The sequence below is a fragment of the Cryptomeria japonica genome, chromosome 2 (genome assembly GCF_030272615.1).
Source record: "Cryptomeria japonica chromosome 2, Sugi_1.0, whole genome shotgun sequence".
In the NCBI taxonomy this organism is placed as follows: domain Eukaryota; kingdom Viridiplantae; phylum Streptophyta; class Pinopsida; order Cupressales; family Cupressaceae; genus Cryptomeria; species Cryptomeria japonica.
In genome coordinates, this window is record NC_081406.1 from 575,943,953 (window position 1) to 576,088,131 (window position 144,179).

The following is a 144,179-nucleotide window of genomic DNA, read 5'->3' on the forward strand; positions in this document are numbered from 1 at the left end:
TGCGTGCAAGAGGAACACGACTTAGAGTCCTATTCTTATACTAAAGAATACTTTCTTGATCAAGACATTTCAATACTTATCATCTTATAGATGTTTTTTCTCTCATTTATTATAGAGAATTTAACATGTTGTGTTCAAATCCTTCATTCAATCTATCATATATTTAAATAACATTAGTGGCTATTATGTTGCTCTTAACCATGTGAAATTAGTAGCTTACTTATTGGGGGCTCATTTTCATTCATGATAGTACAATTTCACATGCAATCATACTTTAGAAGCAACATAATAGCCTATTTGTGTCCCATCTCTTGTCTCTATGTATGGGTGCAAGAATGATTTCAAATATTCTTAATATTAAACTTCCACTTTTCAGAAGTAATGTCTTCTTCAAGGGTCTCTTATTGATTGTAGAGGTGTATATTCCTATTGGGAATCTCCTCTCTCATATTGGAAATAACATCCCTAATGAGGATCTTAAGTACATATCCTTAATTGGGACCTCTTCCTTGTTGTTGGAAGTCTATAATCATTAATCACATCCTTTTTCTTCATTGAGTGGTATCTTTTATAATAGACCCATCTATATTGTGGATGTGCTTATCCCCGTTGAGGATATCTTTGTTATACTTGTGTGAATATTGTTGATATTGGTGTCATTGATGTCAAACCAGCTATCTGGTTTAGACTGGACAGTATATGTAGCCTAGATTGGTTTCGATATCGGTCTTGATGTTGTATGCAATTAGTATGTGCAATTCTTTTGTTATGGATAGATATTGTTGTTATGGACAGACGTTATGATATAGTATGATGGAGGTAATATAATATGGTAATCTCTAGAAGATCCTTGTTCTAGAATTTTTTGTTCTCATTGATCCCGATATTAGTTATGTGATGCAGGAGCATCCTCGGTTCACATCAATCTTGCATCAACCAAAAACATTTTCCTTTTTGTTTTGTTTTCTGTTTGCAGTTTCAGTTTTCCTTTCTGTGTGTCCTAGTTTTGGCTCACTAGATCCTGTGGAGTTGGATTCTACTTGAAGACTTGATCATCTTTCTTGCTTTCAGACCACATCTCATTTGGATCTCTTACCGACAAGATATCGCTATCGGTTTCCATGACAATTTCTTGTTACCGGTTGTTCCTTTGTTACTAGTTGCCTGAGACATATACTGGTGATCTACCAGAACCCATTCTAAAACTTGCGGAGCCTTGAGCATTGATTTTGATGTTCATTGGCGTGTGGCCAAACTTTTCCCGTGATCTACATTTCATTATTTGGATTCTCTAGAGGAATCACTTGGTGGAGGCTGTATGACCTATTCTACCAGGCCTGTGTGCCGGTATGTTGTAACCCAGTTGTTACCGGTTGGATGTAATCAAATTTCATGCAATAAAACTATCTGTTCTGCATTGCCTCCATCATATCTATGTGTTTCCATTGTGTTTACTCTTGCTGAATGGTCTAGATTGATTTCTTTTAGGTCCCTCCTCACCAGTGATGGCTTCATTATGTGTCTCGATATTAGTTGATTTGCAATATCTCATTAAGTTTTGTGTTGTGGTATCCTTGGTACATGTGGATTGTATAGTTTGGAGATATTATGCTTAATTTTGTTATAATGGGTCATTATTCTTGGGTCTGGATGACCCTACCCCATTCCAGTAATCTTTGTATATATATTGGCAACTGAAGTATGTAAAAGGAAGAGTGTAGAGATCTTGTAGAGGCTGACATGAGTGTCTTGATAATGTGTTGGGCTTGGATAACACAATATTTGGTATTTGTGCCCTCCGATATATATATACATATGTAGTAGTATGATATTATATAGCATGATATGAAAGTGAATGTGAGAAGGAGATTAAGGAATTTCATGTGATATGTGAAAAAGAGTTAGCAGTGAAGGTAGAAGTGTGTAAAGTGTGAGTTGCAGACAACAAAGGCAGACAGTGGTGTAGTAGTCCTTCACCAGACCTGCTGCAACACAGTTATACAAAGATCTCTAACCGAATCTGTTGTAGATTTTGTAATTTATAATCTGAGCTTAATCTTTGAACTGATCTTATGCATTTGGAGATGCAATCCTTTTCAGTTCAACCCTTTATATTGTTGTGAAAATTTTGGCAGTGAGTCATTCATTTGTATCTTTGCAATGAGCAGTTTGATGGTGAGACGCTTTTGTAATTTGGAAATGAGCCACCGACAGTGAGCCAGCCTATTGTAAACACCATATAACTAGTTATATTCTCCTGAGAGATAACACTCTTTGTGGTTTTTCCTATTTGGGTTTTCCACATATAATATGTTGCAGCAGAATCAGAATATGTTGCAACAACAACTAATTGTACTCAGATATTATGGATTAAGCAAATGTTGAAGGACATAAAGGTAAAATGCAAAGAACCTATAATCATTTATTGTGATAATTCAACAACAATTGATATATCTAAGAATATAGTATTTCACTCTAAAACTAAACATGTTTCTATCAAATATAATTTTCTGGAAGAGAATGTTGAAGCAAAAGAAGTGAGATTGGTTTATGTGAATACTAAAGAGCAGATTGCAGATATCTTTACTAAGCCTTTGCCTAAGGAAACTTTTGAATATCTCAGAGAGCAGCTTGGGGTTATACCCTCACCAGTAGAGACTTAGACAGATGATGATTGACATCAAACCGTCATAATTAACAAAGAAACTTTTTTCCGGCTTTGATGGAGGAGAGCTACTTCTCTGGGGGAGAAGTTGGATATAATAATTGGTTATTGTAATTGGTTGTATGAATTGGTTGTATCTGGTATTTGTATTGCTTTGACATTTGATGTCAAAGTGGGAGAGATATCTATGGAAAAACATACATTATCCTTTGGGGAGAGATTACTTATTGGGGGAGTGATATATACTCTCTGCATTTGTATTTTGATTTCTGGTATTTATCTATTCCGGAGATTGTTGATTTTTGGTTTTTGGCATTCTATTTTGGTACTTAGATGTTTTTTCATCTTGTGTTGCCATCAATTCCAAAGGGGAATATTGTTGGTATTATGGATGTGTTGCATTGGTTTTGTCATTGATGTCAACACTTATCCTTATGGATATCTTTGGTTATGTTGAAATAGCACATTATGTTCACCAACAAGTTCAGTGACTTATGTACAGTCACCGGTATATTGTTCACCGACACTGAGGATGACTTGTTATCATCTAGAGATCACTTGGTTATGTCGTAGACATGGTTTGGACACTTGGTTTTGGTAGTTTGATTATTGGTCTAATCGGGTTGACATGTTTGCTGTTACTGACAAATTGGTCTAGGTTATGGACCGACATGCATTATCTATTCCAGATCAGCACGACACATTATGGAGATGATTTAATCAATTGGATATTGTTGTAATTGTATCAAGCCAACATGATGCATCACATCTTGACTTATCTGTAATTGATTTAATTATTAGTCGACCTACACATTTGGTCTTAGGTTCTAGTATATATGTAAGATCTCATTTGTGAGATGATGTATTTAAGTAATAGAATAGAGAGATGGTATATGGTTATGGTATTGTAACATGGTATGTGTGAATATTGAAGATCATATGAGAAGATCATAGAGAAGGTTCAAGGAAGGTGATTATCAAAGCTTAACTGGTACTGAATCCAACATTGGAGATGCTACTTTGAGCAGTACATTATCATTGGATTTAATCATCCAATTGTAGTAAGTGTGACTCCTATTTTGTGATTGAGTAGTGAGCTCTAGGCGGTTGGCCTTTCTGCATGTGCAGACCCCATTTGTATACACATACTATCTGTAGTAGTATCATTTGATTGTGGGTAAGGTTTCCTACCATGGTTTTTCCCCTTACAGGGTTTCCACCTACAAATCTCTCTGTTATGTGTTGTGGATGTTGTTTCTCTTTCTGTTCCATGCATTAAGTTTCACCGGTATTGATATTAATTGTTAATCTATTAACCGACATTAAGTTTGGTTTACCGGTATTATATGTCAAGTTTGATTAAGTTATATTTGGGTTGAAATTAATAGACAACTGATTCACCCCCCCCTCCCCACCCCCCTCTCAGTTGCCTCCGGGTCCTAATAGATTTGTAGTTGCATTCTTCATGTTTATTCTATATTTATTGTTTCATATATGTTAAGTTTATTGGATGAAGTTTGATATCTTTGTGGATGATTAAAGTTAGAAGAATTTTTTTAAAAATATGTGGGAATATTAATTCACCCCCCCTCTCAGTATTTCGGTGCTTTCAACCTAGTCAACGATTGGTATCAGATTTTTGGTCCCTTGCTTGGAAGCTTAACCGCTTGAGGGAGATTCGTGTTGGTTGATTAATGGCACCTATATGTATGACTGAAGATTTTCAGATGGACGAATATTATAACTCTTGATGTTTTGGAAAGTGTTGAATCAGAGAATGAAGAATCGAAAGAGAATGTGAAGATAGAAATGAGTGTGTTTATAAGTTGAGAGAGAAATTCTAGAAGTTCAAACTGAGGCACAAGGAGGTTAACAATCAGTTGAAGCAAGCGAATGAGACTATTAAAGATCTCATGCAAAAGATTGAAGAAAAAGACAAGACAGAGTAATCCATGAAAGAAACATTAAAGAAGAAGCCTAAGGAATGTAAAAAGATTGAGAAAGAGGTGAAGAATCTAAAGCCAACAAATAAGATCCTTGACACTAGTAGGCTCCTAGAAGATTTGATCAACATGCAGCAAGTTAATTCGAACAAAACTGGACATGGTTTCCAGCTCGGTATATGTTCAAATCATAATGATAAAGAGGAAAATAATGAAGTCAAAGCTGTGCTGAACACAATGTACCACTGAGAGGGGGGTGAATCAGTGGTTCACAATATTCTAAACCTTCTAAACCAAACTCATGGTACTGGTTAGAAAATTAGATACAAGGAAGATATACCGGTGAGATAAGGAAAGTGATCAAATACAAACACACAAAGATACACAACACATAACACCAGCTATACGAGGGAAACCTAATGTGGGAACAACCTCGGTGAGAAATGTTGTTGGAGTCTACTACTCCAATCCAACCTCAAAATAAACATGGTTACAATGTTTAGGGTACCAATCCTTGATTTAGGGCACCAACCCAAGGAGCACCAACCCCTGATTTTAGGGCACCAACCCAATGAGCACCAACCCTTGCACCGAGCTCCAACTCAGTGATCACAATGATTATAAGAAATACAATAGTTATAGCCTTGTTACAAATGAGTTTTGTAACACTTGCAATCTAAACACTTCACCGGTTTAACTCTTCTCTATCGGTTCTCCTCTGCTCAGTTCTCTATCGGTTCACTGTTATTTGTTCATATCCTTTCTGCCCTGATTTTGTCTTGCATAACCTCCACCGATACACTCTCTTTTCTCCTTCACCTTCTACAACTTTCTTCCTAAATCTCCCTTGTTGGTTCACACAATTATTATCATTTTTGGTAGCTTGTTGGTTGCTCTAACCTTACCAGTAAAACCTCTAATAAACCCTCTTACTGGTTCTACTTTTTTGTCAGTCAGCTCCAACACTTAGATGCTTTTGATCTTCTCTCTGATCACTCTCTGCTCTCTCAGTTACTCTGTCTTTTCCGATATCTAGCATCATTTTCTTTTATTTTTGGTATGCATTTTTATACTTGGCTTTCCCACCAAGACTAGTGTTCAAACGATGGTGCGCTAGGGCTTTTCTCCACCAACTCAATCTATAAATCTGATTGGATCTCATCTCCTCGATTGATGATTTACAATAGATCAAACATCACCACTTTTTCTTATGACATCTATACACGCTTTCTATATTTAGCAACCTGCAACTTGTTTTTCGGCCTTGCTCTGTCATTAACCATTAATGCCTTTGTTATTTCCTTTGACCAACGTGCACGAAGCTCAGATTGTCCTTCTTGGTTTACATCACCAAACAACTTCTCCATCTTGATCCGCCTCAAGCCGCACATCTTATGTCATTGACCCATGATTCACGGGTTCCTCATTTAAAGTTGACCTACTCATCACCTACCATGTCGATGGACACTTCACCAACCTCTGTATGCTTGACACCTGGTATCCACTTGTCATCCTTGTCGACATCCACCTCTGTCTAGTCCACTGAGTTAGTTTAGATTCATTCACCGACCAAGACATACTATTGGTACTTTCTCATCTGTTTACTAACCCTACCTGTACATGTCACCTGACCAGTTATCCTTCATGCCTTCTTGCCCCTGTTCTGTCAATGGTTCAACCCGACTTGTCATCAAACACATTGATTCATCCACTGAGTCTATTTACGGTGATATTATACCTACCTTCATACCGATATTATCCTTGAGTAAAACATGTCATTAATGCACATCTTGATAATCATGCCTACCAGTGGATTCCACTCTTCTCTGTTGTCTTTTGCTTTCTTACCGGTGGTCATGTTTACTTATCTGTGAACATCCATGCCGATAGCATCTCCTTCTTGCATTCTGCATTCACCTTGCATACCGGTGACATGCTATACATACCGGTTGACATCAATGATAATACAATGCCAATAATCTCCCCCTTTGGTATTGATCTCAATATACTCTGCATTTCTTCAACCGGTTCATATACCATTCTTCCCCTTTGACAACAATGACAAAGGGCACAAACTCTACATGTACTTATCTCCCCTTTGTCCAATCTCCCCCTTTGTCCATCAACTAGTTCAAGAGTCCAAAGGTATGGTAGTGAACTCCCCCTGAACCATAGATCTCCATACACATTTAAGTGCATGAAGCAAGTGACACAACTCTCACCTTGTGTCTCCGATACTCAAATGTGCTTACCGGTAAAGGCTTGGTGAAGATATCAGCCACTTGTTCCCCTGTAGGGACATAATCTACCATAACATCTTGGTCTACCACCTTCTCCCTGAGAAAATGATATTTGATGGCAATATGCTTTGTCCTTGAGTGCATAACTAGATTCTTTGATATGTTAATTGCACTTGAATTGTCACACTCGATGGAAATGGGGTCAGACATATCTACCTGAATATCCTTGAGGGTCTACTTCATCCATAGCACCTGAGAATAGAATGTGGCAACAACAATATATTCTACCTCAGCAGTAGATAGAGAAACCGAATCCTGATTCTTGTTGTGCCAAGAGACCAACCGATTACCTAGGAAGAATGCACCACCACTTGTTCTCTTCTGGTCATCAATGCAGCCTTCCCAATCAGCATCAGTGTAAGCATTTAAGGTAAAATCCCCTTGCTTGGGATACCATAGTACATAATCAAGTGTCCCTTGTAGATACCAGGATAACCTCCTAACTGCATTCACATGTGACTATTTGGGTGCAGCTTGAAATATAGACACCATGCATACTACCTGCACTATATCAGGTCTAGAAGCAGTAAGATATAACAAACTGTTAATCATGGATCTGTACAATGTCTGATCCACTACTAGTGATTCATCATCCTTGCTTGTTAGATACTTGATCAGTCCCAAAGACACTGAGAGGGGGGGGGTGAATCAATGTCTAACTGGTATATGAAATATTTAAACTTGTTTGCAACTTTACAACCCAAATCAATGTACCGGTAAACAATTAATAAAGAAATAAAGAGAAATAAGAGAGACAACATCAATGCACACCATAACACAAGATATTTTAGTGAGGAAACCCGGTAGGGGAAAAACCTCGGTGGGATTGTGACCCACAATATTTACTCACTGGTCAATATGAATAAATATTACTAATACAATAGGGGCCTGCACATGCAGGAACGCCAACAACCTAGAGCTCACTGCTCAATCACAAAAAGGAGTCACACTGACTACAAAATTGGATGATTAAATCTAATGACAATGTACTACTCAAAATAGCATCTACAATGCTTGATTCAGTACCGTTTAAGCTCTGCCATAAACCTTTCTTCGCTCTGCTCTACTTTTATTCGCTCATCAAAATTATTACATCAAAATGCATATACAAATATTCGCTCTCATAATCTACTTGCATTAATCACCTATACATATTTCACATACCTTTCACATACCTATGTCACCTTCTAAATGACCTATATGATCTCATACATATATGAGTCCTTACAATACATCATGTCGGCTATACAATATAATTACAATACAAAATAATATAATTTCCATGTCGGTTGGGGTGCCAGTAAGATCTTCTGTCGGTGTAGACTGGGTGCCGGTGTGAATAATCTTGTTGTGTCTGTCGGTTTCGGTAGATGATGTTTGTTGCCGGTGTATGATGTGAACCATATTACTAGTTTGTTGCCATCAATGACAACATCAACTATTCTCATTTGAGTGTAGAATGCCAACAATCTCCCCCTTTGGCATTGATGGCAACACTCTTGAGAAAAATCCAAAAACTCATATCCAAAAATGAAGTCTAAAACTTGATAAAAAAAGTGCTCCCCCTGAGCAAATGATCTCATCTGTACATTTTTCTCCATACTACTACTCCCCCTTTGACATCAATGACAAATAATGTAAAAAAGAATCAAAGAGATGCTCTACAAAATGGACAATGGTTAGACTAAAACCTATGGTCGTATAAAACACAAAAACACAACAAACTATTAGTGTTAATCAACCAAAAACTAATCTAAGCAGGCATATCAAAAGAGACACTAAAAAAATGCTAGAATATTTAACCATAGAAACAAATATCACAAGGCATCTCCAAATGCCTTCTAACATGTTCTTAACTCTTTCTCCTTTGTTCCTCTCCTCTCCAAGTTCCAAACTAGTGTAGCTCTCAGCAGCTTTTTGCACTATGGATGCTTATGGAGGTTCAAGATTGTAGATGATTACTCCAAATGCTATGTAAATGTGAATAAAAGCTAATATTAGATGCTATGATGCTAAAATGATTTATTTTAGACCAAAAATAACAAGATATTAATGATTTATGCTAAATTCTCTCTAAAATTCTCTATAACTTAGATGCATACAAGTTTTCAGGATTATGGCTATGAATGCTAAATGCCTGAGGATTTGAAAATGAGGAATGTGAGCTCTATTTATAGGAAAAATGAAGCAATGGATGGTTGAGATTGAGTAATCTCAACAAGGGTCAGGATTGAATGATATTCAATCCATGTCAGGACTTTGAACCTAATCCCAGGATGACAAGTGTCCATAAGAGATAGGTTGAGAGGAGAGGGAATAAGCATTAAATGCTTGACATGACCTGAGAGTTAACTTGGGAGTTAAGGTCAAGGTTAAGTTGAATGAATAAATTCTTTATTCAAAGAATAAAACTTTTATCCAATTGATAAACTCTTGTGCAAAGGCAAAAGGGATAACCATGGTCAAAGCAATAAATGCTTGAGGAGACACATGAGTGCAAGTTGAATTAACCATAAATGGTTATGTAAAAGCCATTAATGGTCATGTAAGAGACATTAGTGGTTTTGGAAGACTTTAGAGGTTAGATTGTTGAACACACAAAACATTAAATGCTTTTCAAAGACTTTGAAGTCTTTGAGAAGTGACTCCAAGTTGCTTAGGAATGTGACAATAATTAGGGGATGGATTAGGTTAATTAGGAAGGGTTTAGAAAAATCTAGAAGGGGGTTTAGGAGTGTTAGGTCCCAGGGACAACTGAGAGGGGGGGGGTGAATCAGTTGTCTAATAAATTCAAACAAAAAACTAATTAACCAACTTAATGCTTAATATCGGTAAACCAGTTAAGTGTGCTGGTACATAGTGTCAACAGTAAATTGCTATACCGGTAAAGATTAATGCATGAAATACAAACATAAAGTCATCCACAACACATAACACCAATATTTGTATGTGGAAACCCTATAAGGGGAAAAACCATAGTGGGAAACCTTACCCACAATCAGATGATACTACTGCAGATAGTAAGTGTACATAAATGGGGTCTGCACATGCAAAAAGGCCAACAACCTAGAGCTCACTGCTCAATCACAAAATGGGAGTCACACTGACTATAGTTGGATGGTTAAATCCAATAAGAATGTACTGCTCAAAATAGCATCTTCATATGCTGGATTCAGTATCGGTGTAATGCTGATATGCTTATACAAAAACCTAGCTTCACCTTTAAATGATGTCTTCATGTATACCTTTGCTTGATCTCACATATACCTTCACTCAATTCTTTTTCGCATTCCACTCTTGATCTTATAAATAAGATCTTACATTTATACCATACCCTAAGACCAATTTTAGTAGGTCAGCTCTACAAGATATTACAATAAAATCATTTTACAAACAATATAATATCCGATGCAATAACCGATTAAACAAGTTGGCTTAATGCATTTACATCAATAATAAATCATCTCCATAGCATGCCATGCTAATCTGGAAAAGATAAAACTGCCGGTGTAACCCTAGATAACCTGGACCTATTTGCTGATAAAAGCAAATATGCAAATATGAATATACCAATGATTAATTCTTCAAAACAAAGTGTCCACATGATGTTTTCGACATTACCAAGTGTCTTCCATATCATTTCAAATACCGGTGAACATTATATCCTGTCGGTGAACCATATACCAGTAACTGTGCAATAGTTACTTGCTTGCCGGTGAATGTTGCTGGATCTTCAAAGTGCTTGTTTTCAGTAGGTGTTGACATCAATGACAAAACCATACCAAAATACCAAAAATCTCTCCCTTTGGCATTGATGGCAACACAAGATGGAAAAACTATCAAAGTGCCAAAACAGAAATGCCAAATACCAAAAACCAACAATCTCCATTTCTCCCCTTGGGAGCAACATGTGTTTATCCAAAGATTTATTTTCAATACCAATCTCTCCTCAAAAGATAATGTGTTTTTTCATAGATATCTCTCCCCCTTTGACATCAAATGCCAAAGTTACAAAATTCAAGTCCATACAAAATACCAACTACTCCCCCTGAGAAGTAGATTCCTCATTAAATACCAGAATAAAGATTTGTCTTTTTAATTCTACCGGTTGATGACAATTATCAACTGTCTAAGTCTCTACCGGTGGTGGTATGACTCCAAGCTGATTTCTGAGATATTCAAAAGTCTCCTTAGGCAAAGGTTTTGTGAAAATATCTGCAAGCCGTTCTTTAGTATTCACATAAACTAGTTTTATCTCCTTTTCTTCAACTTTTTCCCTTAGAAAATTCAGTTTGATAGAAACATGTTTAGTTTTAGAATGTAATACTAGATTCTTAGATATATCAATTACTGCAGTGTTATCACAATATATAGTAATGGGTTCCTTGCATTTTACCTTTATGTCTTTCAACATTTGCTTAAGCCACAATACCTGTGTATAGTTAGTTGCTGCTGCAACATATTCTGATTCTGCTGTTGATAAAGATGTACAACTCTGTTTCTTACTCAACCAAGAAACTAGTCTCTTTCCAAGAAAGAATGCTCCTCCAGTGGTGCTCTTTCTATCATCCACATCTCCTGCCCAATTTGCATCTGTGTATGCACATAGGTCAAAATTTTCATCTTTAGTATACCATAATCCAAGATTTGTTGTGCCTTGTAAGTATCGGAAAATCCTTTTTACTATTGATTCATGATTTTCCCTAGGATTACTCTGAAATCTAGAAACAATACATATTGCATTCATAATATCAGGCCTGGTTTGTGTCAAATACAGTAAACCTCCTATCATAGATTTGTATCTAGTTGGATTAACAAGTGTAGATTCATCCCTTTGAGATAATTTGTCATTTGTAGTCATAGGTGTGCTTACCGGTTTAGAGTTCTCCATCCCAAATTTCTTTAGCAATTCTCTCAAGTACTTGGATTGACTCAAAAATATACCTTTATCAGTCTATGAAATCTGCAATCTTAAAAAGAATTTTATTTCTCCAATCATAGACATTTCAAATTCTTGCCGCATTTTAATAGAAAATTCCTTACATAATCCATCTTCTCCTCCAAAGATTATATCATCAACAAATACTTCAATAATCAAGATGTCATCATTAGTTATTTTGTAATATAAATTGCTATCTGCATTTCCTTTAGTAAAACCAATCTTTAAAAGATACTTATCCAACCTTGCATACCAAGCTCTAGGGGCTTGTTTCAATCCATACAGAGATTTTCTTAACCTGCAAACCATATCATTGTCATCTGTCAAAGAAAATCCATCAGATTGTTCAATATATACTTCTTCTTCAAGATCTCCATTCAAAAATGCACATTTAATATCCATTTGATAAACTTTGTAGTCCTTGTCAGCTGCAAAAGCCAAGAATAATCTAACTGCCTCAATTCTGGCTACCGGTGCAAATGTTTCATTGTAATCAACTCCTTCTTTCTGAGAATATCCCTTACACACTAGTCTTGCTTTATTTTTGACAACTTTACCATCTTCATTAAGTTTGTTTCTAAATACCCATTTGGTTCCAATTACATTTTTATCTTTAGGCCGAGGAACTAATGTCCAAGTATTATTTTTCTCAATTTGTCCTAATTCTTCTTCCATGGCTTTAATCCAAAATTTATCTTCACATGCCTCATTGATAGATGATGGTTCAATTTGAGAAATAAGACATACCTCTTCATTTGCCAATCTTCCTCTTGTCATAACTCCTTTAAATTTGTTTCCAATTATCTAATCTTCAGAATGATTCAATCTTACATACCGGGGTGTCTTAGTTTGCTGTTGTTCTTCAATTACTGTGGAATCCTCTGATGATACCGGAGTAACTGGATCTTCATTCTATATCGGTGGATTTAGTATAGGTTGATTTGTCACAATTTCTGTTGCCGGTTCAAAGTCTATATACCTTGAAGTTCCTCTGAATTGTTCATCAATCTTTACATTTCTACTCTCAACAATTTTTTGCAATCTCTTATTAAAACATCTATATGCCTTGCTCTTAGATGAATAACTAAGAAATATTCCTTCATCACTTCTAGGATCAAATTTGCCAACATACTCATCTCTTCTAATATAACATTTACTTCCAAAAATTCTGAAATACTTAAGAGTAGGAGTATTACCAAACCATAGTTCATGAGGGGTCTTACTGGTTTCACCTTTGATGTGAACTTTGTTGAATGTATAGACAACAGTGCTAACTGCCTCTCTCCAATACACATGTGGTAGATTTGCTTCTGATAACATACTTCTTGCTGCATCCAAGATAGTTCTGTTTTTCCTTTCAACAACTCCATTTTGCTGTGGTGTCCGAGGTGCTGATAACTATCTTCTGATTCCATTCACTTCACAGAACGTATTAAAGTCCTTAGATGTGAATTCTCCTCCTTGATCTGAACTTTCCAAGTGCTTTTGATTTCTCTCCGAGAAAAGTAACCCAACACATTCTAGAATAATCATCAATAATTAGCATGAAATTTCTTTCACCTTGTAAGCTTCTAGTTCTAGCTGGACCACATAAATCAGTGTGAATTAAATCAAGAGTATATTGGATTTTTCTGGAATACTTTTGAAACTAGCTCTAACTTGTTTTCCAAATTGACATTCCTTACAAATTGTATTATGAGGTTTCACAATTTTAGGTAGATCTCTAACTGCCTTAGAAGTACTGATTTTTACCATGCAATCAAAGTTTACATGACATAGTCTCTTATGCCATAACCAACTTTCATCTATATGTGCAATTAAGCACGCCTTTTCACTGTTATTCAAATGAAAGATATTGCCTCTAGTCTGATTACCGGTTGCAATTTCCAAACCAGTTCTATTCATGATTTTGCATTTTCCATTTTTAAATTGTAACTGAAATCCCTTCTAAACTAATTGACCAACACTTAAAAGATTATGCTTTAATCCTTCAACATAGTAGACATTGTCAGCGTTATGCTTACCATCAAGAGATATTGAACCCTTACCTTTGATTGAACAGACTTTGTCATCTCCAAATCTTACTAAACCTCCATTGTATTCTTGAAAGTTTAAGAATTTACCTTTGTCTCCAGTCATATGATGTGAGCATCCTGAATCAATGATCCATTCATCCTTTGCTTCAACTTTATCTGCTAGGGCTTGTTCTACCGGTTAAGTAGTAGGTGTCGGTTGAACTTCTGTTATAGCAACAAAAAACCATCCATTGTCTGCTGGATCCTCATCAGAATCATCAGTCACACCTTCATCAGCAATGTAACAAGATTTGTCTTTATTCTTCTTAAATCTGTATCTCTGATATTCAAGATTAGGCATTGTATGTTCTTCTAGCTTCTTCTCTTAGTCTAGCATGTCTATCAGGGCATCTTGAAGCCATATGACCAATCTTATTGCAGGTAAAATATTTAAAGGGTGTTTTACCTTCATACTTACTTCCAATTGGACCTTTTGACATTTTCCTTGCAAATAGTGCTTCAAGTTCTTCAAGCTCTTCATTCTCCTTTCTAGATTCTTCAAGTTCTCTTACATAAAAGGCTCTCCAGTCTGATTTGTCAAATGATGGAGCAGATGATGTTGATGCTTTAAAGGCCAAATCAGTTTTTATAGTAGCAACGGGACCAAATTCCTCAATTTCAAAGGTTGAAAATTTTCCAATCAATGTATCCCTAGTTACTGATGTATTAGGCATTGTTCTCAACTCATTTATAGCATTAACCTTCATTTTATATGCCGGTGGCAAACCTCTTAATATTTTTGAAACAATTTCATCCTCACTCAAAGTTCCTCCACAACATTTAATACCCAAAACAATTTCATCTACTCTTTCCATAAAAGCAGAAATCCTTTCATCTTCTTCCATTTTCAGATGTTCATACCTGACTCAGAAGCTTTCAAGTTTTGCAATCTTGACTATGGAATCTCCTTCATTCAGTGTTTCCAAATGATCCCAAATAGCTTTAGCAGTAGACCTATCTAATAATCCCATGATTTGTTGATCTGATAATGCGCTCAAAAGTGCTTCTCTTGCTTTGCAATCATTTTCTTCATCTTTGGCTAAGGTAGTTGGAGCAGTCTGACCAGCTATAGCAGCAGTATAACCATTCTTTGTAACTTCCCAGATATCTTTACCAATGCAATTCAGATGTGTTTTCATTCTGATCTTCCATATACCATAGTTGGTTCCATCAAGTTTAGGACTGTCCTTCCTGAAATAATTAGTAGACATTAGATCTCCTCAAGTTGTTAAACTTTTGCAAAAGAGGACTAGGCTCTGATACCAATTGTTAGGTCCCAGAGACAACTGAGAGGGGGGGGGGGTGGTGAATCAGTTGTCTAATAAATTCAAACAAAAAACTAATTAACCAATTTAATGCTTAATATCAGTAAACTAGTTAAGTGTGCCAGTACATAGTGTCAACAGTAAATTGCTATACCAGTAAAGATTAATTCATGAAATACAAACATAAAGTCATCCACAACACATAACACCAATATTTGTACGTGGAAACCCTGTAAGGAGAAAAACCACGGTGGGAAACCTTACCCACAATCAGATGATACTACTGTAGATAGTAAGTGTACATAAATGGGGTCTACACATGCAGAAAGGCCAACAGGCTCACTGCTCAATCACAAAATGGGAGTCACACTGACTACAGTTGGATGGTTAAATCCAATAAGAATGTACTACTCAAAATAGCATCTTCATATGCTGGATTCAGTACCGATGTAATGCTGATATGCTTATACAAAAACCTAGCTTCACCTTCAAATGATGTCTTCGTGTATACCTTTGCTTGATCTCGCATATACCTTCACTCAATTCTTTTTCGCATTCCACTCTTGATCTTATAAATAAGATCTTACATTTATACCATACCCTAAGACCAATTTTAGTAGGTCAGCTCTACAAGATATTACAATAAAATCATTTTACAAACAATATAATATCCGATGCAATAACCGATTAAACATGTCGACTTAATGCATTTAAATCAATAATAAATCATCTCCATAGCGTGCCATGCTGATCTGGAAAAGATAAACCTGTCGGTGTAACCCTAGATAACCTAGACCTATTTGCTGGTAAAAACAAATATGCAAATATGAATATACCAATGATTAATTCTTCAAAACAAAGTGTCCACACGATGTTTTCGACATTACCAAGTGTCTTCCATATCATTTCAAATACCGACGAACATTGTATCCTGCCGGTGAACCATTTACTAGTAACTATGCAATAGTTACTTGCTTGCCGGTGAATGTTGCTGGATCTTCAAAGTGCTTGTTTTCAGTAGGTGTTGACATCAATGACAAAACCATACCAAAATACCAATAAGGAGTGCAAGTGGATTTGGTGGGTGAGGGAAATAGGATTTTTAATTAAAATAAAATTAATTTATTTCAATAAATGTGTGCAAGTTGCATTTGTAGGAAAATGCAAGTGGGGGGATTGAATGATTTAAATAAATGTTTTATTTAATTTATTTTAAAAGAAGAAAGGGGATTAAATGAAATAAATAAGATTTATTCATTTAATTGATTGTGAATTTGGTTTAATGAATTAATTAAAATAAATTAAATAATTTATTTAATTAATAAGAGAATATTTTGAAGATGAATTAATTAAATATTAATTTAATTAACTGATGGCTGGTGGGTTTTTAATCAAATAAATATAAAATATTCATTTAATTAAAATGGACAGATTTATATGACTACACAAAGAATTCAAAATTATATCTCATAGATTGTATCCGGTTATGTACAATTTGAAAGATATCTACCAAAATCAGATTAAGACTCTGCATGAATTTGGTGTTGTCAGAGATAATGGTTTTAGTCTGCTGGATCATATCGGTCAGATAATGCATCTGTTGCTCCAGTGATCTTTCTCCTTGAATTGTTGCTTTGGACAGCTCAACCCATTGAGTTATAAGGTTGTCCAATCTAGGACCAAGTTTTTTTTCCAGCTCACGTGCCTTCATTCCTTGCTTTTTCTTTTTCCAGTTTTTCAATCTTTTCTTCAAAAATTGCTATTTCTTGATAAAAAACTGATGTAAGTTTCGAAGAACCTATCATATTATCTTCTATATCATCAATCTCTTTTTGTGTCTTCTTTATCTCTTCCTCAATGTCTTCTGTCAAGTTGTGAGGCTTGCATGCTTCCTTATACAATTCTTTATATTCCAGAATGGTGGAATTAAGTGTCGGTAATAAGGAATCAATGTGCTCAGTACAATCCTTGATAGTTTTATTAAAGAATTAATTTTTCTCCTTATTCACCCTTTCCTTAATAGTCTCCTCATTAATCTTATCTACAGTTAACATATTTGAAGCAATAAATTTGGACAATGTGTCCAATTTACCTAAAGATCCATCAATGTGATCTATCTTACAAGCTGGAGCAATCATCTTCAATATAGGTAATCTGTCATCAATGGCCTTGAATGCTAAGGCGTTGCAATCTATGATCCTCTTAATTGAATCCAAAAGTACATCAGTCACATTTGTAGGCCTGAAATACATGGTGGAAGTGCTAGGCTCGGCTATAACATTCTTTTCTTCAGACACTTGTCCAATTGCCTTAACCACTTCTTCCTTATTTCCATCATTGACCTCTTCTTTATTCACTGTTTCTGCTTTTTGCTCATTCTGTGCTTCAATTTTGCTTTCAATCTTACTGTCTTCCTTATTCTCTGACTTGCTAATTGTTGGTTCAGCTATGCTCTGTTCAGGTTCTTTCTCTGCTAGTTTCTCTACCTTCTGTTGATTGTCGACATTTGTAGGTTCAATTTGTGTTTTTACCTCTGCTTCTGCTTGTGCTTCTACCAGTTTCTCAATGTTAGGCTAAGTAGCATTTGGGATGGTATCAGGTTTCTCAACTTGTGCTGGTATCTCAATGTTTTGAGAGTCAACAATGTTGACCGGTGACTCAGAGATTTCAATATTTGCAGCATCAGTTTGTTTTACCTCTGTAGTCTCTTTGTCCATGACAATGTTGAAGTCTTGTGTGTCCACATTTATGGTAAAAATAACTTCAGATTTCGGATTGATGTCATCTCTTGTTATTTCTTCTGCCTTCTCTTCCGGTTGACTGTCAGTTTGTACCAATGCCTCTGCAGTTATTGGTGGGGTGTCCTGTGCCGGTGGAGGAAGGTTATCCTTGACCATTATATTAGGTACACTACCAATTTTACCTTTACCTTTATCCTTTTGATATACCTTTGTAAAAGACTTCCATTTTCTGTCTATCGTTTTCTTCTTTCTTTTCTCTTTCCACAAAGAATATGTCCCACTTGTCTGTTGTTTCATCTGCAATTTCCTTAACAAAAACTGACCGGTTGGCTTCTGCAATCAATTCATCAATCTCCTGTTTGGAGTTAACAGGGTGAACCACCAACAATGCTTCAACTTTTAATTTCTTATCTAATTCCATAACTGACATCCTTTTAGCTTCTAACCTCAAATACAAATCATTAGGCAAATCATCTACAACTTCAATGAGAACTTTCTTGTAGATATCTAGATGTACATAATTCTTTCCTCTATAGTGTTTTTATCTGCATCCTTTAAAGAATGATAGAGTGTATTTACATTGCTAAGGTTACCTTCTTCTATGATTTCATTTATCAGTTCCTCCGGTGTAAGAGTGTCGGGTGCCTTAGGTTCTGATTTCTTCTTAGGAGTTACCTTCTTCTTGGGAGCATTGGGCTCTCTTACAGCCTGTTGCTTCTTTCTTTGTGTCCTTGACTTCTTTGGATATGGGGCAGGTGTCGGTGAAGGTTTTCTTTTCTTCCTTTGAACTCTTTTAAATTCAGCTACTTTATCGCTTTCTGTCTCAAAAGAAGTAACAATCGGGGAAACATGAGCTACCAGTGTCTGCTCTGACTAACTTTTTACTTCAGCAGCAATACCGCCAAGACTCATCAACCCTTCTGTAACTTATTTTACCATTTTATATACCAAATATTTTCTCTGATGGTTCCAGTGGAGAATCTAGGAGTATTTTTGCATATGATTCCAAGATGTGAGAGTCCACCTCATATCCCATTTGAGTAATCCATACCGTTCTCGGTCTGACTGCTTCCATCTAGATTTCATCTCTCTTTACTACAAAGCATATTTGTTTATCATGTTTGTCTACGATGCTTTGGGAAATCCTTTCTCTCTGTTTTATTCTAGTTTGAAAATTCTTGAAGTAATCTTTGATCAATTCATCACTGCTAGCTCCCATGCTAGTGATTTCCTCCTTTATTTGTTTTCCAACAGAAATATCGTAGGAAAAATCCTTATGACCTATGCCGGGGATCTCCTTAGAAAAGTAAAGCATTAAACATACCAACAGATTTCCAAATTTGAATGTTGCTTTCTTGTCACCTTTTATCTTATCCAAATTTTCTAGCAATTCATCCTTCAACCATTCACAAATATCAATCTTTGCATTGTTTACAATCATCTCATATGCACTGTGAATGCATGAACTTGACACAAAATTCAATCTATTTGTGTGACCAACTTTATATCCAATTATCATACTAGCAAATTTAACATTTTTATCCTTTATGTCATTAACCCTAAGTGACTGGTTGCCATATGTAGCTCCGGTTAAGCTCATAACTTCCTTGTTAGGGATTTTCTTCTTCTTGTTAGGTCTAGAACCAGTGGAGGGTAAACCAGTAACAACTTTGATAGCTTCCTTGGTAATCTTGAATACCGAGTCCAACCACATAAATTCTCCGTGAACTCTCCTAAGGACATAGCAGATGGCTTCATCTAAGAATTCTGGCATATGGAGGATGTCTAAGAAACCTAAATCATCAACTACCTTATGTTCTGGTTTCACTATCCCATCCTTGTCAGTAATTTAATTCATGTACATGTTCATCAATTCTTCAGATCCTAAACTTTCTATGTTGCAATGTATGTATGCACTAGGGTCTTCAGTGAACGCGACTCCCTTCGGGATTTTGGAAAATGCACCAATGGAATCATCCTATTTTTCTATCTTGGGAATGATCTTGAAAACTGGTCTAGGTTGCTTAATGTTTTCGACAATGGTAGGGTTTGCTATGAATTCAAGAACAAAAGACGAAGATGCCATTGCAAAAGATAAATACCTCTTAACTGTGAAATCCTTGGATGCCCTGAAAAAGATCTTTGTTGCTTCACCTTTAGAATGCCTTTTCTCAATTTCTCTCTCTTTGAATACTTGGATGCTTGGTGAGTTGAAATTAAAGGTTACAATGCCTTTAAAACCAAAATTTTGACTTACAACCATAATAAATGCTCGCCGGTGAAGTGAAAAACTCCACATATCTGTCGATAAAGAAGAAATATAACTTCTTACCATCAACCGAGGGTAAATGCATGGTTTTCAATTTGTTGCCTTACCCCTAAGGATTATTCCTTAGTTGGATGAAGAATCTCCTGTCGGTGTAGGATTACCTCGTTTTGCCGGTGTAGTGACAGATTCATCACCTTTCTGATCTCTCTTCCTAATCCATTGCTTTGAAAATTCATGCTTGACTTCAGTCACCTTCTCTTTGCCTTTGTTATTAGATCCTTTATTGTTCGTCGATGAATTATTGCTTCTACAAAATTTTGCAATATTCCCAATTTTGCTACATGTATAACAAGTTACATTGTTTCTCTAAATAGCCTTTCCATAACCTTGACCAGTTTGAGTTCTACATTGATTAGATAAATGTCCAAATCTAGCCCAAACATAGCATTTCACATTCATTCTGCAATTGTCTGAGTTATGACCATTTTTATTGCATTTGGAACATTGACCGGTGGGTAAGTTTGTATTCTGATTATTCCTAAATCTGCATTGATTTTCTCTATGACCAAATTTGTTGCAATTAAAACATTTCCCATTAAATTTATAAGCATTAGGTTGCCTTACTGGTTTGTTGTGATAATGATTGTTTGCAGTCCCTAAGCTTTCTCTATGTTCAAATTCAAGTCCAATGTTTCTCCATCAGGTTTCTGACTTTTCAGCATATCATCAAGATTATCTAAACTTTTCTTGAATTTGTCTTTGTATTCATTTGCAGTGACCAACTCACTTTCCAAACTGCTAACCTGTCTCAAAATTTCATCTTTGTCATGTTGCATGTGGATCAAACCAGTTTTAAGTATATCATTTTCATAACTAAGCCTTTGAGATTCATTTGATCTTTCATTTAGTCTTCTGGCCAAATCTTCCTCATTCCTCTTTCTATGTTCAATATCTTTGCATAGCCTCATGGTTAAATCTTGCGTCTCATTCTTCATGTTACTGTTCTCTTGTCTCAATTTGTCTGCAATATCTCTAAGAGTTTGTTTTTCTTTATCATCTTGATTTTACAATTGCACATGTAATTCTTTTCTCGTGTTCTTTGCTATAACCAGGTTATCTTGAAATGCTTTGATAAATTTCTGAGCAGTTCTGAGTTCATCTTCCAGTTTGATATTCTTCAATTTTTTTGCATCAAAGTCTTCAAGAACTCCTTCCAATTGTTGTCTCAAGCTTTCCATTGATACCAGTTTCAGAATCTTCCTCAAGCTATTAGGCTTTTTCAAATAGAGGACTAGGCTCTAATACCAATTGTTAGATACTTGATCAGTCCCAAAGACACTGAGAGGGGGGGGGGGGGGTGAATCAATGTCTAACCGGTATATGAAATATTTAAACTTGTTTGCAACTTTACAACCCAAATTAATGTATCGGTAAACAAGCAATAAAGCAATAAAGAGAAATAAGAGAGACAACATCAATGCACACCATAAAACAAGATATTTTGGCGAGGAAATATGGTAGGGGAACAACCTCAGTGGGATTTGTGACCCACAATATTTACTCACTGGCCAATATGAATAAATATTACTGATACAATAGGGGCCTGCACATGCAGGAAGGTCAACAACCTAGAGCTCATTTCTCAATCACAAAAAGGAGTCACACTGACTACAAAATTGGATGGTTAAATCCAATGACAACGTACTACTCAAAATAGCATCTACAATGCTTGATTCAGTACCGGTTTAAGCTCTGTCAAATACCTCTGCCATAAACCTTTCTTCGCTTTGCTATGCTTTTATTCGCTCATCAAAATTATTACATCAAAATGCATATACAAATATTCGCTCTCATAATCCACTTGCATTAATCACCTATACATATTTTGCATACCTTTCACATACCTTTCATATACCTATGTCACCTTCTAAATGACCTATAAGATCTCATACATATATGAGTCTTTACAATACATCATGTCAGCTATACAATATAATTTCCATGTCAGCTGGGGTGCCGGTAAGATCTTCTATTGATGTAGATTGGGTGCCGATGTGAATAATCTTGTTGTCCTTGTCGGTGCTGGTAGATGATGTTTGTTGTCGGTGTATGATGTGAACCATATTACTAGTTGGTTGCCATCTATGACAACATCAACTATTCTCATCTGAGTGTAGAATGTCAACATTGCTTAGCTTGCATCTGGTCACCATGGGAGTACTACCAGTATGTTGTCTTCCATTTGGAACTTCTTCAACATATCTTTGGCATACTTGGTTTGAGAGATAAATATCCCTTTACCTTGCTGTGAAATCTGCAAACCAAGAAAGTAGGACAACTCTCCAAGCATTGATATCTCAAACTTCGACTGAATCTGATCAACAAACTCTTTACACAAGGTATCCTTGTTGCCTCCAAAATTGATGTCATCCACTTATACGACCACAATAATCATGTGGCTTCCATCTACTTTAATGTACAGATTACTATTTGCACTCCCTTTTTTGAACCCTTGCTCCTTTAGGTACTTATCCAACCTTGAGTACCATGCTCTTAGAGCCTTCTTCAAACCATACAGTGCTTTCCTCAACCGGTACACAAAGGTTTTATCATCATGTAGCAGAAAACCTTCCGGTTTTTCCATGTATACTTCCTCTTCTAACTTTCCATTTAGGAAAGCAGATTTGACATCCATTCGATAAACTTTATAACCCTTGTAGACAAAGAAAGCAAGAAACATCCTAATAGCTTCTAGCATAGCCACTAGTGCAAAAGTTTCTTCAAAATCAATACTTTCTACTTGAGAATATCCTTTGCACACTAACCTTTCTTTGTGCCTCACAATCTTCCCTTCATTCATCTTGTTCTGGTATACCCACTTTGTGCCAATGACATTTTTATCAATCAGTTTAGGAACTAATTCCCATGTCTTATTCTTCTCAATCTGTTGCAGTTCCTCTTCCATTGCATCCATCCATTTCTAAATTTTGTTGGCCTCATCAAATGTCTTAGGTTCTATTTCAATCATGAGGAAGAATTTGACTTATTCATCATTTCGGGCAAGTTTTCTTCTATTCCGGGTGATTTTTTTGCACATATCGGTTAGGGATCTTATTGGATGCTTCTTTTGGTTTATTTTCTGAGTGAGCTTCTTCACCTTCATCACCGGAATCATCATACCGGTTGACTTGAGTATTTCTTCCTTTAAGCATATCTTCATCTACTCTCACAGTCACACTCTCAATGACTCTTCTTAGTCTTTTGTTGTAGAATTTGTAGGCCTTACTGTGAGTTGAGTAACCAAGGAGAATACCTTCATCACTCCTGGAATCAAAGTTGTCCAAGCCATCATAATCTCTTTTAATGAAGCATTTACTCCCAAACACCTTGAAGTACTTGACTGATGGTTTCCAGTCATACCACAACTCATAGGTTGTCATCCTGCTGTTTGTTCTCAGTTGAACCTGGTTCAAAGTATATGCTGCATTATGAACTTCTTCCTTCCAATACATATCTGTTATGTTTGCCTAATTCAACATAGTTCTATCCATCCCCTTGACTTTCATGTTCTTCCTTTCTACCACACCATTTTGTTGTGGTGTCCCGGTGGCTGAGTATTGTCTTTTGATTCCATGTCTTTCACAGTAGTCCTCAAACTCATTTGATGTGAACTCTCCACCCCGGTCGGATCTTAGGCATTTTATCTTGCATCATTTTCCTTCTCTACCATCTTCTAGAAGATCTTGAATTTATCAAATTCTTGTGATTTATCATGAAGGAAAGTGACCCATGTCATTCTTGAGTAGTCATGAATGAAGAGCATAAATTATCTCTCACTGGCAAGAGCTCTTGTCCTAGTTGGACCACACAAATTAGTATGCACCAATTCTAGTGGTCTTGAAGTATTATTTCCTTAGTCTTGAAGCTCACCTCTTGAAGTATTATTTCCTTAGTCTTGAAGCTCACCTTAGTCTGCTTTCCTCTTACACATTCATCATAGAATGTGCTTATCGGTTTGATGATTGGTGGTATATTTCTCACAGAGCCCTTTTTGCTTACCATAACCAAATTATCAAAATTTATGTAGCCTAATCTCTTGTGCCACAACCAGCTCTCATCCACCTATCCCATCATGCATTGGGACTCATAGCATTCCTTTAGATTGTACACATTTTCGTCTATTCTTTTACCTTCTTCTACAATCTGACCGGTACTCTCTTTTCTTATCTGGCAACCGGTAGAGTCAAAAGTGAATTTGTATCCTTTTATCACACATGTGACTCACACTTAACAAATTGTGTTTTAGACCTTCTACATAATATACATCACGTGCCTTCAATTTTCCATCAATATTCAGAGTACCTTTGCCTTTTATCTTGATGGAGGAGTTATCTCCAAATCTCACTGAGCCTCCATTCCAATCTTCAAGCTTGATAAATTTCTTTTTATCACTAGTCATGTGGTTGGAGCAACCACTTATACAACCCACAAGTTTCTTCTTTCTGCATGTAGGGCAGTCTGCACAATCAGACTTGATTATGCTTTGTTCTTGTCTTTCTCAACCCAAACCGACTTGTCTTCCTTCTTCTTGTCTGATGCAATTTCATGTTCTGGTTTAACTATCAGTTTCTGATCAGGAGTTGTCTTGTTCCACTTAACTTTCCTATACTTGCAATTCTTCGCAATATGTCCAAACTCTTGACAGTTATAGCATTTCACATTGATATTAAAAGATGAACCTTTAAAACTATAGTAGGACACCGGTTGATTTCTCCTACATTCAAAACTCCTATGACCAAATCCATTACATTGATAACAAACAACATCCATACCCCAGAGTGCAGAAAAATAAATTCTAATTTCAAAACTAATAGGGGGCTTATTCATTAGTCTATAATCGGCAACTCTATGTCCAAACTTATTACACCGATATCAATAACCATGGAAATTGGATACATACCACTCTTGTTGTTATGAACCGAAAAACCTTTGTCTCATCAGATGTCTCCCTCTCATGTTGTTGACTTTAGTGAACCCTTCATCATCAATTTTGAACCTACCTTTATAACTTGCATTCTTGTACATTGGGTATGGCTTCCGGTTTTGAGCATACCAGTTCACAGGCTTGCTTCTTGTAGCCTTAGCATAGGTCTTCTTACTGATATCTTTGTTGACAAAAAATGTTTGCTTCTCTTTACATTCACTTGAGGAAGTGAATTGTATCTCTTTATCGGATGTGTCTTTGCTGTTTGAACTTTGTCCTTCTTCAAATCCTAAACCACCGATGTGTTTTTAATGCTTCAGCTTCAGTCCTGCCTTCATACTTTCTCCTCATTTTCAGTTCATCCTTACTCTTTTCAAGCTCCTTTCTCAGCTTTACAATTTCTTCTTCTAGATTTTGATGCACCTTCTCCTTCTTCATCAGATTAGAGGATGCAACTTCACATATCCTCCATCAAGATAAAGAATAGAAGATTGATGGAAAATTGAAGGCAAAGGTACTCTCAATATTCATCCTTGTCAACATCCACCTCTGTCCAGTCCACTAAGTCGGTTTAGATTCATTCACTAACCAAGACAAACTACCGATGCTTGCTCACCGGTTTACTAACCCTGTTTGTACATGTCACCTTACCGGTTATCCTTCATGTTTTCTTTCCTCTGTTCTGTCGATGGGTCAACCTGACTTGTCATCAAACACACCAATTCATCCACAGTCTATTTACCAGTGGATTACACTCTTCTTTGTTGTCTTTTGCTTGCTTACCGGTGGTCATGTTTACTTACCGGTGAACATCCATACTGGTAACATCTCCTTCTTGCATTCTGCATTCTACATTCACCTTGCATACCGGTAACCATCCATACCGATGACATGTTATACATACCGGTTGACATAAATGACAATACAATGCCAACAAGATGAAGTGGAGAAAAGGATAGAAGATGAAAGAAAATCCCAAAATTAGAATTCTAATGCAAGAAGACCACCTGTTCGATAGCCTACTACACAAAGGTACCCATCTTTTAATGGCTATTGTTTTAAATGCAATATATTTGGACATAAGATAGTAAACTATAGAAGCATTTAGTGCTATACTTGTAAAAGGTTTGCACATAAAGCAAGTCTTTGTAGAAATCAGGTTGTGAATCAGAATTATAATCCAGATGATGCAAACAAAAAGAGTTGCATTTTTTATCGATGCTATTACATTTGCAATAACTATGGACATAAGGCTAATCAATGCCAACAAAGATTACATCTGATAAGAGCTGAAAGGAAAGTTATCAATTGTTTCAAATGCAAGCAATCCAAACATTATGCTAATCAATGCAGAAGTGAAAATGAGGAGAATCTTCTAAGAAGAATGTGATGAAGTATGATATATCAAAGAACAAGAAAAAATTTGGTTTGGAGAAAGAAGAGTGAGAACAAAGGAAGCGAGTCTAATGTACCAGAATCTGGTGCAACCACCTCTTCCTCTGGTAACTAAGTATAGAACTTTGGGTCAAGGGGAGTTTATTTTGAAAGAAAATTCTTCTATACTACCCATCTGAGTGGATGATGTCATTGATCCGGCATGACAGTGTTTTAAGTGTTATCCGGTAATCAGAGGAATTTTCGCTAACATCAACAACAAGACAGTTCTTGGTGGCAAAACTCTAGAAAGTGTTTTTTTGGCAAGATAAGTACCGGATTTTTGAATTTATTCTTTCATACTAGTTATTTGTGTTTGATATTATTGCGAGCAGTAGAGGAGTAACAAAGTGAGAAAAGCAAGGAATCATGGAAGGAAAATTGATCATCGGAGAATCTAGTAGTGAGGAATTTCAAATTTTGGACAGGGTGCTCCTAGATGAATTTAAGTCAGAGAAAATCAGAGATGTTGAAGTTTGTCTGAGTGATGTTGAGCTGCAAAGGGTAAAAGGATTGGAAAGAAAAGGTTTGAATCTTTGGACAAAATCCCCTTGTTTTGATAATGCAAAATTTATTGGGATGATACTTAGCCATGTGTGGGATGACAACATCGTGTTGGATAAAGCCTATCCAATCACAAAGGAAGTTATTTTTGTGATCACAGACTCATGCAATAGTGGAGAAGTTTTAGCAAGGAAGTTAGCCCTAACCAACATGAAGGGTGATCAACAAGCTTTAATCATCAACACTATCATCAACCCTGTGGTGAAGTATGTTGCCTATGACATCTCTTATAAAATATATTTCAAAAATAGGGAAGGTTCCACCTCGGCAATTGCAGCATATATGACACATGCTTACAATGGAAAACAAATCATTTGACTTGTGTGAATTATTGAAAGAATTTTTGCTAGAGAATATTAAGATGATAAAAGAGAGGAATTATGCTTTATGGTTTGGGTCACTACTTGTGAGTTTGGTTACATACTATTTGGGATCCCTTCCGACAAAAGATAATGTCATATGGGAATCTAGTGTTTTGATTGCAAGGCAGATATTTAAAAATTTGAACATTCCGAATAATAAAGAAGATGACATTTCTAGACATGTGGAGTGTTCACCTAGTATCTTTCATTTCTGATTCTTGAGATTCTTTCTCTGAAAAGAAAAGGAGACATTATGTTGTTTTTAGTATATCAAAGCCCAAGAGAAGCAAGGTACAAGATGTTGTTATGTTTGATGATCTAAAATCCCCCATAGCTGGAGAAGATTCGGTTGTTGTAGAGTAGGAAGCTAAAGAATCAGATGATGAATCTAATTTGCTAAAATTGGTTGACAATATGGATGGAATCAAGAAGATTGGTGTGATGTATTTGACATCGGTCGAGTCGGATAGAATTGAAAGCATTATGTTGAATGATTTGATCCAAAACAACATGAGTCTTGAAGATATTAGTAATGTGCTTCCAGAATCTCTGAATAAAATTCTAAAGGAGAAATTTTCTGAGCAGTTAGTTGAAGAAAAAGGTTTGGATATGCAGAATCTACTGAATGAATGTGTTAATGCATGAAAAATATTATCAACGTGTATTAAGGAATTGAGGAACTGTATCCATAGTGCTAGCAGAGTCTATGGGTATTGTATCTCATGGTCAGCAACTGTAGTGAAGCACAAAAACAAGATTAATGCTATAGAAGATGAGGTGACAAGCCTAGGCAAATATTTTAATTTTATGAATGATGAGGGTGAGCAGATGAAAAGGATCAATTCTCTTCAAGTTGAACTCTTATTTCTACAAAGGCGAAGAGAAGACTTTGTGAACATATTTTGGAAGGTAAGGGAGATTGTTGAGGCCAAATTGGAGCATTTTTCAGCATTGCTTGGGAATGTAGTTGAGTATGAGCAAAACCCATTTTCTCTGGATAGTTTTTCCCATGCATTTGATCTATTAGTAGAGTGTAGAAGCCTTTAAACTATCACTAAGCTAGCCATAAATTCTTGGGAAGTTCTTCTTTCAGATCTGAAGGAGAAATGCAAGCTTATATTTTCGAAGATGAATAACTGAAGGTTATTTCTGGAGTAGCATTCAATTTTTGACAATTTTTGCAAGTTGTGTATACATTCTATTTTTTCATCAAAGGCAACGTTTGTCCTTGATGTCAAAAGGGAGAGAAAGGAATGCAATTTTTGGAGTTGCATAAGGGGGAGTTGAGTCATATGCAGATATACTTTTGATATGTTTTGCCATCAATGACAAAGGCAGAGATTGTTAGACTTGTGTGAATATTGTTGATATTATTGTCATTGATGTCAAACCAGCTATCCAGTTTAGATTGGACAATATATGTAGCTCGGATTGGTCCAGATATAGGTCTGGATGTTGTATGCAGTCAGTATGTGTAGTTATTTTGTTATAGATAGATGTTGTTGTTATGGACATACATTATGATGTAGTATGATGGAGGTAATATAATGTGGTAATCTCTAGAAGATCCTTGTTCCAGAATTTTGAGTTCTCATTAATACTGGTATCAATTACGTGTCCCGGTATTAGCTAATTTGTAGCATCTCTTCAAGTTTCATGTTGCGGTATTCTTAGTACGTGTGGAGTCTATAGTTTGGAGATATTATGCTTAATTTTTTTTTTAGAATGCATCATTATTCTTGGGTTCGGATAACCCTGCCCCATTCTAGTAATCTCGATATATGCATTGGCAAGTGAATTATGTAAAAGGAAGCATGTAGAGATATTGCAGAGACCGACAAGAGTGTCTTGATAATGTGTTGGGCTTGACTGACACACTATTTTGTATTTGCGCCGTCCGGTATATATATATATATATAGGTGAGTGTGAGAAAGAGATCAAGGAAGTTCATGTGATATAAGAAAGAGAGTTAGCAATGAAGGTAGAAGTGTGTAAAGTGTGATTTGCGGACAACAAAGGTAGACAATGTTGTAGTGGTGCAGTAGTCCTTCACTGGACTTTTTGCAGGACAATTATATAGAGATCTCTAACTAGATCTGTTGTAGAGTTTTTAAATTGTAATCTATTGCAGTGGTGCAGTAGTCCTTCACCAGACTTGTTGCAGGATAGTTATACAGAGATCTCTAACCAAACTTGTTGCATTTGGAGATACAATCCTTTTCAGTTCAACCCTTTATGTTGTTGTGATCATTCCAGCAGTGAGTTGTTCCTTTGTATCTTTGCAGTGAGCAGTCCACCAGTGAGTCACTTTTGTAATTTGGTAGTAAGCCACCTGACAGTTAGCTACCCTATTGTAAACACCATATAAATAGTTATATTCTCTTGAAAGATAACACTCTCTGTGGTTTTTCCCATTTGGGTTTTCCACATATAAAATCCGGTATTTGATTGTGGTTGTGTTCTTCATTTTTATTCTACATTTGTTGTTTCATATCAATTCATTTTGTTGGATGACGTTTGATATCTTTGTGGATGATTAAAGTTAGAAGAAAGTTTTTTAAATATGTGGGAATTGATTCACCCCCGTCTTAGTTTTTTGGTACTTTGAACTTAGTCAACGCTCTTCCCTTCTTTTAGAAGAGTGTTTGTATAAAATATCCCTCTTTGATGTCCTTGTCTCTATACTTGGGGGGAAAGAATGGTATTTGGATCTTCTATTCTTTTCTCCAATGATTCACCTTTCCTTTATTTAGTTGCATTTTTCACTTGATGTCATTTCTTGCATAGAATATGTGTCTCCCTTTTGTAAGACCTATTATCTATTTAAAATGATACATCCTACATGAACAATCTCTCCTTAGTGAAAGTGTGCAATCCTTCACTAATAATTTTCTTTTTCTAAATATTGAAGAAGGTGTGTATTCTTCTTTTTCTTATTTTATTTTAAAGATGTTATCCTTTTCAAAGATCCCCTTTATTCTCGAAGGTGGATGTCTTTTCATAATGATATCTTCCTCCTTTCATCTATCAAAAAGACCTTTTACACGTCATTTATTAAGAGGCAATTCTTTTTCCAAACCCTAATTCTGCATTTTGCTCTTAATCTTTCACATCTTGAGTTAGGGAACTTTGATTCTCGTACTATTGGTTGCATTAGAATCATGTTTCAGTTCTCTTTCTTACCAAATGATTTTCCATTAGTTTTGATCTTGTATCAAACCTTGTGGTGAGCATTTGTCATCAATTTTCTTTCACAATTCGATGCGGTAAACATGATACCCTGTTTCAACTCACTAATTAGCAAGTCAAAACAGGGGAGGTATAAAGCTACCCACAAATTTTATCATTCCTTAGTAAGCATTTATGTGATTTTATAGGATGCAGTTCCTAGCAGTGTATCGTAGATACCGTTGGGGGATTTGTTCGACACCTTATGGATATATCATTTTTCATGAATTTATACTTTTTTATACTTTAGCTTTCATATACACATAGTGCCATATGACCACTAAGGTGGGGGCTAAATGTAGCGTCGTAAATTGTACACCCTTAATTGGGTGGTACGATTCCACGCTTAGATTAGTACCCACCTTAGTGTGTTGCATTTTGCATTTTAATTTCCCTTTAAGCATTTAATTAATCATTTTAATTACATATATATTTCGATTTTATCACTCCACACATCATAAAATCAGGTCCTTAACCCTACATGTGCCCCTTTTTATTTTATCATTTTTAATCAATTAATTCATCAAAGCCCTGATTAGGTCCTATTTCGACCTTTAAGGCCCGATTTTGCATATCTAAACACCTCAAATTATCGCACTGACCTAGGATTGACTTTGTAATCATGATACCATGCATCCCTAAAAATATGGAAAAAAGTCGACCGGACCAGAGCACGACATTCTGGTCCCAAATTTTTCTCCCTAGATTTCAAGATAATGTATTGGCAGTGTTATAATGTTTAAATCCATCTTCATGCAAAAATATATCAATTATAGGTCAAAATATGATCAAAACAAAGTTAGGGTTTCATATATAGCCTTTCCTTTCCTCATTTGAAGGATCCAACGACTCTAGCAATTGAAGGAGCCTCTTGTGAAGTGAAACTGTAGGTTTATATGAAGTCTTCAATCAACAAATCAAGCATTCATCAAGTATTCATCAATAATTTTTCATCATCCATTGAAGCTATGAAGATATTGAAGAATAATAGGAAATCACTGACTATTGATTGGTTTGTACCTCTCCCTTAGGGTTTGGTATGATTTCATGTTATTTTTGTATCTTTATATCAATTTCATAACACTTATTTTCATATCTACATCATTTATTTAAATCCATTATTGAATTATGATTTGAAGCATTCTCATTTAAATTATGATCATTTAGGGTTTATACACAAAGCATAGGGTAGAACTCTAAATTTTGCATTATATCTCATTAGGATCTTGTAAACACACAGATTCTAGGACACACACATTTCAACATTTTATTGGCTATTTGTGGAGGTGGAAATCACCAAAAAAAGGGGGTTGACTAAGGTAAAACCCTATATAGCCACCCAAAAACCATTTTTCAAGTTGTTGGTGCAGGTATAGAAATCTGTAAGAGCTACGATCTTTAGAAAAGCCAAAATTCATAGTCATAGTCCCAGATCTAGAGGAAGGCCCCAGATCACTGGTACCAGAGCACCCAACACTCTGGTCTAGGACCAAAGTGCCCAATGCCCTGGTCCTCTGTAATTTTGTGCAGTTTTTGGCAATTTGGCTTGTTAGGACTTCAATTTGCAGACTGTAGATTTCCAACTTAGTACAGTGATAGGGATTACAACACCTAGCACCCTGGTCCAACTCAATCAAGCCTACATTCTGATATCAGGTACATAGTGAAATTTCCCCTTTGGCTCTATAATTTATGTCTCAGTTTCAGGTTTGTATTTCCTTATTATTGGAATTTATATGGTCATTTTTCTTCATCTTTCTAGCTTAGTTTGTCATTATTGCACATTTATCTCATTTCCCTTTCATAGCAGCAAAGGAATTGAAACCCTAGGATTATTCCTTGACTATCTTTTGCAAGAGTTAGTCAAAGTGAATCACTTCCTTAGGATTTTTCCTATTCCAATGTGTGGAGGAAAGTGGGGTTAGGTCATCCTAAAATACACGGTCCCATTTTTCACCATCACAGGATATTATTGGCAAGAGATGGAATAAGATTCATTTTCTTTTGTCAAGCAATTTTCTTAGTGCTAGCAACATATCCATCTCATTCAAGTTCCTACATAAGAGCTTTGCACTCAAACTTCCCCTTGGCCATTGCAAACTTGGGGTCTTGATATCATTGGAAAGATATATCTCCCTTCTCTTAAAGAGCATACCTTCATTATAACAACTACTGATTAATTTATGAAGTGGGTTGAATCTATTCTACTAAGATATTTTACCATTGAAGCAGTCTATGGTTTTCTTCTTAAAAATATAATTTCTCATTTTGAGTTGCCTTCTACTCTCTTGTTTGACAATATTGCATCATTGAAGAACAAGGAGGACAAGCATTTCCTTGAGAATTTTCATATTAAACATCGATTTTCTACACCAAGTATTATCCTAAGACCAATGGTCAAGCCAAGGCTTCAAACAAGACCATTGAACATATCTCATGAAAGATGGTCAATAAGGATGGTAAAGACTGACATATTCAATTGACTTACATGTTATAAACCTATTGTATGAGTGTTCATATGGCTATTGGTACTACTTTGTATAACCTCATGTATGGTGTTGATTCTATTATACCTCTAGAGTTGGAAATTCATTCATTGCAAGTTTCCCTTGGGGGGTTGATTGATGAGAAAAATTACTATAATGACCATCTTAATCAGTTTGAATTGATGATTGTTGATTAAAGGTCCATGAGCACCTTCAATCCTATCATAAATATTTATCAAAGCAGTACAATCAAAAAATTCTTTCTTTAAGTTTCAACATGGGTGACCTCGTTCTCTATGAGAATCAAATGAACGTAAATATGCCACTTGACCAAAAGGGGAATTTTAGCTCTAAATGGTTAGGTCTTTACGTAGTTGGCTTTGTTTATGGTTTCGATGCTTACATTGTTAGATTTTTGTCATTGATGCCCTTTTGGTGAAGGATAATGTTGTGTATATGCTATACTAGTTCTCATTGACGTTAACATACTTCTGTTGACTTATAATGTTGTTTCTTAGGTAATCCTGTGACTCTATTCATCATGTTTTGCTCCACATTGCTCCACAGTTACAGATATGAGTTTGATCATATCCACGTTTCTTGCTAGGGGGATGGTTTTTATCTTAATGGTTTTGTGTCCCTCTAGCCCATCATAGTGCTTACTGGGCCTTCCTATGTACCAGCTGAAATCAAGCCTCCTCATATGATGTCCCTAGAAACTAAGGTGGACAAGCAATTAGAGGGGAACCAATCTGAGTACTCCGCAATGGGATTGTTGAGAGGTTCAAGATGGCCACTGAGGAGGCAACCCTCTATTATCATTCTGGTCTCTTTACACCTACTCCCACTCCCTCTACTTCTCCCTTATGTTGCTAATGAGTAGCCCCCTATCATGCCTCCTTTGAATCTGGTCCATAAGGTCATGGGTCTCCTCCAACAACATCTACAAGGAAGATCACAACTAGGCCTCTCCCCTACCACCAGTCTACTAACCCATCTATGACACCAACATCATCGATATCTATTGCGGACGACATGCCATCATCATCACTACCCTTATTCCTTTGGGCCACGTTTGTGATTCTCATGGCTGATGCTATAGTTTTGTGCTAAGCATTAGGGGCATCACTTGTATTTTCTTGGTTTATCTCTGCAACCTCTACAGTATCCTAATTCATGGTAATTAATGCAAAATGAAATTTATGAATTTAATGTTATCTTTCTATCCACTTTAGTGTAACTGATTTGTCTAGATAATCAACTCATTAAAGTGGGGACAAAATGTAGTGTTACAAATTGTACCTTGTTCATTTATGACACACATTACACCAAGTGCATTTATGATGAATTTCATGATCAGGATTTCACAATTCTAACTACAAGAATTGTAAAGATAAAGTATTAGCAGTCTATAGTTTGAATTTGGGATGAAATTGGTCAGACAAGAGTGTGATGCTTAACCATCTACGTGACACATAAACATCCCAAAAGATTCTGAGATTCAAGCAAGCATATTTCATATCAGACCCTTTTAATGTGTGTCCCTTTGCACAAGTGCATCTAAATTGAATACTCCTGCACATTCCAAGCTACAAAACTCACATTTTTTCCTTATTTTCACTCTCTGGTCATTTTGATTCTCAAGATCTCTCTCTCTCTCTCTCTAACTCTTTGCCTCTCTCACAATGAAACTCTATTGAATTTTCTCCACACTTTTGTAGCAGCCAAGAATTCTTAATCTATGATCACATCTATTGTCTCAAGAGAGAAGCCATAGTTGCGTAACTATAATCTACACTCTTTTACTTATCTATAATCTTATTAATTGATCTTTTATTTATCTAATTGTCTTTAAATTTTATCTATTTCCATTTGATCTCTAGTAATAGGGGTTCTCCTCCACATCAAGGATTATTTCTATTATATATCTTTTATTCAATCTTTAATATGGTTGTTCATGGAGTTGGAAAAACTGAAACAAGGGTTTGACTGAGGCAAACCCCATATAGCCCCTACATTTTTCATCATCTCAATGTGTGTAGGTGACAAATAGGTTCGAATGGCAAGACATGTTCTGACATCTTTCTAGACTTTTGATTGTGTAAACGAAAACACAGTGTGTAGTTGTCCTTGTGGTGCATCGGCATTCAAGATCAAGACCTTCTTCACCTAGTAATTGAATCTTCATATTGTAAGATTTTCATTTTTGTAATTAAAATATTTTTTATCACTTTCAAGTTATTTGATTTTTTCAATTTATGTTAGTAGTTTAGTATAGTTTCAATTCTCCTTCAAAATTATCTTCCCTATCTCACTAGAGTGCTAGTTTAGTAAGGTAGCTAAGGGATTTTTGTTCCCCGAGACCTCATCGTCTTAGGCATAGAAAACCCCCTCTATATCGATGAACCTTTAATTTCCCTTATTTGTTGATCTTTGTCACTCAAGTTGGTGATTATACATTGCAATCTTCTTGAACTCATCTATTTTAACCAAATATTTTATTTTTTGTGTTAGATATTAGTCATCTTCCAACCACAAAGTGAGTGTGGTGCATTTATTGGGGATTTTGAAGTTCACAGGGATTAATGCATCAATGCCATAAACTAATTGAAATGGGATGAACTTACTTGTCCTTTTGTATGAAACGTAATGACCCCAAAGTACCACAGACACTTTTACATCCCAATTTGTTATGTTCGCTTCACATATTTTGGTTAACGCCTTGCCAATTATCATGTTTAGTGCATTACTTACTCTATTATCTTGCAAATGATAGTGGGAACTCTTATTATGTTCTACCATGAGGTTTTGAAGTAGTTTTTTGATCATATTATTAACATAGTGTTTTACTTGATCACTTACAACATTCAAAGGACATGCATACCTTGTAATGATGTTTTCATAAAGGAACCCTATGGTAGTATTTGTGGTACAATCCTTGGTAGGTTCTACCTCTTCCCACTTTCTCAGGTACTCCACTCCCATGATAATGAACCTCGTCTTTGAATGCTTTGTTGATGGATCAATTATTCCAATAAAGTCTATGGCCCATTTCTCAAATAGATTATATGCTAGTATAGGTCTCAACAACATCTCAACCCTTGTTGTAGGTCTTCCTAATCTTTGACAAATGTCACAACCTCTTGTATACTCCTTAGCATCTTTGTGCAAGGTAGGTGGTGCAGTCACCGGTCAGGAGGGACCTCAAAGAGATCAATCTGGGTCGGTCAACAATATTAAACACAATGGAAACACAAGCATATGATGGAGGCAATGCAAAACTGAATGAATTATATCATGAAAACTGTTTGCAATCAACCGGTAGCAACTGGGTTACACTTACCGGCTCATTGGCCTGCTAAAAACATGCTTGATTACATAACAGGTCACAACCGGGACCTCAAATCTTAGGATCTATCTTCTATGTTATATTTCTTTTTTAAAAATAACGTTCTAATGCTCAATTATAATTATTTATATGATCCAAAGGGATCTGATTGGCCCAAAAAGTATCAAATGCTAAAGAAAAAGACCTAACATGTAAAACAACTAGGTTGATCTCCACCAAAGAAATTCCTCCGGAAAATCCAAAGGATGAAGTGTAGATCATAGGGAAAAGGCAACCACACGTCACGGAACATCAGAATCAACGCTCAGGTCTTCGTAAGCTATGGAAGGAATCCGATAGATCCTGATAGATTACAACCAGGCAACCAGTACCAGAAAACTGTCTCAAAAACCGATAATGATAACTTGTCCGAAAATGATCCAAATGCTCCACGGTTTGGGAATAAATTAGATGATCAAGTCCTCAAGCAAAATCCAACTCTGCAAGATCCGGTGAGCCAAATTCGGGAAATGTAGAAAGAAATGAAACTACAAAATAGAAAGAAAAATAGAAAGGAAATATTTTTGCTCGATGCAAGATTGCCATGAACTGGGGATGCTCCTCCATCAGAAATCCGGGGTTGTTGAAAAAGTGAGTCTCTCACTTTGCTGGGGTAAGAGGAAAACCAAGGCGGTCTACCTCTACCTGAGAAATCCAAGTTGAATCTTCAACTGATCTATCCTTCCACTTCACAAGGTACTCCTTATACTAACTGTTCCGGGTACTACGCCCAATCCTACTATCCAAAATATCTTCAAAATGATCTGGTTCCTTTCGGGGCAACTTTTTCTCCAAGTCTATAATATTGTCCTCATTGAATTCTAGTTCATGATATTGATGAAGATCTTCAATGTTAAATATAGGTGAAATACTCAGACTATTTGGTAACTCCACTTCATATGCATTTCCAGAACTGAACTTTCTCAAAATCTTGTGAGGTCCAAAATTTCTCATCCACAACTTATTATAAGTTCCAACAAGGAATCTTTATTTTCTTAGATACACCATCACTTCATCGCCAACTTAAAATTCCTTATGTCTCCTCTTCTCATCTTCTTTCTTCTTATACTTGTTGTTCATGTCCTCCAAATGTTGCTTAACTTGAATATGTAAGTCCTTCATGTGATCTGCAAATTGTTTTGCTTCTAGGATGTGCTCCGATAACAATCTCAAAAGGTGTCCTTCCAGTACTCTTGTTTACTGAATTATTGTTGGCAAACTCTGCTTCTGCAAGAATCAAATCCCAACTTCCGGTTTTGTCTCCAACTAAACATCTTAATAAATTTCCCAAGCTTCGGTTAACTACTTATGTTTGTCCATCATTCTATGGGTGAAAAGTAGAACTGAACTTCAAATCTATCTTCATCTTCTTGCAAAGTGTTCTCCAAAAATAACCAACAGACTTAGTGTCTCTATCTGAAACTATTCTCTTAGGTAATCCATGCAATCTCACTACTTCCTTGAAAAATAGGTCTATTATATGTAATGCATCTGATGTCTTTTTACAAGGTATGAAATGGGCCATCTTTGAGAATCTATCCACTACCACAAATATAGAATCATTCCCTCTCTGTGTTTTAGGCAATCCTAGTATGAAATCCATGCTTGTATCCTCCCAAAAATTTTCTGATATTTTCAAAGGTTTATACAATCCCATATTCTGGCTACTATCCTTTGCAACTTGATAAACTCTACAACTTCGCACATATTTCCTAACATGCTTATGAATCTGGGGCCAAAAGTAATTCTCACTCACCACTGCTATTGTTTTATCAACACCAAAGTGTCCGGCTAATCCTCAACTATGTTTCTCCTTTATCAGATTCTCCCTCATAGAACTCTTAGGTATGCAAACTGAACTCCTCTGAATAACATCCCATCTTGAATAAAATAATCCAACCACTTACTTCTGTCTATTGTAACCGGTTCTCTACATGCTCTCCAAGGTTTTACAAAATCTGAGTCATCACCATACAAGGTCTTCAAGTCCTCAAATCCTAATATTTTTACTCTCATCTCTGTCAGCATATTCCTTCTCCTACTCAATACATCAACAACTTTTTTGATTTCCCACTTCTATATTTCAACATAAAGGTGTAACTTTGCAAAAATTCTACCCATCTCATATGTCTCTGATTCAACTTACCCAGAATGTTGAAATACTGCAAATCTTGATGATCTGTATACAACACAAACTACTTAGGCAACAGGTAACGTCTCCACTTCTTCAAGGCTTGAACTATGACATAAAATTCTTGATCATACATTGAATATCTCCTCTAGGCATCATTCAATTTCTCACTGAAATAAGCTAATGCTCTCCCTTCTTGACTCAAGAATGCTCCTATTGTTGTTTCACTGCATCACAATCCACTTAAAATACTTTATTGTCCACTTGAACTCCTTCCTATCTCCCTTAAGATAAAGCTAACAAAGGCTGATCAGTCCACTTGAACTCCTTCCTATCTCCCTTAAGATAAAGCTAACAAAGGTTGCTCAGTCCACTTGAACTCCTTCCTATCTCCTTTCATTGTCTCAGTCATAGGGTCACAAACTGAACTAAATTTTTTTATGAACTTTTGGTAGAAACTAGCCAATCCATGAAATGATCTTACCTCTCCAATGCTTTTCGATGTAATTCATTCAACAATTGTTTTTACTTTCTCAGGGTCCATCTTCAAACCATCCTCATATATCACAAATCCCAAATAGACTAACTCCTCCTTCATGAAAGTACACTTCTTAAGATTTATCAGCAACTTTTCTTCTCTCAACCTCTACAAAACTTGTCTCAAATGCAACAAATTCTCCTCTTTTGTCTTACTGAAAATCAGAATGTCATCCAAATATACAATAACAAACTTACCCAATAATTTATTCAATACCTCATCCATCACCCTCATGAAAGTATTCGATGTATTAGTTAATCCAAAAGACATCACCAACCATTCATATAGTCTATCATTTGTCTTGAATGTTGTCTTCCACTCATCTCCTTCTCTGATCCTGATCTGATGATATCCACTCTTCAAGTCTATCTTTGTAAAGTATTTGGCTCTGCTCAAACATTCTATTATGTCATCCATCCTAGGCAAAGGAAACCATTATTTCACTATGATATTGTTTATTTATTTGGAATAGGTACACATTCTCCATTCTCCATTCTTCTTAGGTGCTAATACTGTTGGTACTGCACAAGGACTCAGACTTTCTCTTATCAAACTTTTCTTCAATAGCTCCTGCACTTTTCTATTCAACTCTTCATTCTCTGTCAGTGTCATTTGGTTTGCAACTTTGTTAGGCAAACTAGCTTTGAAAACCAAGTCCATGCAATGACTGATACTTCTCACAGGTGGGAATCCATCAAGCACATTATCTAAAATGGTCTCTTCATACTCTGTCAGCAAATCTTTTATCTCTTCTGGTTCTTCTTCTTCATGCTTTGGATTCTCAGTCTTCTTAGGAACTAAGGAAAAACACACATTCTCATGTCTCATTCCATCCACCAAAAAAATTCTAGCATTCGTACATACTTCACTCTTCAAATGTTCCTCCAAGGGAAACAAGGTTTGCTTCATCCCATTGGCCACAATAGTGTATATATTCTTACTCCCATCATGCATTGCCTGTCTATCAAATTGCCAATGTCTACCCAACAAAAGGTGACAAATATCCATAGGCATAATATCACACAAGACTTCATCATGATAATTCGGTATTTTTAATTTCACCAAACATTGCTCATTTACTAACAACTTATGATCATCCTGAATCCATGCTATCTGATAAGGCTTAGGGTGTTTCAATATTTTCAAATTCAACTTATTCACCATCTCTTCTGAAAAAAGATTATATGAACTACCACTATCAATGACAACTTTACAGTAGTTACTAGATACCTTAAATCTGGTCTTGAAAAAATTATTCCTCTGCAAGAGCTCTTCATCTCTCCCAGTATGACACAAATCTCTCCTCATCATCAGCATTTCTCCATCTTCCAGTCTATTAGTTGATCCGGTGGGGTTTTCTTCCATCACTATTGTTCTTCTAGTAGTCTTTGTCTTCTTACACTCGAAAGCACGATGTCCTTCTCCTCCACACTTATAGCAAGTTCCTTTAAACACTCTCTTGTCTTGTTGATGCAGGAGCATCCCCGATTCATAACAATCTTGCATCAACCAAAAATATGTTTTTTTTGTTTGGTATTATGTTTGCAGTTTCAGTTTTCCTTTCTGTGTGTCCTAGTTTTGGCTCACCAGATCCTATGGAGTTGGATTCTACTTGAAAACTTGATTATCTTTCTTGCTTTCAAACCGCATCTCATTTATCTCACTTTACAACAAGATATCACTACTGGTTTCCATGACAATTTCTTATTACCGGTTGTTCCTTTGCTACCGGTTGCTTGAGACCTATTTTGGTGATCTCAATGTTTCTTAGCATGTGGCCGACCTTCTACATTTCATCCTTTGAATTTTCTGAAGGAATCTCTTGACGGAGGCTGACCTTGTTCATTTTACACATTAGGTCTTGTTCTTCAGGTTTTGATCCTTTTGGGCCAACTGGATCCTTTGGATCGATATATATATATATATATATATATATATATATATATATATATATATATATATATATATATATAATCATGCTTTAGAATGCAATCAATTGAAGATCAATTAGAATCAATCAGAGATACACCATACCTAGAAGATAGATCTTTCGATTCAAGGTCTCAGTGTGACCTATTCTACCAAGCCTGTGTGCCGGTATGTTGTAACCTGGTTGTTACCGGTTGGATGTAATCAAATTTCATGCAATAAAACTATCTGTTCTGCATTGCCTCCATCATATCTGTGTATTTCTGTTGTGTTTACTCTTGCTAACTAGTTTGGACTGATCTCCTTGAGGTCCCTCCTCACCGGTGACTGCTTCAAGTGGTATCAGAGTGAACTTCATTCTGGAGGTTGTGTGTCCTGATTTTGTTGTAGGGTGGCAGCTTGTGAATCCGACTTGCAATTACTAAGGACTAGTGTGAATCAATGGCGCAAAGAGGAACTAGGAATGGTAGAGTGCATGGGAATGCAGACCCTGCTATGATAGAGATGTTGCAAGGAATAGCAGCCCCGTTAGAAGTCATGGAGACAACCCAGAGAAGAGGCCAACATATTGAAGATGTGAGCGAAGATGAAGGAGAAGAAGTCCCGACAGAACAAGGGAACCTACCGGTAGTTGATTTGGAAGAAGAAAGGTTTGTAAAGGTTTTGAGTAGGGCGAACACTAAACCTCATTTTACCCCACTAGAATATGATGGGAAGTTAGACTCAAATGAATTGATGGATTGGATCTCAAAAATGGAGAAGTATTTTAATTTTGAAAACGTTGCAGAAGAGAGGAAGGTGAAATATGCCTGTACCAGGTTGAAAGGTCATGCATCTCTTTGGTGGGAGCATTTGCAAGTTGATAGACAAAGAAGAAGTAAAGAAAAGATTAAGACGTGGGATTGGATGATTGCTAAGTTAAAATCAAAGTTTGTCCCAATGAATTATCAAGTGGATTTGTTCCGGAAGTTGCAAAATCTGAGATAGAAGGAATCTAGTGTGAAGGAGTACATCGAAGCATTTTACAAGTTGAACATCTGATCCAGACATGTTGATGATGAAGTTGAACAGATTGCAAGATATTGGAATGGATTACGAATGTCTATACAAGATGAACTCAGTATTATCAAATTATAGAGTGTTGAAGAGGCTTACCAGTATGCAATAAAGGCTGAAGATAAATTGAACAAAGGACATGAGCAGAGACATAGAGGTGGAGGTGGAAGGTTTACTAGAGGAATATTTCAAGGAGGAAGAGGATATACTGGAGGAAGAGGAACCAGTAAAGATCGGAACAAGGACAAGGAAGCGAGCAAAGAAGGCAATTCATACTGGAAGGATGATAGAAATTTCTACCAGAGGAGAGAACCGGATGGTTACCGGAATGAGAAATTTGGAAGACAAGACAAGAAAACATTTAGAGGAACCTTCTTTAAGTGTGGGGGAGAAGGAAATCATGCATTTTAATGTATGAAGATAGAGGCTACTAGAAGAGAAGTAGTGGTGGAAGAAAACCCCACCAGATCAGATAATAAACCGGAAGATGGAGAATTGTTGATGATGAAGAGAGCTTTGTGTTGTACCAGAGGAAATGAGGAACCCTTGCAGAAGAAGAACCTGTTCAAGACCAGAACCCTTGCAGAGGAAGAACCTGTTCAAGACCAGATGTAAGGTATCTGGTAAGTGTTGTAAAGATATTATTGATAGTGTTAGTTCAAATAATATTGTTTGAGAAGTTGAAATTGGAGAGATTGAAACAACCTAAGCCTTATCAGGTATCATGGATTCATGATGAACATAAGTTGTTAGTAAGTGAACAGTGCAGTAAAATTAAAATTTGGGAATTATGATGATGAAATTTTGTGTGATATTATGCCTATTGATATTTATTATTTTTTGTTGGGAAGACCTTGGCAGTTTGATAGACATGCAATACATGATGGGAGGAAGAATACATACACTATTGTGGCCAATGGGATGAAGCAAACCTTGTTACCTTTTGAGGAACCTTTGAAGAGTGAATTCTGTACAAATACCAGAATCTATCTAGTAGATGGAAGGAAATTTATGGATGGACCGAGACATGAGAATGTGTGTTTTGCCTTAATTTCTAAGAAAACTGAGAGACCGGAACCAAAAAGAGAACACCTGGTAGAAATAAGATATTTGTTGACAGAATATGAGGACATCATTTCAGATAATGTACTTGATGTATTACCACCTATTAGAAGTATTAGTCATTGCATGAACTTGGTTCCCGGAGCTAGTTTTCCTAATAAAGCCGCACACTAGTTTACACCGACAGAGAATGAAGAACTAAATAGACAAGTGCAAGAGCTATTGGAGAAATGTTTGATCAGGGAAAGTCTGAGCCCTTGTGCATTTACAGTAGTATTAGCACCTAAGAAGAATGGAGAATGGAGGATGTGTACCGATTCAAGAGAAATAAACAAGATCATAGTGAAATACTTGTTTCCTTTGCCTATGATGGATGATATAATGGACTGTTTGAGTGGAGCAAAATACTTTACAAAGATAGATTTGAAGAGTGGATGTCATCAGATCAGGGAAAGTTTGAGCCCTTGTGCATTGCCAGCAGTATTAGCACCTAAGAAGAATGGAGAATGGAGGATGTGTACCGATTCAAGAGCAATAAACAAGATCATAGTGAAATACTAGTTTCCTTTGCCTAGGATGGATGACATAATGGACTGTTTGAGTGGAGCAAAATACTTTACAAAGATAGATTTGAAGAGTGGATATCATCAGATCAGGATCAGAGAAGGTGATGAGTGGAAGATAGCATTTAAGACAAATGAAGGATTATATGTATGGTTGGTGGTGCCTTTTGGATTGACTAATGTATCGAGACTTTCATGAGGTTGATGAATGAGGTATTGAAGAAATTCTTGGGTAAGTTTTTCATTATGTATTTGGATGACATTCTAATTTTCAGTAAGACAAAAGAGGAGCATTTGTTGCAGTTAAGACAAGTTTTGCAAAGGTTGAGAGAAGAAAAGTTGTTGATCAATATCAAGAAGTGCACTTTCATGAAGGATGAGTTAGTCTATTTGGGCTTTGTGATATCTGAGGATGGTTTGAAGATGGACCATGAGAAAGTGAAAGCCAATGTTGAGTGACCTACACTAGAAAAGCATTGGAGAGGTAAGATCATTTCATGGATTGGCTATTTTTTACCAGAAATTTATTAGAAATTTCAATTCAGTTTGTAACCCTATGTCTGAGACCATGAGGGGAGATTGGAAGAAAATCAAGTGGACCACTAGAGCAAACAAAAGGTTTTGAATTGTTGCAATAGAAAGTGACTGAGCAACCTATGTTGGCTTTACTGGATTTCAATAAGGTATTTCAAGTGGAACAACAATAGGAGAAATTTGGAGTCAAGAAGGGAGAGTAGTAGCATATTTCATTGAGAAATTGAATGATGCCCAAAAGAGATATTCAGTGTATGATCAGGAATTCTATGCCATAGTTTAAGCCTTGAAGAAATGGAGACATTACTTGTTGCCTAAGGAGTTTGTATTGTATACAGATCATCAAGCTTTGTAGAATTTGAATGGTCAGACTAAATTGAATCAGAGACATATGAGATGGGTAGAATTCTTGCAGAGTTACACCTTTGTGTTGAAGCATAGAAGTGGGAAATCTAACAAAGTTGTTGATGCATTGCATAGGAAAAGGAATTTGCTGACAGAGATGAGAGTGACAGTATTAGGTTTTAAAGATTTGAAGACCTTGTATGATGAAGACCCGGATTTTGCAGAACCTTGGAAAGCATGTAGAGAACCAGTTATGGTTGATAGAAGCAAATGGTTGGATTATTTCATTCAAGATGGGATGTTATTCAAGGGAGTTCAGTTATGCATACCTCAGAGTTCCATGAGAGAGAACCTAATCAAAGAGAAGCATAGTGGAGGTTTAGTCAGACATTTTGGCATTGATAAAATAGTTGCATTGGTGAGTGAGCAATACTTTTGGCCCCAGATACATAAGGATGCTAAGTGATATGTACAAAGTTGTAGAGTTAATCAAGTTGTAAAAGGTAGTAGTCAGAATGTGGGATTGTATAAACCTTTGATAGTACCGGTAAGACCTTGGGAGGATATAAGCATGGATTTTGTACTTGGATTGCCTAAGACACTAAGAGGGAATGATTTTGTATTTGTGGTAGTGGATATATTTTCAAAGATTGCTCATTTCATACCTTGTAAGAAGACATCAGATGTATTACATGTAACAGACCTATTTTTCAAGGAAGTGATGAGATTGCATGGATTACCTAAGAACATAGTTTCAGATAGAGATACTAGGTTTGTTGGCTATTTTTGGAGAACACTTTGGAAGAAGATGAAGATAGATTTGAAGTTCTGTTCTACTTTTCATCCATAAACTGATGGACAGGCATAAGTAGTTAACCAGAGTTTGGGAAACTTGTTGAGATGTTTAGTGGTAGAGAAAAATGAAAGTTGGTATTTGATCCTTGCACAAGTAGAGTTTGCCTATAACAATTCAGTGAATAGAAGTACTGGAAAAAACACCTTTTGAGATTGTTACCGGAGTGTATCCTAGAGGAATAGCAGAATTAAGAGACATTAGCATTGAAGACCGGAAGAGTTCAGAAGTAGAAGAATTTGCAGATCACATGGTAGTATTGCATATTCAGGTTAGACAACATTTGGAAGACATGAATAGAAAATTTAAGGAGAAGGCAAATGAGAAGAGGAGATATAAGGAATTTGAAGTTGGCAATGAAGTGATGGTATATTTGAGAAAAGAGAGATTCTTGGTTGGAACTTACAATAAGTTGTAGATGAAGAACTTTGGACCCTGTAAGATTTTGAGGAATTTTAGTTCTGGAAATGCATATGAAGTGGAGCTACCAGATAGTCTAAGTATTTCACCTATATTCAACATTGCAGATATTCATGAGTAACATGAACCAGAATTTAGTGAAGACAGTGTTGCAGACCTTGAGAGATAATTGCCCCAGAAGGAACCAGATCAGATTGAAGAGATTTTGGATAGTAGGATTGGGCATATTACCCAAAATAATCAGTACAAAGAATATCTTGTGAAGTGGAAGAGCAGACGAGTTGAAGATTCATCTTGGATTTCTCAGGAAGAGGTAGACCCCCTTGGTTTCCCTCTAACCCCAGCAAAGTGAGAGGCTCACTTTTTATTAAACCTGGATGTCTGATGTAGGAGCATCCCCAGTTGACAACAATCTTGCATCAACCAAAAATATTTTCTTTTATGTTTTGTTTTTTGTTTGCAGTTTCTATTTTCCTTTTTGTGTGTCCTGGTTTTGGCTCACCAGATCTTGTGGAGTTGAATTATACTTGAAGACTTGATCATCTTTCTTTGTTTCAAACTGCATCTCATTTGGATCACTTTCCCGTAAGATATTGCTATCGGTTTCCATGACAGTTTCTTGTTACCAATTGTTCCTTTGTTACCGGTTGCCTGAGATCTATTTTGGTGATCTATCATAACCCATTTCGAAGCTTACAGATCCTTGAGCATTGATCTCAATTTTTCTTGGCGTGTGGCCAACCTTCTATGTTTCATCCTTTAGATTTTCAGGAGGAATCTCTTGGTGGAGGCTGACCTTGTTCATTTTGCACACTAGGTCTTGTTCTTCGGGTTTTGATCCTTTTGAGCCAACTGGATCCTTTGGATTAATATATATATTTATAATCATGCTTTAGAATGCAATCAATTGAAAATCAATTAGAATCAATTAGAGATAGACTATACCTAGAAGATAGATCTTTTGATTCAAGGTCTCGGTGTGACCTATTCGACCAGGCCTCTGTGTCGGTATGTTGTAACCCAGTTGTTACCGGTTAGATGTAATCAAATTTCATGCAATAAAACTATCTATTCTGCATTGCCTCCATCATGTCTATGTGTTTATGTTGTGTTTACTCCTTTTGACCGGTTTGGACTGATCTCCTTGAGGTCCCTCCTCACCGGTGACTGCTTCACTTGTTTTCTGTCATCTTTTCAAAAAAATTCATTATGGTAGCCATCTGGTTCTCTCCTCCGATAGAAATTTCTATCATCTTTCTGGTATGAATTACCTTCTTTTCTCACGTCCTTGTCCTTGTTCTGATCCATATAGGCTCCTCTACCTCTGGTATATCCTCTTCCTCCTTGAAGTCATCCTCTGGAAAACCTTCCACCTCTGCCTCTTTGCCTCTGCTCGTGTCTTTTTTTTATCTTCTCTTCTTCTTTCAGGGCATACTGGTAAGCTTCTTTGACACTCTACAATTTCATCAAACTAAGTTTATCTTGTATAGACACCCACAATCTAGTCAAATATCTTGCAACTTGTTCAACTTCATCATCAACATGTCTGGATTTGATATTGAGCTTGTGAAATGCCTCGGTGTACTCCTTCACATTAGATTCCTTCTGTCTTAAATTCTACAACTTTCGAAACAAATTCACTTGACAATCAGTTGGCATAAATTTTGATTTCAACTTAGCAACCATCTAATCCCATTTCTTGATCTTCTCTTTACCTCTTCTCTGTCTATCAACCTGCAAATGCTCCCACCAAAGAGATGCATGACCTTTGAACTGGGTATAGGCATATTTCACCTTTCTTTCTTCTATAGTATTTTCAAAATTAAAATATTTCTCCATCTCCGAGATCCAATCCATTAGTTCATTTGAATCCAACTTTCCATCATATTTCGGTGGGGTAAAATGAGGTTTAGTATTTGCCCTACTCAAAACCCTCAAAAACCTTTCTTCATCTGGATCAATCCTTGATGGGTTTGCTTGTTCTGTCGAGGCTTCTTCTCCTTCATTTTCACTTACATCTTCAATATGTCGGCCTCTTCTTTGGGTTGTCTCAACGACTTCCAATAGGGCTGCTATTCCTTGCAGCATTTCTACCAAAATAGGGTTTGTATTCCCATGCGCTCCACCATTCCTATTTCCTCTTCGTGCCATTTCCATGTTAGTCCTCTTCAGTTGCAGGTTGGATCCACAATCTGCCACCCTACAAAAAAATTTCTCAGGACAACGCAATCTCCGGATTGAAAGCTCACTCTAATACCACTTGGTGCAGTCACCGGTTAGGAGGGACCTCAAAGAGATCAATCTGAGCTAGTCAGCAAGAGTAAACACAACAAAAACACAAGGATATGATGGAGGCAATGCAAAATTGAATGAATTATATCATGAAAACTGTTTACAATCAATCAGTAGCAACCAGGTTATAGTTACCGGCTCACTGGCCTGCTAAAAACATGCTTGATTACAGAATGGGTCACAACCGAGACCTCAAATCTTAGGATCTATATTCTATGTTTTATCTCTTTTTTAAAACTACATTCTAATGCTCAATTACAATGATTTATATGATCCAAAGGCATCCGGTCGGCCCAAAAAGGATGAAATGCCAAAGAAAAAGACCTAATGTGTAAAACAACAAGGTCGGCCTCCGCCAAAGAAATTCCTCCGAAAAATTTAAAGGATGAAGTGTAGATCACAGGGAAATATTGGCCACACATCAAGGAACATTGGAATCAACGCTCAGGGCTCCGCAAGCTACGGAAGGGATCTGGTAGATCCCGGTAGATTACAACCAGGCAACTGGTACCAAATAAGTTATTGGAAAATGATCCAAATGCTCCATGGTTTGGGAATAAGGTAAATGATAAAGTCCTCAAGCAAAATACAACTCCTCAAGATCTAGTGAGCCACATCCGGGAAATACATAAAGAGATGTTGAAACAACAAAACAAAAAAGAAATATTTTTGGTTGATGCAAGATTGTCGTGAACCGGGTATGCTCCTACATCAGTAGGCTACCATAATCTACCAAATTGCACCCTCTTGTATGATTATGTTCCTTTGTTATTCATTCATGAGCTTCTTTTGTAATTTAATGACTTTCATGTTTATATACTAATCTTCTCAAGATATCATCTCTTCATAGATGGTTTAGTTCTCCTCTAACTGATTTGTATGGCACTGCCCTCCACACTAATGGTTACTTGTCTTGTAGTGAAATATCTCTACAAATTTATGCAATAGAAAGAAGTATATAAATATCATCTACCTCCTCTACTACTACCTCGATTTGAAATAGATGTGCACTAGCGAGGCCTTCACCTTGAGCCTTTGGTTATTCTCCCATTTCTATCTACGATAGAAAGTTTGGTCCTTGATTATTTTTTGTTGGTTTCAGCATGATCTTAAAATAAAACTCTCAAAATAATACTAACCAGTAGCATATGTGACCATCTGTAACCGATTTTTTGAGTAATTACTATAGTGTTTCATGATCTGTGAAGAATGTGAATGGTGTAGATAGTAGCTATTGTATGTATTTTTTAAATGCATAGATCATAGGCAATGTCTCCCTCTTAGTAGAGGACAGATATGTTTCCATTCTTTTGAACCAAAAAACATAGTTGGTTCCATCAAACATGGGAGAATTAGAAGAGGAGGACACATTTCTTGCCAAATTGTGTTCTAAGACCAGAATCTACCCAAGCTAGAGAAAGCTTATATGATCAGGAACCTAGGCTCTGAAACCAATTTTTGAACACAATGTACCACCGAGAGGGGGGTGAATAAGTGGTTCCCAATAATCTAAAACTTTTAAACCTAACTCTTTGTACCGGTAGAAAATCAAACACAAGGTGGATATACCAGTGACCTAAAAAAAGTGATGAAATGCAAACACAAAAAGATACTCAACACATAACACCGGATATACGAGGAAAACCCAATGTGGGAAAAAACTCGATGAGAAATGTTGTTGGAGAGGACTACTCCAATCCAGCCTCACAATAAACACCGATTACAAAGTTTAGGGCACCAACCCAAGGATCACCAACCCCTGATTTAGGAAACCAACCCAAGGAGCACCAACCCCTGATTTTAGGGCACCAACCCCTGCATAAAGCTCCAAGTCAGTGATATACAATAGATTAGATTAAAACAATAGTTGTAGTCTTATTACAACTAAGTTTTGTAACTATTGCAATCAAAATACTTCACCGGTTTAACTCTTCTCTACCGGTTCTCCCTTGCTCAGCTCTCTACCAGTTCTCTATCCTCTATTTAGACCTTTTCTACCTTGATTTTGTCTTGCATACCCTTCAGCGGTACACTCTCTTTTCTCCTTCACCTTTAGCAACTTTCTTCTTGAATCTCCCTTGACGGTTCACACAATTGTTGTTCTATTTGGTAGCTTACCGGTTGCTCTAACCTTATCGGTAAAACCTTTAATAAACCTTCTACTGATTCAACCTTTCTGTCGGATAGCTCCAACACTCGGATGCTTTTGATCTTCTCTCTAATCACTCTTTGCTCTCTCAATTACTTTATCTTTACCGGTATCAAGCATCGTCATCTTTCATTTTAGGTCTGCATATTTATACTTGGCTTTCCCGCCAAGACCAGAGTTCAGACGATGGCACGCTAGGGCTTTTATCCACCAAATCAGTCTGTATCAAATCTAATTGGATCTCATCTCCTCGATTGATGATCTGCAGTAGATCAAACATCAATGCCATTTCTTATGACATCTGTACATGTTTTCTATATTTAGCAACCTGCAACTTGTTTTTCGGCCTTTCTTTGTTATTCACCATAAATGTCTCAGTTGTTTCCTTCAACCAAAAAGAACAAAGATCGGATTGTCCTGCTTGATTTACATCCCCAAAAAGCTTCTGCATCTTAATCTGCCTTGAGCCACACTTCTTTTGTCATTGACCAGTGATTTAGGGGTGCCTTATTTAAAGTCGACCTGCTCATCACCTACCACGTCGATGGACACTTCACTGACCTTTGGATGCTTTCCACCTGGTATCCACCTGTCATCCTTGTAGGCATCCACTTCTATTCAATCCAATGAGATGGTTAAGATTCATTCACCGACCAAGACATACTATCGGTGCTTGCTCACCGGTTTACTTACCTTGCCTGCACATGTCACCTTATCAGTTATCCTTCATGCCTTCTTTCCTCTGTTCTGTTGGTGGGTCAACCTGACTTGTCATCAAACACACTGATTCATCCACTAAGTCTATTTACCGATGATATTACACCTGCCTTCATACCAATATTATCCTTGAGTAAAATATGTCATTAATGCACATCCTGATAATCATGCCTACCAGTGGATTACACTCTTCTCTGTTGTCTTTTGCTTTCTTACCGAGGGTCATGTTTACTTACTAGTGAACATCCATATCCTTCTTGCATCCTACATTCACCTTGCATACTGGTAACCATCCATACCAGTGACATTCTTTACTTACTAGTTGACATCAATGAGAATGCAATGCCAACAATTGCATGCATGTAGAGCCTCATTCTATGTTGGGAAAATGGTGTCTCAACCTTGCATTTACATGAGGTAACTATTTATAGTAATTTTTTGTTTGACCATGAAATGGTGCAAAATTCTCCCCAAAGCTTCAGATTGGCTAGATAAGCATGCCGATAAATTTTCATCACAAGATCACAGCTAGTTTTAAAGATATTAAAGTTTTTGTTTTTGAAGGGTGCTATGAAAGGTTTAAATTAAAAGTGGGAATAGCCAGCGTAGTGGGTTATGAGGTGATAGAGAACTTCATGAGCTTTCTGGAAAATCAAACAATTCATCAATCGGATACCCGGTTCACATGTTATGACCTCCAATTGAACTCCTATAACAAGAAATATAAAATTGCATCCAAAACATAAATGAGTTGTAAAAGGGAGGAATGGGTGGTGATGTGTGTTTTGCAACATCATAGGGCATCTAGAATAGAGATAAGGTTGGCTCTAGTTTATTGGGTGGTTTTTGCCCATCGTTTTGTAATACCGTTTGACAGTTTCTTGTATTTAATCTCCTATATATTAGGTGCATGAGATAGAGGTTGTGTGTAAGAGTCTTATGAATATTGAGTTACCTTTGAGTCTCTGATTAGTGGTACTCCTATGAAAATCTTTCTTTTCAAGTATATTGTAATTTGTTATTGATTGCTGAATAATATATTGAGCTTCTTTTGTAGTGTGGGGTTTTTCTCCCGAAAGGATATTTCCCACGTAAATCACTGTGTTGTTATGTTGTGGTATGCATGATATTATGTTTATTTATGTTAAGTTTTTGTAACTTTTGTAATTGTATGTAAAAGTGTTGCATTACCCTCCTCTCAAAGTTAGTGTAGGAAGTTGTTATGCTACTTAACTTCCTTACAAGTGGTATCAGAGCCTTATCACCTTTGGTTTCAATTGTGGGTTGTTGCATTTTTTGAACTCATCTAGATTTGAGTGGGAGTTTGTGTAGAAGAAGCTTTTTGATCTTGTTGCGGGAATTTTTAGATGGCAAGTTTGTCAAGGAGAATAGAGGTGGAGAAATTTAATGGAAGTAATTTTGAGATGTGGAAGTTGAAGATAGAAGATCTGCTACTAGATCGAAATCTACGGGTTGTTGTTGTTGATGTGAAGTTTGAAGATGCACAGATCCTACTACGGTTGCTTAGTACAATGTTATGGACCAAAAAGCTAAGGGTCTAATCAAACCGTGCTTGGCAGAATCTTTTCTGATCAATTTCCATGAAGAGAACTCTGCACAGAAGCTATCGACTAAGCTTGGTAAAATGTATCAAGCAAAATCCTTATTGAATCAGATTTTCTTCAGGAAGAAATTGTATTCCTTGAGAATGGAAGAGGGTGGATAAGTTACAGACCACTTGGAAGTATTTAATATGTTTGTGGCTCAATTGGAATTTGTTGGTGTTAAGATGGATGAGGAGGAGAAATATTAGATCTTACTTAGTTCTTTGCCTAATTCGTGGGATTCTCTTGTTTTGGCTATAGGTAGTACTTCTATTGTTTTGAAGTTTGAAGATGTGGGTGCCCTTCTTGGTGAAGAGATGTGGGGGAAGGTATCCATTATTTTGAATGAAGCCCTAATAGTTCGAGCAATACTTAGGGAAAAAGGCAAGAACAATGAGAAGTGTAATAAATCCAAGTCTAAAGGGAGATCAAAATCTCCTGAATGTCCAGAGTCATTTGCTGGAATTGTGGTAAACTAGAGACACATCCATAAGGACTACAAAGAAGAAAAACAAGAAGTACAATTTTGATTATGAGTCCAAGAAGGAAGATGGTGATGCATTCATTGCATCTTTTGCTACTCATGCAGTTAATGATGCATGGTTAATTGACTTGGGTGCATCTTTTCATATGACTTCCAATAAAGATTAGTTTTTTGAATATGAGGAATTTAATGGAGGTAAGGTCTACTCGGGTGATGATTCACATTTAGATATTATTGTTCGTGGTAAAGTTAGGATCAGGTTTCCTAATGGTAGAATAAAAATGATTGGCGGTGTGTTTCATATCCTTAGATTAAAACAAAATTTATTATCTATAAGCAAATTGGTAGATGCAGGTGTCCAGATAGTCTTTTCTAATGCAAGTTGTAAGATGATTAAGGGTGCTATGGTGATTGCTAGAGGTGTTAGATTCGACACTTTGTATAATCTAGAGACATGAATTGTTGAGTGTAATAGCACTTCTATAAGAAGTAAATTTGTAAATACTTCGTCGAAAGATTTGAGGGTTTCACCTTCAGCGGATGGACATGGCTTTTGGGTACCTAAGGGTGTTCTTTCTTCAGAAGCTAGGTTACCTGCAGAGAACACTATTGAATGATTGTAATCTTGACTTTGATTTATGTGAGCATTGTATTTATGGAAAACAAAACCGCATTCAGTTTTACTTGAGTTTTCATAAATCTTGTGGTGTTTTGGATCTTATTAAGTCTGATATATGTTCCTTCCATTGAAAAATCCACATATTATGTTTCATTTATTGATGATTTTAGTAGGACATGGGTGTTGGTTAACGGATTGGATTTCTCAAAATTTACAAATAAATACCCCTATTGCCCAAATAGAAAACCAATGATAACAAGCAGTTGGGTAAATAATTATTGTTCTTACCCTCTGCATTAAGGTACAGCTCCCTATATAATATTCAATGAATTTTGAATAATTTTCTCTTAATGTGACTCACTTTTAACTAGAAAGTAAACAAAAGGCTTCAACATTCATTAGTCAACACAATATGAATGCTTAATGATGGATAATGAAATTCATAATAAGACGTTTGATCTCAAATGGAAATTAACTCTCAGGATGATAAAAGAATGTTTGAATTCTGATTGACACTCACTCATGTCTCACAGGACAAGGGGAATCAAAAAATTGAAAAGCTTACAGCGAGTTTCATTTACCAAATTGATTCGCAGACTTCAAATGAAAAATCAGAGAAAAGAAATTGATACACGAACACATCATCATTCCAACAGAAATTTTATGCATTCAAAATACACAGATTTCTCAAGTTGTATCATATATTTCATTCCACTCAAAGATGGGTATTTCGCTGAAATTACAAGTGAAATTAGTCTGGTCCTTCAAGTTTTTTGTTTTTTTTTCCAAGAAAAAAATTATATATATCACAAAAATATCCTTACAAATATATATAGCCGCCAGGATAAATTGTCTTTTTAAATAAAATGCAAAAATAAAATTTCAGAAACAACCGCCTATAACTGAAACTTAACTAAACGGCTACAAGCCGTAAATAGAGCCATAACTAAAAGAACAGAAAATGGCCTAAATTGTCTCTGAAGTGTGAGCGGTGCCACGTATATTTCACCACTCCATACGAGCCACAGAGAAATTATGAACTACTTGGTAATGCGGGAGACCTATGTGCAGGATGCGTTGCTTCCAGACTTCTTTATCCATACCCACCTGCGTGACTTTAGTTTTATGCACCTCTAAATGATCCGAACAGACAACCAACATGGATTCAATGCGGGCCACTCTGGTGAAGTCATCACGGGTAAAGGATTTTGATTCTTTAACAGAATTGATTTTCCCTTTGAAATTTTGCACCATATCTACAACCTGTTCAATGGTTTGTCCATCTTCCTTCAGAAGTTGTACATCGATGCACCTCAAGTCTTTTTGCATCACGGCAATGAGTTCTTTCAATTCTTTTAGCAACTTAATGGACTCTTCATGACCTTGTTTTATGATTGAATTTCTCCATTCAATGTTTTCCTTGGCCACATGCAGTACCTTGTCATCTAAATCATTTACTACCTTTTCTGTAAGGAAGTTCATGACGCCATACTTCTGTACATCTCTCATTTGAACTAGTACTGCAACCCATTTTTTCCTTTCTTTTTCCCACGCCGACACCTCTGTTTCCAGCTCTTGAGTCACAGTCACAGCATCCTCGTAAGCCTTTACAAAATTAGCAATGTACTCTGTTCCTTGCTGAATTATGAACTCAAGCCACTCTTCAAAGGTTTCCGTCAGGACATGATTTCTCTGAACCTTATCCAATAAATTCTGGTTCATGGGAGATCTAGGATCAAAATTTTGAGGAACCTGTGATAGGGGCTATGGGCTGGGATGATGAATGGCATTAATATATTCCACCATCTGCTTCACGGTCTGCTTCAACTCTCATTTGTCTTTCTCATCTTTCCATGTTCTGGACAACATTCGTTTAGCAGAGGACTCTAAGTGTTTTGCATCAGCAGCCCTTGAAGCAGTTCCTAAATCAAGCTTTTCAACAACAAAATCCTGCTCCGTTGCATTTTCTGGATCTTTGTTAGAAATAGGCCTAGCCACTTCAGCTACCCAGTGCCCTGTATTCTCATCCACCTCCAGCATAGCTTCTGCTTTTAGCTTTTTGGACTTAGGTGTTTTTCCAAGGCATTTGCTCACCATATCTTCCATGGGCACACTGATAGGGACTACATTGCGTTTCTTACTTATTGATGCTCCTAACCACCTTGAAACATTTGAGGATATCTTAGCTGGTGGCGTTTGACATTCGGATGAATCCATGGTCACCAAAGTAGTCACTTGATCGGGGCCTTCCCCAGACTGCTCTTTTTCTTTACCTGCATCTTGAGATGCAGGAATGTTTATTTTTGGTTCACCCATACTCACTTGCGTGTCCTCAGTATCAAGAACTATGATGGTTTCTTTTCCTATGATGTCTGCACCTTTCCTTTTACGTCTGGAACGGGTGACTCAAACCGTTGAGGGGCCAAACAGTGGTTCTTTAAGTCCTCTGGTTTGAACCTTTTCACTTCGAGTACTAGTGACACCTGCAATATCAACAACAATGTTAGAAGAAGAAATTGGTACAGCAGCATGAGATTGCTCAACTGATTTCTCGACTGAGCCGGCAGCAAATTTTATTCCAGGCCTATGCTCTCTTAACCATTTCTCTGTTCTCCTTATTACATTAAAGGTTCTTGATTGAATATTTTCTTCTTCTTTCCTATCCCAATCAATTTCAGGAATAGGTTGCACATGAACTCTTTTATTGAACTCTAGGTCCAATACATCTTCATCTTCCGCTTCTTGTATTCCTGCAATGCTCATGGGCAATTTCAAAGTAATAATTTGTTGTACAGTGAACCTTGACCATAATCTTCTCCGAACTTCAAATTCATCACAGCAATCCTCCTAATAATATTCTAATTGGGGTATATGTGTGAAGTTCACATCAACATTCAGTTGCCTCATTGCATATTCTTTGCTGTCGAACCCCTGCCGAGCAACATAAGGTGGCAAATTCATCTTCTTGAGTTCCAATTCTAAGTTCAATGCATCAGAAACAGTTTGGCAACTATAATGTCCAAGTTCAATTGGGAAAATTGCTTCAGATTCACTTTTCATCCCAAATCTCTTATCCACATGAGCTAGCTGTCTGCTAACTTCTAAAAGTACATAGCTGTCGAGAGCATATCTGGGTAATTTGAAAGGTTCATCTTCAAAGCCTCCAATTCGGATATAAGTGAATCTAGGAAATTGAATGAAACAACTCCCATATGTGGTGACCAACTTTAATGCCTCAAGTGACATCCTATTATTCAAATTTCCCTACAGTTCAAAGGTTAATCTTCCCGCAAAGACATCATTCCATCTCAAGAAATTTTCTGTGTATCTCTGTATTTGCAAATGTGGATAGCACTCGTAGATCTTCATTCCATTAACCCAGGGTTCCTAATGTAATCCTGGCCATTCTCTGATACATGCTAAAATATAGAACAAGTATGAAGTCATGTGAAAATTAGTTGTTCCAACAAAATTACTCAACCCTTTATTCAATCTCTCAGCAATTACTTGCACCCAGTCCAGGTATTTCTCACCAGCTAATAATACCTGAATGTAAAAATACATCCAATCCTCCCAATATAAGGCATGTGAATTCCCCTTAAGCTTGTTCAAAAGGACCACAATATCCCTAACTTCTGTGATGAAATATTCTCTTGTTAAGGGTTTGGGCAACCTAGAACCTCCCTTTTGAATTTTAGGAGCCAGTTCTTGGCTATGACATTCCGATAAACACTTCTCTTCTCAGAGAAAAATGCGTATGAGGTTCCTATGGACCAATATTCATATGGCTCTTTGTGAGGAATTCCAATTGCAGCCATTACAGTTTCTCTATCAATCCGCACTAGCATGTCTCCATTATTGGCTCTAATGTACCTATTACCAGCATCATATCGGTTCATACATGCATACACTAATTCTGGGCAAGGAGCAGCAATTGGGAATGCAGCGGCCTCAACAAGACCACTATGAAATATCTATTCCATCATGGAATTAGCTGTCAGGTTCTTGGCCCTCTCTAAAAAGTTATCTAACTCATCCTGAATGAAGGCTGTATCATCTAACTCCGGAAGGGTGCTAACTAGGCATGATGTTCGACCCAATTTGGGTAGAATCGGTCTCATTTTATCTTTAAATTGCATCAATCAGACAACATTCAATTCTGAAGAAAAGAATTACACTTTCCAATTTTCAGAACTAAACAGAGCAGGGGAAAATAAGCAATTGGACTCACCTGTCTTCAACATCAAACTGTGAAACCCTTGGAAGAACTGAGCTAAATTACCTTTTGCATCTCCACTCTTCGCCAATAGCAACAATAATTACTTTACCTGACACCCCATATTTAAAGATGGAAAAGACTGAAATGAACCAGCACACGCTTCGGCCCAGCTTATTCTCCGTGTGAAACCACTTGTGATTTGATATAATTCTGACATGCTTATTAATTAGAAATCAACTCCACACAGTCGACATGCCTTCTCATGATTGTTTCCATAATTACAATTTGAAAACACAAAAACCAAGGAAAATTCTATTTTGATTGCGCTGCCTTTTTTATGACACCATCGGGCTGAGTTGAAAACACCGCTTTGAACCTTGAACTCATTTTTAAAGAAGTTCATTGGTTCAAAGTTCAATGACAACAAGTCACATTTGCGAACAAGCAAAAAGAGACAAAAGGAACATTCAAAAGCACAGGAATGAACCTTGAACCGTTTCAAAACAAAAGTTCAATGGTTCAAGTTCAAAGCGAACACAAGACAAGCATTGAAAAGACAGCCGCAAAACACAAGACACAAGACTGATTGAACCTTGAACCTTGAACCGTAAAGGTTCAAAGTTCAAGTTCAATGACTATGCTAATGACAACTTGGAACTTTATGAAACACATTTCTCTTGAACTCAAATTATGAACTTTATTAAAGGTTCAATGAATGAGTACGAAGCTCATTTAATGAAGACTTAAGTCCTAGAAAATAATTAACCTTTTTTTTTTTATAGGCTATAAACGAAAAATAAAAAAGGGGGCAACAATGGGTATACTTTCTAAAAAGTAAATTTAAAGTTTTCAATCGTTTTAAAGAATTTAAAGAAATGGTTGAGTTGCAGAGTGGAAAAAAATTAAATGTTTGAGGACTAATAATGGTGATGATTTTTTCTCTAATGATTTTGATAGATTTTGTTGGGACTCATAAAATTTGAGATTTTGAGAGGCCCATTTTCAACATTTTGCATTTGCACTTTCATTTTGGCGTGGCTTATCAACCTTCAAGCAAATGCGATGGGCAGGTCTAAAGCCAAATCTCCAACGAACTTTGCCTGCATCCTCCTAGCGTGGAAATGGAGGGCAATGGTGTTAAAAGACTCAAGCAAATGCAAATTGAATGGTGAAGCCAAGTCTTCTGGGTCACGTAGCTAAGTAAAAGACATCAGAAAGTTTTCAAGCTAAGGCAAATTGGTAGGTGTATCACCTTCCTTCACGTGGTGATGGGCAAAGAAACTTCAAAACAAATGCAATCGGCCAAAGAGGGTTTTAAAAGGCCATAGAAATTTCCATGTAAATGTCGCCAAGCATGAACATTTATCCCACATTGGTTGTGCAAGGGGCGTTTTTTGTATTTTAATACAAAGCCACACACTTCTATAGTGTCAAAGCTCAAGGGCTTTTGGCAAGAGGTGGCTCATGGCCCAGTGGACCCCCCGCATGCACATCTCAAGGTGTCCAAATTTTGGGACAGGTGGCAAACAAGTGGCACCCAAGTAAAATTTTGGGACTATCAACAACTGTCGTTGTACTGCGGTTGTGAGGTGTCCGAAATGTTAACCATCGCAACATGGCGACCAAGTAGAAGGTCCGGACTAAGGTGACATGGTGGTTAAGGTGGCACCCAGTTGGATCCAAAGGCGAACTAGAGGCTGACATGTGGCAGGCCTGGCAGAAGGGGTGAGCGGAAAAAACCAACTCAAGACCTCGCGACCAAAGCAATTTCATTAATAGTCTCCAACTCGCTAGCATAAAATACTAACACCCAAAAAACTAGAGACCTCGCGAGCGAGTAGATCCGAAGAAGATCCAATGATGGTCACTAGGTCGTGATGGGAAACCGCTCGTTGGCATATCCCTGGCGACCCAGCGACAAAAAAGAGCTTCATTCTGGCGGTGAGTTCAGTCGTGCTAAGGTGGTAGGACAAGGACTCCGGAGCCAATCCAGAGGTGACACGTGGTGACTCATGGCAGAAGGGAGCAGCTAAGAAGAAGCTAAAGGTCAAGCAAGTCCGAGGAAGATTGACGGTGGTTGTTGTACCGCGATTGGAAAATGCTCACTGGTTCAACGCAGATCAGTGATAAAGCATGTGCAGTAAAGGATTGAGGATAAAGAGCGAGTAGGTTGAAGATGATCTAATGGTAGTCATTGATCCGCGAAGGGAAGTTGCACAATGACTATCCATTGCGGATCAGTGACAAAGAAGAACCAAGGCCTAAGGTGGCTCTGGCGGTGCTGACATGGCGGATGAGGTGGCAAACTGGTGGATTCGCGAAAGAACCAGGAGGCGACATGTGGCGAAGCAAAAAGGGAATAAATCAAGATTGAATATATAGTTTCATACTATAGTGAAAATGAAGATATTTAAATGCCTGGTTGCGCCTAACACCATGAAAGATTAATGGTTGATGGGTTATTTTTACACAAGTATACAAGTGTGATATACCGTTAGAAAGATCGCAAAACAAGAAGTTCATTTTTGTTATCAGTTTTAAAACTTGTCTTTGTTTTGGAGACAAGTTTCCATGGGAATTGCAAAGAATATTTTTTGTTAGGGAAAAGAGGACACTCGGCAACTCATGACAGAGATCTGATCTTTTTTCCCTCTTCTATATATTCTAAGTTTTTCTCTTTTGTAAGGGTTCCATTTTTTGAGAAATTCTTGAAACGAGATTTCCAAGAGGGGTTCCAATCCTATGCATTTAATTTTCTAGGTTGTAATTGTTGAATGTCCTCATTCTTTTGTCATTGAATAGATGCATTTAGTTGTAAATTCTTAGTTCTAGGTCGCATATATGTAAGGCATATATGCAGTTCCATTGCATTGTCTTCGGGCATCTTTTCAAATTTAATAAATCCAGTCTTCAAGGGAGTTTAGGTTTATCCTCCCACAAGAGAGTATAATTCCTGTTCTTAGGTATCCTTTACAGAAAGGATTTAAATTTGATGAGTAGAAATTGTGAATTCTGAATTAATGTTTGGATATGTATGATCCTTTGTTTGAGTTTAGAATGTATTAATGTCAAGCATTAATACAGGGACATCTTTCAGTAGATCTGATTTGCAACTTGGATTGAGGCACTGATCTATTAGAGTTAGAGGTTACTTGCAACATTTTAAAATAATTAAATCATAATATCTTTCTTTTATGTTTTGTGGAATTGTTCCACTTATCTCATGTTCAAACCTGTTGAGTTGTCAATGTAGATTTAGCCTATCTACAGTACCCTCCTTGTTTTGAACCTTTAATGAGATCTATATGCTTCTATTGATGTTGTCATGTGTATCATTGGTCTAATTTTATGCATCAAAGGTACACCCACCTAGGTTTCACAGAGCCTAAAGAGCATAGTAGAAGGATTTTTATCCTTGTTATGTTGTCCCAAGCTCTGAAGAATTTCATTGATTGAAATTGGCAACTTCATAGGTAAATTGCAGGTGAACTTGGGTTTTCTCTTTTTTGAGAACAACAAAAATGGCAACTCTGCTGGGGAAGCTAAATAGAAATTGCATAATTTCATCCAGTTAGTCAGTCCATTGAGATTGCACAGAGTTGAAAACGTCTTTTGTGGTTAAGGGATTTAGTATTACGTTTTAAGGTTGTAATGGTGTTGTCTATTATTAGAGAAAGTTTTTTGTGAAGAATTGAAAATTATATATTGTTGAGAGTTGTAAGAAGTCCTTGCAGCTGTTTATCAAATTTTTCCCAATGTCATAATTGGGTGGCGACTCTAGTCTCTGCACCAGTGCTTGCAGGAAGTTTGTGTTCCAAGATTTTCACAAGATTAGTAGATGATTTGATGAATCATATTAAGATGCAAATAATTAAATTGGTTGCATTCTCAGACATGGTACTCTCATCATAAAAGCTTGCAAAGAAAAGTGCACTAAAATATTATAGTTCACACATAAGTCTGATGCATTTTCCAGATTTATGTTAAATAGCCTGGAGTGAATTTGTTGCAGCAAGATTGAAGGAGAAGTAAAGAATTAAATATGTTTTAAATGGAATTTTTCTATTCAAAATGTCCTTTATGCACGAGGTGGCGACTCTGAGGTAAAAGACCATGCTGAAAATGTGAATAAATGTTCAGATCTACAAGTCTTATAACTGCAAATATCCAGGTACTTTCAGAAGTTTTGATGTAAAATATTTTCTTCTAAAAATTTGAATGAGTAAAATAGTTTTCCCATTAAGTGAACAACACTAGTAAAGAGGGAAAAAGAGGAATTATAAGTCTATTTTGCTGTAGTTTTCAACATATATGTTCTGCCATAGAATGCAAATTTGAAGAAACTTTGTGTCAAGCAATGTTATGAATAGATCTGAATGATGATATATTCTTGAGTTTTTTTCATTATTCTACACAAGGTTGTACAATTATTTGTGGAAGCAAGTAGAAACATGTAGTGAAGTTTTTTAGCTTTGTACACTTTCACATATAGCCATGCCTAGTGAAATGTCACAGCCATGTTATAAGAGAAGTTTCAAAATGAACTACTATGTTGCTCTAAACTTTGAAGGTATTCCGGGTTACCCAAATCTTATACCCACAGAAATTAGCAAGCATTTGCCAATATTTAGTGGGAAGAAATCAGAATCAGCACATCTACATTTGAAAAGATTTTTAGACTTGATGGGAGATTTTGAAGTTTGTCAGGAAGATGTGTGCATGAAATTATTTATCCAGTCACTGAAAGAGGATGTAAGGGATTGGTTCTCTTTTTTCCCAGCAAATTGTATTTCCTCATGGGATGAATTAACAGCTGACTTTATGGCCCAATTTGCTGAAAAGGTGAGTGATTATGATATGCTAAGAGGATTCATGTACATACAAATCAGGGAAGATGAATTGGTACCGGCATTTAACATCAGGTTTTCACAAACATTGTCTAAAATTTCCAGCAAGTATAAGTTTAGTGATGGAGCATGCTTGGAGATCTACATGATTGCTTTTGACAAGAAGATAAGTTTCTTATTAAGAGACAAGGAACCCAAAACTTTGCATGAAGCTTTTGACATAGCTAGGGACATTGAGAACAATTTAAAATTCGAGATCTCAAAGAGATTTTCATCTGTTGCTGCTTCTTGCCAAAACATCTTCAATAGTGAAAGTAAATATGAAGCTAAGCAAAACATTATTTGTCAAAGTGTGTCAAGCTTTGGTATTACAAATGGTCTTGCTAATATATGTGATTCAAAGTTAAATGAGAGTCAAGAACCTTTACTGTAAATGTCAGTTGTCTCTTACAGTAGTGATGGAATAATTAGTGGGAAATTTTGTGACATTGTTGTTACAGAGATAGATATATATAAAGGATATGCACCATTTGATTTGTATGTCAGTTATGTTGATTATGTGGTTGCAAATTATGAAGTTAATCATGCATCTCCCAAGGATAATGATAATGAAAACAATGATGATGATGACCATCAGTCTTTACATGCTGCTAATGTATTTGATGTTGAAGTACCAAATACTGAGGTATCACCAAATGCTACTGATTATGAGGGCAGTGAGTTCGATTTTCAGCACTTTGGAGATGTACAAATGAGCAATGAAGATTAATTTCAGAATAGGAATGATCTTGACACAAGTTATTCATTTTCTTATGATCAACAAATGAATGGCAGTCATGCAACTAAGGATACCTATGAGAGTTCTTATTATTCATCTCATGAAGATGATATAAGAGGAGACCAAGTTATAAATCTCAATCATGAATCTGAAAATGAAAGTATTTTTGAAGATAAAAGCATATGTGAAAGTGCAAATAATGTTTCATTTTCGGACTTAAATGAACCTACATTTGAAGGTTTTCAAAGTGGGACATAATATGAAGAGGATGTGAATATTGATGGCATGCTTGAACCGGATATGGAGTTCTTTACCTTTGATATAAATGTTCATAGTGCTAATGTCATTGATGAAAATGTTGAAGTTTCCCCTTGTATTGAACAAGTTTTTGATGTTGATGTCATTGATGAAAATGTTGAAGTTTCCCCTTGTATTGAACAAGTTTTTGATGCTGATGAAGTTCCAAACAGTAGTAGCATGTGTTGTAAAAAATTACTTCATGATGAAGATAAGAGGCATGGGCTGTGTGATGATTATTTCAAACCACAAATGGAAGTTTTTCAGGTGGATGTAAGGATAATATAAAGTGTGATCAACATAGTGAAGTATCACATCTAGAGCAATTTGTTTATATTCTTTGTTTGCATCAATCGATTATTAATGTCCCGCATTCTATGAATCTAAATGGTAACAAGGTGAGTGTTGATGAGAACTACAATGTTGAGAATGAATGTTTTATTTTTGAAATTCAGCATGATGATACCCTTGCAAAGGATAGAGTTGATTGGGATATTGAAATGTATGGAAGCTTGTGGGAAGATCTCTATAGTGATTGGTCTAATGGTTTTACCTTTGTTGAAATAATGTGTGGCTATAAACTTCCAAATCAGGCAAAAGGCATGCACACCGGTTATTACAGTAATATGATGGAAGGGGTTAATCATAAGGACTATGCTCAGTTGTTGTAGAAAAGTGCCTTCGTTTGGATCATGACATCAGGTGATGAGAATCAGATTTTTGACAGAGGTAAATGCTGAGATTGTTTGGGGCAAGTTATAATCAGTTGTAGGTCTGTTTTCAATAAAATACCCTATTGTTCAGGTAGAATAAGGAACCCCTGTTTTGGAGAGTGAAGATCATTGAAGAATTTAAGAAGATAAATGATCTCTTTTGGGTGGTCTCCTTAACCAGAGATTCTAAGTTCTTGTGTTGGTCTTGCATCCAACCATCCCCAGTCAGAGCCACTGTTGGGACTCATAAAATTTGAGATTTTGATAGGCCCATTTTCAACATTTTGTATCTGCACTTTCATTTTGGTGTGGCTTATCAACTTTTAGGCAAATGCAATGGGTAGGTCTAAAGCCAAATCTCCAACGAACTTTGCCTACATCCTCCCAGCATGAAAAAGGAGGGCAATGGTGTTAAAAGAAAAGCAAATGCAAATTGAATGGTGAAGCCAAGTCTTCTGGGTCGCGTAGCTAAGTAAAAGACATCAGAAAGTTTCCAAGCTAAGGCAAATTTGCAGGTGTCTCACTTTCCTTTGCGTGGTGATGGGCAAAGAAATTTCAAAACAAATGCAATCGGCCTGTGTAAAGCATTTTTACTTGGGCACCAAAGAGGGTTTTAAAAGGCCAGAGAAATTTCCATGTAAATGCCGCTAGGCATGAACATTTATCCCACATTGGTTGTGCAAGGGGCGTTTTTTGTATTTTAATACAAAGCTGCACACTTAAATAGTGTCAAAGCTTAAGGGATTTTGGCAAGAGGTGGCTCATGGCCCAGTGGACCCCCCGCGTGCGCACATTTCAAGGTGTCCAAATTTTGGGATAGGTGGCGAACAAGTGGCACCCAAGTAAAATTCTAGGACTATCAACAGCTATCGCTATACCACAGTTGTGAGGTGCCCAAAATGTTAACCATCGTGACATGGCAACCAAGTAGAAGGCCCGGCCTAAGGTGACATGGTGGTTAAGGTGGTGCCCAGTTGGATCCAAAGGCAAACCAGAGGTTGACACGTGGCAGGCCCGACAAAATGGGTGAGTGGCAAAAACCAACTCAAGACCTCGCGACCAAAGCAATTTCATTAACAGTCTCCAGCTCGCTAGCATAAAATGCTAACACCCAAAAAACTAGAGACCTCGCGAGTGAGCAAATCCGAAGAAGATCCAATGGTGGTTGCTAGGTCACGATGGGAAACCGCTCGTTGGCATATCGCTCACGACCCAACGACAAAGAAGAGCTTCATTCTAGCAGTGAGTCTGGTCGTGCTAAGGTGGCAAGACAGGGACTCTGGAGCCAATCTAGAGGTGACACGTGGCAGAAGCGAGCAGCTAAGAAGAAGCTAAAGGTCGAGCAAGTTCGAGAAAGATCGACGGTGGTCATTGTACCATGATTGGAAAATGCTCATTGGTTACTCAATGCGGATCAACGACAAAGCACGTGTAGTAAAGGACTAAGGATAAAGAGAAAGTAGGTTGAGGATGATCTGACAGTGGTCAAAGATCCGCGAAGGGAAGTTGCGCAATGAATATCCATTGCGGATCAGCGACAAAGAAGAGCCAAGGCCTTAGGTGGGTCTGGCAGTGCTAACGTGGTAGATGAGGTGGTAAACTGGTGGATTCGCAAACGAACCAGGAGGCACCATGTGGCGGAGCAGAAAGGGAATAAATCAAGATTGAATACATAGTTTTAGACTATAGTGAAAATGAAGAGATTTAAATGTCTGGTTGCGCCTGGCTGCATGAAAGATTAATGGTTGATGGGTTATTTTTACCCAAGTATACAAGTGTGATATACCGTTAGAAAGCTCATTAAACGAGAAGTTCATTTTTGCTATCAATTTTAAAACTTGTCTTTGTTTTGGAGAGCAGTTTCCATGGGAATCGCAAAGAATATTTTCTGTTAGGGAAAAGAGGACACTCAACAATTCATGATGGAGATTTGATCTTTTTCCCTCTTCTATATATTCTGAGTTTTTCTCTTCTGTAAGGGTTCCAATTTTTGAGAAATTCTCGAAGCGAGATTTCCAAGAGGGGTTCCAGTCTTATGCATTTAATTTTCTGGGTTGTAATTGTTGAATGTCCTCATTCTTTTGTCATTGAATAGATGCATTTAGCTATAAATTCTTAGTTGCAGGTTGCATATATGTAATGCATATATGTAGTTTCGTTGGATTGTCTTCAGGCACCTTTTCAAATTCAATAAATCCAGTCTTCAAGGGAGTTTGGGTTTATCCTCCCATGAGAGAGTATAATTCCTATTCTTAGGTATCCTTTACCAAAAGGATTTAAATACAATGAGCAGAAATTGTGAATTCTGAATTAATGTTTGGATATGTATGATCCTCTTTTTGAGTTTAGAATGTATTAATGTCAGGCATTAATGCAGGGACATCTTTCAGTAGATCTGATTTGCAGCTTGGATTTCATTTGTAGCTATTTGTATTGACTCCATGCCTGGATTGAGGCATTGATCTATTATAGTTAGAGATTACTTGCAACATTTTAAAAGAATCAAATCATAATATCTTTCTTTTCTGTTTTGTGGAATTGGTTCCACTTATCTCATGTTCAAACCTGTCAAGTTGTCAATGTAGATTTAGCCTGTCTATAGTACCCTCCTTGTTTTGAACCTTTAATGAGATCTATTTGCTTCTGTTGATGTTGTCTTGTGTCATTGGTCTAATTTTATGCATCAAAGGTACACCCACCTAGGTCTCGCAGTGTTGTAGGAGCACCTCATAAAACCTTTTAAGATGACATGACAGACTCTGATAAGGGAGGATAAGGCATTAACAATGTCTTTAGGATGTTTTATATAGGTTTTTAATCATGCATTATATGTCTGTAATAATGAATCCCATCTTGTGAGCCAAACTTCTATTTTGGTATTTCTATGAGCCAATTAGGACTTTTGGACAATAGGGATCCAATTTGTTGGTTTTGAGTGTTTTTAGGAGGGGTTGAACTTGACCCAAGGCATTAGGAGGCGAAAGATGACATTTTGACAACTTTTGCAAAAGTTGTCATGAGCAACTTTTATGCACTTTTTGCATTTTGTAATTTGAAACTTCTCCAATGGCTCTAACCTCTTGATTTTTGATTGAGAGTAGGTGAGGAATGGTGTATACACCTCGAGGATCTATTTTTCAAGAGGGTGATTGTACGAAGAAAAGAATTGTTGCAAACAAACCAATAAAATTCTGAGTTTTCCTGCAATTCTGAAGTTTTTGGTCTGTGGTACGATTCTGTACGGATTGGGAACCATTCCCAATTATGTGATTTGAATTGAGAGGAGAGTTGAATTTATTTTGATTTTGATTAGGAGACTTTATTGTGTGTGTTTCTCCTGATATTGAAGTTTTGTTGTAGGTACCCGAAAAACCGGGGTTTACCTTGGGTTTTTCCTCATTTATGGCCATATCTTGCACTTTATCAATATGAGGCTCATGGGATTTGGGGAAAGGAAATTATGGTCAATTTATTTTATATTTCTAAGATTGTTTTTTAGGAGGAGCAAGGGAGAGAAGTGTTTGAAGCAACCCTAGGTAGACATCTCTATGTGGCTACCTAGACCTTGAACAAACAAAATCACCTTGTGTGCAAATGGCGATGCTTCCAGGCATGTAACCTTGGAATCCCTGTTGATTTATGTTTTCCAACATGCCCATGGAATTGTAATCCACCGGTTCATTCATCTGAACATAGTTGTTTCACAAAAGAGACCTAATTAGCCCTTCTAGGACAGTCAAATTCCTACCGGAAAAGACCTTTATTTTCCAGACCTTGACCTTTCCTTTTAGGGACTTGTATAACTTCCAAAAGGGTATCCGAATCCATAATTTTTTTACTAAGGTGTTTGGGAAAATCTGAACATAAGGTCCCTTTACCCGCTAAATAGGGCTACAAGCGACTAGGCCTAATTGAGCGAGTTTCTTAAGGAATGGGTATGAACTCTTATCATCGGTGCTTTGTTTGAACTTGGGGAGTTTTGTATGATCCAAAACTAGTGTAGAAATGATTTTTAACCCTTGAGGGTACCATGGAGTGTGTTGTAGCAAGATACCCCTAATTGAGTAAGAGAGGGTCTTGGAGATGTTGAGAAGATTGTACTAAAGTTGTAGAGCCTTGCCTTGTTAGGATCCCATCCATGTGTTAAGGGGTCAATGTCATACATTTGGAGGTGTTTGGCAGGTAACAAGGAGGGCTTTGCATCACATAGAGCCTAAAGAGTAGAAGGATTTTTATCCTTGTTATGTTGTCCCAACCCTGAAGTATTTCATTGATTGAAATTGGCTACTTCATAGGTAAATTGCAGGTGAACTTGGGTTTTCTCTTTTTTGAGAACAAAAGATTATGTAAAGACTATGGCATTAATAAACAGAAGACAACTTTTTATTCTCAATAGAAAAATGGAGTTGCAGAAAGAATGAACATGGCACTGATGGAGAAGGTTAGGAGTATACTGAGTGGTGTTGGTCTAGAGAAAAAGTTTTAGGTTGAAGCTATTGCCATTGCTTGCTACCTGATTAACAGGTCTTCTACATCAGCTCTTATTGATAAAACGCATATGGAAGCATGGTCAGGTCACAAGCCTTCATTGAGACATGTTAGAGTTTTTGTTTGCGAGGCATATGCACATGTGGCAAAGGAGAAGCGAACAAAGTTGGAGAACAAGGCTATGAAATATATCTTCATCGATTACGGTTATGGTGTGAAATGATACAAGCTTTGGGACCTTGTTGCATAAAAGGTAATTCATAGTAGAAGTGCTATTTTTAGAGAAATTAAGTCTTCTTGTGTTACATTTCATACATTGCAGCCAGAACAAACTAAACAAGAAGATGCGATTTAATTCCCTTCTATGCCTAAAAGAGTTGAATTGAGACCACTTGATAGGCAAGAAGTTGACGAGAGATCATCTAGCTCTGAATCTTTAGAAAAAGAGGAAGAACCTCCAACTCAGCTTGTTTGAAGGTCTACAAGACATAGATAACCACCTGAAAGGTATTCACCTGATGATTGGAGATGTATTTTTTCTTTGAATATTAATGTGGATGAACCTAAATCTGTAGAAGAAGCATTAGGTATGAATGATGCAGAATCCTAGAAGATTGGTATGGAAAAATAAATGGTAGTTTTGACAAAGAATGATACATTGGATCTTATACCATTTCCTAAAGGGTGGAAACCTATTGATCATAAATGGGTGTTCAAGGAAAAAGTTGGTTCAAATGGAAGCATTGAGAAGTATAAAACAAGGTTGGTTGCAAAATGATAGTCTCGGGTTGAGGGTGTTGATTATGGTGAGATATTTTCTCTTGTTAAAAAAATAACATCTATTAGATTTTTGCTTTCTATTGCTCCTACTTATGATTTATAAGTTGAGCAAATGGATTTGAAAATTGTTTTCCTTCACGGTGATTTGGAGGAGGATATTTATATGACACAGCCAGAGCACTATGTTGTGAAAGCTAAAAGTAATTTGGTCTGCAAATTGAAGAAATCTTTGTATTGCCTCAAATAGAGTCCTAGGATGTGATACCAAAAATTTTATACATGTGTTGAGATTGGGAGTTGAACATTCTAAATCATATCACTATGTTTATTATAAATCAGATGGTGATCATTTCATGTACATTGTGTTATATGTTGATGATATGTTATTCATTGGTAAAGGGAAATGTATGATTTCAAAACTAAAGTCTCAGTTTGCTACTAAATTTAAAATGAAAGTTCTTGGTGCAACGAAACACATTCTTGGGATGAAAATTAGAAGAGATAGAGTTAATAGAAAGTTATGACTAGGTCAGAATTATATGTATGTGAATTCAGTTTTATGAAGGTTCAACATAAATAATTGTAGACCATTGTGTGTTCCTTTTATAGTTGGAACAAAACTATCTATTTTAGATTTTCCTACATTTCCATCAGAGATGGAAGACATGAGTAAAGTGCCTTACCACAGTGCAGTTGGAAGTTATATGTATGTTATGGTCTGTACTAGACCAGACATTGCCCAAGCAGTGGGAGTTCTTTCCAGATATATGTTTAATCTTGGTAGAGTTCATCGGGATGCAATCAAAAGAGTCTTCAGATATTTGAAGGTTACCTCAAAGTATTCTTTGTGTTATCATGGTAATTAGGTTGCAGACGCAATTTCCCTTGATATTCATCATTATGTGGATGCAAACTGGGTAGGTGATATTGATAGCATAAGATCCATCGGTGCTTATATTTTTACTTTATTTCGTGGTTCAATTAGTTGGATGAGTAAGAAACAAGCTATGGTTTCTTTGTCCACTATAGAAGCAAACTTTATGGCAGCTACTCATGCTTGTAAAGAATCCATTTGGCTTAAGAGACGGTGTTTATATATTGGAATAAAACAAGGTACATTGACAAATTATTATGACAGTTAGAGTACGATCTACCTAGCTAAGAACCCGACATTTCATGCCCGGACCAAACATATTGATGTTCAGTATCATTTTGTCAGAGATATGGTCCAAGATGGCAGGGTGAAGCTAGTTAAGGTAGAAACTTTGATGAATTTTGTATATTTTTTAGCTAAGGTTGTGAGCACAGAGAAGCTCAAATGGTGTTCGGAGTCTATGGGTCTCATGGCCCCTAGAAATTGATTTATTGTGTTGATACTCCCTTTTCTCTTGCAAGGTGTTCGACAAGTGGGAGAATTTTGGGAAATGGTATCTCAACCTTGCATTTACATGAGGTTACTATTTATAGTAAGTTTTTGTTTGAGCACGAAATGGTGCGAAATTCTTCCCAAATCTTCAAATTGGCTAGATAAGCATGCCGATAAATTTTTATCGCAAGATCACAACTAGTTTTCAAGATATTAAAGTTTCTATTTTTTAAGGGTGCGATGAAAGGTTTAAATTTAATTTTGAGGAATTTAGACCCTTTGAAATACTATTAAAAGTGAGAATAACTAGAATATTGGGTTACGATGTGATAGAGAACTTCACGATATTTATGGTGCATCAAACAGTTTGTCAATCGGACATCCGATTCACAAGTTATAGCCTTCAGAAGTTTGGACTTCTATAATAGGAAATATAAAATTGCATTAGACACATAAATGAGTTGTAAAAGGGAGGAACACGTGGTGATGTGTGTTTTGACACATCATAGGGCATCTAGAATGGAGATAAGATCGGCTCTACTTTATTAGGTGGTTTTAGCCCATTGTTTTGTAATACCATTTGACGGTTTCTTGTATTTTATCTCTTATATATGAGGTACATGAGATAAAGGTTGTGTATAAGAGTCTTATGGCTATTGAGTTACCTCTGAGTTTCTGATTAATGGTACTCCTATGAAGGGATTCCTCTGCAAGTATATTGTAATTTGTTAATGATTATTGAATAATATATTGAGTTGCTTTTGGAGTGTGGGTTTTTTCCCTTGAAAGGGTTTTCCCCATGTAAATCATGTGTTGTTGTGTTGTGGTATGCATGATATTATGTTTATTTATGTTAAGTTTTTTTTAACGGTTGTAAGGATCTGCAAAAATTTTGCATTACCCTCCTCTCAAGGTTGGTGTAGGAAGTTGTTTCGCTACTTAACTTCCTTACATTCTTTAGAATAAGTGGTTTTTCGTTGATCTTCTTCCCTTATCTTGACTTGGTGATATCTGAAAATGGCATTAGTAGATTAATATCTCTCTATTTCCTCTATTGATTCTAAAATTTATTCTATAAATTAGGTGGGAAATGAATCATGTATGGAAGCTTTATTTAAATCCTTGAAATCTACACAGATCCTTGTCTCTTTCATCTTCTTATTTTAGATCACCATGGGGCTTATCCAGTTTGCATCCTCCATTGGTTTGATGTTTTTGACAACTAACATCTTGTTCGATATTTTTCCACATTCTTCATATTACGATTCAATCTGTAAGGTCTCTTCCAGACTAGTTTAGTTCCTTCCTTTAGTAGGATCTTCATTATCCCTACTTCTTCCTTTATTCCTTTCATCTTTGTAAACTTTCTAAGAAAGAGTTCTTGGAACTTCAACAGGGTCTCAGCCACTTGAGATGCACCTTTTCTCCCCAATAATATTCTATCTTCACCAACTTTAGGTTTCCTTTTTCCACAATGTCTTCTTCTCTCAACATTATTGGATTGTTGTAGTATTTCCCTTTGTGTTTGGTTGATTCTTCTATCTCACTTTCTCCTTGGTCTATACTTATATCAATATGTTTCCTCTCCTCATTGTCTTGTTGGGCCACATAATATTGTCTTCTTTCTCTAGCCGATTCTAGGTCCAAGAACTTGATATATTTTTATATCCCTTCTTCCTTGGGGGTGGAGATGAGGATTGTGGTATTGCTAACTCATGATCTTTATCTAAACTGAATACAATCTCCTTCATTTTGAGCAATGTGCGGTATGTATTTTTGGTTCTTCACTATAAAAAAATTTGTCCAAAATTTGTGGATACCTATTCCCATGTCTTGGTATCTCCCCTTCTCTCATGATTGATGTACCATGTCTACACTACCAGTGAGAATGTCCAATAGAAAAATTGAATGTATAATATGTTGTCATATTTGTATCAGTCCTCCCAACAATGTATGCATGTGTCCAAGTGATCCTCTAGTAGGATATCTTCCCTATACTTAGGTATGTTTTGGTATTCTCCTTTATCTGGTAGGTATCTGTTGGCATGATTGGCATAACTAATGCAAATGAAGAATGATGACTGAATCGGTAAAGGACTATTTGTGATGACATTGTGATGAAGAGATTGATAGTGCATGATTGGATGGCTTTGATTAGTTATTTGTGTTGTCATTGATGGCATCTGATGTTTACTATGTTATATTTTGTCATCTTAGTCTTTTTGGTCTACCGAAAATTCCTTACCGGTATTGAGGTCAGTGAACTGAGAATTAGGACCTTAACTGGTAAACAAGGAAATGTTTTGATTAGATCTAATGATTGGTGATGATTGAAGTGTTGTGGTTTGGCATGTGATTTTGTATCATTGCAATATGTATCTTACCGGAGCCGCATCGTGTTTTGGTTACCGAAAGTCATGTATATGATTTCTGTTGTATTTTTGCTAGGGTTTAAGAAGGGTTTAAAGACTGGTAAAGAATTATCTTAACCGGTAATGATTTTTGGTTTGGCGGTGATCTACATCAAGTTAAAATGTTGGTGATGATGTGATTGGAACCACGTGAAGTGTTTGAATGATTTTGTCGTGCAATCAAGAGAGAATATTTTGGGAATGTGCAAAGTGCTTAGCGGAATGACCTAAGGGTTTGAAAGAGTATCAGATCGAGGTGCGGTGATCATTCAACGACTGTAATTGATTTGTAATTGATTGTAGTGATCTATATAATGATCTGTAAAGAGTTGTAAATATATGTGATGATCTATGTTGTAAGTCTTAGGGTTTTGTAACCAACTAAGTTGTAAAGGTTATTTAGGTCAGTACAATTGATAGTTTTTGTGTGGGTGATTTTGAGAAGAGTGTGAAGCCGAACCAAAGTGTGAGAGATTTGCTAGAGTGTAGCATATTTGGAGCAAGAATTGGATCTGATCAAGCAAGCAGTTAAGTGCTATACCTAGATCATTCATTGTTGTTCTCTAACAATTACCGCAGCAAAATCCCTTAACCGGGTAGGTCCTAACAAGCCTTTCATTGTAAATCCCTTAATCGGGTAGCTCAACATCTGAGTGTTAAATCCTTTGTGAGGTTGATCCTAACAGGTCAAAGCTCCTAACATGGCTCATCATCTGAATCCCTTAACCAAATGACTCCTAACAGGGTCTACTCCTAACAGGGCGCATTTCGAAAGAGTGCACAATTTTTGTGGGTACCGATTCCCACCATGGTTTTTCCCTATTTGGGTTTCCATGTGAAAAACATAGTGTTCATATGGTGAATGTTTTTATGTATTGTTATGTTTTACTTTTAGTTTATGCATGTTGATGAACACATAATGAGTTGTTCTGATAAACTAGTTTAATAGTTGGTTATTAGTGATTACCGGTAATGGTAAAGAGTTTATTACTGGTTTATGATTGATTTGGTGAAGTTTTATAAGTTCAAGTTTTAAGTTTGAAATTATTGTTAATACTGATTCACCCCCCCTCATAGTATTAACTGGATCCTCTAAGATTAACAATTTGTATCAGAGCATTGGTCCTCTGTGTGCAGAAAGCTTAACAGCTTGAGGGAAAGATCCTAAAGAAAGATGATGCAGAATGAGGGTCCCAAGTTTACCAAGGACAACTATTGGATATGGAAAGACTGGATGAAGGTATGCATTAAAGGATTGGGTGCTCAGTATTGGAATCATGTGATAAACAAGTATGTTGCTCCTACTACGAGCCCCTTGACACCGGATGAGCTTAAAGAACAACAAGAAAGTATTCAAACCTTGGAAACAATTGTAAGTACTTTATCTGATTCTGAGCATATAGATGTTCATGGATTAGAGACTGCATTTGAGGTATGGGGGATTAGAATTGATTTATGGAGAAGATGAACATATACAAAGAGCAAAAGAAGAAATTTTAAGAGGCAAATTTGATGACATGAAAATGGTTGATGGTGAGAACATTGCACAATATGGTCAAAGGATTAATTAAGTTGTAGGTGGTATTACGAGTGTTGGAGGTAAGATTGATGATGATATTGTTGTTAGTAAAATGCTTAAAACTCTCCTACCATAATATACTATTAGAGTTTCTGGAATTCAATAACTGAGATCTATCTCTAAAGATAAAGTCACTATTGACTCTCTTATTGGAAAGTTGACTGCATTTGAGTTAAACAACTTTGATAATAGTGTTTCAAAACAATCTGAATCTGCTTTTAAAGTTTCTTTAACCGATACACCTGTGAAGAAAATAAAGGATATTTGTCATAATCATGACTACAGGTCTAGTCATGGTGGTAGTAGAGGTGAGGATGATAATGAAGATCGCCTAATGGAAATTGAGGCACTATTGGCTAAAAGATTTCCTAGAGGCACATGTAAGTATAAAGGTAAATTACCCATGAAGTGTTTTTCCTGCAATAAGATTGGACACATTGCTACAAATTGTCCTAATGATGACAGAAAAGAAAAGTTCAGGAAATTTAAAAGAAAAGGACATAAACATTGCTATGTTGCAGTGGATGAAGGTGTGACAGATGAAGAATCAGAAGAAGATGACAATGAGGAGATAGTGTTTGTTGTTGTGAAGGAAGATCCAACTGATGAAAAGGCATTGGTGTCTCACATGGATAGAAGTGATGAATGGATAATAGATAGTGGTTGCTCACACCACATGACCAGTGATAGAAACAAGTTCTTATCCCTCGAAGAATTTGATGGCAGTGTGGTAAGGTTTAGTAACAACTCACCCTGCATGGTTAAAGGTAAAGGAATTATTTCATTGAATGGAAAAGTAATGCAAATATGTCTTTTGGGTTGATGGATTAAAACATAACCTTTTGAATGTTGGTCAATTAAATGATAAGGGATATCTTTTAGAATTTAAAAGTGGAGTGTGCAGGATTCTTGGAAATAATGGAGAATTGATTGCTATTGGAAAGAAGACAAGAGGCAATCTATTTCATCTGAATACTAATGTGAATAGTTGTTTAGTGGCAAAGATTGAAGACAGCTGGTTATGGCACAAGAGGTTTTGTCATGTGAATTTTGACAATTTGATAAAGGTTAGTAAATCAAGTATTCTGAGAGGTTTACCCCAACTTGTTAAACCAGATAATGTTTTATGTAAGGATTGTCAGATGGGTAAGATGACTTCTGTATCTTTTAAGAGTAAGTCTTTCTCTTCATAAAATATTATAGATTTGGTTCATACTAATCTTTGTGGTTCTGTGAGGACTGAACTATTTTGGTGACATATATTTCATAATTTTCACTGATGATTTTTCCAAGAGAAAAGTCTCAGGCATTCAGTAAATTCAAAGCATTCAAAGCTTTAGTTGAGAAAGAAATCGGGAAGAATTTGAAATGTTTGAGATCTGACCGAGGCAGAGAATTTACTTCTGATGAGTTTGTGAAGTTTTGTGATGAACAGGGAATCATCCTAGAACTCCACAAAAGAATGGAATAACAGAGAGAATGAATAGAACAATTGTTGAAGTTGCTAGAACCATGTTGATTCAAGGTGAAGTACCGAAAATGTTTTGGAGAGAAGCAGTTAGCACTATTGTTTACACTTTGAACCGGGTACTTGTCTAGAGAGATAACAACAAAACCCCTTATGAATTATGGCATGGCAAGACTCCTAACGTAAGTTACTTTAAAAAAAATAGGAGTAGATGTCTCATTAAACGTGATGATTTCACTAGAAAGTTTGATGCAAAGTGCAATGAAGGTATTTTCTTGGTTATTCTACAAAGAGGAAGGATTTCAAATTGTATAACAAGAGAACAAACATGATCATCGAGAGTACAAATGTGAAGGTAGATTAACTCTCTGAGAAATTTGATAAGACCAGCATATCCAAACCTGAGAAAGATGAAGAAAAACTTGTGTTTATTGAACCGGAAGTACAAAAAAATGATGAGCAAGAAAATGCATAAATAGGTGCTCAACCGGTAAATGAAGAGAGCAATCAAGAACATGAAGCAGAAGGCACAACACCAGAACCAGTAATACCAAGGTATGTCAGACTGAATCATTCAGAACAAATTATTGGAGATAAAAATGTTGGTGTACAAACAAGAAGGAAAATCAAAGAAAACTCATGTCTGATCTCTACTATTGAGCCTAAAAAAGTAAGAGATGCATTGAAGAATGATGATTGGATTAATGCTATGAATGAGGAATTAGATCAAATAGAGAAGAACAAGACATGGACACTTGTTCCCAGACCGGAAGACAAGAATGTGATTGGCACTAAATGGGTCTTTAGAAACAAGTCGAATGAAAAAGGCAAGGTTGTGAGGAATAAAGAAAGGTTGATATGCAAAGGCTACGTACAAAAAGAAGGAGAAGATAAAGGAGAAACCTTTGCACCGGTGGCAAGATTGGCAAGTGTAAGAATGTTACTTGCTTATGTTGCATTTAAAGTCTTTAAGGTCTACCAGATGGATGTTAAATCTATTTTTCTTAATGGCATCCTTGAGGAAGAAGTGTACATAGAACAACCAGATGGATTTGTTTTGTCTGGGGATAAAGATATGGTTTGAAAGTTACAAAAGGCATTGTATGGATTAAAGCAAGCACCAAGAGCATGGTTTGAAAGATTGCATGCACACCTGATCAAGATAGGATTCCAGTGTACCAGTGAGGACAGTAACATATATATTAAGACTGATGGAGACAGAGTGTTGATAGCTGAAGTATTTGTAGACGATATAATTTTTGGAGGTGGTGATGATTTATGTATGGTGTTTTTTGAGGAGATGAAGAAATAATTTGAGATGTCTCTTATTGGTGAGATTAAGTTTTTCTTTGGGTTGCAGGTCCAGCAATTGGATGGTGGAATATTTATCTGTCAAAGTAAGTATGTAAAGGAAGTGTTGAAAACATTTGGCATGAAGGACTATAAACCGGTTTGTACTCCGATGGTGACAAGTTGTAAATTATCCAAACAAGATGATTCACTCTCTATTGATGAAAAAGAATACAGGTCTATGATTGGTAAGTTGCATTATGTTGTTCACAGTAGGCCTGATATTGCACATGTTGTTGGTTTGGTTGCTAGATTTCAGAAGGATCCCGAGGAGACTCACTTGGTAGAAGTGAAAATGATATTCCGGTACTTGAAAGGCACAATAGATTATGGCTTATGGTATCCTTATAAAAATGATTATTTTTTTTGCAAGTGTTTACTGATGCAGATTGGGCAAGCAACGTTGATGACCGGAAAAGCACTACCGGTGGAGCTATTCTTCTTGGAGTTCAATTGGTTGCTTGGACAAGTAAGAAGAAAACTAGTGTTTCACAGTCAACAATAGAGGCAGAGTATGTTGCAGCATCAATGAATTGCACGCAGGCAATCTGGATGAGACATGTGTTAGAAGGTTTTAAACTTGATATGTTTGAACCGGTAACTATTTATTGTGACAATACAAGCGCAATTAATATTTCAAAAAACCATGTGTTACATGCAAGGACAAAACACATAGAATTGAAATATCACTTTCTAAGGGAGAGAGTACAGAAAAAACAAGTCAGAATGGAGTATGTGACAAGCAAAGAGCAGTTAGCAGACATTTTCATAAAACCATTGCCGAAGACTACCTTTGAGTACCTCAGAGGTAAATTAGGGGTCAGACCCCTACATAAGAAGAACTAAGATGCAATAGATGCATCAATCCAGTGGACATAATGAATATTTTTCACTGTGGGTTAATGAAGTGGTGGCTACTCCGTAGGGGGGGTAGCTTAGATGAGATTTGTAGAGATGTCAAAGGCAACAGCAACAAATTTGATGACTGGTGATGCATATGCACATTTGGCATTGTTGTCAAAGGGGGAGAAGAAATATATTAGCCTAAGGAGGAGAAAATGTGTAACAAAAAGAGGGAGAAGAAATGAAGAAGAGAATAGAAGAATTGGCAGAAGAATGAAGTGTATCAGAGAAGTTCTAGAACTAAGCAACATGATTTTAGTTGAATATGTTGGTGTTTATGCTAGTGTTGATAAACTTATAAGGAACTAAGACGAGGGGTGAATCAGTGCAAGCAAAAACAATATGAGTCTAATCACCAACTTAAACAATTTAAAACTTATCAAGCATAAAAGGAATATCACCACATAAGCTAATGCCCAATAAAACAAATTCCACATAACATAAGAGATTATACGTGGAAACCCAAAAGGGAAAAACCATGGTGGGATTTAATACCCACAAGATTCATTATCTGCAGAATAGAAATCTTGACCGGTTAAGGTCTTACAAATATGCCATGTTAGGAGTAGACCCGGTTAAGAGTCACCCGATTAAGGGATTTAAATGATAAACCCTATTAGGAACTATGACATATTAGGATCAACCTCACAAGAGGATTTAACACTCTGATATAGAGCTACCCTGTTAGGGGATTTACAAGTTAAGGCATGTTAGGACCTACCCGGTTAGGGGATTTTACTGTTGCAAACAATTAGGGAAACAACAATTCAAATGATCTTCATATAAAACTTCTGTGTCTGATAAGATCCACTTCAGATCCTCAAAACATCAATAACAAATCAATACAGAGCTTCACAAAACACCGCACAATCAACTTCGCCTCATTCACCTTCGATTTCACACACATACTCATATATACACAAAACGACTTGATACCTCATCACACTTTTTATAAACATATATTTTAGTCGGCTACAATATTGGAACAATTTCCTAGGTTCAATGAATCTAGACATTCGTACAATATGCGCTTTACTTATGTCGGCCACTGACATAAAAAATTAAAACATGTGTCGATTTACCGATTTAAGTGACTATATCACTACCAGTTAAGTGTTCATTAGAATGTCCACTTTGTAAATCAAATCTTGCTTGTCCAGTTGAATCTGCCAATGTGGTCATGAACATAGCTCCAAATGCTTGTCTCCATCACTACGGTAAACCCACATCATCCAACTTTTCATGAATCATCTGTACCAGTTGTCGAAATGCAACTCTGTCTCAATTTACCGGTTGAGATCCTAATTACCGATTCATTGGTAAACTATCATATGTACAGGTTATACCTTACTGGTTGGCTTCCAAGACTTAGATGACCACAAAAACATTATTGCCATGAATGACAACACAAGACTTAGTCATCAAACATGAATCTCGATCTCTTCATCACATTCACCAATTAATCATTTACCGGTTGCAAATCACCAACAGTTTTTATTGCTTCAGTCAAATGCCAACATTCTCCCCTTTTGGCATTGATGGCAACACTTAGGAAAATTTTTGTCAACTAAGTGTGCGAAACAAACAAAAGAAAAAAAAATGACTTCATGACATATACTCCCCCTTAGAAATTACATGTTATTACAAAAAAAAAATTTAAAGACTTCTACTACTGCTCCCTAATATAATTACATCAAAATTTTGACTCTACAACTACTCCCCCTTTGACAACAATGGCAAAGGAAAGTAAATACATACAGTTACATAAAAAATATATCAAAATTGCATAGCATATATATAGATGTAACAGTTCAAAAAAAAAATTCAATCTTAGAAAAAGAAACACTAAAATGTGATTTCAACTGCTTCAGATCATTATGCCAAGTTTCTAAAAAAGTGTCAGTAATCTTCACAAGTGTATTGATTTGTCCACCAAAATCCATGGCATCTAGGGTACTCATCTTCGAGGTTCCAAGAATAGCTTCAGATTATTTATAGGCTCTGTGCAAGATTTCCACCTTCGGTATCAGCTGTGTTTGTAATTCCTACAATGATTTGATCCTCTTAACCTATTCATTCTCATAAGCTTTTAGCTTATGTTGAAGTTCAACAACCGATTTTGAAAAATTGATAGCAAAGTCATTAAGGGGCTTGAATGACTCACTAAGAACATCAAGTTATTTCTCAACTTCCTCCTTCTTCTTCTTCAAATCAGCACAAAATAATGAAAATTTGGCAACAATGGAGAGTATTTTTCCTCCAGTCTCAAGTGCTTCTTTGAAATAGTCCTTATTGATAGTAAGAGCAACCTTCTCTTTATCAATATTAGTCATTAAGTGCTATGTTTTCTTCTTCTTGTAATGCTTCTCAACACTAACATAAGCTACATCCTCAAAATATTTCATCAGTTATCCGACATCATTAACAATTTGTCCAAGCTTGTCAATAGGAGTAACAAATATATCAATATCAGTCTTTGGTAGGAGACTTGATAAAATCTCAACACCACTTTGTATTGTTTTTACCTCCTTCTATTGTTCTTTCATCCTCTTCTTCTTGGCCCGGGATTGCATGGTAGTTGCAATCTCCATCAACTCGGTTGACCTCAGCATATCCATATTAATGGGTCCTTCAATACTTATTGCATCATTGTCATCTCCATTCACAATTTTCTTTTTAGAATCAAGTGACAAAGGTGTCACTTTAGGTTCAACATCCTTTGTTTTCTTTTCTTCAGTCTTCTTTTCCTCTTTCTTTTCACTTTCAATACTTATTACATCTTGCTCCTCATCCTTCTTTTCTTCTTCATTCTTCTTTTCTCCCTATCCTTGTTCCTGTTCATGTTGCTCAGACATTTCAACATCAATATCTTGTACATTTACAATGTCAAGAGCACTAGCATCATCATTATTATTACCAGTATCATCATCTTCAAGGATAATCTCAAGTTCAGTTTGTGTGTTCACTGGTTGATTATCCAGCACAATTTCATCAGGCTTAAAATCAATTATTTTAACACCATCAGAAAGATCTTCAGCCTCAAACTTCTCTAGTTCAACTTCCTTAACTTCTTCCTCTTCATTTGGAATCAGACCCAGTACTTTCTTCAAAATTTGTTCAGTCTCCTCATGGACCGATTGGGTCTCTCCGATTCACATTTTTGTCAACCTTTTCTTCGACCTGAAATATTACTTTGTCCTAGCAAGAATTTCATCTAGCTCTTCCTTAGTAGCTTCGGGTTGCAAGTTTTTCAGAATATATTCAATGAATTCCCTATCTTGTTTTATGGTTGCCTGCCATCTACCATCAGTTATATTGTACAGTGAATTTGGAATTTGCCCTTGCAACTCAATTAGGGCCTTGTTGTATTTATTCATCATATAAACAATTGTATCTTCTATATGTCTTTGTTCATCTTCATTAAACTTATCATACAGTTTCTTCACACTAGTCAATAAACCATACTCTTTAATGTTTATCATTAAATTTTTAAGAGGTGTAAGCTTTGTTACCGATTTCCTCGAAGATTTCACTATAGAAGTACCAACACCCTTTAACCTTTTTCCACTGGCCCTTAGGGATTTCTTTTCTCCTTCGGATTCAGTCACTTCTTCATAAGTATCTATCGGTTTCTGTGCTTGTTTTTTTTCCTTTTACTAGTCTTAACCGGTGCAGCAGGAGGTTCAACAATCTTACCTTTCCTCTGAAACTAAATCTTAGAAGGTTTTTCTTTCTTTGTTTCTACTGATTTCTCCTTTTTAACAACTGCTAGTTTTTATTTCTGTGCAACTTTCTCCTTTCCAGCTATTGTCTTTACACCAGTGGAGGTACTGGTTCGAAAACTTGATGTTTCAGCCTATTTAGTCACATGCTTTGCTCTAGCTTCAGCAATGGCTTCCTTTGTGAATCTTGCTTGCTCTGCAAATTCTTCAACTTCCTTTCTAACCTTCTTTGCAATTACCGGTTGGTTAAGTTCTGAGTGCACTTGAAGGGATTTCTCCTTGTAAGTGCCAAAATGTTATGTTGTTGTATCTACCGGTTGGGCAAGAAAATGATCATCATATGCAACCAAAAGATCTTTGTTTACTTCATATCCCATGGGCATCATCCATGTAGTTTGGGGCTCAACTGCCTCCAACATGCAAGTATCTATATCAACCATAAAACAGATTGTGTTTTCATACTGGTTGACAACTTTTGTCGGTATCCTTTCCCTTACATGCATTTTCTTCTGAAAATCTTTAAAGTATCCCCATGCAATATTGTCAAAATCATTACCAAGCATTCTAATGTTTTACTTCATCTGCATCAATGCAGGAGTGTCATCTATCCATTCGATATCACCAATACCAGGGAAACATTTTTGAAAAAAAAAGAATAGACCAAGGATTAATTGACCAAATTTAAACCTTAACCTCTTATCCTTCTTGATGGCTTCCAGGTTTAGCATAAGTTGACTCCTCAATGCCTCTGACAATTCATATTTAATATCTTCTTTGATCATCTGGTGGGCAATGTGAATAGCAGTAGCAGGGATGTTGTTCATCCTGCTAGAATAATAAATCTGGTAACCAATCACCATAGAAGCATACTTTACTACCAGATCATTGATATTATTCACCGTCATTTTTCTTCCATCCCATTTAGATCCTGTTGACTTATGTGAGGAGTAGGATTATTTTCTCCATACCTGTACTCAACAACTCTGTGTCCATGCATGTTGCAAGTGAAACAATAACCATTAAAGGTTTTAGGCTTATATCCTTGATTAGTATTGGGTCTATAACCGTTAGCAACATCAGATCTATTTCTACAAACATTAGCAGTATGTCCTGGCTTATGACAATTGAAATAAACAGGCTTGTAAGATATCTTATCAATGTGTTTTTGAATATTAGGCGTAGATTTACCTTCATGCATGTTGTTCTTTGTACCGGAAGGCTCACCTTTCTCAAATGTATTGCAACCCAATCCAGTTGTATCACCATTCATCCTTTGAGATTGGATCTGTTCATCAAGCAAGGTAGAACATTTGTTAAACTTTGCAAGCTTCTCATTAGCATCAGCAAGCTATTGATAGCTCTGATACCAATTGATAGATCTGATACTTAACGTTAAGTGCAGATGCCAAGCTAATAAGATGAGAGGGGGGGTGAATCATACAACCTTAATCTTCCATAAAAACAACAAATTCAACCTCGATAACATATACTTCAGTAATATAACCAAATTGCTAAACATGCAAACTCATAAAACTAGATTTAATGTGGAAACCCAAATAGGGAAAAACCACTGTAAGATTTCAGACCCACTAAGAAATATACTCTTCTAGAGTATGTTCGGTTAAAAGCAAATCCTATTAAAGATTACAAACACATTGCTAGATGTGATCCGGTTAAGGGATTTCCCTCAGATCTGTTAGGACCTTCACCTTGTTAGAAGTGACCTTGTTAAAGGATTTCAAACACTCAATAGAATGTCACCTTGCTAGAGGGTTTTACAAATAAGACTGTTAAGTCCACTCGGTTAAGAGATTTTTTGTCACTTCACAAAATAACAGTAATAAAAATCTATCTGCAACTTCACATCTAAAATGCTAAAGCAGATTCTTATTTGCTCAATACAATCTAGACATAGAACTTTATCTTGTCCATCTATTGGGCTCTATACTATGTTATTCAAATAGGTCTTCAAGCTTCTATGCTCGGTAATCGCTATGTAGCATCCTTGTGCATACACTTGCCCGCATACATTGTTTATAACAGTTCCTTATTTATAAACAATTTGCCAACCGCTTAATCTCCTTGATCACATTTCCCATGACCAATCATAGCCATCAGATCTTTAATCTTGACAAGGTTCAATGTATCCTTCGATCTGAAAAACATTTTACCCCACCTTGGAACTTGCATACATTTCTTGGAACTTGTGCTAGGGTATTGCGGTTCAATCTGAGTTGTAGATCTTTCTGTCGATTTTCCTTTACATAAGATTCTTTAACAAACTTCATTCATGGCATACCAATCATTTAATCAGTTCCAGCTCATCAGCTTCCTTCATTAAATAATGCTTTTATTCATTCAATGCATTCTATTACTACTTGGTTGCAACTCAGTAAATACTAAACTTCACTCGGTAGACATTCTGCCTTCATTAACCGATAGCGATAACCTTAGCGTTTACCGACTAGGTTTTTTGCTCGGTAACATAGTATAGTATTAACCTTACAATTAACAACATATGTAGGATATCAAAACAATATAAACATCATGATCTCATCATTGTCTAACTCGATAATAGTTGCTCATTGAATAACTTATTCCTCCCCTTATTCATCACATTTTGTCTGTCTCTTTTACTGACATCTTTATACTCATCAAATCATACTTCTTAAGATATGGCAACATCATACTGAATTCGAAAATCAATTTCTTGACATCAATGACAAAATAATAATATTAAGACAGTAAACATCCTTGATCAGTTATATCCATAATCTTCAACAACCTTCTCAATATCCTTATTGAAATGCCAACAATCTCTCCTTGTCTGTTATAATGCCAACAATCTCCCCCTTTGGCATTGATGGCAAAACCAATTGATTTGACCTAACTAATTCGGATTGCTGTGAGATTCTGAAATGCTAAAATTCTCTCCCCCTGTCATCAGTCTTCTCCCCCATACATTAGTCTTCTCCTCTTTTCTTCAGTCTTCTCCCCCTTTGACAACAATACTAGAAAGTAAAGAACTAAAACATAATTTCTTCCTGTATGAAGTGATTTCCTGTTGTTATGTGTCAACTTAGTCTCGGTCAGAGCATTTTGTCTTCAATTCCTATTCCATGTATTGTTTCCTGTACACCTTTAGAAAACATCCTAAAGTGTGTAAATCAGCATCAACTCCTAAAAGATATTTTGTAGAGTCATCGAATTGATGCGTTCAACAAACTCGGTCAGTGAATAGAAGATAGGGGTAGGACCCCTAACTTACTTCTGAGATACTCAAAAGTGTCCCTTGGTAGTGGCTTGGTAAAGTTATCTGCTATTTGTTCCTTTGTGCTAACATACTCCAACACCACTTTCTTCTCTTAAGCTTCTTCTCTAAGATAATGATATTTGATAGAGATGTGCTTTGTCTTAGAGTGCATAACAGGATTCTTTGAAATGTTAATGGCACTAGTATTGTCACAGAATATAGTTACTGGCTCAGTAACTTTTTCATTTATACCTTCCAACAGTTGTTTGATCCATGCTATATTGGTACAATTCAATGCTGCAGCAACATATTCAACTTTTGTTGTTGACTGTGAAACACATCCTTGTTTCTTGCTAAGCCAACTCACTATTCTTTCTCCTAAAAAGAAAGCTCCTCCACTTGTGCTTTTTCTGTCATCAATGTTGCCTGCCCAATCAGCATCAGTATAAACTTTTAAATCAAAGTCATTTCCTTTCTGATATACTACGCCATAATCCTCAGTGCCTTTCAAGTATCTGAAAATTCTCTTGATTGTTGTCATGTGTGTTTCCTTAGGATCTGCAGAGAATCTTGCAACTATACCTACTGCATGTGCTATATCTAGCCTGCTGTGAACAACATATTGTAGCTTTCCAATCATGGATTGGTAAAGTGTCTCATCAACAGATGCAGATTCATCATTCTTTGATAATTTACAGTTGGTAGTCATAGGAGTACTTACTGGTTTTGAATCCTCCATTCCAAATTTCTTCAAGATTTCCTTTATGTACTTGGATTGAGTAATGAAAATCTCATCTTTCATTTGCAGTATTTGTAAACCTATAAAATACTTTATCTCACCGATTAATGACATCTCAAATTCTTTGCTCATTTCATTTCCAAAGTTCTTGCATAGAGAGTCATTTCCACAAAACATAATATCATCAACAAATATAGCTGAGATCAGTATTCCATTTTCATCATTCTTCATGTACATATTGTTGTTTTCACTTGTTCTTATAAAACCAATCTTGAATAAATAAGATTGCAATCTTTCATACCATGCTCTAGGTGCTTGTTTCAGACCATATAAAGCTTTGTTCAATTTACATACTTGATCTTTATTCTTGTCTTCAACAAATCCTTCAGGTTGTTCAATAAAAACTTCTTCTTCTAATATACCATTCAGAAATGCAGATTTGACATCCATTTGATATACCTTGAAATTTTTGAAAACAGCATATGCCAACAATGTTCTTACTCCTTCAAGTCTAGCCACAGGTGCAAAAGTCTCACCATAGTCAATTCCTTCTTCTTGGGCATAACCTTTGCAAACTAGTCTTGCTTTATTTCGAATGACCTCACCTTTTTCATTCAGCTTGTTTCTGAAAATCCATTTTGTATCAATTACATTTTTGTCCTTCGGTCTTGGGACCAGTGTCCATGTGTCATTCTTCTTGATTTGATCAATCTCTTATGTCATAGCATTTATCCAATCTTCACTGTTGAATGCCTCTTTCACTATTCTTGATTCAAATTCAGATATCAGACATGTGTTCTGTCTCAGTTTGTTCCTTGTCATTACTGGATCATCCTTATCTCCTATAATCTGGCTTGATGCATGATGTCTTCTGATATACTTGGCTAATATAGGCTCGGTAGGCTCTGTATGATCTTCATCACTCGGTAACTAAATATTCTCTTTATTTCCTTCTGCAGTTCTCTCGGTAAGACTTGTTGGTTGAAAATAGACAAATTCATCATAATCTTCTGGTTCTTTGGAGTTTCCTTCATCATTTCTTTCTACAAATTCATCAATTTTCACATTTGCACTTTCTACTATTTTGTTAGATGATTTGATCAAACATTTAAATGCTTTGCTTCTAGAAGAATAACCTAGAAATGTTCCTTCTTCACTTTTCTGATCAAACTTTCCATTTCTATCATCTTTATGTACATAGCATCTACTTCCAAAGATTTTGAAGTAACTTACATTAGGTTTCTTGTCATACCAGATTTCATATGGTGACTTCAAAGTTCCTTTCTTCGGTTGTACTCGGTTCAGGGTGTAAATTGTTGTGCTTATTGCTTCTCTCCAAAATGTTTGTGGCAATTTCTTTTCAATCATCAGGGTTCTAGCACAATCCACAATAGATCTGTTTCTCCTCTCAGCTATCCCATTTTGCTATGGAGTTCTTGGTGCAGAGACTTGTCTTTTTATACAATGATCATTGTAGAATAAGTTGAACTCATCAGATGTGAACTCTCCTCCTCTATCTGGTCTAAGACATTTCAGTTGTCTTCCTAGTTTCATTTTCAACTCTTGTCTTGTACCATTTAAACATTTGAAAAGCTTCTGATTTTTCTTTTAAAAACATTACTGACATCATCCTTGAGTAATCATCCACAAATAATATGAAATATTTATCACCATAATAACTTTGAACTTTTATAGGACCACAAAGATCAGTGTGCACATGATCTAAAATTCCCTTAGAAGTGTAGGACTTACTTGTAAAGCTTGATCTTGTCATTTTACCCATCTGGATCCTCGGCACATAGCATTCTCAGGTTTCTAAAAACTTGGTAGACCTCTTACTCGGTGCTTCTTGCTTATTTTGATCAGATTATCAAAATTTACATGACAAAACCTTTTATGCCATAACCAGGTATCATCTATCTTTTCATATAGACACTTGTTCCGAGTTGAGTCAAGGTGAAATGTGTTACCTTTTGTTTGTGTCTCGGTAGCAGCTAACTTTCCATGCTTGTCATAAACTTTGACAATTTCTTTCTGAAATTCTATTCGGTAACCTGTATTGTTTAGTTGTGCTACACTCAACAAATTGTATTTCAATCCTTCAACCCAATAAACATCATTGCATCTTGCATTGTCAAGAAGTGTTATAGATCCTCTACCTTTTACCAGACATGTTGCATCATTACCAAATCTTACATAACCTCCATCATAATCTTCTAACACAACAAACTTGTGTTTATCACCTGTCATATGATGTGAGCATCCACTATCTATGATCCAAGAATCATTAGTATTTATGTGAAATATTAGGGCTTTTTCTTCATACCTTTCTTCATCTGATCCATCTTTAATAGCCACATAAACTACTTCCTCTGTATCAGTTTCATCTGATTTATCATCATTGGATTCCTTATCGGCTATTAAGCATGACTTTCTATCTCTTCTTCTGAAGTCTCGGTGTCCTCTGTAATGATTATCTTTCTGTCTATCATCTCGGTAATCTCTCTTTTCAATAGATTCTTTGTCAGGACAGTTAGAAGCCATATGTCCTATCTTATCACAATTGAAACATTTCAAAGGTAGTTTTCGTTTATACTTACCTTTGCCTCTCAGTAACCTTCTGGCTAATAGTGCTTCAAACTCTTCTTGCTTTCTGATTTCCTCATACAGTTTATGTACTTATTCCATGTTCTTGCGAAATCTTTCACTTGCTCCACTTTGATCCCCTTTAGTGTACTTACTCATTCTATCATTGTAATCATCAAATTCACCAATATGAAAAGAACTAAATGCAGATTCAACTTATTTACCGATGACCCACTGTTATCAAAGTTACTTAACTCAAATGCATGTAGCTTACCAATAGTAGCATCTAAAGAAACTAGCATATTGAGTACAGACCTCAATTCATTAATTGCAGAGACTCGGATTGCATAAGCTGGTAGAAGGGTTCTTAACAACTTACTTGTTATATTCTTTTCTTCAATAATTCCACCTGCTCCTTTGATTTGATTGACAATCTCCTTTAGTCTTGTACTGTACTGGGTTATGTTCTCACCTTCATTCATCCTCATAGATTCAAGTTGTCCTCTTAGACTATCCACTTTTGCTCTTTGAACATGTTCATATCCACCATACACAGATATGAGCTTGTCCCACATTGCCTTTGCATCATTGCAGCCTTCTAGATCATTAAACTCTGAGTTGGTCAATGCAGATGTTATTTCAATAATTGTTTGGATATGTTCTTGTTTTTCTTTTATCTCTTCCATTGTCAATGGATAGGTGCTCAGTGTAATGAAATCATTCTCCAAATAATATACAGCATATACTCCAACTCCTGATAGGTGCAGCTTCATCATTTTCTGCCATGTAGAGAAACTTGACTTGTTTAGCTTCGGTGCATCCCTCTTATACATCTTTGGATCTTTGCCTCAAGTACCTTTAAAAAATTTCTTCCGGAGTCCAAAGCTCTTATACCAATTGATAGCTCTTATACCAATTGATAGATCTGATACTTAATGTTAAGTACAGATGCCAAGCTAATAAGATGAGGGGGGGAGTGAATCATACAACCTTAATCTTCCATAAAAACAACAGATTCAACCTCGGTAACATATACTTCAGTAATATAACCAAAACTGCTAAACATGCAAACTCAAAAGCATATAAACATCATAAAACTCATAACACCAGATTTAACATGGAAACCCAAATAGGGAAAAACCACTGTGGGATTTCGGACCCACTAAGAAATATACTCTTCTAGAGTATGCTCGGTTAAAAGCAAATCTTGTTAAATATTACAAACACATTGCTAGATGTGACTCGGTTAAGGGATTTCCCTCAGATCTGTTAGGATCTTCACCTTGTTAGAAGTGACCTTGTTAAAGGATTTCAAACACTCAATCAGAATGTCACCTTGTTAGAGGGTTTTACAAATAAGACTGTTAAGTCCACTCGGTTAAGAGATTTTTTGTCACTTCACAAAATAACAGTAATAAAAATCTATCTGCAACTTCACATCTAAAATGCTAAAGCAGATTCTTATTTGCTCAATACAATCTAGACATAGAACTTTATCTTGTCCATCTGTTGGGCTCTATACTATGTTATTCAAACAGGTCTTCAAGCTTTTGTGCTCGGTAATCACTATGTAGCATCCTTGTGCATACACTTGCCCGCATACATTGTTTATCAACAGCTCCTTATTTATAAACAATTTGCCAACCGTTTAATCTCCTTGATCACATTTCCCATGATCAATCATAGCTATCAGATCTTCAATCTTGACCAGGTTCAATGTATCCTTCGATCTGAAAAATGTTTTACCCCGCCTTGGAACTTGCATACATTTCTTGGAACTTGTGCTAGGGTATTGCGGTTCAATCTGAGCTGTAGATCTTCCTGCCGATTTTCCTTTACCATAGATTCTTTAACAAACTTCATTCATGGCATACCAATCATTTAATTAGTTCCATCTCATTAGCTTCCTTCATTAAATAATGCTTTTATTTATTCAATGCATTCTGTTACTACTCAGTTGCAACTCGGTAAATACTAAACTTCACTCGGTAGACATTCTGCCTTCATTAACCGATAGCGATAACCTTAGCGTTTACCGACTAGGTTTTTTGCTTGGTAACATAGTATAGTATTAACTTTACAATTAACAACATATGTAGGATATCAAAACAATCTAAACATCATGATCTCATCATTGTCTAACTCGGTAATAGTTGCCCACTGAATAACTTATTCCTCCCCTTATTCATCACATTCTGTCTGTGTCTTTTACCGACATCTTTATACTCATCACATCATACTTCTTAAGATATGGCAACATCATACTGAATTAGAAAATAAATTTCTTGACATCAATGACAAAATAATAATATAAAGATAGTAAACATCCTTGATCAGTTATATCCATAATCATCAACAACCTTCTCAATATCCTTATTGAAATGTCAACAATCTCTCCTTGTCTGTTATAACGCCAATAGCTATTTTGTAAGATCTTCATTCATTTTCATGAGATTCTCTCTAAGAGACATTGCCATATCCAATTCCGCCTTCAGCTCTTCTCTTTCTTCTTTTTCCTCGTGTCAATGTGCATATAGAGTGCCATTTTCCCGATTTATCTTGAATATCTTATGTTCTTTCTCTCTGATTTTGTCTTATGTTGCCCTCCTTGCTTCAAGTTCTTGACTCATCCGGATAGTTAGGGCTTCAAACTCACTCCTCAAGTTAGTCTTCTCATCATTCAATTTCTCCACCTGATCAACCAATGCACCTATGTTTGCTTCATTTGAAGAACTACTCTCAGAAACTTCCAACAGTTGTTCGATTAGCTCTCTTCTCTTAGCAAGTGAAGTTTTATATTTGCCTCTCAATGTTTCTAGGGCTTCCTCTGTTTTAGCAAGTTTATGAGACATCTCTCTATAACTCATATCCCCCATGTTTGCCTTAGGAGTCCTTATCAAGCGGTTAAGCCTCAAAGAAGGTTTGCTCTGATACCAATTGATAAACTTATAAGGCACTGAGAGGGGGGGTGAATCAGTGCAAGCAAAAATAATATTAGTCTAATAACTAACTTAAACAATTTAAAACTTATCAAGCATAAGAGGAATATCACCACATAAGCTAATGCCTAATAAAACAAATTCCACATAACACAAGAGATTATATGTGGAAGCCCAAAAGGGAAAATCCATGGTGGGAGTTAATAACCACAAGATTCACTATCTGCAAAATAGAAATCTTGATCGGTTAAGGTCTTACAAATATGCCTTGTTAGGAGCAGACCTGATTAAGAGTCGCCCGATTAAGGGATTTAAATGATAAGCCCTGTTAGGAGCTATGACCTATTAGGATCAACCTTACAAGAGTATTTAACACTCTGATATAGAGCTACCCTGTTAGGGGATTTACAAGTTAAGGTATGTTACGACCTACCCGGTTAGGGGATTTTATAGCTGCAAACCGATAGGGAAACAACAATTCAAATGATCTTCATATAACACCTTTGTGTCTGATAAGATCCATTTCAAATCCTCAAAACATCAATAATACATCAATACAGAGCTTCACAAAACATTGCACAATCAACTTTGCCTCATTCACCTTCGATTTCACATACTCATTTATACACATACCGACTTGATACCTCATCACACTTTTTATAAACATATATTTTAGTCAGCTACAACCTCGGAACAATTTTCTAGGTTCAATGAATCTAGACATTTGTGCAATATGCGTTGTACTTATGTCGGCCACCGACATAACAAATTAAAACCTGTGTCGATTTATCACTTTAAGTGACTATATCACTACTGGTTAAGTGTTCATCATAATGTCTGCTCTGAACATCAAATCTCACTTGTCCAGTTGAATCTGCCAATGCGGTTATGAACATAGCTCCAAATGCTTGTCTACATCACTGTTGTAAAACCGCATCATCCAACTTTTCATGAATCGCTTGTACCGGTTGTCGGAATGCAACTCTGTCTCAATTTATCAGTTGAGATCCTAATTATTGGTTCATTTGTAAACTTCCATCTGTATCGGTTATACCTTCCTGGTTGGCTTCCAAGACTTAGATGACCACAAAAACATTGTTGCCATCAATGACAACACAAGACTTAGTCATCAAACATGAATCTCAATCTCTTCATCACATCCACCAATTAATCAGTTACCAGTTCAGCCAAATGCCAACAGGTGTTGCCATCAATGCTAAAGAGGGAGAATGTTGGCATGATTGGCATAACTGATGCAGATGAAGAATGATGATTGAAGCAGTAAAGGAATTTTTGTGATGACATTATGATGAAGAGATTGAGATTGCATGATTGGATGGCTTTGATCAGTTATTTATCTTCTCATTGATGGCAATTGATGTCTACTATGTTGTATTTTGTCATCTAAGTCTTTTTGGTCTACCTGAAATGCCTTACCAGTATTGATGACAATGAAGTGGGAATTAGGACCTTAACCGGTAAACATGGAAATGTTTTAATTAGATCTGGTGATTGGTGATGATTGAAGTGTTGTGGTTTGGAATGTGAGTTTGTATCATTGTAATATGTATATGACCAAAACCGCATCATGTTGTGGTTATCGAAAATCATGTTTATGATTTTTGTTTTATTTTTGCTAGGGTTTAAGAAGGGTTTAAGAACCGGTAAAGAATTCTCTTAATCGATAATGATTTTTGGTTTGGCGGTGATCTACATCAAGTTAAAATGTTGGAGGTGACATGGCACAAACCGCATGAAGTGTTTGAATGGTGTTTTGGCGCGTTTGGAGAGCGAGTTTCTTGGGAATATGCAAAGTGCTTAGCAGAGTGTTCTAAGGGTTTGACTTTGTATCAGATCGAGATGTGGTGATCATTCAATGGGCAGTGATCATTCAACGGTTGTAATTGATTGTAATGATCCATATGATGATCTATATTGAGTTGTAAATATTTGTGATGATCAATGTTGTAAGTCTTAGGGTTTTGTAACTGACTAAGTTGTAAAGGTTATTTATGTCGGTACAATTGATGTTTGTTGTGTTGGTGGTTCTGAGAAGAGTGTGAAGCCAAACCAGAGTATGAGATCTACCAGAGTGTAGCAGATTTGGAGCAACAATTGCATCTAATCAAGCAAGAAATTAAGTGTTATACCCAGATCATTCACTGTTGCTCTCTAATAATTACAACAACAAAATCCCTTAACTAGGTAGATCCTAACAGATCTTTCATTGTAAATCCCTTAACCAAGTAGCTCAACATCTAAGTGTTAAATCCTCTTGCGAGGTTGATCCTAACAGGTCAAAGCTCCAAATAGAGATCATCATCTAAATCCCTTAACTGGGTGACTCCTAACAAGGTTTTCTCCTAACAGGGCATCTTTGTAAGCTTCTTACCGGGCTAGGCTACTAACAAGGTGCATTCTGAAAGAGTGCACAATTTTTGTGGGTACCAATTCCCACCGTGGTTTTTCCCTATTTGGGTTTCCGCATGATAAATATGGTGTTCATATGGTGAATGTTTTTATGTGTTGTTACATTTTACTTTTAGTTTTTGCATGTTCATGAACACTTCATTAGTTGTTCTGATAAACCAGTTTAACAGTTGGTTATCAGTGATTACAGCTAATGGTAAAGAGTTTAAAATTGGTTTATGATTGATTTGGTGAGGTTTTATTAGTTCAAATTAAGTATGAAATTATTGTTAATATAGATTCACCCCCCCCCCCTCTTGGTATTAACCGGATCCTCTAAGATTAACAGTATCTTGCTCTTACCAGTATTTTGAAAGCTTCTCATCTTGTGATAGTATCTTTGTGTGTATTGTACCAACATGCAATACTAAAAGTGAGTGTATGTTTCAAGATCTCCAATATGTGGCCTTCAGTCCTAATTATTTGTTCTATCTTCCCAATGTATGCTCTCAAATATCCAACTCTGGGGTAGACAACTTTATATGTGATATGCCTCATGAAATTTGATTGACCTAGTGAGATGCCTTAGCTTCATTGCTCTGTATGCTAGCACAATTGTCTTATGGTGTCTCCTCCCTGGGTGAATCTTCTTATGGTGACCTCCTTATCTTGAATACTTTAGTGGTGAATAGCTTTGTCATATTGTTTATGTTTTAGTCATCATCCCCATATTCCTCCACATTAGCTTCTTCAACATAGGATTCTTTTAGATTCCTCTCCAAAGGGATGTGTATTATTCTCTTATTATTTGCAAATGATATTTCCTCCAATTTGACATCTATTATTCCTTGTGAATCAAAAAACCATCTTGATCCCAGAAGCACAATGAATCAAATAACTCATTGACCACTCTACCTCAAATTAGTCTATGAATTTATTTATTCCATAAACATTAACTTCCACATGTTTTCAAGTACCTAGTACCTTCATATCGGTACCATCTGATATAATGATGTTGTAGGGTGTTTGTTCAAGTGCTTGTCTCCCCAAGTATTCCCATATGCGCTTTGGGAGTAGGTTCATATATGTCCCTAAATCCACCATAACTCTATTGATCTTATTGTAATGAATCTGAAGCTCGATCATAATCGGTCTAGTCTTCCAATAATTTCCTATTGTTTTGAACCGTACTGTAGATTTCTTGTTCCAATACTTGTTGAATTGTTTTACTTTTGCCAACAATTAATGTTGTCCTAAAATCTACATTATTTGATTGAGAATTCTCACTTCTTGTTCAATAAAATAATTATTTTTCTCCTTTTCTTTGTTTCATTCTTGCTCCACTATCCTCCTTGTCCGTTCAATTATTTGATCGCATTCTTGCTAGGTAGGGTGGAACTCTTCCTCCTCCTCTCAGCTCTCCTCTTTAGTTATTACTGTATGTTACGTTTTGGTATTAGTTACCTATCTAGTCATTACTACAACTTTATTCTTCATAAGCTCCACCTAGTATTCATCTTAATCAATGTTGCTTTGTTTTGAAGTATAAACTTCATCTCTCCCAACTTTGTGGCATCTCCTTGTTACATCTGGAAGGGTTTTGAGTACTTTGTGGAGAAGCCTAGCCCCCTCATTTGCATTGGATCTCTCTAGACAATCACTTTGTGTTGTTGGTGTTGCACTCTTGTAAAGCAAGTGTGCTTTTTTCCAATTGAATAGGTCATGGTCTTCATGACTACGAATCCCACATTTGTTAAGGTATCTCACCAAGTCAATCAAATTTCACGAGGCATATTGGCCTATTTTTCCGCAATTGAAATAAGTAGCATTTGATTGCTTACCTCTTTCTCTGTCTTGACCTCTTCCTTTGTGGAATGATCCATTACTGTAATATAGTTCTAGATTCTGAATTGCATTGGCATTTCTTTGGTTTTGCAACCATGGCAGTACTCTGTATTCATTATCTTGGTTATATAGATTTCTTTAAGCCAATCCTTTCACATATACCATATCTCTATCATAGTTTGGTTCTTCCCGCAATCGAAATTTGTGGGATGGTTAGTCTATTGTCTCGTGATCATCCCATTCTCTGCAAGTGTCGCAATATAATCAATTTGATTTCCTAACTATGTGAAGGTCCACTCTTAATGCGTTCACATTCTTCTCTCCAATCTCCTTAGAACATTTATTTTGCATGTGACCCTCTCTACTGCAATAAGAACACCATATAATTTTCCTTTAAGGTCCTACATCATACTTAATGAGTTCATGTCACAGTCGTAACTATTTAATTCCTAATTGTAACTATTCCACTTTTTTGTTCTCTTTTCTTCTAGGCCTTTTGTCGAGATTTGTTCTTGATCTAGTAGACTCATGTCACCAATTCTAAGTATGTAGTGAAGTATCTTCCTTCCAAAGGTATCCTTAACTCTGGTCTCACTGTGGAAAGAAACCGTTCTATTTTCTATTTGTCATTGCTTCTTGTCTTCACATTACCGATGTGAATCTTTTGTCAAACTTAGTAATTGATTTGTCCTTTTGTTGGGACAATTACATTAATTTCGTGACTCCTTTTGTCATTCCTTACCAATTCATGGATATGATTTGTGATACCATTTTAGAGGGTCATTCCTCAATGAACCAGTAATAATCAAATAGTTGTATGCTATTGTGGGTCTCATTTTTGCTCTGCCATATGGACTCTAATAGAAAAATGTGATCTGCAACATTGCTTTTGTCCTTTTAAAAAATGGGCATCTTCCTCATGTTACTCATGGTGTCTTCTTCTTCTTTGGGGATATTCCCTTAACTTTCAAAATTAGTTAGTGTATTATTTCCTAGATTGTCCACTCAAAGGCCTAATAATCGCTTCCTTGGCTATCCCAATTCATGAAGTTGTCCACAATTTATTTTGTTTGTGCTTTCTTTCGGTTCCTCTTGTCTTGTATATATATTCGATGTAATTAGCATAGGGGTGGCTCATGGTTCGAGGTTAATAAATATTCAATGTACCATTTCATTTTCAAAGAGGACGCTTTATTTTTCAGGATTGATGAATATTTCGCTAGTATTTCTTCAAGATTGAGATTATTTTTTACCGCAACTTTTCTTTTCCCTTTTGCAGGATTCCTAGCTTTCGATTCTTTTCTTTTTAATTTTCTATCCTTGTCTACACCCACATTGGCACGCTCAACTAAACCCTCTTTGGTGTGCTTTTATTTTTCTTTTGTATTTTCTTCTGCCATTATGCCAACTTGTTCTTGCTCTTTCTTTTCTATCTCTTTCACTCTTTTGCAATATATTTCCTCTCTTTTCTAAGTCTTCTTTGTTTTTCTTTCACTGATATTCTTGTCCATTGCTTCTTCAATCAATTCTCTAGTTTCTCTCGTAGTTTTATTATCTCCTTTTACCATGATACTTTCCCTCAATGTTCCTCATATATTCATATATATATAGTCCATGCTCTCCAAAATTTAAACAGACGCATCTTAATAGGGGTCCTTTCAGATCCCATCCCACTTTCAATTCGTCATCCCCTAATTGTTTGTCCCTCTCTCACAAAGGTGGCCCTCAAGGTCTAGCACAATTTAATTTTCTCTCACTTTTCCTTCTCTCTTTATGCTCTAAAGTTTCTTTACTATTCACTCCAGGATCTCGACAACAAAACCAATGTTAATAACATGTAGTCAATTTATACCCTACAAGACACAGTAAGAGAAATCAGCATATGCATAAGTACTTAAGAAAATAACTAATCCACACATCATCATCAACAAAATAAACACTCATTCCTAACACATAAGTATGATACCAACAACATCTTCTATTATATTATAACTCTATATCCAAATTGCAGATCTTAGTCTCTACTATTGGCATTATGTGAACCGATATGAGGACATGATGACATTGTATGTTGTCATTGATGTCAATATGTTGAAGAAGAGAGAACCGGTATGTTACCAAGAACCGGTATATGTGAGAACCGGTATAACATTGTGAACCAGTATATGTGCCAAAGTGAAGCGGTGTGTTTGCTCAAGGTGAACCGGCATGTGGTTATGGGAACCGGTACATGGAAGCTTTGTATGACTACCGAGTGGTAGTCTCAACTTCAGGGTTTTCGGTTGAAGTGCTTCAAGCCTGTGTGACTCAACCGGTGACTTTGTGTGATGAGTTAAGCATTGTAACGAAGAACAAATCGTGTTGCCACGTCAGTCTTGTGCGCATGAAGGATCTTGCATGAAGGAGATTGTTCCTATCTACCTCGGGAATGTGCGAAGTCTGTAAATGGTGAAAACGCGTGATGGGTTATTAGCCGCCATGAAAGCGGTGGAAAATGAACGATGGAGAACGTCTTGAAATTGGCTCAAGATTGTTGCATTTAATGCAATGTGCTCAACGGTCAGGATTGAACCGTTTGAATTGCTTAACCTAAACAGGTTTAGGGTTTAGGGTTTATGCTACCGACCTATCTGTTTCCTATAAGGTCGATGTTGTGTTTCTTTCTGAGGTTGTTGGCAAAAGTTGTGTGTGTGTATCCAAGTGAAGAGACAATGTGCTCAATGGTCAGGATTGATCCGTTTGAATTTCTTAACCTAAACAGGTTTAGGGTTTAGGGTTTATGCTACCGAACTATATGTTTCCTATAAGGTCGATGTTGTGTTTCTTTCTGAGGTTGTTGGCAAAAGTTGTGTGTGTGTATCCAAGTGAAGAGATACGTGATTCTTGCCAAACCAGAGGAGAGAAGTGATACCTACAGAGTGTAAGTGCAGAAGGTGAAGAGGAGCTTAAGCGGATCTACATTGGCATTGAGTGTTGTTATCAGATCATTGTAATACCTGTTGATCTCTAACCACTTCAACAGTTGGGAAATCCCTTAACAGGGTAGCTTTAACTGGCTTACTGTAAATCCTTTAACAGGGTGACTCAAAACCATTGAGTTCTTGAAATCCTCTAACAAGGTAACCTTTAACAGGGTTTAACCCTTAACCAGGTATTCTAGCCATCCCTTAACCGGGTGATCCCTAACAGGATCGGTTCCTAACAGAACCTATTGTATCGATCTTTAACCGGACAAGGCTCCTAACAGAGCAGACTTCTAAAGAGTTCAAAAATAACTTGTGGGTATTCAACCCCACCGTGGTTTTTCCCCGTTGGGTTTCCACATGAAAAATTTGTGTGTCATGTGTGGTGTTATTCATCTGATGGTTTAAGTGATTTGTGTCTGAAGGTAAATCATGTTGATCTAGTTGTTTATATATCTTTCATGATAGATTATCTGTTCATGCACTAGGGTGAAATGAAAATGAAGTATTAGATTGTATGAAAAGATAAGTGTCAACCGGTTTATGCTTGTCTTAGTTATTCGGGGTTTTGTCGATTGTACTCTGTTTAAGATCAGTGTTACTGTTTGTCTGCCAAAGCACAGTGTCTGCTGACAAACCAGTTTAGGATTGTGTTTTTGTCTGTACTGATTCACCCCCCCCTCTCAGTACCGATTTGGTACTATCCATTCATCATTGAGTTATCAATTGGTATCAGAGCGTCCTCCAAGTCCTCTATGTTATAAGCTTAACCGCTTGAGGTAAAGATCTCAGTCTAATGATGAAGAGGGAAGGTCCAAAGTTCAACAGAGACAATTTCAATATATGGAAAGACATAATGAAGATATACATCAGAATCATGGGTGATCAATGTTGGAGCTATGTTGAGAATGCTTATGTTTCCCCTACAGGTACTCTCACCGATGACCAAAAGAGAGAGATGCAGGAGAATGGGCAAGTCATAGAAGCCCTAATTAGTAGTTTATCTGACATTGAGTTTATTGATGTCCAAGATAAAGTAAATACTAAAGAAGTATGGGATACTCTTGAAAATATCTATGGCGGTGATGAGCATGTAAAAAAAGCTAAGGAAGAAAGCCTTAGAGGGAATTTTGAAGACATGCAGATGGTTGAAGGTGAGACCATTCAACAGTATGGAATAAGAATCAAAACTATTGTACGGAGATATGAAGAGTGTGGGTGGTAAAATGGAAGATTCCACTGTGGTAAGCAAAGTTCTGAGATCCTTATTACCGGTCTATGCAATAAGGGTTGATGCTATTCAGGAGTTGAGATCAATGGACAAGACTAAGGTATCCCTAGACTCCATTATTGCAAAGTTGACAACCTATGAGATAAATAGTTTTGATGGCAGTGTTCAAAAGACTAAATCAGCTTTTAAAGCTTTTGTTGTACCATCCAGAAAAGGAAAAGAAGCAAGCACCAATGGTGAATCAAGACAAAGCAGAGAAATGGATGATGAGGAGATTCTGATGGCATTTGAAGCTCTTCTTGCTAGGAAACTTCCTAAAGGAACCGGTAAATACAGAGGTAAGCTCCCTTTGAAATGCTTTTCTTGTAATCGGATAGGACATATTGTTGTAAACTATCCTAATGGTGACAACAAGGACAAACTGGAAAGATTCAATAAATTCAAAGGAGGAAACCAGAGAAATTGTTTTGTGGCAGTTGATGAAGGTGTCACAGATGAGGAATCGGAAGATGAAGAAAAGGAAGATATTGTGTTTGTTGTGGTCAAGGAAGATGTGTCAGACAAGAAGGCTCTTGTCTCCTGCTTTGATAATTCCAATGAGTGGATTATAGACAGTGGTTGTTCTCACCATATGAATGGTGACCGGAGCAAGTTTCTATCCTTGGAAGAGTATGATGGTGGTGTGGTTCTCTTTGGTAATGATGCACCATGTATGGTCAAAGGAAGAAGGTCCATCTCTCTAAATGGAAAGAGTAGTGCTAACAATGTGTATTGGGTTGATAGTCTCAGACACAACCTTCTGAGTGTTGCCCAGTTGAATGATAGTGGTCTCACTCTAGAATTCAAGAATGGAGTGTGCAGAATCAAAGGAAAGAATGGTGAATTGGTGGCCACCGGTATGCAGACCAAAGGTAACCTATTTCAGCTAAAAGCAAATATAAGTACATGTCTTATGGCTAAATTTGATGATAGCTGGATATGGCATAGGATACTCTGCCATGTAAACTTTGATAACATTGTGAAGGCCAGTAAGATCAAGGCAGTTAGAGGGTTGTCGGTACTGAGCAAACCGGAAAATACCTTGTGTAGAGAGTGTCAACTGGGGAAAATATCTTCCTCAACCTTTAAAGATAAACCTTTCACTGCTGACAATTTACTTGATCTTGTGCATACTGATTTGTGTGGTCCTATGAAAACTAGGAGTGTGTAGGGAGATAGGTACTTCATCATTCTCACTGATGACTGCTCAAGAATGATGTGGGTCACATTCTTGAAAGATAAGTCTAAAGCTTTTGGAAAGTTCAAAGCTTTCAGAGCATTAGTGGAGAAGGAAAGCGGTAAAAAGATCAAGTGCCTTAGAACTGATCAAGGAGGGGAATTCACTTTCGATGAATTCAACAAGTATGAAGAACATGGCATCAAGAGGCAACTGTCTGCCCCCCAGACTCCATAGCGGAATGGCCTAGCAAAGAGGAATAATCAGACTATGGTTGAAGCAGCAAGAACAATGTTGATTCAAGAAAAGGTTGCTCACACCTTTTGGAGAGAAGCGGTGAGCACTGCAGTCTACACAATGAACTGGGTACTCATCAAGAAAGGTGAGGATAAAACTCCTTATGAGTATTGGACCAGTAAGACACCTGTGGATAGCTACTTTAGAGTGTTTGGTAGAAAATGTTACATCAAGAGGAGCGAACACCAGAGCAAATTTGATGTGAAATGTGATGAGGGAATATTCCTAGGGTATTCCACCAAGAGCAAAGCTCTCAAGTGTTTCAATTATAGGACTCAGAGAATTATGGAAAGAATCAATGTGAGAGTTGATGAAACCTCTGAGAAAACTAAGGAAACCGGCAGTGAGCAAGTGGTAAATGAACCGATTGCAACCTTCTGGGAACCGGTTGCCAAGCAACCAAGTACCAGTAACAATGTTCCTACACCGGTAGATGTAGATGCTGATACTGATGGAGATGAGGATGAAGAAGAAAAGAAAGAGGAATTTGTTAAGAGCATTCCTCGGTATGTCAAGCTGAATCATGATCCTAAACAGATTATAGGAGATAAGGATGCAGGAATCCTTACAAGAAGGTCAAAGAAAACTCATGTATGATCTCTGAATTTGAGCCTAAATCATTCAAAGAGGCACATAAAGATGAAGATTGGATCAAGGAAATGGAAGAGGAACTTGACCAGATAGAAAGAAATGGTACATGGTCTTTGGTACCTAGACCGGAGCATAAAAATGTCATAGGTATCAAATGGGTTTTCAGAAATAAGCTGAATGAGGATGGCACAGTGATTAGAAACAAAGTCAAACTGGTGTGTAAAGGATATGCCCAAGAAGAAGGAGAAGACTATGGAGAAACCTTTGCTCCTGTACCCAGATTGGAAGGAGTTCATATGCTTCTTGCATATGCAGCTTTTAAAAGATTCAAAGTATATGAAATGGATGAAAAATCTGCGTTCCTAAATGGTGTACTTGAAGAGGAGGTGTATATAGAGTAACCAGATGGGTTTGCCCTATCTAAAGATAGTGACATGGTGTGTAGGCTACATAAAGCCTTGTATGGTCTAAAGCAGACACCTAGAGCTTGGTATGAACACCTGCACTCCCATCTTGTGAAGATTGGATTTGAGAGAACAAGCGAAGATAGCAATATCTACTTGAAATCTAAAGGGGATCAGATCCTGATCTGTGAGGTATTTGTTGATGACATTATCTTTGGTGGAGATGAAAAGATGAGTCATGAGTTTGTAGATGAGGTGAAGAAAGAGTTTGAGATGTCACTCATAGGGGAGATTAAGTTCTTCATTAGACTGCAGATTCAGCAGATGAAAGATGGAATCTTTATCACTCAGTCCAAGTATGTCAAAGAGGTGTTGAAGACCTTTGGCATGGAAGATAGTAAACCGGTTGGTACACCAATGGTGACTGGTTGTAAGCTATCAAAAAAAGATGACTCAGTGGTGGTAAATGAGAAGGATTACCGATCAATGATTGGTAAGTTGCATTATGTAGTGCATAGCATACCAGACATTGCACATGCAGTGGGTATTACCGCTCGGTTTCAGCAAAGCCCTAGAGAATCCCACTTGGTAGCAGTCAAGCGGATTCTTAGATATATGAAGGGAACTATTGACTATGGGTTATGGTATCCATACAATAATGATTTCAACCTGAAAGTGTTCATAGATGTTGATTGGGCTGGAAATGTAGATAACCGGAAGAGCACAACTGGTGGTGCATTCTTTCTCAGTGGTAGACTGGTCTCATGGATGAGTAAGAAGCAGAGTTGTATCTCTCAGTCTACAGCGGAAGCAAAGTATGTTGCAGCTTTCATGAACTGCACTCAGATAATTTGGATGAATCATTTATTAAATGGCTTCAAAGTTCCTGTATCTGAACCTGTAAGTATATTTTGTGACAATACTAGTGCAATTAACATCTCCAAAAATCCGGTTTTACATTCTAGAACCAAGCACTTTGAGCTTAAGTATCATTTCTTGAGGGAAAAGGTTTAGAACAAAAACATTGCACTAGAACATGTTTCCAGTAAGGAGCAGTTAGCAGACATATTCACCAAGCCTCTCCCAAAGGCTACATTTATATACTTAAGAGGTGAATTAGGAGTGTTGCCCCTTCAGGAGGTGAACTAAAGATATATGCTCGACATCAGTCAGGTATTGCATAGTCATTTTTTTTGGATTGATGTGTTGAAGGATGCTACTCCTCAGGGGGAGCAGCATTATGGAACCGGGAAGCTTGTGCCTCCACTTTGGCATTGTTGTCAAAGGGGGAGAAGAAGTAAAGTGGAGAAGATATCTGTAGAAGTTGGGGGAGAAGATGTGAAGCGGAGACATATCTTTGTATATTGCCATCAATTTCAAAGGGGGAGATTGTTGGCATTATGTGAACCAGTATGAGGACATGATGACATTGTATGTTGTCATTGATGTCAATATGTTGAAGAAGAGAGAACCAGTATATGTGAGAATCGGTATAACATTGTGAACCGGTATATGTGCCAAAGTGAAGCTGTGTGTTTGTTCAAGGTGAACCGGCATGTGGTTATGGGAACCGGTACATGGAAGCTTTGTATGACTACCAGGTGGTAGTCTCAACTTCAGGGTTTCCGGTTGAAATGCTTCAAGCCTGTGTGACTCAACCGGTGACTTTGTGTGATGAGTTAAGCATTGTAACGAATAACAGATCGTGTTGCCACGTCAGCCTTGTGCGTGTGAAGGATCTTGCATGAAGGAGATTGTTCCTATCTACCTCGGGAATGTGCGAAGTCTGTAAACGGTGAAAACACGTGATGGGTTATCAGCCGCCATGAAAGCGGTGGAAAACAAATGATGGAGAACGTCTTGAGATTGGCTCAAGACTGTTGCATTTAATGTAATGTTCTCAACGGTCATGATTGACCCGTTTGAATTGCTTAACCTAAACTGGTTTAGGGTTTAGGGTTTGTGCTACCGACCTATCTATTTCCTATAAGGTCGATGTTGTGTTTCTTTTTGAGGTTGTTGGCAAAAGTTGTGTGTGTGTGTCCAAGTGAAGAAATACGTGATTCTTGCCAGACCAGAGGAGAGAAGTGATACCTGCAGAGTGTAAGTGCAGAAGGTGAAGAGGAGCTTAAGCGGATCTGCATTGGCATTGAGTGTTGTTATCAAATCATTGTAATACATGTTGATCTCTAACCACTTCAACAGTTGGGAAATCCCTTAACAGGGTAGCTTTAATCGGCTTATTGTAAATCCTTTAACAGGGTGACTCAAAACCATTGAGTTCTTGAAATCCTCTAACAAGGTAACCTTTAACAGGGTTTAACCCTTAATCGAGTATTCTAGCCATCCCTTAACCGGGTGATCCCTAACAGGATCGGTTCCTAATAGAACCTATTGTATCAGTCTTTAACCGGACAAAGCTCCTAACAGAGTGGACTTCTAAAGAGTTTAAAAACTTGTGAGTATTCATCCCCACCGTGGTTTTTCCTAGTTGGGTTTCAACGTGAAAAATTTGTGTCATGTGTGGTGTTATTCATCTGATGGTTTAAGTGATTTGTGTCTAAAGGTAAATCATGTTGATCTAGCTGTTTATATATCTTTGATGATAGATTACCTGTTCATGCACTAGGGTGAAATGGAAATGAATTATTAGATTGTATGAAAAGATAAGTGTCAACCGGTTTATGCTTGTCTCAGTTATACGGGGTTTTGTCAGTTGTACTCTGTTTAAGACCGGTGTTACTATTTGTCTGCCATAGCATAGTGTCTGCTGACAAACCGGTTTAGGATTGTTTTTTTGTCTGTACTGATTCACCCCCCCCCCTCTCAGTATCGATTTCGTACTATCCGTTTATCATTGAGTTATCATCTACTTCATCAATATATCTCAATTACAACTCAGTTCTCATTCATCTATTAGTTATGTTATATTCCAAATATGGTTTACAATATACATATATACAATATCCCATGAAAGGTTGTCTCTTTTGGTTGATTGATGATCTATTTTTATACCACAGACCATTTGCAGAAGAAGTTTTGGGATAGTGTACTTTGTTCTGATAAATAGATGATCAACAATATCTATAAAATAATAATAAGATATTTCCTCCTATTTTAGTGTAGTGTGGTTGAATGAGATTCACTAGTCGAAACATGAAAACTAGGAATCAAAATCAATCACATCAATTACATTAGAGAACAACTAGTTAGAACCAACTTTAGAACCTTGGGAGAGCTTGACATTATGGTTTTGATTATTCTTTTTTTATTTGATTGATTGGATATGGTTAGAAATTGCACATGCAAAAACTAAAGAATGGTGCAAAATTTAAAATTATCAATATAAATAGACAGGTATGATGAGCTGAAATAATAGCTCTTTTATTCCTATATCTGATAAGTTTTTTCCATGTTTTAAGTTGCATATTGGGATAGTGTTTGAGTCTGTGATGTATTAAAGTTTGACTATGTGCATTATGGATGATAACTAAAACCATTAAATCCTATATTGTTTTGACCTATTATTCTTGTTCCCATGCGGATTATCATAGGTAATATCATGTGTGAATGTATAAGTGTTATGATTAATGAAAATAGATATATATGTGTGCTTGTATGTTCTATCTTTTAATTGCAGGAATAAATGAGATGATGCAGAAGCGGTTATTGCAAGCCAAATGTTGAATCAAGTCATAAAAGCAATTGGAGATATTCAAGGGCAGTTAAATATTCAAAACAACGGAGAAGATGGTGTGCGTAAGAATCGGCAAAGGAATAGAAAGGCGATGCCAGATTCATTTATGTTTGTCTTCAGAAAACATCAATCTTGTAACACTACCATGCTATATTATTGGCTGCGGTTTAGCTGAGTTCCACATTTTCTGTGGATTAACTTCTTCTCTTAGTAGACATAAATTTTTTCCGCCTTATTTCATGGGCGTGATCTGGATCGTAGGAAGTTTGTTATAGTTATCTTATAAATAAAAGTTTGCACCTCTTCTCAGAGGTTAGACAGCGGTTAGAGACAGTGTGAGACGGTGTTTTTCAAAACCTGAAGTATTTCTTTCATTTCATATGTTGTATCGACTTTTGAAAACAATGAATAAAAGTGATGTTATTCTGAGTATATAGAATCATCTTTAAAGTCTAGATACACTCATCCAAGGGGGGCCACTTGGTGAGTATTCTTGTGCGTTTGTTACATTAAGTTTTCCTTTTGCTACAGTAGATGTTCTAGCGATTGACTGTTCCTACAGCCACTGGAACTAGATCTTGTGATTGTTCCTACAACCAAAGCAGACAGAGTAATTCATGTTAGTCAGCTCTGAACTTAGTTAGCAGTTATTTAGTTAGGAATTTCTGTTAATTTTAAGCTTTCATATACCCATTCAGTTGTTATTTTTTCATTTATTTATTTTGAATAGATTTAGTTGTTGCAGTAGTGCAAAATAACTATCACAGGAACTTAGTGCATATATAATGTAGACCCATTTCAAGTAATACGCCCCTAGGTTGACAAGTAAATGAACTTCAGTCATGGAGATAATAGCTACACATAATGAATGACCAATCTTTGGGTTGAGACTTTAGCTCTAGTTATTGTTCCTATTGGTGAAGAAAACATTTTTGGCATCATTGTCGGGGATGGTGTCAAACTAAGAACCTAATACAGTTATGAATTTTCAAGTTTTCAATATAGTTGTTTTTCATAACTCGGTTTGTTTTAAGTAATTCTCATGAATCTTCATGCATAGACGAAGAAGAGATGCTCAAGGTAGATTCCTTCCTAACCATCCTTATCATACAAGACTCGATCCATATGAAGCACCAGATGTAAATCCTTTTGTTGCACTTTACCAAGCCCCAGATAATTTGAACCCGCTTGAATTTGAGCCTTCTGAGAATAGCCTTCATTTCCTCTTTGGACCTCCTAAAGAGGAACTTTTTTCAGTAACTCCAGTAACTTATCCTCAAAGACCAATGCAAAGAAATCCACCCCCCTGGTGGGAATAACCCACCTCCACCTGTGAACCCAACATTTGAGTTCCCTATTTCTGATTTGCATTATAATGCTAATCTCAACAACATTCTAGCTTCTTCCCTTCCTAAATTCTATGGATTAGTGACATAGGATCCTGACACTTTCTTGTTTGAATTTGACATCCTTTGTAGGAGTTATGATTATACTACAGATGCCCATAGACTCAAAATATTTCTTGCCACTTTAAAAGAATCAGCTTTGAGATGGTTTACGAGTCTAGGGAGTAGTACAATCACTACATGGGATGAGATGAAATGGTTGTTTCTTATGAACTATAAAGATTATTGTAGATGGACTGACCGCCATGGGGATGATATTTATAGCATGACACAGAAAGAAAATGAGAGTCTAGAAGATTATCTGGAGAGATTTTTATTCAGTGTCAAGAAGTCCAAGCATAGTACTCTAAATCAAGATTCTCTTAAGTTAATATTTTTAAGGGGAATCAGTGATGAATGCACAGATGATTTGGACCTTATGGGAGGTGGTGATATAACACAAGCAACATGGAATGATATTGGCCAAATCTGTCAGAAGTATTCCAGATCTTTTTCTAAGAAGAGTAGGTGTTTCAAGACGGGAATTTCTTCATCAACATCCAGTAATGGAGTTTCTCGAATGAAGCTTAGCCACCTTTTGAAGGATTTTAAGGAGGATATCATAAAAAATTTGGATGCTCAGTTAGACACACTCCAAGCTAAGAAGAAGCATGAGGAAGTTGGTGCAATCCTTGCAGAATTCTGCCCACATTGTAGATAGAAGAAAAGAGACTGCAGATGTAAGATGGTTGCAAATCTTAAAGTTCCTGACTTCAAGACTTTACAAGGAGATGATGAGCAAGTTTCTATGTTGCTCAAAGGAGGCCAAATTTTCCAAGATAAGGTATGCCTCTTTATCCTCTTTCTTTTTCTAGTTATAGTGGAAATTCCTATGCACAAAATAATCAATGGCAATCTCCATATGCTCAAAATTTTGAAAATTATTAAAATTGGTATAATCCTCAAGGCCAAGGGCAAAATTTTGTCAATCAAACTCAATAGTGGCAGCAGCAACAAGGAAATTGGTCTCAGCCTCAAGGACCATGGAAATCATTCCAAGGGAATTGGCAACCTACCCCTCAATGGAGAGGAGGTCAGCAATGGACAAATCAGTCATCTAGTTATCAGCAACCTCAACATCAGTCACAATAGCCTACTATAATGCCTCCTCCTGCTGCCAATACCATTCCACCTAAACCTGCACAACTGCCCACTCAACCCATGCCAAATCCTAATAGCAAGCTGCAGCAGCAACAACAAGTTTATTCAGCTGATCCTAATCAATAGCCAACTTATTCTCTTTCTATAAGTGATATTCACCTTATATCCGGGACAACTTTACCTAACCCGTCCCCTCCAGTTATAACTGAGATACAAAAGGAAAAGGAAATATCTAGCCCAGCAACCCAAATACCTCAAAATCAGAAAATACACCCATTTCCTCAAATGTTTCAAGCTAAAGAGATTCCTCGGGAAGAGGATATAAATTTTGATATCATAGATCAACTGAAACATATATGTGTTAAAATTTTATTATTTCAAGCTATTAAGGATGTCCCTATTTATGGTAAAGAAATTAAAGAGGCATGTTTAAAGAAACCTGGCAAAAAGAAAAAGGATCCGCAAACAGTGCATGTAATGGGTCAATTGGCTGATATTACGTTGGGAAGAGTTTCAATTCCTAAATATTCTAACCCTGGTAGTCCTATTGTGAAAATAGTCATCAATGGCACTCAGATAAAGAATGCCTTAATACATTTGGGATTAGCCATCAATGTAATGACAAAAGATATTATGCAAAAACTTGACATAACCAGTCTCAAGCCTACACCTACAGTCCTGCAGCTTGACAGTGCATGTAATGGGTCAATTGACTGATATTATGTTGGGAAAAGTTTCAATTCCTAAATATTCTGACCCTGGTAGTCTTATTGTGAAAATAGTCATTAATGAAACTCAGATAAAGAATGCCTTAATAGATTTGGGAGCAGCCATCAATGTTATGACAAACGATACTATGCAAAAACTTGACATAACCAGTCTCAAGCCTACACCTGCAGTCCTGCAGCTTGTTGACAGTTCCATGGTTTGGCCTGATGGTATGGTTGAAGCTGTTGTTGTTACTTTAGACTCCTGGGAATATCCGACAGATTTTATGATCCTGTCTCTTAAAGCTACATTGGGGGGATATCCGATTATTTTAGGGAGACCTTGGCTTGCTACAATCAATGCATATATTGGATGTCGATCAAGGGACATGACTATTTATGATGGAAATACTACTAAAATTCTAGCTTTGTATTCAACGACTCAGCCCCAACTTGATCAAGAACAAGCTATTTGGCCTAACGTGAGAAAAGAATTTGAGGAGGAAGTCAACTCTATCAATCATCTTATGATGATTAATAGAGAATCGTTCATACGACTCCAGGATGATGATTCTATCCTCTCTAAAATTCTGGTAAATCAGTTTAATCTGGAATAGCAGTCGCAGGAGTTAACATCATATATTACCGCATCGGATTTTCCTACAGCCACTAATATATTGCATACCATGTTGCCGCAAGAAGTCTGCACTTCTCATGGCATCTCAGGTTGATCTTACTATCAAAGTGGAAGTTGATCCAAATAAATATTTGAATATCAACAATCAACTCACAGAGACTCAAAGGATAACACTGGTTGAATTGCTTAAATGACATCAACATGCTTTTGTGTGGGATTACAAAGATATGCAAGGAATTGATCCTACACTTTGTACCCATTGTATTTATATCAAAGAAGACTGTAGACCACTTAGACAACCATAGAGAAGAGTTAATCCTACATTAAAGGAGATAGTTAAAGAGGAACTACATAAATTATTAAATGTTGGATTTATCTATCCTATATCGGATAGTAAGTGGGTGTCACCTCTAGTCATAGTTCCAAAGAAATGAGGTAAATGGTGGGTATGTGTAGATTACAGAGCTTTGAACTTAGCAACTAGGAAAGATCATTTTCCATTACCATTTATGGATCAGGTATTAGATTCCTTGGTAGGGAAGTGGTACTTTTTATTCCTAGATGGATTCAATGACTACAACCACATTTAAATTGCTTCCTAGGATCAGGAAAAGACTACATTTACTTGCCCTTGGGGACATGCATATTTTGTTCTTCCTTTTAGGTTGTGTAATGCTCCAGCTACTTTTCAAAAAGCGGTAATAAGCATATTTTTCAGATATTTCCTAGGACAGCATGGAGATCAATATGGATGATTTTACCACTTATGGTTCAGAATTTGAAGAGGCATTGAAAAATCTGAAGAAAGTTTTGAAGAGGTGTGAAGACTATAATTTATCATTGAACAGTGAAAAATGATTTATGATGATGCGGGAAGGCATAGTTCTTGGTCATCATATTTCTATAATTGGAATACAAGTTGACCCAGTGAAAATTGAAGTCATTCAAAACCTCCTTGCACCTATAAAGCAAAAGGATGTCAGAAGTCCTTGGTCATGCTGGATATTATAGAAGGTTTATTAAGGATTTTAGTAAAATTGCAGGACTTTTATATTGTCTTTTGACTAAGGATATGGAGTTAGATTGGACCTCTGCATGCCATGAAGCTTTCTTGAAGCTCAAACATGCCTTGACTCAAGAACCAGTGCTCAAGGGTCCGAACCGGTCATCGCCTTTTCATATTCATACAGATGCATCAGACTATGCCATAGGAGCATTTTTGGGGCAGAAGGTTGACAATTTGGAGAATGCAATTTATTTCATCAACAAAAACATGCAGGGACCTAAGCGTAATTATATAGTCACCAAAAAGGAGATGTTGACAGTCATATATGCACTTAACAAATTCATGCATTATATCACAGGATATCAGATATATGTGTCCAATGATCATACAACAATCAGATATCTCATGAACAAACCTTCAATTATAGGAAGATTAGCTCGATGGTTACTATTGATGCAAGAATTTGATATTACAGTTGTTGATAAACCAGGTAAAGCTAATGTAGTTGCAGATTATCTTTCAAGGCTTCAATTGAAGGATGATCTTGCAGTCATAGATGATGCTTTCCCAGATGAACATTTGTTCTTGATAAAAGCACACACTCTCTGGTATGTTGATATTGCAAATTATTTAGCTGCTAATAAGATGCCTTCTCATTTTTCTCCTAAAGAAAGAAGACTGCTATTTGAGAAAAACTTAAATTTCTCATGCATTGTTGATTGTTTATTTTATACTGGACCTGACCAAGTCATGAGAAGGTGTGTCAGAGAAGATAAAACATATGATATCCTTAATGCATGTCATGATGAGCCATGCGGAGGACATTTTGTTGCTAAAAGAACAACACTTAAAATCTTTAGCATAGGATATTATTGGCCAGCTTTGTATAAAGATGCAGCACAATATACTAGAAAATGTGATAGATGCCAACAAATGGGTAGGCCTACCAGATCTGATGAAATGCCACTATATCTCCAAATATTGGTTGCACCATTTGACAAATGGGGATTGGAATTTGTTGGACCAATTGATCCTCCTTCCAATGGGAAATCTTATATTCTAGTATGCACTTATTATGTTACAAAATGGGTGGAAGCAAGGGCCATGACACATGCAAGAGATAATAAGGTAGTTGAATTCCTCTATGAGTAAATATTTACCAGATATAGAGTACCAAGAGAGATTGTTTTAGATCAAGGACCACAATTTACTTCCACATTAATTGCAGCATTGGTTTAGGAATATAATATTAGACACAGGAAGTCTACTCCATACCATCCACAAGCAAATGGTCAAGTGGAAGTTACAAACAGGGATTTAGAAGTTATTCTTACCAAGATAGTAGCTCTTCATAAGAAAGATTGGTCAAATAGACTTCTTGAAGCCATTTGGGCATACAGAACAACATGAAAGATAACAATTGGTTTTACACCTTTTGAAATGGTGTATGGAAAAACAACAATGATGCCCATTGAGTTTGAGCATAAAACTCTTAGGACAGCTCTGCAGTTGAATATGACTCTCTCAGAAGCACAAAAAACCCGCATCATGCAATTGAATGCTTTGGATGAACTAAGAAAGATGGTTGTCCAGCATACAGAGCTTATTCAACATCAACGAGCTAAATGGCATGATACGTATATCCAGGAGAGAAAATTTAAATTTGGAGATTGGGCATTGCTATATGATTCCAGATATAAGGATACTATGGGGAAGCTGCGGACAAGATGGTTGGGCCCATAGGAAATAGATGAAGTATTTACAAATGGAGCAGTTCGGTCGACAACAATAGACCTGGTCAGATTCAAACTTCTAGTCAATGGTCATCAACTACGCCTTTATCATAATCCTGCAACCAAAGAACAGTTCCTATAGCAATTTGCCAACCAAATGCAAAAAAAAGTTCATGCAGCATCTGAAAAAGTTCCTGTAGCACTGAAGAAAACCCTCTTGCCACAGTTCCTGCAACATCTGAAGAAGTTCCTATAGCATCTAGAGAGGACTTTATGGATGCAGTTCCTGCAGCTTCTGCAGGGAGCCTTCTTGGTCCTCGGTCTTAAATTCTTCATGTGTGCCTTCATAATAACCATTTCCATGCTTTATGAAAATATCATTCTCCGATAATAATTTTCTCATCCACCTCATCACATTGCATATCTATGTTTGTCACATCATTCATTTCACGTCGTCTCATATCATATTGTGAATAACTAATCATTTCATGCAGCATTAATTAGTATGACTGCAGGTATGTTTATTATTTATTTTTCTTAATTATGTATTTATTATTTCATTATAATTATTACCTGTTTTGATTTGCATAATCCGCGTACCCTTCTCTCTGTCGTTTTTCACATGCGTGGACACGTGTCATCTTAAGTTTGGGGGTGGTGTTTTATGGTCCGATTTATAAGTTGTGTAATTATTTGTCCTTGTCAATAATGTGTTTTAATTTTCCTGATATCATTTTTGAATGAGACATCCTGTGGCACGTGTGAGTAGTTCATCCTTCCACCATAGTCAATGAAAGGTACTAAAAAAGAAGTAAAGTATTTCAGAGCATGAATTTTCAATTTTGCAGGTTATTTCAGTCTTTCATTTTGTTGTGGTAATTGTTTTGAAAGCCAAGTTAGCCATGGGAGGAGCCCCTATCCGTCATGAACCATTAGTTCATGATGCTTTGTTGCAAGACGTCCAGTGTGAACATTACTTTCGTATGTATGGGTGGATTGACTATATTCTAAAATTGACAGATTTCAATGAAGAAATTGCTCATGAATTCATGCGCACATACAGCGAAAGAGAGGCTTTTGTCAAAGGGTTAAGGGTCATTGCCACAGAACAATGGATAGCCAAAATCATTGGGTTGTCGTAGGAGGGAGAACTATTTCCTAAAGAAAAAGATGCAAGAAGCACTAGGGCAGAGTTTACTCACCCAACAGACGGACCCCTAAGTGTGGACAAGCAGGGAACCAAACGGACATCTCTTCCAACAAAATGGCCCCAGGTTGCATTTTATGTGATGAAATATATTACCTGTGATGGTAGGTACTCAAATTTGCATTTGATTCATTTTAAATTACTAAGTCATCTACAGCATGGTCGAAGGATGAATGTTCTGAATTTCTTGTATAATCTTATTTTCATAACTGCAAAGGAAACACATAAGGGTGGTAATCGTTTTGTTAGTCATCACGGCTTGATCAAATTGTTGGTAGAATGTTCTCTCTAATCTGTCTCGCAAATGGCATGGAGAGAATTCGAAGATATCCTGCAATTTGGAGAGGAAAATGTTCCTGCTATAGAAGAAATTGCAGCTCAAGAGGAAGATATCGGAGAACCCTCATCTCCTAAGGTTTCTGCAGCGAACGAACCTCCTATTGCTGAAGAAGCCTTGCTTGTTGCAGAGGAAATGGTAATTGAACCAAGTATTAAGCAGCCCTCCACTCAGTCTCAAAGTGGAGAAGCATCTTCTAGAAGGAAAGGGAAAGAAACAGAAATAGTTGATGCAGAGGAAGAAATTGTAGAATAGCCTCAAGCAGCGCAGGTTTCCCCTGCAGCTAAAAGGCGCAAGGTAAAGGGAAATTCTCCTACAGCAACACCTCCTGCAACAACATCTCCTACAACCACTCAGGAAATGCAAATGAGGAGTCGACAGGGTAAACAAAGAACTAAAGCAGCAGGGGATGTGATTGAAGTCATTTCTATGGAAACGTCGGAAGTAGGGCACGGAAGTCAGACAGAGATTCAACCGCAGGAAGAACATGGAGCTGACAGACGGTCAAATTTGGCACATGTAGCAGAACAGTTTGAAGAACCGATTGAAGATATCTCACGCCCTCAGGTAACAACTGACAGGCTCCCTTCATCTCTCATTGGTTTATCCATTGCACTTACATTTTATAGACAGTGGGAGATAGAAAGGGCTAGGTTACAAAGAATTATCGATAAACAACAAAAAGAGATTGAATAGAGGGACAAACAGATTGTGGAATTGCAAACCAAAGTAGACACACTTGCAAACATGGTTCCTGAATTGATGCAGTGCAGGGCTCCTTCGAGAGTTTATGATTTATATTTGAAGGAGCGGTATTTATGTTTCAAGATAAATCGCATTGTTAGGGATCTTAGTCCTTCTCTAGATACTCCTCGGAAATTATATAATGTTTATCAAAACTCTCCTACAGCTATTAAGAATTTGTTATGTGAATTTAATTTGCTCAATTAAAAGCATTCATTTCATGGATACAAAATGAAATCAGTAGAAACACAGGCTAGAACATACAGAAATTTGGAGTTTGATTGCCCACTACCACTCAGAGATGAAGCCAAAAACCCATGGCATATGTACTATGACTGGCAGAAGTTGTTGACTAGACCTGATGTCAAAAGCCAGGTTTTACCGTTGAGAGAGGAAGCATTTCAGAAATATGAGCATTTGGTTGAAAATGAAAATCAAGCTGCAGTTGAATGTTTGGTTCAACGTGGAATAATCTCCCAGAAGACCTAAAGCAGGGTGAGCTCCATTCACTTCCTAATTATCATGCAGCCACACAAAGAGATCCCAAGTACATCCATTTAGGTAGGACAAAAGCAACAACTGGCTACCCTTGATATTTCAGCCACCTATCCTTATGTGGCCATTGATGGGATGCAAGGTTACAGACAAACCATATGAAGAGGCCACAGAGGAAGCCAGATGGACTAGGCTAGAAAAGATGAAGGGGTTTTATTGGAACTTGGCTACAGGAGGAACATGACAAGGAACCATAGGCGATTTACGAATCAGTGTCCAAATAATAAATTTTCCTATTGCTGGAGGATCAACAAGACATTAAGTTGGGAGGCATGATGAGTTGAAATAATACCTCTTTTATTCCTATAACTGATAAGTTTTTGCCATGTTTTAAATTGCATATTGGGATAGTGTTTGAGTCATCTGATGTGTTAAATTTTGACTATGTGCATTCTTGATGATAACTAAACCCATTAAATCCTATATTGTTTTGACCTATTATTCTTGTTGCCATGCGGATTATCAAAGTAATATCATGTGTGAATGTATAAGTGTTATGATTAATGAAAATAGATATATTTGTGTGCTTCTATGTTCTATCTTTTACTTGCAGGAATAAATGAGATGTTGCAGAAGCGGTTATTGCAAGCCAGATGTTGAATCACGTCATAAAAGCAGTTGGAGACATTCAAGGGCAGTTAAATATTCAAAACAACAGAGAAGATGGTGTGCGTAAGAATCGGCAAAAGAATAGAAAGGCGATGCCAGATTCATTTATGTTTGTCTTCAACAAACATCAATCTTGCAACACCGCCATGCTATATTCTTGGTTGCGGTTTAGCTTAGATCCACATTTTTTGTGGATTAACTTCTTCTCTTGGTAGACATAAATATTTTCCGCCTCATTTCAATGGTGTGATCTAGATTGTAGGAAGTTTGTTATAGTTTTCTTATAAATTAAAGTTTGCACCTCTTCTCAGAGGTTAGAAAGGGGTTAGAGACAACGTGAGACAATGTTTTTCAGAACCTGAAGCATTTGCTTCGTTTCATAGGTTGTATCGACTTTTGGAAACAATGAATAAAAGTGATGTTATTTTGAGTATATAGAATCATCTTTAAAGTCTAGATATACTCATCCAAGGGGGCTCACTTGGACAGTATTCTTGTGCGTTTGTTAGATTAAGTTTTCATTTTGCTGCAGTAGATGTTCTAGTGATTGACTGTTCCTGCAGCCGCTGGAACCAAATCTTGTGATTGTTCCTGCAGTCAAAGCAGACAGAGTAATTCATGTTTGTCAGCTCTGAACTTAGTTAACAGTTATTTAGTTAGGATCTTCTATTAATGTTAAGCTTTCCTGTAGCCATTCATTTGTTATGTTTTCATTTATTCATTTCGAATAGATTTAGTTGTTGCAGTAGTGCAAAGTAACTATTACAGGAACTTAGTGCATATACAGTGCAGACCCATTTCAAGTAATACGTCCCTGGATTGACAAGTAAATGAACTTCAGTCATGGAGATAATAGCTACACAGAATGAATGACCAATCTTTGGGTTGAGACTTTAGCTCTAGTTATTGTTCCTATTGGTGAGGCAAACAAGATACATAACTAGGAATCAACTAAGATATGTAGAATTGAAATCAGATGTAAAGAGGAACCTATGTCTGAAATTTGGGTTCAAAATTCTTCGAAATTGTGGCTAGGAGCCCTAGTCCTATCAAGCACCCAATGTTAGCAATGTGAGTGGTGTTGTCATTGGTGTTAACTTGATATGTGTCGATTGTTGCCTAATGAGTAAAGGTCTAAAAATGTGTGTTCATATCTTGTTATGATGTATGGTGGTGATATTGACTGAGTATGTGGTGTTTTCAAATGGTGAGAGGAGTGGAAGCTGAAATATGCGAGAAAGAGTATTTAAAATATTTATGGGAGAATGCTCAACACTCCTCCACTTTTCAAGATGATAGCTTGCGATTCTAGATTTCATATATATTGTGGATGTTGTACTATTATGTTTCTAGGTCCTCGACAATTCAATGCTTGAAGTTGTTAGTTGCAGTTTGTTGTCAGTGAGGTTGTCTATCAAGACTGGTCTGGAGAATGTTTTGCATTGCTCCACAGTATTGTTTGATGTCTTGTGGCTTGGAGGATACATCCTTATTGTTTGTGTAGTGTTCCAATTCATAATTCATTTATTGGCTTGCTCCACAAGTGAAGTTATGTTGTTCTGTTGTTTGACATTATCATTTATTGGTATTTGGAGGACTCAATTGTTTCATCTTATTTGGATCATGCTCTTTTGGTCTGAATAGGCATTGGAGGTTGAGTTAAGGTGCTATTACGAGTCTTAACATGGTGTATGAACATCCACATTATATAATTTGCATTGGATAATGTTTTTGAGCCAACTAGTTAGCACACTTTATTGTTTATCTAAATGTTTTGTTTGATGTTGAATTTGGAGAATGTGTTGTTGTGTGTGGTTTAATGGAATTGACTTAAGAAGATATGTTGTGATGTATTTGGGTCCTCTTTATCTCCTAGAGTGTGGATTGCATTTAGCATAGTTGCTCAAGGTAGTCGACTTTGTGCAAATTATGTTTATTCTATTTATGGCCAACCTAGTTGAGAGTTTTGATGAATATGCTAATATAAATAGATGTGCAGATATGTGAATTAGTGTGTGGATTAAATGGAATTTATGTGGATGTTTAGCATTCTGAATAGTAACCCTACACAATTTACACCACCTTTTGTGCTCCTACTTTAGTGTGTCCTATCTTAAGCTCTCTCCCAGGTCCATTTCCAAACTTTTCACCTTAAATATAATGTCATCTTTCTACACAGAGAATTGAACATGTGTCTCACATTGTGCACATTGATCTCCCACTGGTTTGCCTTATTTTTGGTGGACCATGGCACCCAAGGCGTACTGGTTCTAGGATTCCAGCCCTCGATGTCTCAATTTGAGCATTTCAGGTTAGCCTAATCGGTAAATTACCTTGGGAACCCTAAATAAGAACATTCTTCCTATTAATTTTGACATCTTTATACATTGTAAGTATTTTTTATATTTCAAGATCTAGCATTCCTAGGCACTCAAGGTAGTATTTCATCCCACTATATTCTTCATCATGGAGTAGAAAATCTACATCAATCTTCATGCAAGCTTGTATGTTTGATTAGATCATTCATGTTCATGTTATGTCAAGTCATTTTATTGCATCAACACTTGTGATCACATCTAAAGAGAATTGCATCATCATCCATTATCAATTGCAATAGATTTGAGGTATATCAACCAACATTTACATTAGTATTTTCATTACAATTTCAATTCAATTAAGGTTAATTCCAAACTCGAGGTTTGACCTAAGGTAAAACCCTATCAGCAACACTATTTCCATTCTTTTTATGTGTAGGAAATAAATCCAGGAGCCATGGATGGGGATTATGGTAGAGGAGACAACGATGATCAAATCTGACTTTTGTAGAGGCAAAAATTAGATGACTAGGACGAAAAACTACCATAGTCCTAAGAATTTCTGTCAAGCTTCTGTGAACAGATTCTGTGTGACATCTTAATTCTAAAACATTCCAATCTATTTGCATCTAACATTAGGGATCCAGATGAAAATTGACACATGGTCCTATGTTGTCACAAGTGCTCCTCTGTTTCTCTTGCTCAAACTTAGCTCTATGTCTGCATTTCGTGTTTGTAACTTGTTGTTCCTATTGTTTTATGTCAATTCTCTATCATTCACCCTTGTTCTAGCATTCAAATACATTCAAATCAATTTCAATAAGACAAAGGGAAAAGAACTTGATTTGCATTCAATCTTCTTGCATTGGATCAATTGAGTTCTTCCTTCCTTTAATGTTTTGTTTGGAAAGTTAGGTCATTTCCTAGTTTACAAGGCTTAACTTGTGAGACCTTAATTTTTCACCGATTACAAGATGTATATATGGGAAGTAGAAATGTGAATATTAATTTGTGATGAGTTTTGATACTCATATCTTTTAGTATGACAAATTTTTAAGGCAACGAAAGTGTGTGTTGTAATTTTCATGATATTGGTTGCTTGAATCAAAGGTTCAAGGACAATGTCATGATCAGCAAATCTTATTCACTTCAATTCATCATTCCTTTGTGCCTACCAGAAGACAGTTAGTGCTTTTGACAACTTGTACAAATTTGTATTTTGCCTTGGGATTGTGTGTCTTGACCTGCAAGTCCATTGTATCTTGCCCTAAGGTTGTTCACCTTAGCTTGCAAGTCCAAATTAGGGTAGTGACCTTCCTTGGCCTTGTGCCTAAAACATTGTATTTAGTTATTCATATAGTGATTTTAATTCTCACTATGGTTTTTTTCATATTGGGTTTTCTACATAAAAATCTGGTATTCATGTGATTGGTGTTTGTTGCTTCATCTTTCATAGAGCAAGGTTCCTCTAGGAAAAGCTTAACCACTTGAGGTAGGTCAAGGAAGTCACAGATTAGGTCACAAAGTATCAAAGTTTGATGGCTCAAATCCTTTTGGAAGGAGCGGATGGAACCTTATTTGGATTCTATGTCATTTGGAATATGGGATGCTATTAATAAAAAATGGTTATTCTCTTTCGATTGGTGGTCCTTCTACTTCGAATAACATCGAGTTGCATGAAAATAATGAAAAGGCAAGAAATGCTTATCAGTGGTTTGAGTGATTTAGTGCCCTTGAAGGTCATGTCATACAAGACTGCGAAGAATGTTTGGGAGAAGTTGAGCAACATTTATGAAGGAGAATTTAAAATCAAGCAGGTCAAGATGCAAAATTTGAAGTATAAATTTGAGACTTTGAAGATGTCTAAACATGAGAACATTGATAGTTACCTACACCGAGCAAATGAGATAGTAAGTGAAATCAGAGGTATTGGCAGAACTATGGACGAAAATGAGGTTGTGAGAAAAGTAATGAGAATAGTACCTAAATCCTGTATACCTAAGTTGTATAACATTAAGGAAAGTCAAAATATGGATACGTATACCTTGGATCAAATCTATGGATTGATCTTTGCCTTTGAGATATCCAAATTTTAAGACCAAAACAATGTTAAGAAGAAAGGTACATTTAAAGCTACTAAGAAGACTGAATATGTATCTAAAACAAATAATGATATGGATGATCAAGCAGCAAACTTTGTGAGAAGTATAAAAAAAGGATTCAAAAAATAGAAACGTGTTAGAGTAATCTTTTATTAGCTAATAATTATTTCTTTAATTATTAATCTATTATACTCTATGCTTAAGCTAAACTTAGGAATCTTATAATTCTTTAGGGTTTTCTCCTTTAGGGTTTTGAGTATCCTCTTATAAGGATTCTCTCTTTGTATTTTCATAACAACTGTAATTATTGAATTGCATTCTTGTTGCACAATCAATATGACTCCTTTTTTCTGGATCTCTGAATTTTGGCCTCCATAGCTTTTTTGCTTCTCTCCTTCTGTGACAGGTTTGCATGCAGGTGATCTTTGGGAGTTGTAGAGTTGATTTTTCCTCAACTCCAATATGGTATCAGAGCTCCAGATCTACATGCCCTTGTTCTCTTCATGAGATTTTTTGGGCCTTGTTCTTCAGATCTGAGTATTCGGGGGTTTGTGCAGTTGTTTTTTTCCATTTTGGGGGGTAGTTGATTTTTTTATACATTTTGGTGCCAAAAAGACCTCACGGTTAGATTCAAGAGGCCGATTCCATGAATTTTGATATATAATTTGACCTATTTCGGTGACAAGGGCATCTGGGCGATGATTTTTTATTGGCATGCTTTACGAGACACAAAAATCCATACAGCTGTACCTGCAAATGCATTAGAAAATTTTTGTCTAAAAAAAAAAAAGTTACCCTCTTTATGTCCTAAAAGAGGGGTTTTTTTCTTCTTTTGGTCGTAACTTGGTCATACGGAGGCGTTTTTCGACAAATCTTATATCGTCGAAAAGCTCTTTCCGAGCTCTATCCAGATCTGGAGGTTTGAACTTTTGATTTTTCTTTTTTGATGATGTTTTTTTTTTTGTCAAAGCCAGCGATTCATTTTTGCACTCCGGGACACATAACTTGAGCATCCCACTTCCATTTTTTTAAAACTTTATATCGTTGGAAAGTTTGTTCTGTGTTCTTTCCATTCATATGAGTTTTCTTTCCAAATTCTTCTCTAGGTATATTTTATTCAGTTTTTTGTTTTTCAGCACTCTGGTGAATATCTTGGATGTTTCAGGTCTTGAGATCTCTTTCTTTGAGTAGGATGTCTCGTCTTTGGTTGTTCTTTATGTTTCCAGTCTTTTGTCTCTTCTTATCATTGTATTATTTTATTTATGCAAACGCACTGAGATAAAGTGTCATCATGCATTGTATACTTGGGACCTTGCACATCTTGTGTCTTATTGTACATGCACTACTTATAAAGTGTCATGGGGGGTTGATGTTTTCCTTTGTTTGTCATCTACCTTTGTCACGTGAGTGTTCCTTCCACGACATTAGCCTCATGTTGTGTGTCAAGTGAGTGTTCCTTCCATGACACTATGTACTTTCTTTGCACCTTCGATGTTCCTAGTTCTTTGTCATGCAGTTCTTGTTGGTCGTTCTTTTCAATGTACCTATCCCTCTCCCTTTTCAGCATTATGGGGAGGTTTGTCCTGTTGGTTTTTAATGCTTCCTTGGTTCGATTGATCAGCGCTTCAGGCTTTGGTGTTTCATGTCATCTGTATCTTCGAGTTCAGTTGTTTGCATTTGTTTGCCATTTGATTCGAGTAGTTTCATTTGAGGACACTCATGTAGATTACAGTCTTCTCTACCTAGTCTTGTTCTATTTCAGTGCAGGTTCTTCATATCAGCAAGTACTCTTCGACAGTGTTTGCAATTATTTTATGCTTCATTGGTGTTCTCCATTCTCTTCTTTTTGTTCCTATCTTCTGGAACACTCTTGTTTGGAGGCTTCTTAGTCCTTCACTTGAGCTTTCATCTCTTCTTGGAGAGGAGTTTTGTTCCCACGGGGTTTTCTCTTTTTTCTCCACTTTACAAAGATTTTTATTATACTTGGGTACCTCATCAGGCCTAGTTGTCAGGACCCATTGTTGTTTTCCTACATTTTTTACATGTTTTTTTAATCCTTAGTTGTTTTTTAGCTACTCCCTAAGTTTATCTTAAGGGAGGGTGTTAGAGTAATCTTTTATTAGCTAATAATTATTTATTTAATTATTAGTCTAATATACTCTATGCTTAAGCTTGTAAGGAAGTTAAGTAGCGGAAACAACTTCCTACACTAACCTTGAGAGGAGGGTAATGCAAAACTTTTTCAGATCGTTACAATAGTTACAGAAAACAGAAATAGATATGATAGCATTCATACCACAACACAGTGATTTACGTGGGGAAAACCCTTTCGGGAGAAAAACCCCACCCTCCAAAAGCAGCTCAATATTTTATTCAGCAATCAAAAACAGATTACAACATACTTGCAGAGCAAGCTCTTCGCAGGAGTAGCACTAAACAGAGATTCAGAGGCAACTCAATAGCCATAGGACTCTTACACACAACCTCTATCTCACACACCTCATAAATAGGAGATACAATACAAGAAACCGTCAAACGGTATTACAAAACCATGGGCTAAAACCACCCAATAAGGTGTAGCCGACCTTATCTCCCTTCTATGACATGTTAAAGCACACATCAACACGTGTCGCTCCCTTTTACAGCTCATTTATGTATCCGATACAAATTATTTTTCCTATTTCAGGAGTACAAACTTCCGGAGGCCATAACTTGAGAACCGGGTGTCCGATTGACGAACCGTTTGAAGCGCCGGAAAGCTCGTGAAGTGCTCTATCACCTCGTAACCCGCTTCGCCGGTTACAGCCACTTTTCAGGGCGTTTCAGAGCCTCTAAAGTCCCCAAAATTAAGTTTAAACATTTTATTGCACCCCTCCAAGATGAAAACATTAATATCTTCAAAACTAGCTGTGACCTTGCGACGAAACTTTACCGGAATGCTTATCTAGCCAACCAGAAACTTCAGGGAGAGTTTCGCACCATTTCGTGCTCAAATAAAAACTTACTATAAATAGTAACCTCACATAAATGCAAGGTTGAGACACCATTTTTCCCAACAAATCTCCCACTTGTCGAACACCTTGCATGAGCGGAAGGGAATGTCAACACAAAGAATCAATTGCTAGGGGCCATAAGGCCCATAGACTCTGAACACCATCTGAACTTCTCTGTGCTCACAGCCTTAGTTAAAGCATCTGCAACATTCATCAAAGTTTCCACCTTAACCAGCTTCACCCTACCATCTTCGACCATATCTCTAACAAAATGATATTGAATATCAATATGTTTGGTCCGGGCATGAAATGTCGGGTTCTTAGCTAGGCTAATTGCACTCTGACTGTCATAGTAAACTGTCATTGTACCTTGTTTTATTCCAATATCTGAACACAATCTCTTAAGCCAAATGGCCTCTTTACAAGCATGAGTAGTTGCCATATACTCTGCTTCAGTAGTGGATAAAGCAACCACAGCCTGTCGCTTACTCATCCAACTAATTGCACCACCAAACAAAGTAAACACATAAGCACTGGTGGATCTTCTGCTATCAATATCACCTGCCCAATCTGAATCCACATAACCATGGATATCAAGGGAAGTCATGTCTCCAACTGAATTACCATGATAACACAAAGAATACTCTGAAGTACCCTTCAAATATCTGAAGACTCTTTTGACTGCATCCCAATGAACTCTACCAGGATTAGACATATATCTAGAAAGTACTCCCACTGCTTGGGCAATGTCTGGTCTAGTACAGACCATAGCATACATCAAGCTTCCAACCGCACTTTGGTAAGGCACTCTGCTCATGTCTTCCATCTCCAATGGGGATGTAGGACAATCTGAAACAGATAGTTTCGTTCCAACTGTAAAAGGAACACTCAATGGTCTACAATTTTGCATGTTGAACCTCTGTAACACTAAATTCACATACTTACTCTGGCCTAGCCATAGCTTTCTGTTTGCCCTATCTCTTCTAATTTCCATCCTAAGAATGTGCTTTGCTGCACCAAGATCTTTCATTTCAAATTTAGCAGCGAGCTGAGACTTCAGTTCTGAAATCATACCTTTCCCTTTACCAATGAATAACATATCATCAACATACAATGCAATGAATAAGAAAAGATCACCATCAGATTTATAATAAACACAGTGATCTGATTTAGAACGTTCAAATCCCAAACTCAACACATATGTATCAAATTTCTGGTACCACATCCTAGGACTTTGTTTGAGGCCATACAAAGATTTCTTCAATTTACAGACCAAATTACTTTTGCCTTTCACCACATAGTGCTCTGGCTGTGTCATATAAATATCTTCCTCCAAATCACCATGAAGGAAAGCAGTTTTCACATCCATTTGCTCAACCTCTAAATCATAAGCAGTAGCAATAGAAAGCAAAAATCTAATTGACGTCATTTTTGCAACAGGAGAAAATATCTCACCGTAATCAACACCCTCAACCTGAGAGTAGCCTTTTGCAACCAACCTTGCTTTATACTTCTCAATGCTTCCATCTGAACCAATCTTTTTCTTGAACACCCATTTACAACCAACAGGTTTTCGTCCTTCAGGCAATGGTACAAGATCCCATGTATCATTCTTTTTCAAAGCTGCCATTTCTTCCTCCATAGCAATCTTCCAGGATTCTGCATCATTCATACCTAATGCCTCTTCTACAGATTTTGGTTCATCCACACTAGTATTCAGAGCAAAAATACATCTCCAATCATTAGGTGAATACCTTTCAGGTGGTTGTCTATGTCTTGTAGACCTTCAAACAAGCTGAGTTGGAGGTTCTTCCTCCTCTTCTGAAGATTCAGAGCTAGACGAGCTCTCCTCAAATTCTTGCCTATCTAGGGGTCTTGATTCAACTCTTTCAGGTGTAGAAGGAAGTTGAATCGCATCTTCTTTTTTAGTCTGTTCTGGCTGCAATGTAACAGAAGGAGACTTAATTTCTCTAAAAATAACACTTCTACTGTGAATTACCTTTTGTGCAACAGGGTCCCAAAGCTTGTATCCTTTCACACCATAACTATACCCGATGAAGATACATTTCACAGCCTTGTTCTCCAACTTTGTTCGCTTCTCCTTTGGCACATGCGCATATGCCTCGCAACCAAAAACTCTAAGATGTCTCAATGAAGGCTTGTGACCTGACCATGCTTCCATAGGCGTTTTATCAACAAGAGCTGATGTAGGAGACCTGTTAATCAGGTAGCAAGCAGTGGCAACAGCTTCAGCCCAAAACTTTTGTTCAAGACCAGCACCACTCAACATACTCCTAGCCTTTTCCATCAGTGTCCTGTTCATTCTTTCTGCAACTCCATTCTGCTGTGGAGAATACGGAGTTGTCTTCTGCCTGTTAATTCCACAGTCTTTACAGAATCTATCAAAATCATTAGAGCAAAACTCACCGCCATATCAGTTCTCAAACATTTTATTTTCTTTCCAGTCTGCAACTCAACCATTGCTTTAAATTCTTTAAAACGACTAGAAACTTCAGATTTACTCTTTAGAAAATATACCCATGTCCTTCTACTAAAATCATCAATAAATGAAACATAATATGTGGATTTTCCAATCGAAGAGACATCTACTGGACCAAACACATCAGAATGGATAAGGTCCAAAACACCACAAGTTTTATGAGAACTCGAGTAAAACTGAATGCGGTTTTGTTTTCCATAAATGCAATGCTCACAGAAATCAAAGTCAAGATTACAATCATTCAAACCTTCAACAAGGTTTTTATTTTTCAAGGTCCTTAGACCCTTTTCTCCAATGTGGCCAAGTCTCTGGTGCCATAACATAGTCTTCTCTGCAGGTAACTTTGCTTCAGATGAAAGTGCACCCTTAGGTACCCAAAAACCATTTCCATCTGCTGAAGGTGAAACCTTCAAATCTTCTAGTGAGGTATCCACAGATTTACTTTTTACAGAAGTGCTATTACACTCAACAGTGTATGCTTCAAGCTTATACAAAGTGCCAAACCTGACACCTCTAGCAACTACCATAGCACCCTTAATCATCTTACATCCTGTTTCAGAAAAGACTACCTGCACACCTGCATCTATTAGTTTGCTCACAGATAACAGGTTTCGTTTTAATCCAGGGATATGCAACACACCATTAATCCTTTTTATTCTACCATCAGAAAACCTGATTCTAACTTTACCTCGATCAACAATGTCTAAATGTGAATCATCACCCAAGTACACCTTACCTCCATTAAATCCTTCATATTCAGAAAACCAATCTCTATTGGAAGTCATATGAAAAGATGCACCTGAGTCAATTAGCCAGGCATCATTACCTGCATGGGTCGCCAAAGCCGCAATAAATGCATCGCCATCTTCCTTGTCGGACTCAGAATCAGAATCGAACTTTTTCTTTTTCTTCTTCTTTTCTTCTTTGCAGTCCTTACGGATGTGACCCGGTTTACCGCAATTCTAGCAAATGACTTTGGACTTTCCAGGAGATTTCGATCTCCCTTTGGATTTGGACTTGCCGCGCTTCTCATTCTTCTTGCCTTTATCCTTAGGTCTTCCACGAACGGTTAGGGCTTCCTTTGAACTGATGGATACCTTCCTTCGCATCTCTTCACCGAGTAGGGCACCCACCACGTCTTCAGATTTCAAAACAACAGAAGTACTACCGATAGCCATAACAAGAGAATCCCACGAATCAGGCAAAGAACAAAGCAAGATCTGACATTTCTCCTCCTCGTCCATCTTAACACCGACGGATACTAATTGAGCCACAATCATATTGAATGCTTCTAGGTGGTCTGCAATTCGTCCACCCTCTTCCATCTTCAAAGAATACAGTTTCTTTCTTAAGAAAATTTGATTTAATAAAGATTTCACTTGATACATCTCACCAAGCTTAGTCCATAGCTTCTTTGCAGAGTTCTCTTCATGGACATTGATTAGAACAGAGTCTGCCAGGCACAGTCTGATTAGACCCTTGGCTTTTCGGTCCATAACATCATACTGAGCTGCCGCAGTAGGATCTGAGGGCCTTTGGACATTCGCGTCAACAGCATCCCAAAGATCTCGATCTATTAGCAGATCTTCCATCTTTAGCTTCCACATCTCAAAATTACTTCCATTAAATTTCTCCACCTCTATTCTCCCTGACGAACTCGCCATCTGAATATTCCTGCAACAAGATCAAAAAGTGTCTTCTGCACAAGCTCCCACTCAAATCTGGATTAGTTCAAAAAAAAAAAACCCAACTGCCCACAATTGAAACCAAAGGTGATCAGGCTCTGATACCACTTGTAAGGAAGTTAAGTAGCGGAAACAACTTCCTACACTAACCTTGAGAGGAGGGTAATGCAAAACTTTTTCAGATCGTTACAATAGTTACAGAAAACAGAAATAGATATGATAGCATTCATACCACAACACAGTGATTTACGTGGGGAAAACCCTTTCGGGAGAAAAACCCCACCCTCCAAAAGCAGCTCAATATTTTATTCAGCAATCAAAAACAGATTACAACATACTTGCAGAGCAAGCTCTTCGCAGGAGTAGCACTAAACAGAGATTCAGAGGCAACTCAATAGCCATAGGACTCTTACACACAACCTCTATCTCACACACCTCATAAATAGGAGATACAATACAAGAAACCGTCAAACGGTATTACAAAACCATGGGCTAAAACCACCCAATAAGGTGTAGCCGACCTTATCTCCCTTCTATGACATGTTAAAGCACACATCAACACGTGTCGCTCCCTTTTACAGCTCATTTATGTATCCGATACAAATTATTTTTCCTATTTCAGGAGTACAAACTTCCGGAGGCCATAACTTGAGAACCGGGTGTCCGATTGACGAACCGTTTGAAGCGTCGGAAAGCTCGTGAAGTGCTCTATCACCTCGTAACCGGCTTCGCCGGTTACAGCCACTTTTCAGGGCGTTTTAGAGCCTCTAAAGTCCCCAAAATTAAGTTTAAACATTTTATTGCACCCCTCCAAGATGAAAACATTAATATCTTCAAAACTAGCTGTGACCTTGCGACGAAACTTTACCGGAATGCTTATCTAGCCAACCAGAAACTTCAGGGAGAGTTTCGCACCATTTCGTGCTCAAATAAAAACTTACTATAAATAGTAACCTCACATAAATGCAAGGTTGAGACACCATTTTTCCCAACAAAGCTAAACTTAGGAATCTTATAATTCTTTAGGGTTTTCTCCTTTAGGGTTTCGAGTATCCTCTTATAAGGCTTCTCTCTTTGTATTTTCATAACAACTATAATTATTGAATTGCATTCTTGTTGCACAATCAATATGACTCCTCTTTTCAAGATCTCTGAATTCTGGCCTCTATAGCTTTTTTGCTTCTCTCCTTCCTGTGACAGGTTTGCATGCAAGTGATCTTTGGGAGCTATAGAGTTGATTTTTCCTCAACTCCAATAAAAGGTAATTTGCCCTTTAAATGTTTTAATTGTGGAAGAATTGGTTATTATGTCGTTAGATGTATTTTCAAGGAAGATAACTATAAGAGACCTAATGATGATAACAAGAGAAAGGATCAATTTTATAGAAGAGATCACAAACATAAAATAATAGATAATAGAGACAAGACTAAGAAGAATTTTTTTTCTTGACAAAGACTCATTCATTTAAAGATGAAGATTGTGATGACTCAAACGATGAATTATTATATTTAGCCATAAAATAAAAGGATAATGAAGGGTCCAATACTCTGCATAATGAAGACAACAATGGCAGATCAATGATTGTAAGGACAACACTACATGCAAAAGAAGAACCTAAAGTTTGAATAATTGATTCTAGATGTTCAAATTAAATGATAGGGGATAGAAGGAAGTTCCTTGACATAAAAAAAAATATGATAGTGGATCAGTGAAGTTTGTTGGTGAAGAGGTTGTCCCTATATGTGGTAAAGGAACCATATACATTGATGGTAAGCATAAAACAAATGATATTTATTACGTTAAGGGTTTAAGACATAATCTTTTGAGTGTGAGTAAAATATATAGTTTAGGCTATATGTTCATACTTCATGGGTCCAGATGTGAGATTAGAAAAGGAGATTCTAAAAGGTTAGTTGCAAAAGGTATAAGAACAAATGACAATGTCTATTATATAAAAAAAAATAGCGGAAGTAGTTGCCTATTGGCACAGAGAACTAAATTTTGTTTGTGGCACAAAAGGGTGGGACACATTAATTTAAACAACACAGTGAATATCATTTCTACTTAAGCAGTGAGAGATTTGACAAAGATTATCAAACCTGTCAATGCAATGTGCAAGGAATGTTGGATGGGAGAGAAAACAAGGAACATATTCAAGAACAAGGAGTATTCTACTCCACAACCTTTGGAGTTAATTCATACAGACTTGTGTAGACCTACAAGGAAAAGAGGACTAAGTGGTGAAATGTATTTTATGTTGCTCATTGATGATTATTCTAGAATGACATGGGTTACTTTATTAAAAGAAAAATCAAAAGCCCTAGATAGGTTTAAAGTTTTCAAATCTATGGTTGAAAATCAAGTAGAAGTTAAGATCAAATGTCTAAGGTCTTTGTTAAAATGTTGAGAACTATGTTAAAAGATGCTAACTTGCCTAATGTGTGTTGGAAATAAGTTGTGCATACTATTGTCTATATTCTTAACAGGTACAAGTGAGAGTGAATCATACAAAGACACCTAATGAGCTATGGTATGGAAGATCACCTATAGGCAAATATTTCAAAATCTTTGGAAACTCAGAAAAGATGATCAAGATTTGGAAAATTTTGATGCAAGATCTGATGAAGGAATATTTCTGGGATACTCTACAAAGAGCAAAGCATACCAATGCTACAACATGAGGTTGAAAAGGATTGTGGAAAGTACAAATGCCTGAGTAAGTGAAGAATGGAAGATTCAAGTTGCTCCACAATCTAAGATTGATATAGAAGATACCCCCACTACTACAAAAGAGAAAAATGTTGTGGAAGATAAAGAAAAATCAGATACAAAAGAGAAGGAACCTGAACAAGCACCTAAGGCACCTGCAAAGTAAGTGCAGAAGAATCATTCGAAAGATCAGACCATTGGACATAAAGAAAAAGGATTTTAAACAAGAAGAAGACTAGCCAATGTTAGTGAACAAGGAAATTTGTGTTTCTTATCTAAGGTGGAGCCAAAGACCTTTGTAGAGCCATGCAAAGATGATGGATGGATGAAGACAATGGAAGAAGAGTTGAACAATATAGAAAAAAATCAGACGTGGGAATCGGTACCTAGAATGATGGACAATAATGCGATAGGAGCAAAGTGGGTGTTTCGGAACAAGTTGAATGAAGATGGAGAAGTCACAAGAAACAAGGCAAGACTAGTTGTTAAGGTTATACACAAAATGAAGGTATAGACTTTGAGGAAAATTTTGCTATGTTGCTTGCATTTGTTGTTTCTAGGAACTTTAAGGTATATCAGATGGATTTTAAGTCAACATTCTTGAATGAAGAACTTGAAGAAGAAGTATACATTAAACAACCAGATGGGCTTTAGTTGTCAAAATATTTGGATATGGTTTGCAGACTCAAAAAGGCACTTTATGGACTCAAACAAGCTCTTGAAGCTTAGTATGCAAGGTTGGATAGACATTTGTTGTAGAAGAACTTCAAGAAAGCTACCATAGATAGTAGTCTTTATTTCAAGGTCGAAGGTGGCAAACTATTGATAGTATTGGTTTATGTTGATGATCATTTTTTGTGCAGATGATAATGTTTGTAAAAGGTGTGTAAAAGGAATTTGAGATGTCAATGATTGGTGAATTGTCATTCTTTCTTGGTCTTTAAATAATACAATTAGAAGATGGTATTTTCATTTCTCAAGTCAAGTATATCAACGATATGTTAGAAACATTGTTTATGTTGAACCAAAAAATCGATCTATTAATGTTCGATACAGCTACAAGATTAAATGAATCCACGGAGGCAGTTAAGCCATGTCACAAACCCGACAATCCCCCCCAATGCAAACAATGTTGAAATCAATGAACAGTGGGGGGAACCATTGTTGTACAAAGTGAAAACTTATTAAAATGATTCTTAATCCACCAGATGCACAAAAAAGAAAGTAAAATGCAGAAACTTAAAGCAAACAACCATAACACTAGACTTTTTATGTGGAAACCTGAAAAGGGAAAAAGCATAGTGGGATTTGAACCCACAATATTATTATACTATGGCCAGAAGTAATAATATTACATGAGGGGAATGCACTTCCATTCAGGCACACTACCTAGAGCTCACTGCTCAATTACAAAAGGGCTACAACCAAGAGGAAGGCTCATTGCCTTACAAGCTATTAAAAATAATTACAATAATGAATGAATTGAAGTATAGAATCTACTTATGCCAAAATGCAGTTCTGGTTAGGCTTAGATAGTCTCCTGCACCTGATCTATCACTCTGCTCTATTTTCCTGCTATGTTACTCACCGAACCATCAAAACCTACAATCACATTCACTAATCTTGCAAATTCTCTCATACAAACTCTCTTCCCTCATTAATTTTTTTTAAAATGATCAACCAAATCAATCTTATATATCTACACCAACAAAAAGAATTATTAACCATGTCGACTTCACAAAATTGCAGAATATGAAACGTGTAGTAACTTGTCGGCTCAATCCATCCACAAATGCATATTCGGACCTAAAAAATATAATAACAGGCTTCATAAACATTAGCACAAACTCCTTGAACTCGCCAACAATCATCCCAACAATACCGCAACACATGTAACACTATCATACCCAAAGATAGCTTTGTTATTCCGAAATCATCGGATACCGGACCTTGAATCTTGCACCAGAATCAACACCAGAGGCTAGAATTGCAAAGTACACTGCCTCAAATCACGAATCAACTACCTTAATCACCATAACCAAAGTTATATCAACATATGCACAATGATCTCATACTCTACCACATACTTTGTTCCACCTTCTAGACTTATGCCTGATAAACAATATGACTTCTGATAGATTTAATCTGCATATACCAGATAGAGTTTATTAACTGAGTTGCCATCAATGACAACTCCTAAGCAATCTCCATGCATTAATCTTCACTAGTACAATGTCTCTTGCCATCAATCTCCCCCTTTGGCATTGATGGGAACACTATGAAAAATGAACCATACACTTAAGACTGCAAAACACCAAAATTTCTGACTCTCCAAGAATCTGCAAGCTCCCCCTAAGAACATGCATCATTTTTCACTGCACTCACTCCCCCTTTGACATAAATGAAAAAGGTAGGAACCAAAACTTATGTACAAAAGAGTATATACAATGAATTACCTAAATTTGAAAATGTCAGCATAGGTTATCTTTATGGACTTTAGGTACTCATTCCATCCTCTCATCAAACAATCCAAAATATTTATCAAGCTGGTGAACATGTAGGCATGTATTTTTGCACCTTTAAGGTCTAAGGGGACAGCCTTACCCAAAGCACTCACTGCATCCTGTTGACTGCCAAGCAAAGTATCTAACCGCGAAATGATAAGGCTTCTCAATTCACCTACTCTGCTCATAATCTGATCCCCTTCCTTATGCAAGCTCTTAATTTTATCTATTAGATCCATTACTTGAGCTCCAAGACTACTAGCAAAAACTGAAAGAGGGGGAAAAGATTGTGAAATTGTAGCTAACTGCCCTTCATATCTTTGATCTTCTTTTAAATGTCTAGAGTAAACTTCGGCAAAATGAGACAAACTTCAGCAAAATGAGACATGACTTATATATCTTGCCACCTTCATCTAAAGAACCCTCAATACTTTTTACCATATATTTCAAAAGTACCCTATCATTCTCAACCACTTTCAAAAAGGTTTGGAATCTCATTTCATTAAATTTGTTAAAAACTTTTATATCTACAACTTTCTTCAAGGACACAAAATGAGAATCAACTGCTTGTAACATATTCTTAAGCTTACCAAATATATGACGAGTCACCAAAATCTTGCTTAAAAGAAGGCAAAATTTTCTCTAAGACACTGGTTGCCAAAGATATGAAGACCTTGTCTTCTGATTGAGACTTTAGTAAATCCTCACTTGCTTTGATTTTGGTAAGGGTGGCTAACTTCAATGCTTGAATGGGAGATAGTGTACTCAAATCAATCGGTCCATGGGAAAAGGCCTCATCTATAGCAATCTACTTCCCTTTGTCAGGTACAATGGCACTTGCCATGGTTACCGGTGCCTCATTAGTCTTCTCTTCTCCTTTTTCTTTTTCTGCACCTGCACTAGCACCTGTATCACCCTTTGTTGCATCAGCTTCTACTTCATCTTTCTCACCTACTCCCTTCTCATCTGCAATCTCCTCGACTGCTTCCTCTAAGTTAACTTCAATAACTAAAGGATCTTGCTTAGCTTCATCGGAGTCTCCAACTGTCTTCTTATCAGTGGAGTCATCTGCAACTTCATGCTCAATCGGATCAATCTGCATAGATGGTTGCTCGTGAGAAACCTCTAACTAAACATGAACTGTTGAAGTAGAAGTCTTTGCTCGATTGTCCTTCTGGTTGGGAATCATCCTTCTCTGGATTGATTTGAAAGTTATTTTCTTTCAAAAAAAAATTTAGGATACCTTATGTTTCTTTTAAAAATTCATCAACTCTTCCGAGCATTATTTTATTTACTGTGTTTGCTCCAAAAGTTTTCCTTAGCAAGTCCCAAAATTCTTTTTATTTCATTTTTTGTTACATGAGGACACAGTTTTACTAAGGTATATTCTTTCAATCTCATCCTCTAAACTGGTTGTGTCTTCAGGAATCCAAAATTTCATATAACTCCTTTAGAAACATAGATGATAGTTCTATCAATGCTTTACTAAAGGTGTTCATATATTGTATGACTGCTTCCTCAATATCCCTTTGATCATTATCATCAAAATTTTCATAATATACAGGTAGATTTTTCAAGTTTCCTTCTTTCACAATTTCATCTATTATTTCATTTACTGATTTCAGAGGCACAATAGTGTATGAACCTTCAAGCTTACCCAATTTAAGTGCTTCGCCAAGTTCTCATTTTTGCTTTTTGCTTGCTCTGGCCTTACCAAATGGCTCGCTTTGTGTTTTGGGCTTCTTTACTAGTTGAGCTTCACCGGATGGGGGCTTCCTCACCACTCGGGCATAAGTGGCAGTCTTCTTTACTTTTCTGACTTCTTCATCTGATTTGGTTTCTTCCTTAGCAACAACATATGTTTTGAATGGATTCTCCTTCTTTCTCTTCTCTACTCCATCGGTTGATGATGATTGTGTCTTCGGTGGAGGGACTGCCTTCTGCGCACCAGAGGTAGGTGCTTCTGCTAACTTCCTCAGTTTAGCCTTAGCCTACTTGGGAGGAGTAGAGACCGGTTTAGCCTATTGCTTTACCATGTCTTCCTCCAAAATATTCTTCTCACAAGCCCTCTACACAACTTCTTTAGTTATGCCCATATGTTTTGCAAGTTGTTCAACTTCCTTTCTAACCTTTCTCTTCCTTCTGGTCTCAGTGAATTGCTTATGTAGGCTCAAGTCATTTTCCTTAAAAGTGTCAAATCTTTCCTCTTTTTCATCTACCGGCTTACTGAAGAGGTGTTGAGCATAAGTGTCAAGAGTGATCTCATCCACCTCATATCCCATAGCAAAATCCAAATAGTCCTAGGCTCAACTGCTTCCATGTGACTTTGATCCTTATCCACCATGAAGCGAATTGTATCTTCATACTTCTCAACAATAGCCTTTGGAATTATTTCTCTGCCTTGCATCATCTCGTGAAATGTCTTGAAGTAACCCCATAAGTTGATTTATGAGCAACTGCATCACAAAAACCCTGCAATCCTTCCTTTATTTGAGCTGCCACTAGTTTATCATATACCCATTGAACCTTTCCAATACCGGGGTTTTCATTCAAAAAATATAGTGCTAAACAAATGATCAAGGAACCAAATTTAAACACATGCTTCTTGTCTTGTTTGATCTTCTTTACATTACTCATTATCTTGCTAAGGAGCATTGTACACAAGTCATACCTCTTATCTTCTTTGAGCATCTGATAAGCTGCATAAATAGCAGTACCGGATACTGAATTTTGTCTTCTTGACTGATAAACCTTGTAACCAATGACCATCGAAGCAAATCTCACATCAACATCCAAAATGTCACTAATGGTCATTGACTGGCTAACATGCTTAGAACTGGTTACCTCCATTACAATGGTGTTCTTCACATTCTGGAGTGCAGGAAACTTCACCAGTAGCATTCAAATAGGTTATTGCTTAAATAGCTTGCTCTGTGATCTTGTGGGTTTTATCCAGCTACATAAATTCATCGTGAATTCGGGTTAGAACATGTACCTCACCCAGTCGGGCTCGTCAAATACTGGGAAGGGTAAAAACTAAATAAAATCCTTATCTTCCAAATTCTTGAAATCGGATTTCAAATTCCCAAAATCATCTACCATGTGCTTAGCATACAGAGATAACATATCTGAATTGCTCAATTCTTTGATATTGCAATGTATGTATGCCCTAATGTCTTCATTGTGCAACACTACGTATGGTACAGAAGAAAACGCACCATTCGAATTATCTTCAACTGACTTAAATAGATGTTTCTTGAATACGGGCCTAGCTCTTTCAATGATTTCAACAACAAAAGGAGTTGCAATGCCAGAAGATGATGCCATTTCAAAATTTAGGGTATGAACTGATAGCTTCAAGAACGGTTAAATACATTTCCAATCACAACCGAATGCAAGGAATCTTTGTCGGATCACTACGAGCTTGGATTTCGCTGCAATATCTCTTTCGCTTTGCTCTTTTCTCTCGTTCGCAATGTGAAAAATGAATAGAAGAATGCTCTTTTATGCTTCTGAAACCTCACTTTTAGATGCAATAAATGCATAACCCTAAAAGCTTTCGGATACCTTATTTTTCTTGAATTCACTCACCGGAATCTCAAATCACCAGGAATTCTTCTGGATATCAACTGTATGACTGATCTCCATCATCTGCAACCATTTTTAACCAGTTATAGATCTTTGAAAGGGGGTTTTAAAGATCTTCATGAAAATCTTCCCCCTAAGGCCAAAATGCCCTAGTTATCGGATGAGGTTCCAACATCGGATTTAGGTGTGGAGTCGTTCTGCATATTTGAATCTTCCTTCTTCACCCACATCTTCTTATGTTGATCCCTAATCTCTTCCACCTTTTCTTTTTCCTTTTCATCTGATTTGTTCTTGTTTACCGGACCATTGTTACTCATGTTCTTAATTCTACATAATTTTGCAATGTGACTGAATGTGCTGCATGCATAGCAGACAACATTTATTTGCATAGGCTTGAAGTTCATCTGATTAGGTCTCATCATGCATTGGTTAGATATATATCCAAACATTCCACAAGCATAACATCTCTTATTCTGAAAATTGTTCATCACTATTCTGCATATGTTTGACTTATGACCAAAGTTGTTGCATATGAAACATTTACCGATAAAGGTAGGACCATTATTCATCACATTATGCATCATCCCATTATTCATCTTATTTCTACATTGACTTGCCACATGACAAAATTTTCCACAAACAAAACATTTACCATTGAATTTATGGGCATTAGGTTGTCTTACTGGAGGTTTCTTGTTCTTCTGATGATTGCTTTGTCTAGAACCGGAGGATTCTCCTTTCTCAAATCCAACTCCTCGCATATCTTTCCCATGTCTCTGACTTTCCAGCAATCATCTAACCGAGCAGAGCTAGCCTTGAATTTTTATTGTACTCATTCGCAGTAGCAAACTCATCTCTCAAAATTATGATCTGTCTTTTAAGTTCTTGTCCATCATTCTTGCATTGCACCAATTCAAGCTTCAACTAATCATTCTCATATGTCAATCTGCAACATTCATCATATCTATCTTTCAATGACTGAGTCAAGGTTTCTTCATTCATCTTCCGGTCTTCAATCTCCTTTGTCAGCTTCATCACAATAGATTGCATCTCATTCTTCAGGAATCCATTCTCCCTAACCAGTTTCTCACATTCATTTGTCTTGTCTTGTAGGGCTTGATTATCCACGCTTTGTTCTTCTTTCTCGTTCAGTTTATCCATCAGCTCCTTCCTCTTTTTCTCTAGATGTGCTCACTTGATCTTTCAATGTCTCAAAAAAGTCTTTGGCTGCATTCAGTTTCTTTTCAGAGAACTTACTTCACTTCTTGTTGCATCAAAATATTCAAGTGTCACACGAAGATGTCTCTACAAACCAGAGTCCATTGATTCAATCTTCCAAATCTTCCTCAAGTTGTTAGGCTTCTTCTGAGGAACTAGACTCTGATACCATTTGTTGGAATCAATGAACACTGAGAGAGGGGGGTGAATCAATGTTGTACAAATTGCAAACTTATTAAATTGATTCTTAATCCATCGGATGCAAAAGAAAGAAAGTAAAATGCAAAAACTTAAAGCAAACAACCAAACAACCATAACACCGGAATTTTTATGTGGAAACCCGAAAAAAGAAAAACCAAGGTAGAATTTGAACCCACAATATTAATATACTATGGCCAGAAGTATGATAATATTGCATGAGGGGAATGCACTTGCATTCAGGCACACTACCTAGAGCTCACTGCTCAATTACAAAAGGGCTACAACCCAGAGAAAGGCTCATTGCCTTACAGGCTATTAAAAATAATTACAATAATGAATGAACTGAAGTATAGCATCTACTTATGCCAAAATACAGTTTTGGTTAGGCTCAGATTGTCTCTTGCACCTGATCTATCACTTTGCTCTGTTTTCCTACTATGTCACTCATCGGGCCACCAAAACCTTCAATAACATTCACCAATCTTGCAAATTCGCTCATACAGACTCTCCTCCCTCGTTACATTTTTTTTAAATGATCAACCAAATCAATCTTATATATCCGCACCAACAAAAAGAATTATTAACCATATCAGCTTCACAAAACTGCACAATATGAAACATGTGGTAACTTCTCCTCTCAATCCATCCACAAATGCATATCCGAACCTAAACAATATAATAACAGGCTTCATACACGTCGGCACAAACTCCTTGAGCTCACCAACAATCATCCCAACAATAATACCACAACACACATTACACCATCATACCCAAAGATAGCTCTGTTCTTCCAGAATCACCAAATACTGAACCTAAAATCTTGCATCAGAATCGACACTGGACGCTGGAATTGCAAAGTACACTGCCTCAAATCATGAATCAACTACCTTAATCACTGCAACCAAATTTACATCAAGATATGCACAATGATCTCATACTCTATCAGATACTGTGTTCCACCTTCTAGACTTATGCCTGATAAACAATATGACTTCCGGTATATTTAATATGCATATACCGGATAGAGTTTATTGACTAAGTTGCCATCATTGACAACCCCAAAGAAGTCTCCATACATGAATCTTCATCGATACAGTGTCTCTTGCCAACAAGTGAGAGGTTTGAACTCATGACCTAGGCTTTGATACCACTTGTTAAAAACACGGTTCTGGTTGCACCAAAAGATCGACCTACTAATGCCTTATATAATTGCGATTTTTTATGAATCAATAGAAGGCGGTTAAGCCATGTTACAAACTTGAGCACTATGCTACACAGCACAAGGAGACCAAGAGCACACACCTTGCAACAAGGAGATGTTGAAGAAGTTTGGTATGGACAATTGTAAGCCAGTTGGAAGCTCCATGGTTACTAGTTGTCATTTGAGAAAAGATGTTGAATCTTTGAAAGTGGATTAGTAACTTTCTAGATCTATGATTAGTAGATTGTTGTATTTGACTTCTTCAAGACCAGATATTATGCAAGCAATTTGTTTGGTTTCTAGATATCAACCTAATCCAAAGCATTCTCAATAGTGAAAAGGATATTCAAATATTCGAAAGGGACTTCGGATTTTGGTTTGTGGTATAAGAAAGATGATTTCTCTTGGAAATCTTACACAGGTGTTGATTGGTCTGGATATGTCGATGATAGAAGTACAAGTGGTGGTGTATTTTTCTTGGGAGATAGATTGGCCTCTTAGTTGAGCAAGAAGCAAGATTTAGTATTATTTTCTACAACAAAAGTAGAATATATTGCAGCGACGTCCTATTGCACTCAAGTAATGTGGATGAAACAAACTCTCAAAGATATCAAGACGATGTATGATGAGGCAATTCCTACCATGTTTGATAATACAAGTGCAATCAACATTTCAAAGAATCTGGTGATGCATTCAAGGACTAAACACATTTCTATCCAATATCATTTCTTAAGAGAGAAGATTATAAAGAAGGAAGTCAGACTGAAATAAGTGCCTAGAAAGGATCAGATTGCGGATATTTTTACTAAGGCACTATCAAAGAACACTTTTGAGTATCTCTAGTAGAAGTTAGGGGTTATTTCCCCTCCTACTTTAAACTAGATGCATAGAAGTGGTGCATCTTTCTAGGGGGAGATTCAAAGTTTGTATTTTGTCTGTTGGATTGATGTGGTATTTGCTCTCAAGGGGAGCAGTGAAGATATTGGTTTCCTAATTGCAGGAAAATGATGTAGAAGAGAGATATCCCTAATAGGGGGATTGTTACAAATATTAGAGATATACCCAAAGGGGGAGAATTGTTTGGAGAGTTGTGGTTTGAAGTGTTGTGTCCTTTGTACTTGATGTCAAATGGGGGGAGAGTGACAATTAGAGAGTTAGTTTCTAATTGGTGGTACAAGTGTTGTCCTCAATGACAAAGGGGGAGATTGTTGGTAGTTTGCATTGTGTTGTCATTGAAGTCAAACTTGTGTGCATTGATGGCAAAAGAGAACAGTAAGAAGAGGAAGTTTTTAGTTGTGTTTGTCGTTGGTGTTACCATCATGACAAAGGGGGAGAATATTAGCAATGTGAGTTCAATGTTGTCATTGATATCAACTTGATATGTGTGGATTGTTGTCTAATGAGTAAAGGTCAAAAAATGAGTGTTTAGATGTTATGATATCTAGTGGTGATATTGAGTATGTGGTGTCTCTAGAAGGTGATAGGATTGAAAGATGGAATATGCAAAAAAGTGTATTTAAAGTCTTTATGGGAGAATGTTATGCATTCCTCCGCTTTTGAAGATGATGGCTTGCAATTCTAGATTTAATGTCTGTGTTTTGTGGATGTTGCACTATTATGTTTTCAAGTCCTCGGCAATTTGGGTGTTGAAGTTGGTTGTTGCAATTTGTTGCCAGTGAGGTTGTTTATCGATATTGGTTTGAAGAATGTTCCACATTGCTCCACAGTGTTTTTCATGCATTCCGGCTTGGAGGATGTGTTCATATTGTTCATGCAGTGTTCCAATTCAAAATTCAAGTCTTGGTTTGCTCTACAAGTGAAGTTATATTGTTATGTTGTTCGACATCATCCTTTGTGTTGGTCTTTGGTTGACTCAATTGGTTCATCTTATTTGGATCATACTCTTTTGGCTAAGATATGCATTGAAGATTGAGTTAAGGTGTTGTTATGGGTCTTACCACGGCATGTAAAGATTTTCATTAAGCAATTTGCATTAGATAATAATTTTAAGACGACTAGTTAACATGCTTTACTATTTATCTGTAACACGTTTTGTTTGATGCCGACTTTGGACGATGTGTTGTGTGTGATTCGTTGGAATTCACTTAGAAGACATGTTGTGATGTATTTGGGTCCTCTTTATCTCCTAGAGTGGACCAATTTAGTGTAGTTGCTCAAGGTAGCCGACTTTATGCAAATTATGTTTATTCTGTTTATGGCCAAACTAGTTGAGAGTTTTAGTGAATATGTTGATATAAATAGATGTGCGGATGTGTGAATTTATGTGTGGATTGAATGAAAGTGATTTGGATGCATATGTGGGAAATAGAAGTACAAATATCAATTTGTGATGAGCTTTGATGATCATATCTTTCAGTATGATAAAGTTTTGAGGCAACGAATGTGTGTGTTGTGTTTGCCATGATATAGGTCATTTGAATCAGAGATTCAAGGATAGTTTCATGATCAAGGGATCTTATTCACTTTGGTTCTTCATTCCTATGTGCCTGCCATAAAACGATGAATCCTTTTGGTAGCTTGTGCAAATTTGCATCTTGCCTTGGGATCGTGTGTTTCATCCTACAAGTCCATTGTATCTTGCCCTAAGGTTGTGTGCCTTATCCTGCAAGTACAAATTAGGAGTAGTGAACTTCCTTGGCCTTGTGCCTAAGACATCATATTTAGTTATTCATATAGTGAGTGTGATTCTCACCATGGTTTTCCCATATTGGATTTTCCATGTAAAAATCTAGTGTTCATGTGATTGGTGTTTGCTACTTCATCTTCCATTAGTGTTTATTTGGTTAAAGATAATTGATAAGTGTTTGTGATTGAAAAAGTTTAAAGATTTCCTCAAGACTGATTCACCCCCCTCTCAGTCGCGTGGTGTGTTCAACTCCCAAGTATGGAGAGCAGATCTAATATCTAGATCCTCTGAACTATATTCCTACCAAATTCCAACCCAAATAGGGAGGACTATGGCTCTTGTTGTCATTGTCTATACCTTTTCAAATGAATTTTTTTGAGAGGTTTTGTCTAAGTCTTGAGCGTTATTGTGTCTTCAAAATTTGACAAAGACCTGTTTATGAACCTACAAAAGGGGGAGAAGGTGGTGTTGATTTGTAGAGGGGCTTGCCTAAGTCAAACATCGAGTAGGTGTTAACTTCCACTACAACAATGATGATTAGGAGAGTGTACCCTTGTAGGGTAGAGGCTAAATCTGAAATGAAATGCTTGAATTGAAATGATTATGTCTTTTGTAGTGTCGTAAATTGTATCTGTATACAATTTTGTCCTCGCTTAGATCTCACCTTGGCGCTTTGGCTTTTGATGCTTGATGCCTATTCTAAATCTGCTCACACCATCCATAGACTTGTGTTTTCATCTTCTTCTATGTCTTTCCTCTTAGTTTGAGTTCTGATTGATAGGACCAAGGCATTGGGCGCCCTAGTCCTAGCTCAATACCAAGTCGCCTAGCACCCTAGTCCTCTCAATTAGGGCCCATTTTTAGTCCTCACAATGGTCACCTCAAGTGAATGGTAAATTTGATCCCATGTTGGCCTACTTTGAAAATTTAATTAATTTTTGGGTAGTCAAGTATAAAAGGAGGTCTACTCCTCTCATTTGAAACCTAACCTCAATCAAGATCCGAATTACACTCTAGCAAATTCAAGTGAGCAAGCAATCAGTCATTCATCAAGCATTGGAGCAGAAGTGAAGTCAAGTTTATGCATTCAAAATGTCATCCATGATCAACCTTCTTTGAAGACATTCTACAAGATATCATAAAACCCTTGCATGAGGATCAAACAAAACTTCATCAAGGTATACATTTCAATTAAAAGCATTTTACTTTAGATTTGGCCTTTCCCTCAAAAGGAAAGCATTTTGCAATAGCTTCAATTTCAAGGTTAATTTCTAAACCAAGGTTTGACCTAAGGCAAACCACTATCCACAACATCTTTCCCTCTCTTTTTGTGTGTAGGAAACAGGTTCAGGAGTTGTACTCAACGATTCCAACAGAGTCAACAACGACAAACAAGTTCATCTT